Below are 113,185 nucleotides of genomic sequence, written 5' to 3'. Positions count from 1 at the left end.
AGTTTGCTGGAATATGGCTTTCTAGGGAAAGTACAATACTGTCTAGAAATTTAAGGGTTACAGATACTTGGTAACCACAGCCAAATGTGAAGTAGAATGCAGACAGGAGTATTTATGAAAGTAATATAAAAACGATCAAGCACACAAGCTTGATCCATGCAAAGATATTTTGATATTCTTCCAGACTGGAGGAAGAAAGAGACTTCAGCTGCTGGCTCAGTTACTATCCCAAAGTGGGGTTTTATTGGTTTAGACCTCAAAGGTCGAGACTTGTCTTAGAAGTCAAGCTAGATCATCATTTATGCTTACAACTGATGTTGCTGCGTACATGTGTCCAGCAGAAGTGTCTACCAGAATCTGTTGATAGGTCCTCTTCAGTCTGTATTCCTGAGGCCATATTAATCTCCTCTATCAAAAATATCACATCTGGCCTGGCATCTGTGATTAGACTACTATCAGTAGTCTACAATCATCCTACTAGATGCATTCTGCAGTTGACAGACCAGTGAATTAATGAAGATATGATAAGGACCACAATCCCTAAATCCTTTAGGTCCTAAGATGCAATATTGTTTGTTTCTTAATAAGGAGATATGGACAACATCTGCAGCCTCAGAAAGTTCAAAGAAACCTAAGGAATCAAAATCTTTGGGGGTGTTTACCCAGATGTCCCAGCCCATGTGTCAGAGTCCCTAGTTCCCCAAACAGGGCTCTGACCTTAGCATAACAGAGTTTCCTTGATTAGGCTTTTAATCATCTCTGAAGTTCAGCCATTCCATTAAGACCTAGGCTTGGACCTTGACTTTCTCTATTTTCCAGCTGCAGGAGATGAGAACTTCTCTGCAACCAAAGAGACCCTCCTCCTTTCACATCTGGCTTTCAATTCCTTGTTTCTTACCTTCAGTTATTCCTTGTCTTTCTGTAGCACAACAGTGGTCCTTAGCAATAGCTATCCAATACTGTTTTCCTTATAGCTTCTATTTCCTCCATATGTCTCAAATGCCTGATTCATCACACCTGCTAGTGCATTCCCTTTCACAGATCCACCTTCTCAATTCACCACCAGTGAAAGTTTATGACAGAGATTATCTGTGCTTCACTGATGGAGTCCTTATCTCCAGTCTGGGCAGAGTGATCTGGCTGTAAACCCCATCTTATCATCTGCTCTTTCAGACCTGTCCTGGTGCAGTCCAGGTTCTCCAGAAGCAGATGCTGAGATAGAGTTTGGGTTGCAAGATATTTGTTGGAGTCGACACTTTTGTAAGGAAGGGGAAGAGAGGGAGAAATTTATCTGTGATGTAGGCCTGACAATGTTTCCAGCAGCTCAGCTGGCAATGTTGGTGTGAATTTGCCTGTCATATTTTTCCATCAGTGGGCCAAAATGGGTAGGCCTTTATAACACTTGTCTATCAGTCACCAGATGCGAGCTGCCCCAGGAGCCCCTTGAATGAGGTGGCTCTCTGCAGCTAGGGCAGACCCTGAGGGACTGATAGTTGGACGCTGTCTGCTGATTGCAAGACTTGAAGGAGGATTTGGGCAGTGCTTGTCTGCTACACAGACTCACTTTTCTTCATGCACTGCCTCCAAACCCCTCTCTCGTCCATTCACTTCTCTTTTTTCCTCTCTTTGTCCTTACTCTGCAAAATCCTAGCCTGCCCTCCAACACCTCCTCCCCCGACCCCGTCCCCCATCTCCAAGAGTCCAAGAGAGTAGTGGGAGAACCATTTCTTTGTTTTGTCACTTCCTTCTTTTAGTGGCTGCTGGGTCTGAGCTGGGTTAAGATTGAATTGGAGGGGAGTAAGTTTTTAAAAATAATTCCTTACATTTGCATAGGATTCACAAAGCCCTTTCAAAAACATTTTTGAATTTTACTTCTCATAACCGCTCTGTGAAGAAGCTAGCATTATCCTCATCTTACAGATGAAGAATCTGAGGGCTAGAGAGGTTATGTGACTTACCCAATCTATACAGGTCCTATGGAGTGTTGGACCCAGGTCTTCTGATCCCAAGTCCAGGGCTTTGGCTGCTATGTCTTAGCTACCGTATCTACCTCCCAGTGGGAAGACTTAGGAAAAGACAAGCAATTATTTGCATAAAGAAGATAAGCGCTAATAGTATTCTGGTACCAATTCTGGAAACCAGTGTCAGGGGGTGGTTTCCCATATATCACCAAGCACTTTTCAGACGTGCTGACATGGGCGCCCTGCAATTCAACTCATGCTGACACTATCTACCTAAAGATACTGTCATAGCCCACAGGTTAAGGGCTCAGTCCTACAAGACTGCCCCCCACACCCCACTTCAGGTGCCAATGGCAACTCCAGTTTGCCACCTGGGCTTCTGACCGACCAGCTATAGAATGAAGGTTCCCACAACCCCCATCTTCGTTTGGATTAATTTGCTAGAGGGGTTCACAGAACTCAGAGAAACATTTTACTTACTAGGTTACTAGTTTATTATAAAAAAGGATATGTCAGGAACAGCCAGATGAAAGAAATGCATGGGGAAGGTGTGGGGAAAGTGTGAGGAGATTCCATGCTCTCCCCTGAGCTCACCACTCTCTCCAAATCTCCATATGTTCACCAACCTGGAAGGTCTCTGAACCCTGTCTGTTTTTATGGAGGCTTCATTACATAGACATGGTTGATTAAAGCATTGGCCATTGATGATTGATTCAAACTGCAACCCCTCTTCCCTTCCCCAAGTCAGGGAGGGTGGGATTTAAAGTTTCAATCCTCTAATCACATGGTTGGTTCTCCAGGCTAGCAGCCCCCATCCTTAGGTTTTTCGCCCCAAAGCCATTAACATAAAAAAAGGCACTCATTCTCATCACTTACGAAATTCTAAGGGTTTTAGGAATCCTATGCCAGGAACTGGACAAAGACCAAATATTTATTTCTTATCGTAAGTCACAATATCACAGCTATGTTAGGTAGGTGATTGCTGTCTCGTTTCCAGGACCCACCAACTGGATACTGGTGACATACCGGGTAGAATGAACTGGTATAAAGGGTGCAGTTTGATACTGATAATCTTTGTATCTACGTTCTCTTTCCAGGACCAACAAAAACTGCTGGGTACCATGTGGGAATGGAATGAAAGCATTCTCTTTCCTCTTCTCTGCTTTCACACTCATCCTCCTACTGTCTCTTTTCCACATAGCAGCTGGAATGACCCATCATAAACTATAAGTCAGATATGATACTGCCCTCCTGAAAACCTTCTGGTGGCTTCCCACAACTCTTAGAAGACAACTCAAAGTCCCTCCTGTGGCCTCAGACTCCAGGATGCCTCCCGAACCTCCCACCGCTCTCTCCCTTGTTCACCTCCCTCCAACTACAGTGGCCTCATAGCTGTTTCTCAAACACATGGAGCACATTCCTTCTTCAGGGCCTTTGCATTTCCTGTTCTGTTTTCCTGGAAAACTCCCCAGATGCTTGCATGGCTCACTCCTTCACTCCATTCTGGCACCTGTTCAAGTGTCTCTTTCTCAGCCTTCCCTCACTGCCCTCTGCCAAACAGCCGCCCCATTGCTTGCTTTCTTTTGCTGCATTTTTCTTTCTGGCACTTATTACAGTATGACATTATAGCATGTAATTATTTGTTTGCTTGTTTATTGTCTCCCTCCCCCACCTCAACAAGAAAGCTAGTCCACGTGGCAGGCACTTTGTCTATTTTGCTATGTCTCCAGCTCCTGGAACAAGGCCTGGCATATCGTGGGAACTCAATATAGATTTGTTGAATAAATGAATGCATCCTCAGTTTTCTTTCTTTCTTTTTCTTTGTAAGGAATCATGAACTCTTGTCCTTAATTCACCACTTGGGACTATGGTGAATTATTTATTCTGAAAGGCATTGTTTGAACTCAAAATATTAATTAGAAAAATATATAAACTTCCATTTTCTTCCTTTTTAATTTTAAGTTCCAGTTGCTTCGGCTACATTTAAAGCAGCCAAGATTCCAAATAGAAACACATGGGCTTGGCCTCCAAAGCTTTTACGATCAGTTCTGCCTGTCATTATCAGGTCTAGTCATCTCCTGCTACAACTTAGTTCAGAGGTTCTTAATATGGAGTTGCCGAACCTCAATGAAATTAATGGATGAGATTCTGGGGACTCAAGAATCTCTTGAAGTTGAGTCAGAATTGTGTGTGCATTTTTCTGGATTTTAAAGGAGACCCAACACCTCCTACAGAGGTTAAGAACTCCTCAAATCATGACAGTTATCACCATTCACTGTGTCTTCATCCATCTCTGTTGCCAGTATAGGACTATTGATTGGGCAGGGGCTTGAGGAGTAGCAGAGGCCTGAACTTCTCCCTTTTCTTCCATAAGAGAGTATAATAACACACACAAAATATAGTTACTGTAAAAGTTGGCTGTAAATACTAAAGGATGAAAGCCTAAGATCAAATCTAGCAGTCCATCTCTCCTCCCAGCCACCTCCAGTTTTTTTATGGAATGATAGGTCATGCACATTTATACATATTGAACTCCATCCAACCGTCATCCTTCCTTCCATCCATCCATCCTTCCTTCCTTCTATCCATCCCTCCAAAAAATTCCCCACAGCATGTCCTTCTCAAATGAGAGAGATACATTCTGTTTTCACTTCAGATTCTAACCCCAGTGACATAATTCCATTTTCAAATATACTGTTGGTATGGCTTTCTTCCCTGCTATCTTTACTGCAATTCTGATCTTGGACATTAAGAATAATGCCTCCAATAACAATTTCATAACATTGTTCAACACACTTTTAGGGGTGGTTAATGTTCACCAGTAAAAGTGAAAATCAAAAAAAGATACCTGCTTTTTCCTGAAATGAAAATAACTTTATTTTTCCTGTTTAGTGAAGTAATAATTGATACAAAAATTCACGCTTTACTAAGTATGAAAAAGTCAGTTGAAATCAATTCTAGTCTTGCCTAGAGGCTATTGCTATTCTGGTGTATTTATTTCCAGACTTTTTCAACTCTCAGGCACACATATACACGTTTACTTTTACAAAAATAGATTATACTACACATGTTATTTTAGAGTTTGCTTTTCCATTTCATATATGATGGCCATCTTTCATTAAATATATATTTCCATTATTATTTAATGGCTACAGAGAATCTAATGTATTGACTAAACAATTTTAAAAAACGACCTCCTATTGATGGACATTTAGATCATTTCCTTTTCCCCATTCTCCTTATTCAAAACAGTGCTGGGTGAACATCCTTGTAAAACACCCACGTGCGCTTATCTGATTATTTCTGTGGGATATAGTTTGGATTTCGGTCCCTTTTTCTGTAAAACAAGAAGTTGAATTGAAGATCTCTAAGGTTCTAAGAATTCAAATTCTGAAAGATTATCTTAAGTTATAATTTGATTTCTTGCTTTTCTATAAACATTTCTTACACATCCCAGATAAGGAAATATTTATGCTATTTTTAAAAGTAAAACAATTAAAATTAATTCAGTTAAAAGAAAAGAAACCCCTTTAGAGATCACTAGAGATTCACTTAGTAGTATGTTTTAGTGCTGAATTGTTACAGTCACCAGGTATCTTTTGGCCTAGTTTAAACCTGATATTGCCATGTAAATTTATTTAACTAATCTTATTCACCAGTGGAGTCTTCTGAACCTTCTCCTGGCGAATAATGCTCATTATATACAGTTTCAAGGTTTAACAGTTAAAACTTTCTCTTCTATAAATATAATTCTAGCTTTTCTTGGGGAAGAGAGAGGTTGAATTTATAAAATACTCATTATTATAGTTAAAGAGAGTTATTACTTTTTTTGCCTAAATAAAGGGAGATTATACAAAACAACTCACCTATACTTTTCATTGTTCACGTCCTGAAAGAGAGAAAAAGGCAAGGGACTGCTCCAGAATAGGAGAAACTAAAGAAACATGGCAAGCAAAGGCTATGGATGATCCTAGATTGGATCCTGGATTCCGATGGGGGGAAATTCTGTACGTGACATTCTATCCTGTTCACATTGATCTATATCTATATTTCTATTTTTGTGCCAGTACCATACTGTCTTGATTACTGTAGCTTTGTAGTATAGTCTGAAGTCAGGGAGCCTGATTCCTCCAGCTCTGTTTTTCTTTCTCAAGATTGCTTTGGCTATTCAGGGTCTTTTGTGTTTCCATACAAATTGTGAAATTTTTTGTTCTAGTTCTGTGAAAAATGGCATTTGTAGTTTGATAGGGATTGCATTGAATCTGTAGATTGCTTTGGGTAGTATAGTCATTTTCACAACGTTGATTCTTCCCATCCAAGAACATGGTATATCTCTTCATCTGTTTGTATCATCTTTAATTTCTTTCATTGGTGTCATAGTTTTCTGCATACAGGTCTTTTGTCTCCTTAGGTAGGTTTATTCCTAGGTATTTTATTCTTTTTGTTGCAATGGTAAATGGGAGTGTTTCCTTAATTTCTCTTTCAGATTTTTCATCAGTAGTGTATAGGAATGCAAGAGATTTCTGTGTGTTAATTTTGTGTCCTGTGACTTTACCAAATTCATTAATTAGCTCTAGTAGTTTTCTGGTAGCATCTTTAGGATTCTCTATGTATAGTATCATGTCATCTGCAAGCAGTGATAGTTTTACTTCTTCTTTTCTGATTTGGATTCCTTTTATTTCTTTTTCTTCTCTGATTGCTGAGGCTAAAACTTCCAAAACTATGTTGAATAATAGTGGTGAGAGTGGGCAACCTTGTCTTGTTCCTGATCTTAGAGGAAATGCTTTCAGTTTTTCACCATTGAGAACGATGTTGGCTGTAGGTGTGTCATATATGGCCTTTATTATGTTGAGGTAGGTTCCCTCTATGCCTACTTTCTGGAGAGTTTTTATCATAAATGGGTGTTGAATTTTGTCAAAAGCTTTTTCTGCATCTATTGAGATGATCATATGGTTTTTATCCTTCAACTTGTTAATATGGTGTATCACATTGATTGATTTGCGTATATTGAAGAATCCTTGCATTCCTGGGATAAACCCCACTTGATCATGGTGTATGATCCTTTTAATGTGTGTTGGATTCTGTTTGCTAGTATTTTGTTGAGGATTTTTGCATCTATGTTCATCAGTGATATTGGCCTGTAGTTTTCTTTCTTTGTGACATCTTTGTCTGGTTTTGGTATCAGGATGATGGTGGCCTCATAGAATGAGTTTGGGAGTGTTCCTCCCTCTGCTATATTTTGGAAGAGTTTGAGAAGGATAGGTGTTAGCTCTTCTCTAAATGTTTGATAGAATTCCCCTGTGAAGCCATCTGTTCCTGGGCTTTTGTTTGTTGGAAGATTTTTAATCACAGTTTCAATTTCATTACTTGTGATTGGTTCATATTTTCTATTTCTTCCTGGTTCAGTCTTGGAAGGTTGTGCATTTCTAAGAATTTGTCCATTTCTTCCAGGCTGTCCATTTTATTGGCATATAGTTGCTTATAGTAATCTCTCATGATCCTTTGTATTTCTGCAGTGTCCGTTGTTACTCTTCCTTTTTCATTTCTAATTCTGTTGATTTGAGTCTTCTCCCTATTTTTTTTTTTTTTTTTGATGAGTCTGGCTAATGGTTTATCCATTTTATTTATCTTCCAGAAACCAGCTTTTAGTTTTATTGATCTTTGCTATCGTTTCCTTCATTTCTTTTTCACTTATTTCTGATCTGATCTTTATGATTTCTTTCCTTCTGCTAACTTTGAGGTTTTTTGTTGTTGTTGTTCTTGTTTCTCTAATTGCTTTAGGTGTGAGGTGAGGTTGTTTATTTGAGATTTTTCTTGTTTCTTGAGGTAGGATTGTATTGCTATAAACTTCTCTCTTAGAACTGCTTTTGCTGCATCCCATAGGTTTTGGGCCATCATGTTTTCATTGTCATTTGTTTCTAGGTATTTTTTGATTTCCTCTTTGTTTCCTTCAGGGATCTCTTGGTTATTTAGTAGCGTATTGTTTAGCTTCCATGTGTTTGTATATTTTACAGCTTTTTTCCTGTAATTGATATCTAGTCTCATAGCATTGTGGTCAGAAAAGATACTTGATACGATTTCAATTTTCTTAAATTTACCAAGGCTTGATTTGTGACCCACATTATGATCTATTCTGGAGAATGTTCCATGAGCACTTGAGAAGAAAGTGTATTCTCTTGTTTTTGGATGGAATGTCCTTTAAATGTCAATTAAGTCCATCTTGTTTAATGTATCATTTAAAGCTTGTGTTTCCTTATTTATTTTCATTTTGGATGACCTGTCCATTGGTGAAAATGGGGTGTTAAAGTCCCGTACTATGATTTTGTTACCATCAGTTTCCACTTTGATGGCTGTTAGCATTTGCCTTATGTACTGAGGTGCTCCTATGTTGGGTGCATAAATATTTACAATTGTTATACCTTCTTTTTTTTTAATAATTAATTAATTAATTAATTTTTAGCTGCACTGGGTCTTCATTGCTCTGCATGGGCTTTCTCTAGTTGAGGCGAGTGGGGGCCACTCCTTATTTCAGTGCACGGGCCTCTCCATGTGGTGGCTTCTCTTGTTGCAGAGCACGGGCTCTAGGGCTCACGGGCTTCAGTAGTTGCAGTGCAAGAGCTCAGTAGTTGTGGCTCGTGGGCTCGAGAGCGCAGGCTCAGTAGTTGTGGTGCACAGGCCCAGTTGCTCCGTGGCATGTGGGATCTTCCTGGACCAGGGCTCGAACCCGTGTCCCCTGCATTGGCAGGCAGATTCTTAACCGCTGCGCCACCAGGGAAGCCCTGTTATATCTTCTTCTTGGACTGATCGCTTGATCATTATGTAGTGTCCTTCTTTGTCTCTTGTAATAGTCTTTGTTTTATAGTCTCTTTTGTCTGATATGAATATTGCTACTCCAGCTTTCTTTTGATTTCCATTTGCATGGAATATCTTTTTCCATCCCCTCACTTTCAGTCTGTATATGTCCCTAGGTCTGACGTGGGTCTCTTGTAGGCAGCATATATACAGGTCTTGTTTTTGTACCTGTTCAGCCATTCTGTGTCTTTTGGCTGGAGCATTTAATCCATTTACGTTTAAGGTAATTATCGATATGTATGTTCCTATTACCATTTTCTTAATTGTTTTGTGTTTGTTTTTGTAGATCTTTTCCTTCTCTTGTGTTTCCTGCCTAGAAAAGTTCCTTTAGCATTTGTTGTAAAGCTGGTTTCATGGTGCTGGATTCTCTTAACTTTTGCTTGTCTGTAAAGTTTTTAATTTCTTCATCGAATCTGAATGAGATCCTGGCTGTGTAGAGTAATCTTGGTTGTAGGTTTTTCCCTTTCATCACTTTAAATATGCCCTGCCACTGCCTCCTGGCCTGCAGAGTTTCTGCTGAAAGATTACCTGTTAACCTTATGGGGATTCCGGTGTGCGTTATTTGTTGCTCTTCCCTTGCTCCTTTTAATATTTTTTCTTTGTATTTAATTTTTGATGGTTTGATTAATATGTGTCTTGGCATGTTTCTCCTTGGATTTATCCTATATGGGACTCTCTGGGCTTCCTGGACTTGATTGACTATTTTCTTTTCCATGTTAGGGAAGTTTTCAACTATAATCTCTTCAAATATTTTCTCAAACCCTTTCTTTTTCTCTTCTTCTTCTGGGACCCCTATAATTTTAATGTTGGTGCATTTAGTGTTTTCCCAGAGGTCTCTGAGACTGTCCTCAATTCTTTTCATTCTTTTTTCTTTATTCTGCTCTGCCACAGTTATTTCCACTATTTTATGTTTCAGGTCACTTATCCGTTCTTCTGCCTCAGTTATTCTGCTATTGATTCCTTCTAGAGAATTTTTAATTTCATTTATTGTGTTGCTCATCATTGTTTGTTTGCTCTTCAGTTCTTCTAGGTCCTTGTTAAACATTTCTTGTATTTTCTCCATTCTATTTCCAAGATTTTGGATCATCTTTACTTTCATTACTCTGAATTCTTTTTCAGGGAGACGCCCTATTTCCTATTCATTTGTTTGGTCTGGTGAGTTTTTACCTTGGTCCTTCATCTGCTGCATATTTCTCTGTGTTCTCATTTTGTTTAATTTACTGTGTTTGGGGTCTCCTTTTCACAGGCTGCAGGTTCATAGTTCCTGTTGTTTTTGGTGTCTTCCCCCAGTAGGTGAGGTTGGTTCAGTGGCTTGTGTAGGCTTCTTTGTGGAGGGGACTGGTGCCTGTGTTCTGGTGGGTGGAGCTGGGTCTTGTCCTTCTGGTGGGCAGGGCTGCATCCGGTGGTATGTTTTGAGGTGTCTGTGAACTTAGTATGACTTTAGGCAGCCTCTCTGCTAATGGGTGGGGTTGTGTTCCTGTCTTGCTAGTTGTTTGGCATGGGGCGTCCAGCATTGGAGCTTACTGGCCGTTGGGTGGAGCTGGGTCTTAGTGTTGAGAAGCAGATCTCTGGGAGAGCTCTTGCCTATTGATATTACGTGGGGCCAGGAGTTGTCTGGTGGACCAATGTCCTGGACTTGGTTCTCCCACATAAGAGGCTCAGGCCTGACACCCGGCTGGAGCACAGAGTCCCTGCCAGCCACATGGCTTGGAAGAAAAGGAAGAAAAAAAAAAAAAAGAACGGATAGAACCCCAAACCAAATGGTAAAAGCAAAACTAAACAGACAAAGTCACACAAAGAAACATACACACACACACTCATAAAAAGAAAACAAACAAACAAAAAACCAAACAGAACCCTTGGACAAATGGTAAAAGCAAACCTAAACAGAGAAAATCACACAAAGAAAGATACACATACACACTCACAAAAAGAGAAAAAAGGAAAAAAATTTTAAATTAAAAATAAATAAATAAATAATAAAAAGGAAGAGAGCAACCAAACCAATAAACAAATCCACCAATGATAACAAGCACTAAAAACTAAACTAAGATAAACATAAAAATCAGAAACAAATCAGATGCAGAATGCAAACCCCAAGTCTACAGTTGCTCCCAAAGTCCACTGCCTCAATTTTGGGAGCATTTGTTGTCGATTCAGGTATTCCACAGATGCAGGGTACATCAAGTTGATTGTGGGGATTTAATCTGCTGCTCCTGAGGCTGCACAGAGAAATTTCCCTTTCTCTTCTTTGTTCACACAGCTCCTGGGGTTCAGCTTTGGTTTTGGCCCCGCCTCTGCGTGTAGGTCGCCCTCAGGCGTCTGTTCCCTGCCCAGACAGGAGGGGGTTAAAGCAGCGGCTGATTTGGGCTCTCTTGCTCATTCAGGCTGGGGAGAGGGAGGGGTATGGTAGTCATAATTGGAATGTGGGGTGAGCCTGCGGTGGCAGAGGCTGATGTGACATTGCAACAGCCTGAGGCACACTGTGTGTTCTTCTGGGGAAGTTGTCCCTGGATCTCCAGACCCTGGCAGTGGTAGGCTGCACAGGCTCCTGGAGGGGGTGTGTGTGTGTGTGTGTGGATAGTGACCTGTGCTTGCACACAGGATTCTTGGTGGCAGCGGCAGCAGCGTTAACGTTTCATGCCCGTCCCTGGGGTCCAAGCTGATAGGCACGGCTTGTGCCCGTCTCTGAAGCTTGCTTAGGCGATGCCCTGCCTTCTGTGGGCACATGGGGAAGGAATCCCCTCTCCTCACGCACCCCAAAACAGTGGTCTCTTGCCTCTTAGGCAGGTCCAGACTTTTTCCCTGACTCCCTACCGGCTAGCTGTGGCACACTAGCCCCCTTCAGGCTGTTTTCACACAAGTAACCCCAGTCCTCTTCCTGGGGTCTGACCTCCAAAGCCTGAGTCTCAGCTCCCAGTCCCCACCTGCCCCGGTGGGTGAGCAGACAAGCCTCTCGGGCTGGTGAGTTCTGGTCAGCACTGATCCTCTGTGCGGGAATCTCTCCGCTTTGCCCTCTGAACCCCTGTTGCTGCGCTCTCCTCCGTGGCTGTAAAGCTTCCGCCCCACCCACCCCCTGTCCCCAGCAGTGAAGGGGCTTCCTAGTGTGTGGAAACCTTTCCTCCTTCACAGCTCCCTCCCAGAGTTGCAGGTCCTATTCCTATTCTTTTGTCTCTGTTTTTTCTTTTTTCTTTTGCCCTACCCAGGTACGTGGGGATATTCTTGCCTTTTGGGAAGTCTGCGGTCTTCTGCCTACGTTCAGTAGGTGTTCTGTAAGAGTTGTTCCACATGTAGATGTATTTCTGATATATTTGTGGGGAGGAAGGTGATCTCCACGTCTTACTCCTCCTCCATCTTGAAGGTCTCCTTTATTTTCAAATGATTCAGAGAAAATACATTTAACTGTGTAGATAGAGAGATGAGCAAATATGGGAAAGTGTTAACAATTGATGAACGTAAGTGAGGAATACACAGGAGTTCCTAATATTCTTGCAACTCCTGTAAGTTTGAAATGATTTCAAAATGAAAAGCAAAAAGCAAAAACAAAAAACAAAAAACTTTAGAGCATCTTTTTTTTTTTTCTTTTCTGAGAAATCTTTTTCACAGTCTTTGTATTGGGCTCCCATTTGTAATCTGGAGTGATGCAGGGTGGAATGTGACCAAAGACAGTTATAGCTGTAAAACTGCAGTTAAATGTGAGGTCAGGCCTTTTCCTCCATTTATGTGTCAGAAAATTTTTTATACACTGAAAGGGAGCCAAGGAAAAGGTAAAAATACAAAACAATTTTTAAAAAGACAAAGATGTTTACATGTAAAAGGAAGAATGAGTCACTGTTTTCCTCAACAGTTTTTCTTTAACTTACTGTGAAAATTTAAGTCCATAGAAAAATAGAATTAGTGAAATAAACACCTATAAATCCATAACCTAGAGTGAACAACTGTCAGTATACTGTCACATATGCTTCATTATTATTTTTTGTTAACTTTTTGAAAGATGTCATGACATTTCATGCGTAATCCTTCAGTGGGAAGCTCTAAAAATAAGAAAAATGTTCTTTATAACTACACCATTAACACGCCTAAGAAAATTAGCAATAAATGTCACCTAATTTCTAGTCCATATTCAAATTTTCCCATTTACTCCCAAATGTGTCTTTCACTGATTCGTTCAAATCAGAATCCAATCAAGGACCACACATTACACTTGCTTATTGTGTATTTTAAGTCTCTTTTAATCTATAACTGTTTCCCTCCTTGCTCTGGGTTGTAACTTTTTTCCTCTTCTGTCCAGCAAATATAATCTTGGTGGGGGGGTGTTAAATAAGGAGTTTGAATAGGCTGAGTCTTTGTATACAATATGGGCTAATCATACCAAAGTATTGAATTTTTAAAAATATTTATTTATTTTATTATTTATTTAATTAATTTATTTAGGTTGCGCCGGGTCTTAGTTGCGGCATGCGGACTCTCAGTTGCAGCATGCATGCGGGATCTAGTTCCCCCACCAGGGATCAAACCCAGGCCCCCTCCACTGGGAGCGTGGAGTCTTACCCACTGGACCACCAGGGAAGTCCCCAGAAGTATTTAATTAAAAAAAAATAGGTGATGTTTTTATTTCTTAGAGACAAACTGAATACTGTTTTGAGTAGTATTTACAGGCTCCTTGAACCCCACTTTTCTCATCTATATAATGGGTATGATAATCCTTGTCATGTCTATTCCATAGGTGTGTCATGAGGATCAAACAAGACTGAGTTTGTGAAAGCATTCTTTTCACTAGCATGCACATGTAAGTCAGCATTATTATTATCATTTTCTCCAGCAGAATGGCTTTTTAACTTGAGAGTTAGCATGAGACATAAGTCTAAACGCTGCCACAGGCAGAGGGGAACAAAGGGAGAAAAGTTCTGTTATGACCAATTAATCCTCCTGTTCCCTTATCCCTTCAGAATCCAAACCCCAAACCTAAGTCCATGCAAATAACTTTTCAAACCATAGTTTCAAATATGCCCCCCTCCAAACAGCCTGAGCCTTGTATAAGCAGCCGGCAGACGAGGCCTGGGGCCGGAAGAAAGGCCCAAGGCCCGGGGCAGGCAGAGCTCCATGACCAGCTGAAACGTGTGGGCACAAACCACTTGCCCTCTCACCTTCTCACCTACTCTCTTTCCGCCCTGCGTGCGTCATTGCCCCTCAGCACAAGCCGGAACCACAGCGCTGCTGACAGTGTTATTTCCTGTGTGAATGAAAGTGCAAAAGGATGCAAGGATGACTGGTCGTCCTGTCACACGGGTAGCATCTAGGGTCTGGCTTTAGGAAACATCCTTGGTTCACTGTCCTGCCTCGTAAAGCCAAGTGTTTTTTAGGCTTGAGCCAGAGTGAGTGAAGTGCTCTTCTGAGCTTGGGAGATAGAGGCTGCCTTTGGCCGCACCACGTGTGGGCGTATACTGCTTCCCGTTTTAAATTTGTCTCTTCTGTCTATCCAGGTTGAATCCCTTTAGCTGTTCACACCGTACTAAGATTAGGAGCTCTTGGGATCTCTGTGCTGGAAGGAACGTCAAGGTCATTGATGCCAGCACCCACTCAGTTAATAGTCAAATGTCCTTCATACTCTTGCTTATGTACACTCAGTGAAGTGGTTAAGAGCAAGACTCCCTGGGTTCAAACTCCTGGCACCTACTAGTTGTATAATCTCACACAAATTACTTAGCTGCTCTGTCTTAGTTCCCTTACCTATAAAGTGTGGATAATAATAGTATTTACCCAGGGTTCTTGTATGAAGATCAGCAGAATGTATCTATATCTATATATCTCTGTCTTCGTATCTATCTATATCTATATCTATATCTATATCTATATCTATATCTATCCGTAAAACACACACAGCAGTTCCTGGCTCATAGGAAGCATTATATGTGTTGCAATTTTCATGTACCTGTCCAGCCTCTGCATAAACAGCTCCACGGATAGAGAACTCTCTAGCTCATGAAGCAAGCCATTTAATCGTTGGTCTATTCCAACTATCACGTACAAGCTCCTTATATTGTGGGAGGAGGAAGAGAAAGGGAGTGCCAAAAATATACTGGGTCCTATGGTAGATTTTTTGCATATATTGTGTTGTTACCCTGTGGAATTATTTATTCTCATTTTATTGATTAACATGTGACAAAACTGAAGCACAGAGGATTTGAGAAATTTGCCCAGAGTCAAACAATGATTAAATGATCCTGTCAGAATTTGAACTTGGGCCTCTTAGGCTCCAATATCTTTAATTATTGGAAGGTAACTGCCCTTTTCCCACTGAGACTTTGGTTTTTCACAGTGGTTGGCACATAGTAAGTTCTCAAATGATAGGGATTATTATTGTTAATTTCTATTAATGCTTTATACGTTTGAACCATTCTTTCCCTCTTTTTTTTTTTTTTTCTTTTCCTTGCTGAGGTAGGCTGCTTACAACATTCTTCTTCACTAGGTTTTACCTGTATAAAATATCAGTAGCACAGTCTTGCCCCTGGTCACCTGCGTTCACAAAGACAATGACTCACCAGGTAGAGAAATACTTGGCAAGAATCCCTTTTCAAGTTAGTTTCTCCTGTAGTACAGAAAGTTTTATGGTCAGAAGTCAGTCCCCTAGTAGTTCTGAGAAGAACTTCTCTTTCTGCATTTTCACTAGGGTCATTTTTCTTCCTGAAGACTCAGCTAGAATAATTAGGTACCAATAGGCATTTATTCTAACTCTCCATCAGCTGCTTAGCTGTAGCCTCTTCTTACACATGGCCAGGATGGAGTGTTCCTGAGGCAGCCTGTTTCATTTTGGATAACTCTTATTATTTAATTCATTTATTTATTCAACAAATATTTATTGAGAGCTGAGAGCTGTTGCCAACCACTGAGGTAGGGACTAGGGATACAATGGAAAGTAAAAACAGCAATTTCTTCATAAGACTGGACTATATTCTGCATCCCTTGACTTTCTACCTATTGATATATCACTTCTGCCCTCTGGAGTAACAGAACAAGGTTAATTTCTGGTCCTCACAATAATCCTTCACATACTTGAAGATGGTTTTCCAGTTGCCTGTGTAACTAAGATTTTTTTCTCCAAGCTTTCTTTGTAAAGATACTACTTTCTTTAATATTGGCAGATGACCTAAAGGTGATGAAAAAAGTGGGTCTTATTTACTTTCTCCTAGCCTCAGTTTCCTTATTTGTGAAATGAAGATAATATATCCACAACAGGTGACTGAAATTTTTTTTTAAGTCTTTATTTATTTATTTATTTATTTTTAACATCTTTATTGGAGTATAATTGCTTTACAATGGTGTGTTAGTTTCTGCTATATAACAAAGTGGATCAGCTATACATATATATACATCCCCATATCTCCTCCCTCTTGCGTCTCCCTCCCACCCTCCCTATCCCACCCCTCTAGGTGGTCACAAAGCACCGAGCTGATCTCCCTGTGCTATGTGGCTGCTTCCCACTAGCTATCTATTTTACATTTGGCAGTATATATATGTCCATGCCACTCTCTCACTTCATCCCAGCTTACCCTTCCCCGTCCCCATGTCCTCAAGTCCATTCTCTATGTCTGCGTCTTTATTCCTGTCTTGCCCCTAGGTTCTTCAGAACCATTTTTTTTTTTTTTAGATTCCATATATATGTGTTAACATACGGTATTTGTTTTTCTTTTTCTGACTTACTACACTCTGTATGACAGCCTCCAGGTCCATCCACCTCATTACAAATAACTCAATTTCGTTTCTTTTTATGGCTGAGTAATAATCCATTGTATATATGTGCCACATCTTCTTTATCCATTCATCTGTCGATGGACACTTAGGTTGTTCCATGTCCTGGATATTGTGAATAGAGCTGCAATGAACATTGTGGTACATGACTCTTTTTGTTTTTTTTTTTTTAAGTTTTATTTATTTATTTATTTTTGGCTGCATTGGGTCTTTGTTGCTGCACGCGGGCTTTCTCTCTAGTTGTGGCGAGCGGGGGCTCTCTTTGTTGAAGTGCATGGGCTTCTCATTGCAGTGGCTTCTCTTGTTGCGGAGCACAGGCCCTAGGTGCGCGGGCTTAAGTAGTTGTGGCACATGGGCTCAGTAGTTGTGGCTCGCGGGCTCTAGAGCGCAGGCTCAGTAGTTGTGGCGCACGGGCTTAGTTGCTCCACGGCATGTGGGATCTTCCTGGACCAGGGCTTGGATCCGTGTCTCCTGCACTGGCAGGCGGATTCTTAAGCACTGCGCCACCAGAGAAGCCCCATGACTCTTTTCGAATTATCGTTTTCTCAGGATATATGCCCAGTAGTGGGATTGCTGGATCATATGGTAGCTCTATTTTTAATTTTTTAAGGAACCTCCATACTGTTCTCCATAGTGGCTGTATCAGTTTACATTCCCACCAACAGTGCAAGAGGGTTCCCTTTTCTCCACACCCTCTTCAGCATTTATTGTTTGTAGATTTTTTGATGATGGCCATTCTGACTGGTGTGAGGTGATACCTCATTGTAGTTTTGATTTGCATTTCTCTAATGATTAGTGATGTTGAGCACCCTTTCATGTGTTTGTTGGCAATCTGTATGTCTTCTCTGGAGAAATTCAGGTGACTGAAATTTTGAGATATTGTGTTACTTATCTGAAATAGAGTAAGTATGTGTGTGTATTGGTACGTATTAATAGCATTAAATAACTTTAACTGTATGCCTGTATGTACCAGGTACTCTTCTAAATGCCTCACATTTATTATCTCATTTACTGTCATAACAGCTCTGTGGGGGGGGGGTAGGTGATTATTCCTATTTTACAGATAAGGAAACAGGCACAGAGAGCTTAAGTAACTTGTCCAAAGTCAAACAGCAAGTAAGTGATATTGCTAAGGATCTGAAACAGTGTGACTCCAGACCCTTGTTTAAGGGTCTCTGGTTGGTAGCCGTTTTTATATCAGGAGGGACTGAGAGAGGGACAGGAGTCGAATGGTCCAGAAGGTGAAGTGGAGCTGAGACTGAACTTGGAGCCTGATTTTTGACCTGTGGTATCATCTAGTATTTTAAATAATTGCCTACAGTTTGAAATTCAGTCTCTCGGGTTCACAGTCTAGCCTCAAAGGAGGCTCCCTTCTTCCCTGATTGCAGCAATCCATCCATTCAGCCCCCTTCTCACGTGTGCTGGTTCCCTCTGTACCCCATTGTGTGGTTCTTGGCAGCAAATGGTACTTTTCTTTCCTCAACACATCATTTGTTAGTTTCTTGCACTGGTTCAAATTGAAGCTTACAAACGTATTTTTTCACTTAAGTGTGTTTTTTTGGTATAGCTTGGTTTTTAGCTATTTTACCATTTCTAAATCAGTCTGCTAATCTGGGAACCCATAGTTTCAACTAAAAATCACAAACAAAAGGATAATTTCCTTAATACTTATAGAGCTTTTACAAATTAATGAGAATAAGGAAAACAGCCCAGGAGAAAAATGAGCAAAGGATATGAACAGACAAGTTGCAGAAAAGGAACTACAAATAGCTCTTGTATGTGTGTACTAATCCTTGGTTATTATTAGGTAAATATATGTTAAAGTTATGACATTTTTCCTATGGTAAAGATGGGTACATATTTCTATCTATGTCTATATTTATATCTACATATATCTGGTAATATATATTGCTGGTGAGGTAATAGGAAAATAGGTATTCTCATACATTGCTCTTGGAAAAATACATTGGCATAGCTTCTATGAAAAACTGTTTGACAATTACCTATCAAAATCATAAATGCATGTACCCTTGTTTAGGTCACAATTTCTCAACTTGGGCATTATTGACATGTTGGGCCAGATAATTCTTACTCTGTGCATTTCAGGATGTTTAGCAGCAGGCCTGGCCTCTACCCACTGGATGCCTGTAGTACCTCTCCCTCCAGTGTGGCAACCAAAATTGCTTCCAGACGTTGCCAAATATCTATGGGGGACAAAATTCCCCTTAGTCAAGAACGACTGGTTGAGGTTTTTTTTATTACTGCATAACAACAAACTTAATGGCTTAAAATAACAACTATTTGATTTGCTCATGATTCTGAAATCTGGATTGGGCTCAGCTGGGCAGTTCCTGTGCTGTTCTTGCCAGTGGTCACTCATATGGCTGCATGTATTTGGTGTGGCAGGTGGGGCTGACCTCAGCTGGGATACTGAGATGGCTGGCTCTTCTCTCTCTAAGATCATCTCTGGTCCTCTTTCCCTACACATGGTCTCTCGGTATAAAGAGAAGGTGAAGGTTCAACACTCTCTCTATGTGGTTTCTCCAGCAGGATAGACAGATTTTTACTTGGCAGCTCAGGGATACCAAGGACACAAAAGTGAAAGCTGCCAGGCCTTCTTAAAACTGTTGCTTATGTTCAGCTAAGCAGTTTTCTACATTTCTATATAAAGTGAAGAATCTGTCCAGAAAATTCTTGGACCTTAATGACTACTTTTGATTTATTTTGTATCTGGATAAGGCCAGTCCAAGGAGAAATTATGCAAAAAGTTTGCCATTGGCCTCTCCTGAGTCCATAATATTCCAAGCCTAGATTCTCTGCTCCGTAAGGCTAACCCTGTCCTGGTCCTTCCTTTTTCACCATTATAACTCATCTTCCTTCTGAAATTTCTGTTCTTAGGGTTAACATCCTGTAGATCTCAGTTTAACTATCACTTCCTGTGTTCAGTTGACCCTGAACAATTTGGAGGTTAGGGGTGCTCACCCTACATGCAGTTGAAAATTCTGGTATAACTTTGCAGTTGACCCTCAGTATGCCAAGGTTCCACATCCGTAGATTCAACCAATCTTGGATCATGTAGTACTGCAGTATGTATTTATTGAAAATAAATCCACCTATAACTGGATCCATGCAGTTTAAACCTGTGTCGTTCCAAGGTTCACTGTATTCTGTGACCATATTATCTTAAATACCTCCTCCCCTACCCGACCTCCAACAACTTGTGAAGCGCTTTTGAAGCCTCTTCTAACATCACTTTTCCATTGTTGCGTTGGCCAAAGCAAGTCACATGGCCAAGTTCAGAGTCATCATGCGAGGGGACCTCCAAGGACAAGAATACTGGGAGGTGTGGTTCATTGAGGACTTTCGATGTAACTTCTATACCACTCATTATTCATAATTTTGTTTATCTCCTTTAGAGAGTTTATCATAACCTATATTATCATTTGCTTATTGATTTACTTGTCTGTTTCCTTCTATTAGTGAGAGGAATATGTACTGAAGTGCATTGGTGTCTGATACCTTGTTCACTTCCAGAATCTGTCAGTGTTTGGCACATAGGCCAATAATAAGTATTTGTTGAATAAATAACTGAGCTCTGAGTTTTCTAAGCTATGTTCAGCTCATTTTACAAAAGACCCTGTGGTGATGTGACCAGGGAGTGGGTTGAAATTCCTTCTTCCATTTTTAAGCACCTTGTACATTTTAACAGTGGTTTTCTGAAGACAATGCCTCAGTTTAAAGGTGTGGTAAATTCTTACATCTGAATGGAACATAAAATCAGATTTTTCTACTTCTGTCATTTTTGTCATTCTTCCATTGTACTCTTAGAAACTTGGGGTATATTTGATGACTTTTGTTAGTTTATACTATTTCAAGTAATCTTTTTAAATTAATTGATTTATTTATTTTTGGCTGCATTAGGTCTTCGTTTCTGCATGCAGGCTTTTCTTTAGTTGTGTCAAGCAGGGACTACTCTTCCTTGCAGTGGCTTCTCTTGTTGTGGAGCATGGGCTCTAGGTGCGCGGGGTTCAGTAGTTGTGGCACGTGGGCTCAGTAGTTGTGGCTTGCGGGCTCTAGAGTGCAGGCTCAGTAGTTGTGGCGCACGGGCTTAGTTGCTCCTCAGCATGTGGGATCTTCCCGGACCAGGGCTCAAACCCGTGTCCCCTGCATTGGCAGGCGGATTCTTAACCACTGCGCCACCAGGGAAGCCCTCAAGTAATCTTGATTATTTCGAAATAGTCTCATTCATTTCCTTAGCAAGGAATGTAGAAATGTCACAAAAGGGATTTGTGGAATTGAGCTGGACTGATGGTAACTTCTGGCAAGTTGTTAACTGTGGATTTTCAAATCACTGGTGATTTCAAGTTTCCTGAAGAGGTCTTTTGTCCTCCAGGTGGCCCTGAGACTACAGGGATTTTTTTTTTCTTGTAGTTTACTTAGTATGTATGTATGTATGTATTTATTTATTTATTTATTTATTTATTTATGGCTGTGTTGGGTCTTCGTTTCTGTGCGAGGGCTTTCTCTAGTTGCGGCGAGCGGGGGCCACTCTTCATCGCGGCGCGCGGGCCTCTCACTATTGCGGCCTCTCTTGTTGCGGAGCACAGGCTCCAGACGCGCAGGCTCAGCAATTGTGGCTCACGGGCCCAGTTGCTCCGCGGCATGTGGGATCTTCCCAGACCAGGGCTCGAACCCGTGTCCCCTGCATTGGCAGGCAGATTCTCAACCACTGCGCCACCAGGGAAGCCCTACTTAGTCTTTAATAATAACTATGGAAAATGCAGAGAGCTTTTATGCAATATACTTTGGGGAATTTGACAGCTATAAATTTATGCAGATAAGGTGCTCCTAATCTTGCTTTTTCTTTCTAATTTTGTTCCTTTGAAGAGTTCACAGGATTCTTAATCTTTCAAAATAGAGTGGGTTTATGCTTCTTTGCTGGTTGCCTGGGAGGAAGGAACAGGAAAGAAGGGATAAAACCCAGGAGATAATGCATGATTTCAGGATACTGGCATTATTTCAAATTAAAATCTATGTACATAACCAGCTTTCTCAATTCTTATACAAATTCACTCTTTAAAATCTATCAGTACACATCTATGTGTGAATATAATTAAAAGATGCTACATTTCTCATATGTGTTTTTTCAGTTTACATATATCTTGCAATCCCCATACAGCAAACATAAGATAGTGGTGGCAATATTGTATATATCTTAGGCATCATAGAAGAAAATCTTAATCAAAACCAACAGTGTCAACTCTTGCAGTAGCAACTTCTTTCTAGCTGAGTGACCTCAGGCTGCTCATTTCTCTTCTTAGGAACATTAGGAAGTGTCCTCAATTGTGAAATAAGACGACTGGGGAAATGTCCCTTCTAGTTCTTGGGTTTGGGTGCCAGCAGCAGGCAATATCACTTATATGAAGATGCCTGTAAAGGTCCTTAAAACAGAAAAATACTAAGGGTATATAACTTAAGAGGGTTTTGTACAAAATTTGAAGGTAGAAATCAGGATGGGATATCACTTTTTTCTGAGTAAAATGTCAAGTTATTTAACAGGAAAAAGAAAAGACAGTGAATTCCTACTTAATTAACAGAATTTAGAGGCTTAAAATAAAATAAATAATTTTTTTCCTTTCTCTGAAATGACTGTGTCAGAATTTTAGCTATATCAGAATTGCTTACATCATACTTTAAAGCAAGTATCCAGAGAGTTGAACTGGAAATATGTACAGTCCTCATAACAAGCTGATGAAGTGTGAGAATGAGGTTAGCTGGATGGAAGGACACAAAGAAAGAAAAGATGGTTTTGTAGACACTCAGCTGTACCACAGCAGAGAAAGTTCACACTAACATTCTGTAATGTTATTGCACTGGGTCACTGGGGGGAAAGTTCCTCTAAGACTTTTAATTAATGTGAGGATGGCAAACAGCATATCAACACCTTCCTAGTGAAGCATTAATCACCTGGAGAATCATTTCCAGACCCTCCACCAAATGTAACCGGGAGCAAGTATGAATAGAAAAACATGATTTAAAAACGATCTGTTCAGGGCTTCCCTGGTGGCGCAGTGGTTGAGAATCTGCCTGCCAATGCAGGGGACACGGGTTCGAGCCCTGGTCTGGGAGGATCCCACATGCTGTGGAGCGACTTGGCCCGTGAGCCACAATTGCTGAGCCTGCGCGTCTGGAGCCTGTGCTCCGCAACAAGAGAGGCCGCGATAGTGAGAGGCCCGCGCACCGCGATGAAGAGTGGCCCCCACTTGCCGCAAATAGAGAAAGCCCTCGCACAGAAACGAAGACCCAACACAGCCATAAATAAATAAGTACATACATAAATAAATAAATAAAAATTAAAAAAAAAGAGCCTCCTGAATCATAAAGGAAAATTTCAGGTGAAACAAATTTAAAAAAATAAAAAATAAAAAAAAAAATAAAAACGATCTGTTCAGACCCTCATAGAATGAAACACCATAGGAATTACTTTCTACAGCCTGGGGGAAAACAGAAGGGAAAGAGTCAAGTGAGGTTCTGTCTTAAAAAGGGGAGCTGGAAAATGCAAAGCAAGCAGAGGCACTAAAATGCTGAGCACGGAGGTGCACAAACTCTTTCCAAATCATGGTATTTTGTCCTCTGCCCTCTCTCGAAGGGCTCTGTGAACTCCTTTGTCATCCAGTCAGTAAGCAGTGTCACTTGACAACAGTGCTAGGCCCTGAGGATTTAAAAATGAATGAAGTTCACTTTTAATGAATGAATCTCTGAATCTTCAGGTCCCCAATTCACCAGCTGTGAGGGAGTGGGCAGGATGGAAATAGCTGGGTGTAAGACCTGTTTAATAATCACAGTGCAGTGTGGTAATGGTTGTAGCAGATGTGTGTGCAGAGCCATTGAAGCTGAGGAGAAGCCCCAAATGGTGACCCTAGAACGTTCACAGAGAGGGTGACATTTGATACAGCTCAGGGGATGAAAAGGACAGTGGCAAGTGTGGTAAAGGGTTGGGCCAGCCAAGGTACAGAATGGGAGAACTGGCATTTCAGAGAGATGGGGAAAGGGAAGCACATACAGAGCCAGAGAGGTTTGCAAGAATAAGACATGTTTGGAGTCTGGCTGTTGTTTCTCACCATTAAAAAGAAAATTTTAGTTTCCTTTAGGTAATGCTCATTGTATGTATCTCATGGCCTTCACCTCCAGCCTGGATCCAAAGAGCATTCAGTTTCCTATCCCCAGGTTGTGAGTGTAACCTGATATATTTTCCAATTTAGCGAATTACGGAGGGCTAAAGAAGAGATGACCTGAGGCACCCATAACGCAACTTGCTGAACATTTATGAGGTGTGCAGCTAAGGCCTTTAGAGCAGCGGTCCCCAACGTTTTTGGCATCAGGGACCGGTTTCATGGAAGATGATTTTTCCAGGGGAGGGGGGTGGAGTGGAGTGGGGTGGGGGGTGGTGGTGGGGATGATTCAGGCGGTAAGGCGAGGGATCGGGAGCGATGAAGCTTCACTCGCTAGCCCGCCGCTCACCTCCTGCTATGCGGCCCGGTTCCTACCAGGCCGTGGACGTGGGGTTGGGGACCCCTACTTTACAGCATTACCGTATTTAATTCTTATAGTGACTCTGTGGGCTAAGTACTATTATTTTTCCCATTTTTAAATAAAGCAGCTGAGGCTTAGAGGCATCTTGTTCAAAGTTATATGGCAAGTGAGCTATGCACCCTGCTTCTAACCCAGGCAATCTGACCGAAGGGACTCAGGTCTTAGTCAGTGTGCTATCCTGCCTCAAAAGTGTGAACACTGCCACCACCAGGAATCAAAAAATATCCTATGAGCATCCCACCCAGCCTGGGGCTTTCCCTCCTCATATGGAAAAGACAGCACAATGGTGAGGGTGAGGGTGTCACCTACGGTGTGAGTGGGTGACATGGAGTTCGCCAGCCAGATCTGCCTTCAAGGGAGGACATGCTGCTCAGCTCTGAGTGCTGTCGACAGCTGGCCCTCTCAGGGACTGCCTCAGTTGCTGAGTCACCTTCCCAAGGTCGTACTACTTCCCAGGATGTACCACATCCAATGACTAATTCAGGAAGCGATATAAAGGTCCAGCCACGCAGGCCCAAAACTCTGATGAGTCAGGCTAGCTGCAGGGCCTCTAGGGGAGGTCTGCGGAGCCTGTTGTTGGGTTTACACTGAAGCTCCACTTCTCCTTCTGTCCCATCCTACTTCCTGTCCCTCCCTCCACAGGTGTCAACCCCATGGGCATTCCTTAATGACCATCCCACCACTCTGTCTCAGAGCCTGCTTCCCTGGGGACCCAATTGGTGACAACATCAATTCCATTCTGTGACCCAATTGGTGACAACATCAATTCCATTCTGTGACCTCTCACTTTGTCTCCTTTGTAACTTCCTTTCATGTTAGTTTCAAAACCATGCGCCTTTTTTTTTTTTTAAAGGACCTTTGATTTTCCATGTTCCAGACAAATATCTAAGAACAAAAGTTTTAAAATTCTCAAAGGTAGCTTACACAAAGATTCAGTCTCCCCCCCCCCACTTTTTTGTTGTTATTGTTGTTGTTGTTAATAGAATTTATTTAGAGCTGTATTAGGTTCACAACAAAAAGCAGAAGGTGCAGAGAGTTCCCCTATATCCCCTGCCCTTCTCCCACATGCACAGTCTCCCCTACTAGCAACATCCATTTGCTTTGGTTTTGGCAATAGATATAGGTTATGGAAGGAAGACCTCTTTCAAACCACAACTTTCATTAAAATGGTTTATGTGAACTTTTCATTGTTATTTTTGATGTTTGAGTTGTTGGCTGACTTTATTCCAATAGGCTCTTGCTGTGTGAACTTGGCAGGCTCCTTAAACTTTGAGTCCCAGTATCCTCATCTCTAAAATTGGAATAGTAATTATTGGGAGGATTAAATGAGATGTCCCAACTCTAATCAAAGTGCCTGGCACATAAAAAAGCTTCAGAAAATGGGCATTTTAACATAAAGTTGGCACTGCACAGGTCACAGGGTATATTTGTTTCCTCTGGCTGCTCTAACACATTACCACAGACTTGGTGGCTTAAGACAGGAGAAATTTATTCTCTGAGGCTCCTGGAGGCCAGAAGTCTGAAATCAAGGTGTGAGCAGGACTGCTGTCTCTCTGGAGGCTCTAGGGGAGAATCCTTTCTTGCCTCTTCCAGCTTCTGGTGGCTGCTGGCATTCCTTGACTGCATCACTCCAATCCCTGCCTTCCTGGACACATTGCCTTTTCCTCTCTGCCTTCCTTTTATAAGGGTACATGTGATTGCAGCTAGGGCCACCCTGAAAACCCAGGAAAATCTCCTCAACTCAAGATCCTTAATTTAATCTGCATAGGCCCTGTTTCTCTGTAAGGGGACATTTCCAGGTTCTAGTGATTAAGATCTGATATCTTAGGGGGACTATTTTTTAGCCTACCACACAGGGTCACACAGTTCTTGTCCTGTCCTTACAAGGCATGGTCCTGGACATCTCACCTTTAGATTACTAAAATAGTCCTTTGTTCCCCCCAGTTTGTGGTTCAAAACCATCTGCCTTATTTTAAGAACCTTTCTCTCTCTCCCAGAGGGGACAGTGGCTCCCAGAGTTGGGTGGTTTCTTTAAGGTCTCAGCACTAGACCGTGTTGCTATTTTAGAGGCATCTTTCCAAGGTTCTATTTAATTCCGGGATGTACTCTAGCACTGTTTCTCAAACTTGCATATTCCCAGCACCTCTAATTCCGTAGGTGGTGCGAGGTTTGGGAATCTAAAATTTTCAAAGTGCCCCAGAGGAATTTTATCAGCCAAGATTTAGAAACACTGACTCCAGCAAAGTCCTGAACCAAAACCCTCGAAATAGAGAATTCCCCTTCCCGCCTGCTGGGTGAGTCATGGTTACAGGACTGAGTTTTTATGAAAAGGGTGGAGAAAAAAGAAAAGAGCAACCCTGAAAACTGAACAATCTGTCTGTACAGTATTCCCTGAAAGAGCTCTCTAGCGGGAAAACTTCCAATTCCGGATTAAGTGGCGGATGGCGACAGCCTGGATTTGGCAGTCCTGCTGCTGTCACTAGCCCGGGACCTCATAGGCCTGAGTGATAAAACCCCGGCCGCGCCCTCAGCGGGAGCCAAGCTTTGCCTCGGTGAGAGCAGCTCCAGCTGTGGTGGCGGCCAGGCTATTCCAGCCCTAGTGTGGGTGTCCATGGAGAGGTACATCGGAGTTGGGGTGGGCGGGGGAGTGGCCTGCAGCGCCACTCCTGCAAGTGGCAGCCACTCCAGAGTGGCGCGGGCAGGGGGCGTGGGGAGACGTAGGTATATTTATTCTGGCTTGAGAGCAGGATGCTGGGACCGCTCTACGCTGCCGGAGGAGCTGTCCTGAGTCGAGAGCAGGCTGTTCTCCCGGAAAGGCTAAGAAACCAGCGCCGGTGATTGGCCAGGTGGGGGCAGCCGTGATGCGGTGGCCGAACGCAGAGGAAAATTTCGGGAGTTGTGGAAGTCCCTTTGGGGATGCTGGGGCACAGTTTGGCTCAGCCAGGAGCGATGAAGGGGCATGTCCAGCTCAGCCGTGAGATGTTGGGGCGCAAAGTCAGGCTCCCCCGGGAGGTGATAGGGGTATGATGTCCAGGTCAGCCTTGGAGTGATGGGGGGCGCAGTGTCAGGCTCAGCCGGGAAGTGATGAAGGTACAGAGTCAAGCTCAGCTGGGAGGTTATGGGGGCTCAGGGTTAGGCTCAACCTGGAGTTGATGGGTGCCGCAGCGTGGGGCGCTGCCTGGGGGGCCTGCTCCGGCAACCGGGCAGTCAGGTGCTGTTCCTGGGCGCCGCAGCGAGAGGCGCTGAGCGCCGGCGTTCGCAGCTCGCACTGAGCTGGGGCAGCGGGAGGAGCCCTGCGCGGTCACCGCCTCCTCCGGCCGCAGGCTCCTCCTCTCCCCCCGCCTTCTTCGTCTCGCCTGCCCGAGCGCCCAATCAGCAGCCCTCGGCCCCGCAGAGCCGGGTTGCTTGTCTGGGCGGCGGAGGCTGAGCGCGACCCAAGCGAGCTGCGGCGCCCGCCGACCAGGGACAGGCGGGACTCCCGGAACCCCGCTTTGCCCCGCGCGGCCGCCCCCTCTTCATTGTCGCGCGGACGCTTCGGCCCGAGCCGCCCGGGCCACGATTCTCCTCCTCTTCCTCTCGGAGGGGAAGGAACGGAGACGGCGGAGCAGCTGCTCCGGAGAGAGCGAGCCGAGGCCCTTGCCCCTGAGGCTCGGGACTGGAGGAGGAGGAGGCGGAGGCGGAGGGAAGTGCGCGTCATTCCCGGGAGGAGAGTTTCACCTCCAGGCAGAGGCTGCGGCTGCCAGTTGCGTAAAAGCGGCAGCGGCGGCGGGCCGGGGCTGGAGGGGCTCCCTGACCATGGAGGGACGATCCAGACCAGGGGACGCCAGGAGCTCGGCTCTGTCTCTTTGGACTGCTGTGTAGGCACCTGAATTAGCCGACGCTAAGCGGGGGAGGGGAAGGTAAGAAGCAACGGGGTCACCAGCACCCCCACCCCTCCGCCCTGCCTCCCTTGCTGCCCGCTGGGGGCCACTGCCAGGACGCGGACCATGGTCCTCCGCTTCTTCCCGGCTCCCGGCAGTCAGGCATTGGGGCATTTCTATTGAAACGGCAGAATCCTCCCGCCTCCCACAGCACCCTCCCGCCCTCCCCCCGCGCGCCGCCTTTCTCCTCTTTGGATTAGGAGTAACAAGACTCCCCCGAGGAAGTCCTGTCCATAAGAAAGGGTCTTTGGGAACCACATCTTGATTTCTTTCTCTTCCTCGCTCTTTTCATTGCTTTTACGGGGAAGCAAACAATGGACCTTTGAAAGTCGGTGTGAACAGTCTTAAACTTTCTGGAGAGGGCTGGCTTGGGGGAATAAACCCCACAGGAAGCCGACTACAGTGAAAGGTTGGTGGAATGTGCATTGCAGTTTCGGCTTCAGTGAGCGCGCGCGTACGCGTTTGGGGTGATCTTTGTCTCTTTATTACCCTGGGTTGGTGCTTCCCCCCCCCCCCCAGTCTCCCACCCCAGTTTCTTTTAGTTAAGGTAAGGCGACTCTTTAAGATCTCTTGCAGCTTTCTTTAAAGCTGGGGAAAGGCTTAGCACTGGCCCCCACTTCCAGCTTTCCTCTGCAAAGTTGGGAGGTCTTGGCAAAGCAAGGGGGTCCGGCTCTGTGAGGACCCCTAAGTGCTGCGGTTAATGCTGGTTGCTACACCCCTTGTAATAAAACCAAGGTTCTGACGTTCCTGGATGCTCTCTGCTGAGGGTTGATTTGTGTCCCCAGATTTCCCGTGGAGCGGAAGCCGCTCACTTAAATTCTCCGCATTAGGTTAGGAAAACAGACTTTGATATATGTCTCCTTTCATCAGCAGTAAGGGTTAAGGATAGAGTGCTTAATAATTTTAAGAACTTTCATTCCGCACAGGAGCCACTCACTGGCTTGTGTTCACTCCCCTTGTTTCAGTGTGACTGTGATGCGATGTTGCATAATTGCACGTGTTGAGGGTGTGCAGATACTATCTTCGTGAGCTCTTCCCAGTACAAAGTGAGAAGAATTTAGAGGAAGGGGGATGTAGGGAGGTTTCACCTGAGCTGAGTGTGAACTGAGTCCTCAAAGCAGCCAGGCTTACCTGTTGGAAATGTCTCTGTTTTAAAAACAAATACATTTAGGTTCTGATGAACCTAGGGGCAGGGCAGGAATAAAGACGCAGAGGTAGAGAATGCACTTGAGGACACCGGCAGGGGGAAGGGTAAGCTGGGACGAAGTGAGAAAGTAGAATTGACATATATACACTACCAAATGTAAAATAGATAGCTAGTGGGAAGCCGTTGCCTCGCACTGGGAGATCAGCTCCGTGCCTTGTGACCACCTAGAGGGGTGGGATAGGGAGAGAGGGAGGGAGACACAAGAGGGAGGAGATATAAGGATATATGTACATGTATAGCTGATTCACTTTGTTGTACAGCAGAAACTAACAACATTGTAAAGCAATTATACTCCAATAAAGATGTTAAAAAAATAAAATAAAAACAAATACATTTAAAATATTTAGCCTTATGGTTCTTTGGTTGTCTAGAAAAGAGCTATTAATGTTTGTTTGACCCTTGAAGGAAACTTGCTATTTTCAAAATTGGTCTGGGCATCATACTTTGGTTGTGTCTTTGATTAGCTATGCAAAGGGTTCTTTTGAGTTTGCATTTCTGGGCAAAGCAGAAGATAGTGCACTTCCTCTGCTTAGTAAACATTGGGTAGCACATTTTGGTGCTTTATCCTTTACATTAAAACCACTCCTCAATTTTCTGTGTACCTGCACTACAGGATCTGTGTGTGTGTGTGTGTGTGTGTGTGTGTGTGTGTGTAACTGGAAGTCTTGTCTTGTGGTTTTCAGTTCAGTCCACCTGATGCTGTCTTATCTGAATGTGTTTACAGGCCCAGAAAAGTAAGGTTAGAAGTGAATTCTGAGTCATCACCTGTTTCCCTTTTACAGTCTGAATGAGCAAGCAAGGTGAGGACTGGGAACTGTGTGTGTGTGTGTGGACAGGAAAATTGAATCAGTAAATTCTTACATGGTACTTGTTTAGATTTCCTTTGTCACAGCTAATTGTCTGAGTAAAAGTCTCTTTTCTTTTTTTTTTTTTAAGGATTATTGGGGGGTTTTTTGTTTGTTTATTTATTTATTAATTTTGGCTGCATTGGGTCTTGGTTGCTGCACGCGGACTTTCTCTAGTTGGGGCGAGGGGGTCTAGGCGAGTGGGGGCTATTCTTCGTTATGGTGTGCGGGCTTCTCATTGCGGTGGCTTCTCTTGCTGCGGAGCATGGGCTGTAGGTGCTCAGGCTTCAGTAGTTGTAGCACGTGGGCTCAGTAGTTGTGGCTTGTGGGCTCTAGAGCACAGGCTCAGTAGTTGTGGCGCACGGGCTTAGTTGCTCTGCGGCATGTGGGATCTTCCTGGACCAGGGCTCGAACCCGTGTCCCCTGCATTGGCAGGCAGATTCTTAACCACTACGCCACCAGGGAAGTCCCATAAAGTCTCTTTTCTTGATTTGGCCTATAACCCCTCAAATTTTCAAAAGTCAGGAAACTTTCACAACAGGAAACCAGAATGGGGCAACACCTCATTCATGTTCTAATAGACATATCAAGCCTGTTCTCAAACAGCTATCTTGGAAATGAAGAGGAAACAAAGCAGAGAGTAAGGTAGTCTTGTGGGCCGTTTCTGAATTTGAAAAGTTACTACTTACTAGCTATGTGCCTCTGGGCAAGTTTCTGAAATTGAGAATGATGAACCATATGTCAGAAAGAGAAAATTTAAATTATCATTGTCAAATTAACAGTTTTAAACTCACATGGGATGCTGTATATAAATGTGTACCTTGTAAAGTGCTGTAAAATATTTATGAGTATTGCATCATCCACCCACCCACCATCCCTTCAGCTAACAATTATCAATCACCTATTGTGTGTCAGGCTTTCTGGAAGCAATCTGCCCACTCTCTTTGTGGAGTGTTCTTTTTGGTAGGGAGAGGGAGTTGGATGAAGTGGTTGAAATTCGAGAGGTCACAAGGAGCAAAGATAGGGACTTCCCTGGGGGTCCAGTGGTTAAGACCCTTGCTGCCAATGCTGGGGGCGCGGGTTCGATCCTTGGTCAGGGAACTAAGGTCCCACATGCCTCGAGGCCAAAAAAAAGACCCCACAAAATACAAGGAGCAAAGATAACCTGGTGGCTTCCATGTATAAAGAAAGATAAAACAATCTCTGCTGTTGAAGAAATGAGTCTATTCAGGTACAAAAGGAAATGAACAATTAGAAAGCCCAGTAGGTGTTTGGAGAATTATGCATAGAATGCTTTAAGAACCCAGAGGAGGATCAGATTGGGAATGGGAGGGGGAAGCAATTTAGTGAAAAATAAAATTTACTAAATCAGACATAATAGTAGGGGCTGAAAACTGGTGTTAGAGGTACCATTTTGAAATGTAAAGATTGGAGGACTTGGGGCTTCCCTGGTGGCGCAGTGGTTGAGAGTCTGCCTGCCAATGCAGGGGACACGGGTTCGAGCCCTGGTCTGGGAGGATCCCACATGCCGCGGAGCGACTGGGCCCGTGGGCCACAGCTGCTGAGCCTGCGCGTCTGGAGCCTGTGCTCCGCAACAAGAGGGGCCACGATGGTGGGAGGCCCGCGCACCGCGATGAAGAGTGGCCCCCGCTTGCCGCAACTAGAGAAAGCCCTCGCACAGAAACGAAGACCCAACACAGCCAAAAATAAATAAATAAATAAATAAATTTAAAGATTGGAGGACTTGAAGTCAGAATTGAGTTTAAAACAGAGCTCTGACAATTGTTAACCATTTGCTTATTGGGCAGATCCCCAAATTCTTCACATATTGTTTCTTCATCTGTAAAATAACTTTATGGAATTCTTTGAGGATTAACTTTGATTTAATTTACCATTGTAATTTACCATTACAAGCTAATGCTGTTTGGTACTTTCAAAATATGTTCTTTTTAAAAGCTGTAAATAGATACAGTTTATAACTTAGTCTAATTGGTCTCAGTCACAGATTTCTATTTTATTGGCCCTTTCCTGAGTGTGCTGAATCCCATCTTGAGTGCAAGTCTTCAGCTGTTGTCATATGGTGAGTCTCACTTGTTCAGGCATCTTCATCTCAGCCATAGGAAATCTTTCCATCGCGTTTGGGTTGTGAACACTAATTAGAAGGATGGGCTGTCTAGTACAGTACATCAATTGAGAGGGGCTTGTCTGGGTCTGTACTGTAACTTCCGCACTCTCCTCCCTCCCTCCCAAGTCAGGCTAGTCCTTCTGTTTGTCTTGATCCTAACAAAATGAATATAGAAAAGGGAGAAGAAAGGACAAGAAAAACTATACATCTACATTTTTGAGACCATGAAAATCACCCTTAATAGTTTTCTCCATTTGTATAGAGGTGTAATTTTCAACTATACTATTTATATAAAGAAAGGCTGTGCTCTCAATAGCAACAGCTGCTGTCTAGGTGAAACTTGAATCTGTAAGCAGTACTTGCTTTATTTAATACACTTGCCTTAATTCTCTGCTTGAAATGGACTTAAGCTCATCTGACATTTTAATAAATTGCCTTTGATAGAAATCCATACTCAGATATTTAAAACTGCCGTGTTAAATGTGACTTTTTGGGGGAAGAGTGGTATGACTATAAATCAGTTCGCAGGACAGTTACACATGCTGAATCTTAGCATGCAGTTTGAATGGGCCTCAAAAATAATATTAAAATGAGGAAGTTGAGACCCACAGAGGCTAACTAATTAGGTAAGGTCATGTAGTAAAGTAATGGCTGAGCAGGGACAAGAACCCCTTTGTCCCTATTTCCAGCCAGCATTTTTTTTTTCTCCAGTATACTCTAATTTGTTACTCTTTGGTTTTGTTAGCCATTTAGTTATTTTAATGTTTTAATAGTGAAATAATTTGCATTCGGGCTTAGAAACCCACTGCGCCCAAGTTTAAGGCAGACACTATACCTTCTGTTTTGTTTGGGAGAATCTAGATATGATATGGTGCACAGAGTTGGGTGAAGCTACTTGTAATAAATTTATCAGATAAGGAACTAAGTGTAAAAGTAATGTTAACTTTACTTGTATTTTCTATAAATAGTCTACTAATTTAAAATATTGTCGAAGTGCACATTTTTTAAAAGAAGCAAGTTCTTCTGAGTAAGAAACATTACTCAGATTTGTGTTTTGAAACATATGATAAAAGCATATTAGAAATAGGTTTGCATGTTCTTTTGTTTTTCCTGTACTTGCTTTGGGAAGCCTTTAATGCTGGTTGTTAGAAACTATGCCCAGCAAATATTTTGTTACATTCCCAGGATGTACAAGGCACTGTGCAAGTTGCTGTGAATGATACGAAGATGTGTGAGGCATAGGGTCTTTATTAAAATGTCTCTTTACAAAAAGTGAAACAGACTCAAAGCTGTGTATGACTTAAAACTCAGAATTGCTATCTCCCAGCAAATCAGTCCTTTGATCTAGTAGGCAAATCTGCTCTGAAATTGTTATTATTAGACTTGTAACAAGATATTTATTTTCATTACATGGTGACAAGTGATAAACCTTTCACTTTATTTACTTTATCAGGGCTTCATCTTAGTTTGGACAATAAGTAAAACTTTGGCAGCGTTCGATGAGATTCTATATTATGAAAAGTTTGCCTAGGAGAGCTTGTGGCGGTCTTAGCTTTAATGTATTTTTAAAATGACTTTAACATTGCATAGAAGTGCGACTGGAACATTGTTTTTGCCTGAAAAGGTTGCAGTTTAAGACAATCCATATTGAGCAACTGAGAAAAGAATTGTCCTCATTGACTCTGAGTTTGATGTTAGTATCTTAAAACATATGCATATTCACCACAAACTAGGTGTCGTGTCTGATTACTAAGTCTCTCCGAAGAGTGAAATTATTATTGATTTGGGGGCTCTTGCCTAATTACTGGCTTGTGCTTGGAGACTACAAGCCTTCTCTTATCATAATGGTCTCTGCTAGTGGTGACTCACTTCCCTGAAGAATGAATGAGGTTTTTTGTTTGTTTGTTTTTTTGTTTTTTAACACACAATGAGGTTGGAAAATTCATTATTAACATTTAAGGAATTGGAAAGATTAAGTTTAGCACAAGGACAAATGCCTGATTCCGGTTACAGAAGAAATGAGAAAAATGAGTCATTTTTTAAAAAATTGTGGGTAAAAAAAACCCCCCACACATACCATTCTTTTTAATACCACCAGTGCCACCACTATAAAGTCAACGTTGTATGAAGATTTAAAAAATATTATACTTCATTAATGCAAAAGATATGGCTTTAATTGTTCAATAGGTGCTTGGTGATAGCCATTCCCCAACCATCCAATGCCATGTACTCAGACAGAATGAAGTGCTAGTAATGTTGAGAAGCTAGCAATTTGGTAGCAAGTGGGCTGTGTATGAAGGTATAGGTGAAAAGGCCAAATGAGAGATAAATCGTCTTATCCACATGATTAATGACATCTTTTGATGGATATTGGTTGCTGCTTGCCCAAGTGCCTGTCCTTACCATATGGCCCCCCTTCACAGTATATGGTCAGTTCATGGATAACCTTCCCCAGCTGCCTGGTTACCATGTCGTCTGAACTTGGCTTTAGCCTTAAAGCATTTCTTCTTGCTCCCTGTTTGTGCTTGTCCTCGTCACTTGAGCTCATTACTCAGCCCCTGTTTACCTGTCCTGCTCCTGCTGGCAGTATTCTATCCCTGTTCAGCCATGCAAAGTCCAGCCTCTGCTCCGGTGCTGAGTAATTGCTCGTTCACTGGGGGTCCTGCCTTTTGACTCTCTGGTACCCCTGAATTTGACAAATGTCAAGGAGACTGTGGAAGGCGTGTAATATGGTCCCTATGGTAGGCCTAGGTTTCACAAGCCCTAGGAGGACAGGGACTGTTTTTTTTTTGTATTTTGGCCAGGAACTCATCTGCAGGTGACACCTGCCAGCCAGCCTTCTGGAGCCTACGAAAGACATCATGAGTTTGTTGTTTTCTCCCTATATTGGTTATTGTTGGGCAGTGTGTTGTCATTTTAGGGGCAGAGTTCAGTGGTAGATTTTAGTTCACACATGCAAAGGAAGGTATTAGTAGTAGTCTGATGGTATACATTTGGGTAAGTAAGTTTGGGATTTAATAAAATCAGGCTATCACCCCTTTAGACACCCCAGCCCAGTGTCTTTGCCTCAACATATATTGTAATTACTTGTTTACCTGTGTTATCGTCTGACACCCCCCCCGCCCAACGCTAGGCTATGTGCTTCTTGAAGGTAGAGATCATGTATATTTTTTGCACCACTGGGTCCCAATCATCTAGCAAAATCCTTGTCTCATAAGCAATCCCCAAACCTGAATGCATTCCCTGTTTGGTAAGGCTTTTCTCTTAAATATACTGTATGAAAAATAGACTATGTGTTGTAGGTTAAAAAATATATATACATTTGGATTCTGATCCTGCCCCTGCCATTAATAGAAACTTTGCTTTGATGTTGGATTGAGTAGCCTGGATCACTTCAGTCTGGGCATCTCATTATTCATCTGGGATGTTTCTTAGTTTGAAAGGCATGTCAAAACATACTTGGTATATGTTTTCTACTGTCACTGCATTTTGATGTCTGTATATCACTGGATCATAAACTTTTGGTACACCTATACTTATTTATCAAACACATCTCTGTTGTCTTTTCTGTTTTCCCCACCTTTCAACATTCTACCAACATGACTTTCTTGAATTTTTCTTCTGGAGAAGCATCTTAAAGCTTTGTCCCTGGCACTCGGCAGAGAATGCAGCCCACAGGCAGCTCTGCCCTTTGCTATGACCTTAATTAAATCAGCCTCCCTCAGGTCAGACTTAGGCTTTGGTTCTTTCTTTCGAAGGCCAGCTGCAAGGCTGATGACATGCCTGCGTCCGCCATCGTGTGCCTCTGCACAGCCATCCGTCACTGTCAGCAGGTTGGGAGTCTCTCTGCTGTGTCCTCCCAGCCAGTGGGGAAAAAGGGCGAAGGGGGATGGTCTAAAGACCCTTGAGAGGGAGGGGAGAAAAAAGAACAGCTTTCAGTAGAAAGAATTAAGGAGAAAAAGGAATCTGAGGAATAATAGTCGGAAGAAAGGAAACAGACGTGAAGAGCAGAGAACTGGTAGGTAACATGACCCTCTCCTTCTCTCTCCAATTTTCCAAGTTGAAGAACAATCATCCTCTAGTTTTGCTTATCCTTTAGTTCTTTACTTCTACCCAGAGGCCTACGTACTTTGCTCTTTTTTAAAAATTTTGTTTTTGATTGGGCGAGGAATGTGAGATATTGTTCAGTTGTCACCCTTTCTACCCGCCTTGGTCTGTAGATCTGTATTTTTGCCCCTTTTGTTTCTCTTTTGTTTCCCGGGATAATGTTCTCCAGTCTTTTCGCGCTATCAGCCATCTTGGCTTTAGGGTCAAGCATTGCTTTTCACGGACAGGCTAACAGATATGAAAAAAGACAGGATTAATGAGTATATTTGGTGGCAGAAAAATCAGACATCTGCCTCCTATACCTTGCATAAATGAGAGGAGTAAAATAATGAATTAAACTATTTCTTAAAGGTCACTTACTTTAAAGTGCGAAAGTGTTCACTGGGTTTACTTTGGGCATTAGATATAAATAAAGACTCTGTTTTGAGGGACCATATTTTAACAGGAGATTCCAATAGAATCTGCCAAGGATATATACACTTCAGTGAAATTGTAGCTAATTTGCTAATCTGAAATCCTTAAATACAGACCCATGAGCATATATTGTTTCGTTGTTTTCCACGAAAGCAAACTCTTGGTATTTGTAGTTAATTTTTGTTTTCCAGGGATTTACTGTTTCCTGACTATAGTTTTCTAGCAAAGAGAGTATAGATTAGATGAAAAGTGAATTTCTAAGCAGGGAAAAAAATGTCTTCTAACTTTAAATAATAATTATTCCAACTCAAATGCTTAGTGGGAAAAATTTTCTTTTTAGTAAATTTAGTCTTTTTAGGACTATATGTTTGAAATATTCCTTGTGATTTCTCGGTATTGTGGTTTAACAGAGTTAGTGTGTATTGAGAGAGTTATTTCCTTTTGAGGGGGGAGATAATGTGAACAATATATGGTACCAAACTGGAAGTCAGGTGCATATTGGTGTTTATATATAATAGTAGGTTAACTTTTGAGCATATCATTCATCATATGTGTCTAAATTGACCAAGTGGAGAAAAGAAGGTAGAAGATTAGAATTAAAGTGTCTCAGTACCTTATCCTTTCACTTCATAGGGAGCTGTTTATGATTCAGGGTTGGTGCATTCCCCTTGCATTTCTGAGCATTGGCCTCGGTGTGATCAGCTTAGTAAAATGAGCAGAAATCAATGCAGGTAAACTAACTCTGCAAAGTGTCTTATTTCTTGGGAATGTGCCAGACAGTTGCAGGTGCTAGTGACTCATCCTGATTTGGAGAGTTGAAGGACAGAGACAGAAGGGCTATGACAAGTGCTGGGTAATAATGGAGAATGTGTGAATGTGACAGTGTGAAGGCACTGTCCTGTTTAGAAGTCTCAGAGTATTCATTTCTTTGGGAGTCTGGTTACACAAAACCAAGCAGATCTCTGAATGAAAGTGAACTTATTTTTTTTCCCACCATCTGTCTATTTTCTCTCAAATAGCTATAGGAATAGACCTAGCATTTATGCTGAATTCCTTTGCAGTCATTGTTGTAGAAAAATGTGTTTTATCTTGTTTGGTCTGGGAATAGAATATGTAATAAACTATATTCTGCTAAACTATGTATAAGAGAATTCCCCTTCTCCGAAACTCTCTTTGTTTTATCCTTTGCATTTGAAAATCTTTATATGAGAATATTGATCACACTTAAATATTTGACAGTTTGTGAAATTAAAGATCCTAAAAGTCAACTTTGCTAAGTTTGTTTCTTACTGAATAGTTTTGAATGATTGAGTTGTTGAGCTCATTGTTTATCAACTACAGACATAATCTGAATCTAAAACAAAACTAGATGAAACATCCTACCTCCTACTCCCCCGCCCCACACACAAAAAAAACCCAAACCTGAAAATCACCTTGATGTTATTCTCTCTTGTCCTTCTCTTAAAAATAGGAGATTGGAAGTTAGAACCGTTAATTGAAAGTTCAAGGCCATTAGGAGCTGGTTAAGAATTTTGTTAGGTCATGATTACTAGTAATTATAAACAAAATTATCATTTGTTTTCATGATAATTCACAAACACCTCTCTTTCCTGACATAATTTACCTTTATTTTTGCTGTGACTGAGCATACCAGTGTGTTACAAAGACCTACTAAGATCTTAATAAAAGGAAAAGTTTCCTTAGCCAGGTTTTGGCCAGTTGTACTGAAACTCTCAGAAAGTAGACTAATTTGTGGAACTGACCTTTAGGTTGGATACTGTTTCAAGAATTATGTCCTTCATCAAAGAAAGATAAACTTGAGGAGATCATGCCAGTTTCTTGACTGTTCCTACAAGCCTGAATTTTCCATTCAAAAATAAGTTTTTATACCAAGTGTAGGCAGGATTTAAAAGAACTTAAATGAGTCAAAAGTATTGCATTTTCATTAGGTGTTCAGTATGATGGGGCCAATATGCATGGCACAGCAGTGGGCTGTGGGACACCCCTACGTTGGGTTGGAGGGGCTGGATGATTTTGCACTATAGGGCAAGTGTCCTCAACCACTGTGTAAGTGATAAGCACTTGTGGTAGGCAATTGGCCTTCTGTATTAGTAGCTCAGCAGTAGAAAGAAAATGAAAACTCAGCCCTTTTAAAGAGTTCTTAGGAGTTTTGAATTAATTGCCGCTCTCTCTGTATTGGGAAGACTTTTCCTTTGATCATAGCATTTATTTGCTGTCAGCATAACAATATAAAGTGGAATGGAACATTTCCTTTTTCCTAAGTACCTACTGCATTTCATAATGTGTGGTTAAAACTTACAAATATTGTGAAAAGTTGAACTTGTCTAGATGGTTTGATGTTCTTTATCTTTAGAATTTCTATTTGCAGTTGTTAATAATACCCTTTTAGTCACCCACTAGATTGCATATTAGCATTTTGTAAAAATTAATGCGTTGACTTTTTTGCTTGAAGTAGTAAATGTTCTCAATTTTTCCCAAATTAGGGCAACTAATATGGAAATTAGACAAATTTCCCAGAGCCTCAAGGATGTTGAAAAAGGAGTAAATGGGAAATTCCAATCTGTGTGTGTGTGTGTGTGTGTGTGAGAGAGAGAGAGAGAGAGAGAGGAAAACAGTAAGTTCTAAGTTCAGTAAGCACTTACTGAGTTCCTACTGGGTGTAAGTTCCTGTGAGAATACCAAGAAGAGTAAGGTGTTGTCCCTGCTCTCAAGAGGCTTTTGGTCAACTGCAGGAGATGGACACGTACTTACATTAACTGAAACATAAGGCAGAAAGCAAGGTGATTCAATAAGAGTTTTAAATGGAGTACAGGGAAGAACAGGCAGGGAACTTATTGTGGCATCCTGAGAAGCCTTCATGGATGAAATAGCACAGTATTTGAAAACTTTATAGGAGACTATCTCAGTTTTCTTAAAATCATGCCCCTTTTTAATAGGTCAGAAAACCCCAACTATGATCTCCTTTAATGTTGTTGAAATTTCAAAATAAATTACTTTCTGTGATTATTGTAATTTATAATCAAATTAATTAATTGAATACTCTTACCAACTGTAAGCCCCTCCCACAGTTACTGTTTGAGTTTATACACTCTTTTTATCCAAGAGAAGAATTTTATTTAAAATAACCGCAAATTTTTAAGGTATTTTTTTTTGTGAGGGCAACTGAGAATTTGACAAAAGTACTAGGTTTTGAACGCTACCCCTTTTTTCAGCATTTGCATATCTTTAAGTTGATATGATTTTTTCGTACTTTTAGTAATTTCTTTCATTATCTACTTTAAATTTTGCCTAAATTCCTGGTGCAAATTTTTAATTGCGTGATTTTATTTTTAAATTAATTATTACCAAGGCTTTTGGGCTACTAGGTTTTTAATCATCCAGGAAATAAATACTCACAAGATAATTCTTCTAAGGAACATCTAAATACCAAAAATTATGCTCCAAAAGCTTTGTAGAGTGTATTTCCAAATTTGATATGAATGACTTGGGTTATTCCTCATTTTGGATTGTTTGTCTGTGTTTAGGGGTTTAGCACAGTCCAAAATAACTCTTAAAATATATCTTAAAATACTGGTGTGTTCCTTCTGTATACTATGTACTTTCCACTAGAAATACAGCCCTTTTAAAAATGACAGGTGATATAAACAAATTAACAGTATATTAAGTAAAAACCTCCATCTGTAGTAAAAATTTTAAAATGACACCTAATGCTAGCGTTGAATAAAGCTTGCAAGCCAGGGGAAACTCTTCATCCTCTTTCCTCTATTAGGTTTCTCCGTTGTTCTTGGGAACATAAACTAATGTTCAAACTAATGCTACCAGTAATAACAACCTTATGGACTGAGCAGCCTGGAAACCTATCACAGTATTTCATGATATTTCCTTGGTCAATTTCACTCTTCCTTCAAGCAAGTGATTTAAAATTGAATTTAGGACTCTGTGTAATATTGTTTAACTTTTTATACTATTTCATTGACACAAATACTGTTAAAATAAATACTTGGAATAATTAAAAATAAATAAATAATAAAATTGAATTTAGGAATTGCATTTCTTGGGGATGCTGTATATCTTTTATCTTTTTCCCCCATAGTCCCTACCACAATTCTCTAATGACAGTAAGAGCTCGCAATTGCTTATTGAATGAGTGAAATGACAATTTTTCCCCATGAATAATTGAAATCTAGCTAGCAATCAATATATTTTAAAGTAATTGATTTATAATACTACTAAAGCAAGCTCATAAATGTAAAGTGAAATCCTAAAGCAATGTATTTGTGTCTTACTAAAAAATTGTAATAAATTGAGAGGAAAATCTGCATATTATTATTTTCTTGTAAATTTATTCTAACATAGTTTCAATAATGTGTTACTTAGGAAAATAATGATTGTATTTGTTGCTTATGTATTTACATGTTTTTCAGTAAAATAGAGCTAATGGACTCATAATATATAGAAAAATATATATACAGTTTTGCAGAAGGGTCCTGGGGAAAACATACCATGATTATTTTTGATTTATTGATCATGTTAGTTTGTGGCAGACACCATCTGAATTTTCATGTTAGGATACCATTTTGTGAATGTGAAGAGAAATATTTTTCCCAGTGGGATGGTGACTTCATTTAGGCTCTCACTGCCTTTTTTTCTGTTGTTTTGGGTACATCTGGAGACATTATCTCCCACAAAAGGGGCCTCCAGGCTGTTAAGTAATAACAACCTTTCTCACCCTGAAACAATCAAGTATCAAGTGATTTCAGCTTCAAACAAAAGATTTCCACTCCCTTTCAGAGGAGATTATAGTCTGATTCCCCTCTCACCCTGGTGAGCCTGGCACTCAAGAGTATCTAGTTTAGTCCTTTCTTCGTTAATAGATGATCATAAAGGGGTCTTTGTCATACTCTCTCATTTGTTCCAGCAGGATGTATCTATTATTTTGGTCTGCTGCTTGACACATACAGCAGTTTCTTTAACAGCACCTTCGATCATGTTGTTCTCCCTTTGTCATAGAGCTTAAGCTTCATCTAAATAATTACTTTTGTTCAGAAATCAAACCCCACAAAGCAAGTGTTTTTGACAGACACACTCTGAGAATGTTCTTTGCCCCATGTAAAATCAGCATCAATTCCTGATTAGATTCCCTTTCTGTCCCCATTAATTTCCAGGTCGTTTGGGTCCTGGGAACACTTATTTGTGGCTTCTTTAATGGCCACATTTTGTGTTTAATGGATTTGCTGTAGTTTAGAGTAGTTTGGAAGTACCCTTTTTTGTTGTTTTGGCAGAAGGTGAGGGGGATTAACTATAAGAGTATTGAATGAAGTCAGGTGACTCTGAGATGCTGCAGTTGTTAAGGAAGGGAAGTAATGAACATCATGTTTCTTATTTATCCACAGTTGCTGAAATAAGAACATTAAATGACAGCGCTTCTTTCCCTCCCTCCCTTCCTCCCTTCCTTCCTTCCTTCCTTCTTTCCTTCCTTCCCTCCTTCCATTCTTTCTCTTTTTCTCTCTCCCTACCTCCTAGCCTCCCTCTCTTTCTTTAACTTGGCAAAGTTACAGAGTAAGGTTTCATTCAAAACTTATTCTTTTATTTGAAAACTGGTAAATGCTTACTATAAAGAATATAGAAAGTAAAAAGGACTGCCATTTTGTGTGTATGTCAGCTTCTCTTAGATAAGAAAGAATCATGTAGAGTCTGGTAAACTTCTGCATGAAGAAGTTCTGAGAATATTAAGGTGCCCTTTCAGACTCAACACAGTTCTAGTTATACCCTTGCAGAACTGATTCTTTGAAATTATTGCCTCTCAATTGTTTTGGAAGACACATGAGTGTAACTGTTAAGAGCCTGAACTCTAGATTCAGAATTCTAGGGTTCAAGTCCTGGTTCTCTGTAAACTAGTGAATCAACTTTTGTAGTCCTCAGTTTTCTCATATGTAAAGTGTCGATAACGGCACCTACTCATAGATCTGTCGTGTTAGATGAATATGACAAATTAAATGTATTAGATTAGTTAACACACGTAAGGTGTTTAGAACAGGGCCTGGCAGTAAGTGCTCTATGAATGTTAGCTATTTTTAAAAATCATCTTAACCATAATCTTTGAATGCTACTATTTTTTAAACAAAATTTGAGGATTTAAAGAAATAATATAGACTTTCTCATTAAATGAATTCACAGTCTGTTAAGTGATAACATGGTTAAAAATAGTTCAGTTGCTTTACAAGGAGATAAATTTTGGGGAAAAATTAGACACCTAAACATGCATGCTTGCCTACTGGAACTTGTTAGGGCCACCTGTGGTCCTCATATGACACGTGGACTGTAACATCAATTTGAAGAGATTTACAGTAATGATACTCAAGGTGTAACCGCCTGCTTCAGTGTCACCAAGGTACATTTTAAAAATGTGAACTCCAGGGCACTCTTTCCACCAAGTGAGCCAGAATCACTGGGGTGGAGAGCCTGGGAATCTACATTTTTAACAAGATTCCCTGGTGATTCTTATGCACAATTGAGAACAGTTGCCACAGAACAGTGGCTCTCAGCCTATATGCTCATTAGCGTCACTTGGGGAGCATTTAAAAGATACAGATGCTTGGCTCCTGACTTAATTTTGGGAGTGTGGCACTGGGCATTAATGTTAGCGGGTGATTATAATGTGCAGGGTGGAAGAGCCATGGCATTAGAAGACGATTAGTGAAGGTGATTGTTGACATAGTTTATTATACCAGGATATAAGCTGACTTGATATTTTCAAAAAGGCATTACAGTGGTTACCAGGGACTGGGGAGAAGGGGGGAATGTTATTGCTTAATGGCTATAGAGTTTCTGTTTGGGATGACGCAAATGTTGTGGAAATGGATGGTTGTAATGGTTGTACAACATTGTGAATGTGCTTAATGCCACTGATTTTACGTTTAAAAATGGTTAAAACGGTAAGCTTCATGTTATGTATATTTTACCACAATACTAAAAAAAAGCCATTACAATTCTCACATTTCTGAGCCTTAATTTTCTTTTCTTTTCACAGTGACAGTATATCATGCATGCCACTAATTCCAGGGGCCACTCCCCTGCTTTCCTGCAACCTCAGAATGGAAACAGCCATCGCTCATCTGGCTATGTTCCAGGGAAGGTTGTCCCACTGCGTCCCCCTCCTCCTCCAAAGAGCCAAGCTTCAGCCAAATTTACCTCTACCAGACCGGAAGCCCGGGCCACCTTTGCTTTCTCATCTGAGGAACAACAAGCCCAGAGAGAAAGCCGAAAGCAGAAGAAGCACAAAAATACTTTCATTTGCTTTGCTATTACTAGTTTCTCATTTTTTGTTGCACTTGCAGTCATTTTAGGAATATCCTCAAAATATGCTCCAGATGGTAAGTGCGTATGTGTGCATGTGTGCATACAGAACCCATTCTAGGAGAAGAAAGAAGGGAAGGAAATAGTAGAATAAATTCTGAAAAATCTTTTGTTATTTTAACTTGGCTCTAGCTTACTAATATATAATTAGATAATATGAGGTGTATCTTCTTATGAATGAGAGCAATTGTTAAAGGAATCCACTGGAAATGATAAAATTAAAGGATTGCTCTTCCTTTCCATTTTCCCACTTTGTCCCAGGACTCAAGACTTTCTTGGAGCATTTCTTTTCAAAATAGTAATTTTAAGAGTCTTTATTGAAATCCTGTGGTAGCACAATTTCATCTTTTGTGGTAGGTATGATTTTCAGACTGGCACAAGTTTTTAGTAATAAAAATTACTAAATGCAGTGATAAAGTATATTTAATTGAAAAAAAAGTGAAAGTGATAAGATTTGTGTTCTGCCATTTGAAACCAGTTGGGGAGACAGTTCCAAAAGAGAAGCTTCCAATATTTTTGAGGAACAAGGTATATCCTTAAAGAAAAACATCCATTAGTAGGTATAAGTTCTGATACACTTGTCTTCATAGTTAAACATCATTTAGGGAGATTTTAATTTCTTAAATGGCCTTTGCTTTTCAAGTTGGTAATATAGCAGTACTTTGAATGATTTTGAAAAGTTTATTGTCAGTCAGCCTCAATATAGTACCAATGAAGAATGGCCTCATAATATACCCTATCCGTCTCTCTGAAAATCAAAGGGCTCAGCACTGTGGAAAAAGCAGACCAGGCCACTGGATTGGCACCATACTGGTCTGCATTTTTTTTTATAGTCTGCAACAGATTTTTGTTGAATTAGTGCCTCCTTAAATGGGTATAATGTTTGAGAAGCATTTTACCAGTTATAAGACTTAGAAATATTAGTTTATTTAGTTTTCATGGGTGATTTGGGGTCTTATAGCCTTTAAGGTTTTGGGGGGGAGGTAATGTCAGTACTTCTAAGAAAATGACCTAAAGTAAGAGAGATGTTCATTCAGCATCTTTGCCGGCCAAGCCAGTAGACCACATAAAGAACTTGCAACATTGCTTTCCATTTCACATAGCATTGACTTTCTCTCCCCTTTTCTCCAGAGGAATAACCAAATTCACTGCGGTTGATTCATTCTTTCCAAGTAATCTACAGTAAAGGGATGCTAGATTATGGAAAATCAGAGCTGAAATCTGTGGCTTTAATTGATGTTTTCATATTCCAGCTAAGACATTGAATTGCTGATGTGGTTCCTTGAATCAACATCGTTTAGTTTCACATTTTGGCAGTATAAGGCCAGAATATCAGTGGAAAGATCTGGTATGCTGAAATATTTCAGGATCAGCCTCACTGTGGTTATTGCTGTTACATAACTTTGATAATGCATCCACTACTCAACAAATGGGTAGCTGAGAAGGTGGGGCTAGCTAAGCTATTTTTTTGATGCTTTCTGCAGACTATATATTTTCTCATTAAGTGTACTTTACTGGAAAAAAACAGACTGGAATTTTTGGTGATAAAAAATTTCTAATGAAGCATGCTTTCCTGGGGAATAATATAAACAATTAAGAGGAATTATATAACTATTATAGTAGGCTCTAGATCTTTTGAGACTTAGATTCCTTTGGGATTTCCTTCTGTAGCTGGGTACAGTGCTTGTTACTTGGGGCCTACATTTGCTTATGATATCATGGAGCATTCCAGCTAAATGTTTTATGGGTAGAGAGGGAGGTAGAAGAAAAGCTCAAGAAATCCTCAGTATTAAGTCAGAACGAATTCAAGATGTGTTTTGTTTCTTCGATGGGAATAAAAGTTTAAGGATTATTCTTAGTATAATAGTGATGATCATTGATTTATCAGAATTAAATATCAATGATTATGAAACTGCTAGGAGAAAAACTAATTCCATGAAATAATTGCCAAGGTCTTAACTAGTGGGACTAATTTTAACTGTAGTGGTTATTATCACCTCAGAGAAAGCATGAGCCAACATGAATGCTTAGAAATAGATGCTTGCATTAGTGGTGTGCAAGTTCAAAATCAGGAATCACAATTTTCTTCCTATAGAAAATTATATCTTTGTGATGTACCCAGTGTCTCTACTTTTTCTCATATTATCCCCCAACATATACCTTCCACCTTCATATGATTTGCAAACATATCCTGTCCATTCTTATCTTTGCTTAGTTTAAATGTAGGCTATATCTTGGTATTCTAAATGAGCAACCAAATGGACTTGGATAGTAAGGGATATTTGTATCACTGGTATTCTTATCTCCCCTTCATGCTCCTCTTATTTAAATACTGTCCACCCTTTGGGGATCTATGTCTAGTGTCATCTGCTCCATTGAAGCTGCATCAGTTACTCTAGCCCCACCCCTCCTTTCTGTGAGCTCTTTTGCATCTAAAGTAGCTACCACATTGTTCAGTATTATTTCATACATGGCGGCTTTTTCTCCCAAGCTAGGTTATATGCTCTGAGGGCTGTGAGCTTATTCTAAATTTTATAAATTATATACTTTATAAATTTTACACTATCTAGTCCAGAGTGGACAAATTGATCCTCAATAACTACCTGGTCATTAGTTGGTCAAAATTGGTGTGATTTTTTTTCCTCTCTTTTCTTCCAAATTATAGCAGAAACTAAATGTCTCATGCATTAAATAGCTGTGGCAATGCAAAATACTTCTATGTTTTCTTCATGATCTATTCAAGAGGCAAATTCTTTTTTTTTGAACACTCCATTTATTTTTTATTTTATTTTTAAAAATTAATTAATTTATTTATTTTTGGCTGCGTTGGGTCTTCGTTGCTGAGCGCGGGCTTTCTCTAGTTGTGGCGAGTGGGGGCCGCTCTTCGTTGTGGTGCGCGGGCTTCTCATTGCGGTGGCTTCTCTTGTTGTGGAGCCCGGGCTCTAGGCCCGCGGGCTCCAGTAGTTGTGGCACACGAGCTTCAGTAGTTGTGGTGCATGGGCTCAGTAGTTGTGGCTCACAGGCTCTAGAGCGCAGGCTCAGTAGTTGTGGCGCACGGGCTTAGTTGCTCCGCGGCACGTGGGATCTTCCCGGACCAGGGCTCGAACCCATGTCCCCTACATTGGCAGGTGGATTCTTAACCACTGCGCCACCAGGGAAGTCAATTTCTTTTTTTTTAACATATCTTACACGTTACTAACATACTATGTACACTATACACATCTATTTTTTTCCAAGAAATATTTATTTATTTATTTATTTATTTCAGCTGCACCAGGTCTTAGTTGTGTGCGGACTTCTTAGTTGCGGCATTGTGGCCTCTGGACTCTTAGTTGCGGCATGCATGTGAGATCTAGTTCCCCTACCAGGGATCGAACCCGGTCCCCCTGCATTGGGAGCACGAAGTGTTACCCACTATACCACCAGGGAAGTCCCTCAAGAGGAAAATTCTAATTCTAGTAAAGAAATGCTACAAGGAAAGTAAACCTCATTTCTTAAAGGGGAACTTCCATATCACTCAACTTGCTGAGTAATCTAGGGTTTGGCTTCTCTAATCTGCCGTTTCCTCATCTCTGAAAATGAGAAGTCATTCTTTGGCCATTTGACTCTTGCAGCTTTGCTGGGAAAATATACATGTCTGAAGATGGTGATGTTTATCAGCAGCTGCCTTTGGAATGAAAGAAGTGCTATTATCACCTACTTTATGATTCACTGTGCATAGGAAGGAACCTGGGAAGACCTAATATACATATTGCTTAGCAATTTCCATTTTTTATTTACCAGTGTGTTGTGAACATATTTTCTTTTCTTTTTTTTTTTTTTTTTTTCCGTTACCAGAAACCTGTACTTGTCAGAGTCTTTTCCATGTATTTCTTGAAGATGAAACCCTTTTATAGGAACATATTTGCAAAATCATCAGAGTACACCCAGAACTGTCTGTAAATGACAAAAGACTTAACAATGACCACGGTTAAAGATTTGATGACAGTTCATAATAATGCAGTTGACAAGAAAATTAGTTATTTCTGAGATATACATTTTAAAGTAATAACTAGGATTATTACTTATAACATTATACCAGAACATATAAGATTTTTAGAAATTTCATGTAATGTCTGAAACATTTATATTAACATATTTCCATACATATTTCCATACAAGTACAAATATAAGATTTTTAGTAATTTCATGTAATGTCTGAAACATTTATATTAACATATTCCCATACATATTTCCATACAAATACAAATATGATTTTTAGAAATTTCATGTAATGTCTGAAACATTTATATTAACATATTTCCATACATATTTCCATACAAATACAAATATAAGATTTTTAGAAATTTCATGTAATGTCTGAAACATTTATATTAACATATTTCCATACAAATAACCCAATGAAAGTTTAGTATTAGTTGTTTTGTTTGTTTTTTTATACTGCAGGTTCTTATTAGGCATCAGTTTTATACACATCAGTGTATACATGTCAATCCCAATCGCCCAATTCAGCACACCACCATCCCCACCCCACCGCAGTTTTCCCCCCTTGGTGTCCATATGTCCATTCTCTACATCTGTGTCTCAACTTCTGCCCTGCAAACTGGCTCATCTGTACCATTTTTCTAGGTTCCGCATACATGCATTAATATACGATATTTGTTTTTCTCTTTCTGACTTACTTCACTCTGTATGACAGTCTCTAGATCCATCCACGTCTCAACAAATGACTCAATTTCGTTCCTTTTTATGGCTGAGTAATATTCCATTGTATATATGTACCACATCTTCTTTATCCATTCGTCTGTTGATGGGCATTTAGGTTGCTTCCATGACCTGGCTATTGTAAATAGTGCTGCAATGAACATTCGGGTGCATGTGTCTTTTTGAATTACGGTTTTCCCTGGGTATATGCCCAGTAGTGGGATTGCTGGGTCATATGGTAATTCTATTTTTAGTTTTTTAAGGAACCTCCATATTGTTCTCCATAGTGGCTGTATCAATTTACATTCCCACCAACAGTGCAAGAGGGTTCCCTTTTCACCACACCCTCTCCAGCATTTGTTGTTTGTAGATTTTCTGATGATGCCCATTCTAACAGGAGTGAGGTGATACCTCATTGTAGTTTTGATTTGCATTTCTCTAATAATTAGTGATGTTGAGCATCTTTTCATGTGCTTCGTGGCCATCTGTATGTCTTCTTTGGAGAAATGTCTATTTAGGTCTTCTGCCCATTTTTGGATTGGGGTGTTTGTTTCTTTGATATTGAGCTGAATGAGCTGTTTATATATTTTGGAGATTAATCCTTTGTCCGTTGATTCATTTGCAAATATTTTCTCCCATTCTGAGGGTTGTCTTTTCGTCTTGTTTATGGTTTCCTTTGCTGTGCAAAAGCTTTGAAGTTTCATTAGGTCCCACTTGTTTATTTTTGTTTTTATTTCCATTACTCTAGGAGGTGGATCAAAAAAGATCTTGCTGTGATTTATGTCAAAGAGTGTTCTTCCTATGTTTTCCTCTAAGAGTTTTATAGTGTCCAGTCTTATATTTAGGTCTCTAATCCATTTTGAGTTTATTTTTGTGTATGGTGTTAGGGAGTATTCTAATTTCATTCTTTTACATGTAGCTGTCCAGTTTTCCCAGCACCACTTATTGAAGAGACTGTCTTTTCTCCATTGTATATCTTTGCCTCCTTTGTCATAGATTAGTTGACCATAGGTGCGTGGGTTAATGTCTGGGCTTTCTATCTTGTTCCATTGATCTATGTTTCTGTTTTTGTGCCAGTACCATATTGTCTTGATTACTGTAGCTTTGTAGTATAGTCTGAAGTCAGGGAGTCTGATTCCTCCAGCTCCATTTTTTTGCCTCAAGACTGCTTTGCCTATTCGGGGTCTTTTGTGTCTCCATACAAATTTTAAGATGATTTGTTCTAGCTCAGTAAAAAATGCCATTGGTAATTTGATAGGGATTGCATTGAATCTGTAGATTGCTTTGGGTAGTATACTCATTTTCACAATGTTGATTCTTCCAATCCAAGAACATGGTATATCTCTCCATCTGTTGGTATCATCTTTAATTTCTTTCATCAGTGTCTTATAGTTTTCTGCATACAGGTCTTTTGTCTCCCTAGGTAGGTTTATTCCTAGGTATTTTATTCTTTTTGTTGCAATGGTAAATGGGAGTGTTTCCATAATTTCTCTTTCAGATTTTTCATCATTAGTGTATAGGAATGCAAGAGATTTCTGTGCATTAATTTTGTATCCTGCAACTTTACCATATTCATTAATTAGCTCTAGCAGTTTTCTGGTGGCAGTTTTAGGATTCTCTATGTATAGTATCATGTCATCCGCAAACAGTGACAGTTTTACTTCTTCTTTTCCAATTTGTATTCCTTTTATTTCTTTTTCTTCTCTGATTGCCGTGGCTAGGACTTCCAAAACTATGTTGAATAATAGTGGTGAGAGTGGACATCCTTGTCTCGTTCCTGATCTTAGAGGAAATGCTTTCAGTTTTTCACCATTGAGAATGATGTTTGCTGTGGGTTTGTCATATATGGCCTTTATTATGTTGAGGTAGCTTCCCTCTATGCCCACTTTCTGGAGAGTTTTTATCAGAAATGGGTGTTGAATTTTGTCAAAAGCTTTTTCTGCATCTATTGAGATGATCATATGGTTTTTATTCTTCAATTTGTTAATATGGTGTATCACATTGATTGATTTGCGTATATTGAAGAATCCTTGCATCCCTGGGATAAATCCCACTTGATCGTGGTGTATGATCCTTTTAATGTGTTGCTGGATTCTGTTTGCTAGTATTTTGTTGAGGATTTTTGCATCTATATTCATCAGTGATATTGGTCTGTAATTTTCTTTTTTTGTAGTGTCTTTGTCTGGTTTTGGTATCAGGGTGATGGTGGCCTCATAGAATGAGTTTGGGAGTGTTCCTTCCTCTGCAATTTTTTGGAAGAGTTTGAGAAGGATGGGTGTTAGCTCTTCTCTAAATGTTTGATAGAATTCACCTGTGAAGCCGTCTGGTCCTGGACTTTTGTTTGTTGGAAGATTTTTAATCACAGTTTCAATTTCATTACTTGTGATTGGTCTGTTCATATTTTCTATTTCTTCCTGGTTCAGTCTTGGAAGGTTATACCTTTCTAAGAATTTGTCCATTTCTTCCAGGTTGTCCATTTTATTGGCATAAAGTTGCTTGTAGTAGTCTCTTAGGATGCTTTGTATTTCTGCAGTGTCTGTTGTAACTTCTCCTTTTTCATTTCTGATTTTATTGATTTGAGTCCTCTCCCTCTTTTTCTTGATGAGCCTGGCTAATGGCTTATCAATTTTGTTTATCTTCTCAAAGAACCAACTTTTAGTTTTATTTATCTTTGCTATTGTTTTCTTTGTTTCTATTTCATTTATTTCTGCTCTGATCTTTATGATTTCTTTCCTTCTGCTAACTTTGGGTTTTGTTTGTTCTTCTTTCTCTAGTTTCTTTAAGTGTAAGGTTAGATTGTTTACTTGAGCTTTTTCTTGTTTCTTTAGGTAGGCTTGTATAGCTATAAACTTCCCTCTTAGAACTGCTTTTGCTGCATCCCATAGGTTTTGGGTCGTCGTGTTTTCATTGTCATTTGTCTCTAGGTATTTTTTGATTTCCTCTTTGATTTCTTCAGTGATCTCTTGGTTATTTAGTAACGTATTGTTTAGCCTCCATGTGTTTGTCCTTTTTACGTTTTTTTCCCTGTAATTCATTTCTAATCTCATAGCGTTGTGGTCAGAAAAGATGCTTGATATGATTTCAATTTTCTTAAATTTACTGAGGCTTGATTTGTGACCCAAGATGTGATCTATCTTGGAGAATGTTCCGTGCGCACTTGAGAAGAACGTGTAATCTGCTGTTTTTGGATGGAATGTCCGATATATATCAATTAAATCTATCTGGTCTATTGTGTCATTTAAAGCTTCTGTTTCCTTATTTATTTTCATTTTGGATGATCTGTCCATTGGTGTAAGTGAGGTGTTAAAGTCCCCCACTATTATTGTGTTACTGTCGATTTCCTCTTTTATAGCTGTTAGCAGTTGCCTTATGTATTGAGGTGCTCCTATGTTGGGTGCATATATATTTATAATTGTTATATCTTCTTCTTGGATTGATCCCTGGATCATTATGTAGTGTCCTTCCTTGTCTCTTGTAACATTCTTTATTTTAAAGTCTATTTTATCTGATATGAGTATAGCTACTCCAGCTTTCTTTTGATTTCCATTTGCATGGAATATCTTTTTCCATCCCCTCACTTTCAGTCTGTATGTGTCCCTAGGTCTAAAGTGGGTCTCTTGTAGACAGCATATATATGGGTCTTGTTTTTGTATCCATTCAGCCAGTCTATGTCTTTTGGTTGGGGCATTTAATCCATTCACGTTTAAGGTAATAATCGATATGTATGTTCCTATGACCATTTTCTTAATTGTTTTGGGTTTGTTTTTGTAGGTCCTTTTCTTCTCTTGTGTTTCCCACTTAGAGAAGTTCCTTTAGCATTTGTTGTAGAGCTGGTTTGGTGGTGCTGAATTCTCTTAGCTTTTGCTTGTCTGTAAAGCTTTTGATTTCTCCATCAAATCTAAATGAGATCCTTGCTGGGTAGAGTAATCTTGGTTGTAGGTTCTTCCCTTTCATCACTTTAAGTATATCATGCCACTCCCTTCTGGCTTGCAGAGTTTCTGCTGAGAAATCAGCTGTTAACCTTATGGGAGTTCCCTTGTATGTTATTTGTCGTTTTTCCCTTACTGCTTTCAATAATTTTTCTTTGTCTTTAATTTTTGCCACTTTGATTACTATGTGTCTCGGCGTGTTTCTCCTTGGGTTTATCCTGTATGGGACTCTCTGCGCTTCCTGGACTTGGGTGGCTATTTCCTTTCCCATGTTAGGGAAGTTTTCGACTATAATCTCTTCAAATATTTTCTCTGGTCCTTTCTCTCTCTCTTCTCCTTCTGGGACCCCTATAATGCGAATGTTGTTGCGTTTAATGTTGTCCCAGAGGTCTCTTAGGCTGTCTTCATTTCTTTTCATTCTTTTTTCTTTAGTCTGTTCCGCGGCAGTGAATTCCATCATTCTGTCTTCCAGGTCACTTATCCGTTCTTCTGCCTCAGTTATTCTGCTATTGATTCCTTCTAGTGTAGTTTTCATTTCAGTTATTGTATTGGTCATCTCTGTTTGTTTGTTCTTTAATTCTTCTAGGTCTTTGTTAATCATTTCTTGCATCTTCTCAATCTTTGTCTCCATTCTTATTCCAAGGTCCTGGATCATCTTCACTATCATTATTCTGAATTCTTTTTCTGGAAGGTTGCCTATCTCCACTTCATTTAGTTGTTTTTCTGGGGTTTTATCTTGTTCCTTCATCTGCGACATAGCCCTCTGCCTTTTCATCTTCTCTATCTTTCTGTAACTCCATATTTTCTTTTCTAAAACGGCTTTCTAGAGTGGGTCCAAGAACAATTCAGAGTTTTGCCTCTTACTGTTGATTTATTTCCAGAGTAGATAGTTCAGGCGAACTCTGTTTTCACCTTGTGGACTCTGACCCAAACTAGAGGATGGCAACTTGGTTTTGTGGTGAAACCTTTTTTATATGTTGAGGAAGTAAAGGATTTGACACATCTCTGCTTGGTGGGATGGCTGGGACTTCCATCCTTATGGAAGGAAATTAAAATATGTCAGCCCATTACTTGCAGGTTGCAATAAATGATGGTAGTACTCGGATTTGGCTAAAGGTATTTTTGCATATTGTTGGTTAATGGGATATCGATGTTGCATTGTTTTATAGAGAATTGCCCAGATCAAAACCCCCGTCTCAGGAACTGGGATCCAGGACAAGATTCTGCAAAACAAGTTGTTATCAAGGAGGGAGACATGTTCCGCCTGACCTCAGATGCCACAGTGAATTCTATAGTCATTAAGGATGGAGGTAAGTAGTGGTCCCTGTCTATGGGAACAGCAAGGTTGCTCTTTACTACAGGGCAACGTTTGATGTTCTGTATGTAGAAAACTATTCTTAGCTTTTAGGATGTGGTGTCACTCTAACCATGGAGACAGGAAAAGTTCCTAAGGTAGAACAGTAGAATTCAAGAGCTGGAAGGGCCTTAGAAATCACTCAAGTCAAGACCCTTGATTTATAGAAAAGGGAATAGTTCCAGAAGGTCATCTCTCATAGCTAAATCTTTGTTACAACTATGGACAGTGATGAGAGAGTTAATATACGTGAAAGTGAGATTCAGATTGGTAGAGTCTTAGATATTTTTCTAGAAATGGTTTACTTTTAAAGTGAATGGATTGAAATTCATACACATGGGCATTTTTAGGGTGTTGAGATATGAACTCTCCATTTCTTTGTTTAATATGTTTTGAAAACAGGTTCAATTTTCTAAGCAGACTTCTAGTAAATTCTTTTTCCCAACTTAGCTGCGGAAGTGCTTTTTTCCCCTCTTAAGATGAAATTTATTTCTCTGTACCTCAGAAAGATGTTTCAGAAGTTGGCTTACTTAGTGTTATTCCCTGCAGGACTGCTTGTATTTGGGGACGATAAAGATGGATCCAGAAATATTACTTTGAGGACTCGTTACATCCTGATCAAGGATGGTGGGGCGCTTCATATTGGAGCAGAAAATTGCCGCTATAAATCCAAAGCGACAATTGCCTTGTATGGCAAGTCAGATGAAGGTGAAAGTATGCCAACATTTGGCAAAAAATTTATTGGTGTGGAAGCCGGCGGGACACTGGAATTACATGGGGCACAGAAGGCATCGTGGACACTGTTGGTGAGAACTCTGAATTCCTCAGGCTTGACCTTTGGCTCCCATGCCTTTGAAAAGGACTTTTCCAGGGGCCTCAATGTGAGGGTCATTGACCAAGACACAGCCAAAATTTTGGAAATTGAGAGGTTTGATACCCATGAATACCACAATGAAAGTAGGCGACTTCAGAAATTCCTGAGAGACCAGGATCCAGGACGGATTGTTGCCATAGCTGTTGGAGATTCAGCAGTCAAAAGCCTCTTACAAGGAACCATACAAATGATCCAGGACCGGCTGGGAAGTAAGCTGATCCAAGGACTGGGCTACAGGTGGGCATACATATCTCTTTACCTTCCTTCCTGCTATGTATTAGCATCTGTGTCTGTGTGAGAGGAGAGCGGGATGGAGAAAGAAACAAAACACTTCACAGTCTGACTTCAGGGGCCAGAATGGCCACTACCATTTGGAAGTCTGGTTGCCTCTTGCTTTGAACTGGAGGACAGAAGACTGTTTACAAAGTTCTTTTCTTGGCTTTGGTTTATGAAGCACTTTGTGAACCTTAGCATTGGGCTTGTGAAAAATTAAGAACAGAAATGTACTGAAAAGCAATCAGGCAGTTTAAGGAGATTGACTTCCTTCTTTTATTATCTTCTGAAGATCATATGAAACTCAAGCTAATTGAGGCACCTTATGAGTTGAAAGGTTAGGGCCCAATTCCGTGCTAAGGTGTAAAAGTTGTCTGAAAAGATTGAGGAGGGGTGGAACATGCACAGTTTTCTTTTTCTTTTTCTTTCTTTCTTTTTTTTTTTTTTTGAATCCTTTAATTTGAATCTGCTTGTTTGATTGGCACAGGCCTCTGGGGCCCTGGCACATGTGGGGAAGCACAAGTTGGAGGGCTACGAGGTTCATCCAGATAGTAGGATTCATTCCTACAATTTATTCTTGTGTTCTTATGCCATAGTCTAGTTAATCATGATTTCCTAATGCAGTTCTGGGTTCTGGGGAAGCAGCTGGCTCAACAATTAATTCAAAAAAACAGAAGTTTTAATTCTGCTTACTGTTCACAATAAAGTCAGGGAATATCTGCAGTGAGAAGCAAGAGGACTTCAAAACTCCCATGTTGAAATGATCTAGTTATTATTTTTTTCCTTTGATGGTTGGTTGATCTAGTTATTATTTTTTCTTTGGTCAGTGTTGGAATGGAATATTATCTATAGATATTGTAGAGAAAGTTAAGAAGGCAAAAATTAGTGAAGAAAAAGCATCTGTAATGTTCTTAAAATGCTTTTTACTCACCCAGGGAATATTTAGGGGATTCTAAGCGCCGGGTACCCATAGATACTTAGATGAAAGGACACTGTCTCAGAGTCCTCTTTTAATCTGGTGGATAAACAGAGACCTAAGTAGAAGGGGATCGTACAATGAGACACTTAGTGCAGCTACAGGGTATGATGCGAGTGCAAATAGAAGGAGCCTTGGGGAATCAGTAGAGGCTTCCCAAAGGTGAGAAGCCCGAGGGAAGTTTAGGAGTATACTGTGTAGGCTGTAGAGAAGGAGGGCTTAGAGGTGGTTTTTTTGGGGGGGTGGTGGTGGTGATTTAATTAAATATTATATATATATACAGAAAAGTGCTAAAAACAAGAATGTAGAGTTTAATGACTTATCACCATGTGATATCAGGGTAGCTACCACCCAGATCAAGAAAGAGAACGTTGCCAGTGTCCTGGAAGCCCCCATCCTATCCCATCCTGTTCACTGACCACTCCCTCTGTTCACCAAAGGTAAACCACTCCCCTGAATTTGTGGAGAACACTCAAGTTCAGGTTTGCCTGTCTTTGAACTTCATATAAATGGAAGCAGACAATATGTTATATTTTGTGTCTGGCTTATTTGCTCAGCCTCGTTATTGAGTGTCGTTTATGTTGGTGCATGCAGGGTGGCTTATTTTCATTGCTGTTTATTTTCTGTTGTATGACTATAGCACAGTGTATTTACTGCTGGACATCTGGGTGGTTGTCCAGTTCAGACCTCTCTTATAAAATGTGCTTCTCTGAGTGTTCTTTTATCCATCTCTTCATGCTTATGTACACATATTTCTATAATTTATAGACCTATGAATGGAAGTGTGGTCTGTTCAAAGTCAGACACCTACTTTGTTTCACTATCCAGTAATACCGGAGATTACAACTTTTGTTTCTTTATGTCATTATTGTTCTAGGTTTGTGTGTTCATTAGCTATGAATATTTTGTTTGACTTTTTTTGGGTTCCTCTCCCTACTGTTTCTAAATTCCCTTTAGAATTTAGAAATATTGCTGCTGATTTGATGGAGGAATTAGAGTTGTGATCCTTTGCCAACATTCCATTGCACTGACATTATCTCCAGGGTACATAAACATGCCCCTTTGAAGATAATGTTCTGGCATGCTGAAATTTTCCTCAAGTGGAGGAGGGAAGTAGGAGTGTTTTGGAGATAATATCAATAGAATAGAACATTGTTTTATAGTTGCTGAGGCAGTTCTGGTAAATAAAGGAAGCCTCTGATATTCTTCCTCTTCCCTCTCACACAGGAGATAATAAATTGAGACATTCTTCGTTTGATTCTTTCTGCTGTATCAAGGAATATAAATAGAGGTATAAAGCACAGTCGGCCAAAGAGTAGCTAATCCACGCAGGGGTGGGTGTAGAATCTGTAAGGTTGTAGGCATGCTTTGGTTAACTTTCATCCGTGAATATCCAGCCATCTGTCTAGCATAGATTACATTTGGCATTTTTTTTTTCTACAGTAGGAAGTTGACATTTTTCTTCTCATGTTTTAAACCAGGAGTCTTAAGGCAAATTTTCTGACTTTTTATCTTTGTTCTTTCTTTTTTTTTTGATTGATTTTGCCACAAGCTTGAGCAAAGTCCCTGGGATGTTTATCACAGTATCACAGAAATAAAATGGTGTTTTTCAAACATACTGCTTTCAACAAATAGATATAAAGCATGTAAAATTTTAAATCTATTGGATAGTGATTCTACAGTTTTAATTTAAGAATATTAAGAAACCAATAATCGAGTGGTGCTCAGCCTTGTTTGCATACATGAGATCTTAAAAAAAAATCCCACGCCCAGGGCCCACCCTACATCATTTACCTCAGGATCTCTGAAGGCTAGGACACACCACCCTGCAATTTGTGCAGTTAAGGTTGATACCTAAGGCTCTAACCTCTGACCTGTGACTCAGAGGTTCTCAGTGTGGTTCCCAGACCAGCAGCATCAGCATCACTTGGGAACTTGTCATAAATGCAAATTCTATGGCCCCGCCTCAAACAATCAGAAGGTGGGGCCCAGCAATCTGATTTAACAAGCCCTCCAGGTGATCCTGATGCCTACAGAGTTTGAGAACCACTGCTCTAACTTGGTGGTTCTCCAGTGTGGCTGCACAATCGTGGCATCTGGGGAACTTTAAAAACAGACTAATGCCAGGCCCCACCTGTAGAGATGTTGTTTGCATCAGCGTGGGCTGGGTCTAAGCATGGATATATTCCTAAAGCTCCGTGTGATTCTATTATGCAGCTAGATTTGAGAACATAGCAGAGAGGAGAGTGGAAAAGAGAGCAGGTAATAATCATTTAAAAAGAAATGGGTTTGTGCCCAGAATGATATAGGAATGAAATGGGTATGCATTGAGGAAGGAAGTCAATGATTAATTGAAGTCATAGTCATCAGTGTGTCACCTGTTACAGAGCTGGACAAACAAGGATTTAAAATTCAGGTGCATTTTCTTCTGTGATGTCAGTTATTTCAGTCAAGTTTGGACTTGCAACCACACATGGAAAAAGAGGTGGAGGGGTTGACAAAAATGAAATAGAATTAACAGCACCTGTCATAACATCTGTGTTGGGGATTTGGGTCAGTACCATGACAAATAATCAAATGCACCTGCTTATTTTCCTTCTAGGCAAGCTTGGGCTTTGGTTGGTGTTATTGATGGTGGAAGTACTTCTTGCAATGAATCTGTGAGAAACTATGAGAATCATAGTAGTGGAGGAAAGGCTCTTGCCCAAAGAGAATTTTATACTGTGGATGGTCAGAAGTTCTCTGTGACAGCTTATAGTGAATGGATTGAAGGTAGGCGAGTACAGTTTATACTCTTGTAAGACATTGGTAAGTATTGTGACAGATTTTTTTTTTAAAGTGGTATTGTATTCAAATGACAGTCTGTTTAGATTTCTCAACTGGTTAAAGATGAAACCTATAGTTTCCCTACTGTACATAATCTTTTAGACTCAAGAGTTTTTTCTGGACTAGAAAATGATCTAGTTTAGGCACCCCCCAGTTGGACTTTTGTTCTTCATTCTTGAGTCATATGGTGTAGTTAATGGATTTGCTTCCTGGATTTGGTACCAGTTGAACCAATCTGGATGTGATCGGGTGAGCTGTCTTTGGTTGTGTTCTGTGACAGTGAAATGATCTTGTACCTTAGATTTTCTCGTTATATAGGCGTGTCGGCAAATATTACCTTTGAACACATGCTGTATAAACAAATTACTCATTTTCTTAGCAATTTTTCCTTGATAATCCAGCTACTACATTTATCTGATGGACAAATTGGAAAACACAGAAAAGTACAAAGCTAAAATTAATGTTTAACCCTATCATTCATAGTTAATTAGCACTCTTCAATTTATGTTGCCTCCCCTAGTGTTCATTTTGTTTTAACCTGCTTTCCTCTCCTTAAATAATGTATTGTAAAGTTACCTTAGGTCTTTACTTTTTCTTCAGCATATTTTAAAAATAATAATCCACCTTTTAGAAGCACTATCATGTCTAGCACTGATGCTCTGATTTTTTCTCTTAAGGATGTTCACTGCAGAATTTCTGTACTTACCGACTTTGCTGCTAGATTTTTTTGGCTCCAGGTAGATAGGCAGCCTTCTGTCTGTGCTTGCCCACCAGCTTTTTTTTCCAACCAAAATTAATGTGAAATGAGTCATTAAAAAGTGCTTTATTACATTTGTAATTAGCCAGAAAGGTTTATTTTAGACTGAGCTTATAACTCTGTTTTGAGCAGCACTGTAGCAAAGTATTCACTGAAATGGATTTCTGGAGACAGAATGCCTGGGTTCATATCCCAGCTCTTTTACTTACTATATGATGATGGGCATGTGACTTTAACTTCCTAACCCTCAGTTTCCTCATCTGAAAAATGGGGATAATTATGGAAACTACCACATAGAGCTGCTGTGAGTATCAAATGCGAAGAATATGAAGTTTTTTAGCACAGTGTATATAGTAAGCACTAAATAAAGGTTAGCTATTTTAACAATAATGCAAACATGACCTGGGTGTATTTTGTGTCCTTGTAATTAAAGAGAGAAAGTCTTTTGCTTTAAAACAGAGTTCCTGGTATGTAACAGGGACTTTTCACATGTTCCATCTAAGCAGCCTTCTGAGTCTGAGGTGAGGAGATGGTTTCTATTATGGATAAGGAACCTGGAATCAAGCCTTAGCTTTCTGCCTCCAAGACTACTGCTCTTTTGACCACGTCATGGTTGCCTCTGGCAAAAAGCATAGGTAGATGAGAAGTATTTCTAAGCAGGAATTTGGACCTGCATGAAGAGTTTAGTGGAACTGCTTCCAGGGAGACTCCAGGCAGAGGATAACACTGACAAACCTTGAGTCAACATTTCCTTTGTGGGAAATTTTGCTTTCATTTCCACATTACCCATGACTCCTCTCTTCTGGAAGAGGATACATTCTAGCTATCTACTGTAGGATATTGTTTGTATTCTATGTTCTCAGTGGCTCCTATTTTCTGGATGAGGTAGAAATTCTCTCCAGGAAGCAAGGAGGATAAAATTTATGTCCTTTCATACTTCCAATTCAGTAGTGCTAATAGGAGATATCTCAGGTAGGATTTTCTTCTACAGCCAGAAAAAAATGAGGAATAATCGAACAATACAGATTTTTTCCATGTAACATAGCTTTTTTTTTTCTTTAAACAGAAACAAATTCTGATGGTCTTTTAAGCCAAAACTTATTCATCTAGAAATCTTTTTTTAAAGCATTATTGAAATTTTATATGAAAAAATTAATGTTTCTTAGTTCTTTTTTTAGATAATTCTTTTTGGTAGAATCTGAAATTTGGGGTAGTGATTGTCATTGCTACCATGAGGTTTTTGTTTACCTTTGCTTTTAACCTGCCTGTTTTGATTCTTGGGAAGGCAGAATGATATAGAGTTTAGGAAATTGGACTCTGGAATTAAATTAGCATTCATTTGCGGGCTCTATCATTTTTCAGCTGTCAGTCAGACTCCTTGGCCTTTGCTTTCTTTATCTTTAATGCATATAATAGTTCCTATATCTCAAAGTTGTTTTGATGAAAAGTTATTATGTATGTGAAATCCCACAACTGTTAGCTATCGTTATTGTTTGAGTTATTATTATTATTTAGACAGAATTCCATTATAGGCTTTAGTATTTATATGCAAGAAACATATAAAAAAAGAAAACACTTTACATTTATTAGGTTCTTTTTTTTTTCTTGTTTTTTTTTTTGGTGCTTTGTAGAAACAGGAAAACATGGTGGATCAGAGTCTAAAGGAGCAGAATTCAAGACTTGCTCAGGTTAGGTTTTATCAGGATGTCCTCAAGACTGTAAGGATATTTGTGTTACTCTTTGTGCCTTGCCTAAATTTCCCTCTTTTTTATTCCCCTAACTTGAGTAAATGAGTTGTTTTTACTCCTATCATCGACTTTTAGAGTCAGTATCTTAAAGTAGCCCCAGAGTAGTTTGCCAGTTAATTAGAAGGATGATAGTGAAGTACAGTTAGTAAACAGATATCTTTGAAATGTGGTGTTTTCCCACATTTCCATATTTTCCATAGCTTCCATCTATTCCATATTCATTTGCATTAAATCACTTTTTGAACCATGACAGATTATATCATGGACAGTTTAGAAGCAGGAAACACTTCTACACTTGGTTGCATGTTAAAGAGTATAAGTTATGGAGATGCTGGATCAACTTTTCAGTTTTCATCTGCCTAGTTGGGAACCAACTCTGAATTTCAAAAGGAGGTATTAGGAGAGATCAATAATTAGTAGTCCCTGGATTGCAAGCCTGACGTTATCCCAGGAAAGGAGCTGAGTTGGACTGGGGCACTATCATGTGGCCTTTAGGTCACATTGCAGATAATAGTGGGAATACTCATCCCTTCAGTAGACATTTATGAGTCTGCACTATGAGACAGAGCAGTGAATACACAGATGCATGTACTTTGCTGCCTTTACTGATGTAGCTTCCAGGGAGGTGAGCTGTCTTCCCATTGGAATGATACGAATCATACCAAAGAGAATATCAGAATGAGAATACCGGAGATAAAGGTTACTTCCAGCAAGGATGTTTGGGAAGTACTTAAAGGTTCGCCTGAATTTTATCAGATGAATAGTATCTTGGTTGAGGAATTAAGAGTGGAAGGACACTGTAGATAAAGACTAAAGGATGAAAAAAGGCACAGAAATGAGAGATTGCCTAAGGCAAGCTGTTATTCTTAATATTAAGATTATGTGTGTGCTAATGTCCTGTCTCATCGGGTGCATGGATCAAATTGAAGCATTGCTGACTTGTGTTTATTTTAACTTTTGATTTGTGAGTCAGTGAGGGGGTTGATTTTACAAAAAAAAAATCACTTTCTTTCTTGCTTTTTGGTTTAGGTGTTTCTCTTTCAGGTTTCCGGGTAGAGGTCGTGGATGGAGTGAAACTTCATCTGCTGGATGACGTTAGTAGCTGGAAACCCGGAGATCAGATTGTGGTCGCAAGCACGGACTATTCCATGTACCAAGCAGAGGAGTTCACCCTTCTCCCCTGTCCCAAGTGCAACCGCTTCCAGGTCAAAGTCAAAGGTATCAGACTGCTCAGAAGGCTCTTGGGAAACACTCTTTTTGAGATATGACTCCTGGAATTCTTTGTTTTTCCTTCAGTCGTCATCATCATCATCATCTTCATCTTCATCAATATTGAAGTTCTTAGCAGTGGGGTGCTTTGAACACCAGAGTCCCAGAGGATGTTAGATAAAAGTAGTCATTGAGCAATAATGTTGCTGTTAATGATGTGTTATAGGCAAATCAGTGTTTTTGTGCCAGTTTCTATGTTAAAAAAAAAAAAGATGCAGACTAGATGGATTGATTTTTTCAAGATCCTTTCCAACTACTTTCTTATTAATTTTCCACTATTAAATAATAGTAAACCAGATTCATTTTTTAATAGAAGTCTTTCTTTTTTTAATTAAAAAAAATGAAACTCATGGTTTTTGAGTGTCTACTTTCTTGGCAAAAAGTAGATCTCACTAATATATTTAAAATGAAACCAAAAAGGTATTTTCATAAAACTACATTTCCTATCATAATCTTGAATAATATATTTTTTGAGAGAGAGCAATGTACAATAAGATTCTTACTGTAAGCTGTGTTTTTAAAGGATGACTGACATTTACCAGATACTTATTTTGAGCCTGGTAATAGGCAAAGCTTCTTACTTCATTGCCTCAATTATGGGATTCATTGTGCATTTCACTCATTATAGTTCCTTGCTTCTGTAATAAAAATATACATTTTTGATACAAAACAAAATAAAAACAAAACAAAATAATTTATAGTAACTATTTAATAAGTACTCAATGGGTAATTTAGAGCTTTGAAGGTTAAAGGAAAATTTTTTGCTTTAGAAAAAAATGGGATTGGCCCACTTAGCAGTTTTTTCTTGTTTCATTCAGTTTTGTACTTTTCTTTCTTGACAATACAGGGTATAAGCAGAAAACAAAAAGCTAAAAAACCTTGATACGATCTGGCATTAATTTCAGTTGGAAATTCCCACTCTTGTTAACAAGTCTACATGATAATGAGTCTCCATAATCTCAACTCCTTGATTTATTTGTATTTTTCCTTCCTGAGTTTATATAGTAAAGATCAGATAAAAGCTCATTCTTAAAGTGTTTCTAAGCTTCCAATAAAGGTGGGAATTTAAAAGTGCATAATAATATTACAATAAGAAGTGGGAAAGGAAAGATGGTTATTTCTGTACTGTTAATGTCCAAATGCAGATTACTTTAGCTTTGAAGTAGAAGCAAAAACAACTTGACATTCTGTTATCAACATGTACAAAACCATTCGTTTTCCTAGATCCAACATGCATCTGGGTCTTCATCTGTCCTCAAGGGAGTAGAACAAGAGCACACGGACAGGAAGCAGAGAGAGAGAGAGAGAGACAGCATGGATTCTTAGTTAGATTCCGGATTATTGGTGCTGTTCAAGAGAGGACTGAACTACTTCAGGGAGGAGTAAGCTCTCTGTGTGTGGGTTTGATAGTTGGTAGTGAGGGTTAAGGCATTGAGTAGGGAATTAGACTAGATAATCCTTAAAATCTTTACTTCCTGGGATTCTGTGGTTCTGAGGTATTGAAGAATGGAAGAAAACAATACATTTCAATAATGTCTTGGAGTTACAGAATAAAGAGGGCTATCTTTTTGACATAAGTTTTATGTTTTCATTGTTCTAATGTTATTTTTGCTTTGCTCTCATCAACCAGAAACGCCTCAGTTCCTGCACATGGGTGAGATTATAGATGGTGTAGACATGAGAGCTGAGGTTGGAATTCTTACCCAGAATATTGTAATCCGAGGAGAAATGGAAGACTCATGCTACGCTGAAAACCAGTGTCAATTCTTTGATTATGATACCTTTGGGGGACATGTCATGGTAGGCAAAAGGATTTAATGAACTCTTTGAAACCCTGGCTGCTAAGTGCATGTGGAAAAAACTTTCAAGTTTTGGAATGAGATCTGTATGGCTATTGAAATCATATTTTATTTCTTTATCCAATAACAATGAGATTTTAGATGATTAAAAGATAAGGTTATATCTTTATTTAGTTGATCTGGACCTATAGTTAAACCATTTAAGAATTGTCCCATGAAGGATTAAATCAATTTACATTGGGAAGAACCAATTATACAGACAAAAAAACAAATAATCTCAGTATCATGCATGCAATCTCTGAAAGAATCAGTTTTTTTTTGGTTTTTTTAAAATTTTTTATTTATTTATTTATGGCTGTGTTGGGTCATTTTTTTTTTTTTTTAAGGTTTTAGTTTTTTGGTTTTTTTTTTTAAGGAATTCCTTTATTTTTATTATTTTTATTATTTATTTATTTTTAGCTACGTTGGGTCTTCGTTTCTGCCCAAGGGCTTTCTCTAGTTGCGGCAAGCGGGGGTGCCTCTTCATCGCGGTGCGCGGGCCTCTCACTATCGCGGCCTCTCTTGTTGCGGAGCACAGGCTCCAGATGCGCAGGCTCAGTAGTTGTGGCTCACGGGCCCAGTTGCTCCACGGCATGTGGGATCTTCCCAGACCAGGGCTCGATCCCGTGTCCCCTGCATTGGCAGGCAGACTCTCAACCACTGCGCCACCAGGGAAGCCCGGGTCTTCGTTTTTGTGCGAGGGCTTTCTCTAGTTGCGGCAAGTGGGGGCCACTCTTCATCGCAGTGCGCGGGCCTCTCACTCTCGTGGCCTCTCTTGTTGCGGAGCACAGGCTCAGCAATTGTGGCTCACGGGCCTAGTTGCTCCACGGCATGTGGGATCTTCCCAGACCAGGGCTCGAACCCGTGTCCCCTGCATTGGCAGGCAGATTCCCAACCACTGCGCCACCAGGGAAGCCCCGAATCAGTTTTTTTAAAAAAAAACATATTATGAAACGGTAAGCAGTACACATTCAAAATATGTTTCTGTAAAGATATTTTTTGTATGCAGATTTTTATTCTGTAAAAGTACTGAACACTTACTGTGTGCTAAGCATTGCTCTATGTACTAATGTATTGGACTCCTGGGCTGCATTTTGGCTACATGTGTCTTAAAATCAGTTTTTGTGCATTGAGTAGGCTATTATTGTTGGCTACGTTTCTGTTGCACTGATTTCTAAAATGTTGGTCAGTGTCATTTCTTTGTTTTTAGTAGTGTGATAAAAAAATCCAGTGTTTGTAAATATTGAGATCGCTCAAGTGGTGGATCAACAGTGGCGTTTTTAAAAAGGACTCAAGTAAACAACAGTGTGTGCTAATTAAACATTGAGGGAGGATTTAGAAATAATTATTTATCAAACTCTGGTGGAGATTATAGAAATGAAAGAATAAGACAAGACTGGAAATGGCCAAAATATTTGAACAAACCCGAACATATATACAGAAACCATTTCTGTAGTTTTCCTTGTTACATTTCCTTTATTCCTAATGAGAGGCTATTTTTATTGCTCTTCAAAGCATTCACTTATGTAAGGAAGCATTTGCTAAATTACGATCCAGGAAAACAGTCTAGTCTAGTCTCCTTCAGATATTTTCTTTTAAAACAATATTTTTTGCTACTTTGCTATTCTGAGCTACTTTGCTGAAGCTACTTTGCTTATGTACTAGTTTGATTTTGGTTGTCTTTGTCTTACAGATAAAGAAAAATTTTACTTCAGTCCATCTTTCTCATGTGGAATTGAAACACATGGGTCAGCAGCACCTGGGGCGGTATCCTGTTCATTTTCACCTGTGTGGAGACGTGGATTATAAAGGAGGGTACAGACATGCAACATTTGTGGACGGCCTGTCTATTCATCACAGCTTCTCAAGGTGTATCACTGTGCATGGGACAAATGGCTTGCTGGTAAGTAGCCTCACATTATGTTGATGCATATTATGGAAACAGTTAACTCTCCTTCATTCTCATGACTTCTCACTTTTATGTAAGTAAGCTGTTATACGACATGTCTTACTCTATCCTGCTTTACTGAGAGTTCTGCTGTTTTTCTCTGTTCTTTTAAGAGATCAATGAACCCTGACATTTGACTTTGCCCCATCAGCTAAGATGAAAACTTCTTTTTGCTTTTGTACTGAGCATGCCTCATGAATAGCACTTGTCGCTTAAACTGCAGTCAATCTTGTTACCAATGACATCATACACTTCTATTTCTGCAGATAAAAGACACCATCGGATTTGACACACTAGGTCATTGTTTCTTTTTGGAAGATGGTATTGAACAGAGAAACACTTTGTTCCACAATCTGGGACTCCTCACCAAACCAGGCACCCTACTTCCCACTGATAGGAATAACTCCATGTGTACCACCATGCGGGAAAAAGTGTTTGGAAATTACATCCCTGTGCCTGCCACTGACTGTATGTGAGTAATTGGCGGAGTGAAAAACTCACTTGTGATGGTCAAGGGCTGTTGGCTTTTGGGGAAGATGTTTTGGGGGAGGTTTTTAATAGGTGGGATTTTTCCTGATGAATGTTTAAATCACCTTAATAAATGCCTTTCAGGGCTGTTTCAACTTTCTGGATTGCTCATCCCAACAATAATCTGATTAATAATGCAGCTGCAGGCTCACAGGTAAATAATATTAAAGTGCTTCAGTTTTTTTGTATTCAAGTTTGTAAGTATTCTGGTTTATATATATGCAGTGTAGTTTGTGGTAATCTAACTCAAGCACCTTGCTTTCTGGTGCAGCTTATTTCATTGAGAGCAGGCTATGGTTGAGATGGTTCTTCTATTTCTTCTAAATCATTTGTGCCAGTTAGTATTTATGAGTGTAGTAAGACAGGTGCGAAATGCCAGAAAAGAGGTGGGCTCATATCTAGGGTTATCATGTCATCTCCAGAGTGTATTTTTAGTGTATAATGTACGATCTTTCTGGCTTCCCTATTTCGGTCATATATTAATGAGCAAAGAAAGCCTTGTGAGAGTGGATTATTCTGTAGAATATTATGACAATGGTCATTCTGGTCAAAGGGGCACATCCTTTTGTTAAATACAGGGATTGTATACACTTAGGAATTTCATCTCCTTGGTAAAGCAAGGACTCAATTGTGTGCCTTAAATTAACTATGTGCCTTAAATTGTTTCACATACACATACACAGGGATAACTTAAGAGTATAAATGAACTGTTTTTGGATGACAGAAATGTCTCCAGGATAAGCTTGGGGAAATTTACATTTGTAAGTGTGTTTTTAGAGCTGCTAATTTATAACATAAAAATGAATCTTTAAGACATGATACTATTATGAGTATATCTGTGCTGAAAACTATAGCACAGAAATATGAGCTTTGCAGCAAAACCTGAATATTCATATATATACATCATGGCTATTAACATTTTAAAAAGGAAAGAAATACCTAGCATTGTTTTCCAGGATGAAATAAAAAATTAGTTGAAGGGAGTATTTCTTCAAGATAACCAGAAAACAGGTATCACTGGGTGATGGTGGAATTCACATCTGTGATTTTTCTTAAAAACATAAAACATAAAACAAAATTCTCATTTGACAGAGCAGAGACCTGGACATTCAATCATTTCAGGCTTCTATTCATTCATTTTTCATAAAATATTTGTTGAGCCCATATAGGATTTGTGTTGAGAGTTTCTGATTGGAAGATGAGATTTTGGGTAAAGGTGACCAAGGGTTTGATGTGCAGTCTTACCCCAGGATCATCTTCTGACCTGTTACATTACAAATGAACAGTCAGAGCAGAGATTCCTTTCAGCTGTTTTCAGAAGTCATGGGTTGAAGATCAAAGCAAATTGCAAATAGTCCATGAAAAATGTAAGGTGAGGTTGCCAGACATCCTTACTAGGCCTCATGTGAGAAAAGAAGAAAGCAGGTCTCTATCTTTTCCATCTCCTGTACGTTCTTCTTCCTATTCATTCTGTGAGTTCTTTTTTTCTCTCCAGAAAAATTGTTCCGGTAAAGCTCATGTTTTGGCAAGGGTTTTCCTCCCAAAGTAAATCAAACCCTTTCTTCTTGGTACCTTTCCACTGCCTTTTACAAAGCTCCCTTTACCTGTTTTGACACCACAGAGTTTTAACAGGAAACAGCTGCTACCGCCTTATCCCCCTTTTTCTATCCCCCAACCTGAAACTCCATTGCATCTTGGTAGGGTTTACTCTGCCCTCAGTTTATAATCGGGCTATGGTATGGAGCCTTCCTCACAGCCCTCCAAGTCTGTTTTGTGCCCAAAAGAATAGAGGTGGCAAACACATTTTTCAGAGTAGTTTGTTTTACTAAGACCCATCTGTAAAGTTGTATCATGGAAAAATGCCACATACTGCATTCGTTTTGGTGATATGTTTTCCACAATTCATCTCTCTATGCTCCTAAAGGACTTCGTTACAACTAATACAGTACTTATTACGTATATTATATTTTAGTTCTCTCTGTATTTCCCATTAGAGTATGAATTCTTTGACACCTGGCACTAAATAAATGTTTGCTAAATTTGAATTGATACCATACTTTTGGACTATATATTTGAGTTTTAACAATCTGTTTAATCAAAGTTCCTTAATGTGAAGTTGTCCTTCACATTGGGCTGATTTGTAATTAAATCGTAAAATAAAAAATTGTCACAGAGATTAAGAACATTTCATTTCGATTTTTATATCTTATTTTGAGTGTCAGAAATTTTCAAACTGTTCTGCTGCTTTCGTTAAGGTAAGTAACACTGAAGTTGAACAGACAGGACCCAGCCTGAGACAGCATCCTGATTCATGCATGTGGTGGTTTTTTCTGTTTGGCAAAAATTGCCTCAGGACAGGAAGGGCACTGGAGTTGTTTGAAAGAAGTCAGTGATCTCTGCATGTTGGTGGATAGTTGTTTAATAGGTATGACTCATGTATTGATCAGGTTTGGAGGTAAACGGAAAAAAACCCATATTGCTAAAAGGCTATGCTGTCTTGGTCACATGGAAGGGAAGGGGAGAATTGTTTGGTTCTAGTTCTGTATGACTTTTTTTTTCTTTCCCCCCAGCTGTTATTTAATACCTTGATTTAAAAAAATTTTTTATTGGAGTATAGTTGATTTATAGTGTTGTGTTAATTTCAGGTGAATCAGTTATACATGTACATATAACCACTCTTTTTATTTTAGATTCTTTTCCCATATAGGCCATTACAGAGAACTGAGTACAGTTCCCTGTGCTATACAGCAGGTTCTTATTAGTTATCTATTTTATATATAGTCGTGTGTATATATCAGTCCCAATCTCCCAGTTTATCCCTCCTTCCCCCCCACCCCCCTTTATCCCCTGGTAACCAAAAGTTTCTTTTCTATTGGATTGGCCAAATGAACTTTTTGGCCAACCAAATACATCTGTGATTCTACTTCAGTTTTGTAAATAAGTTCATTTGTACCCTTTTTTTTAGGTTCCACATATAAGTGATATCATATGCTATTTGTCTGTCTGTGTCTGACTTACATCACTTAGTATAACAATCTCTAGGTCCATCCATGTTGCTACAAATGGCATTATTTTGTTCTTTTTCATTGCGAGTAATATTCCATTGTGTGTGTGTATGTATGTATGTGTATATATATATATACCACATCTTCTTTATCCATTCCTCTGTTGATGGACATTTAGGTTACTTCCATGTCCTGGCTGCATGAGTTTTTAAAGTAGATAATGATGGGAAAGTTACTTCGAAAATAAATTTTGGTATCAGCTAATTCTATCTTTCGTACCATCATTTTTTTTTTTAATTAATTAATTTATTTAATTTTGGCTGCATTGGGCCTTCGTTGCTGTGCATGGGCCTTCTCTAGTTGCAGCAAGCGGGGGCCACTCTTCATTGCGGTGCGCGGGCCTCTCATTGTGGTGGCCTCTCCTGCTGCAGAGCACAGGCTCTAGGCGCGCGGGCCTCAGCAGTTGTGGCGCATGGGCCCAGCTGCTCCGCGGCATGTGGGATCCTCCTGGACCAAGGCTTGAACCTGTGTCCCCTGCACTGGCAGGCAGACTCCCAACCACTGCCCCACCAGGGAAGCCCTTTCGTCTCATCTTACAAGCAAAATTAAATTTGCTTTTTTTTTTTAAAGCCTGATATACTACTTTGAGGGTGGTAGATGAGTGCACAACTCTTTAGAGTCAATTTTGAACCTGAACCAATGAATAATTAGTGTTAAAAAGATGAAACTTGTTTGTGAAATGCTTAGGTTATGTGAGAGTGTTTCATAGAGTGGCTTTATAAAAGGAGGCTTTTTAATAATCTTGCCCTTTTAATTATAGGATGCTGGAATATGGTATTTATTCCACAAGGAACCTACAGGGGAATCCAGTGGATTGCAGCTCTTAGCGAAACCAGAACTCACTCCATTGGGAATATTTTATAACAACAGGGTCCATTCAAGTTTTAAGGTAGGTTCCTAAATTTTAACAATCAGTACATACGATTTGCAGGGTAAAGGATGGACTACTGTGATTACAACCGAGAAATGTTAATATTAGGTAGAACTTGTCATCAGAGAAAGTGATTTGTGATTAAATAAGCAGACTCCTAACCTTGCCACATTCAGGATGTATAGACAGCTTTCTGTTTATACACACATAGGAATATATGCTACGGCACACATGTACATGCAATCTGAATAATTATAATAATGGACTTGACCTATGAATCCTCATCCTTTTCCTTCCCTCCCCTTGCCTACTTTTCAATCTTTAATATCATTACATGTTTCTAAGGCTGTACACATTAGTGTATTATATGCTTCTGGAGCTTAAAAAGCATATTTTCTCTCTTCTCTCAGTGCTAATGGGGTGTCCTATTGGACATTTAATACTAGTTATGTAAATAGTGAAATATTGTTTAAGAATATTTGACCTAATTTAAAATGATATATAGGTCAAGGAGACAAAAGGCCATTTAAGAACTCTAACTTTCATGATATTTGGCACTTGTCCCCACCTCCCTGGTGATAAATGCATCTGGTTCATTTTATGCTCACAAGGCATCTTGATATTTTCATCATGTGGTACAATGCCCAGATTCTTTACTCTGATGTGCCCATCAAAGTTGAATTAATACTTTCCATTTATGATACTCAGAGGATCCTTTAAAAACCTAAGTGTGATATAATTTGAAGAGCTTAGAATCACTTGATGAAGACTTGAGAGAGGAAAAAACTTAGAAAGAATTGTGGTTTTTATGAACTGAATAGTTGATTAAGGCTAGTAATTGTTGAAAGCAGCACTTCAAAGCAGAAATCCTCAAAATTTTCTTATTATAAGTGGTATTACAAAAAACACCTTATTCTAATTAATTTTTTTAATGTCATATACCATGAGGACATGTAGTAATCTACTGTATCAATTTAAAATAAAAGATACTAGATCTAAATAATGAGTGGATTATTAGGTTTTAACTTGTTAAATTTGGGAATGACTATCCAGAGCGATATCAGACATCCAGCCTACTAGATGTCTCAGGGACACATAAATAAAATGTGTTCAACACGAAAATCCTTATTTTTGTCCCCAGACCCATTTCTGTATCTCCGTTTCAGTGAATGAAACCATTAGCCACTTAATTGCCCAGATTAGAAATATATGAACCTTTATTGTTTGTTTCCTTTCCCTTATCCTTAGACATTTTATTAATTACTAAATGGTATCAATTCTACCTAGTAAAGAATTCTCACTCTATTTTACCTGTTACTACTGTCACAAGTCTAGATCACCTTTATTTCTCTTCTGGATTACTGTAGTCAGCTCCTATTTTTTCTCTTATCTCTCTTTTTGCCCCTTTCTAATTCATTATCCATCTTGTAGCTACAATATTCTTTCTTAAAATGCACTTGATTACATTGCCTTTATTAAAAGTCCCATTGTCTTGATTCTTTAGTGTATCAACTCTGCACCATCTGGCATTTGCTTCTCTTTAGTCTTCTTCCTTACCTTTCCTCCCTCCATACATTTCCTGTTAGTCCAGCTAAGATTTTTTTCCCTCAGATGTGCCATGCTTTCTCTCATCCCCAGATGTTTTGTACAAATGATTCCCTTGAGTACTTTCCCCTGGGTTCTTCAACTGTTTCCCACCCACTCCTTGCCCTTCATCCCTGACCTGTTCTGTGTGGTTAGTTCCTTCAAGTTTCAGCTTTAGGATGTCACTTCTTTTTGGAGACATTCCCTGAATTCTCTCTCTCTTACCTTCACAAAAGGTCTTATCTTGGTGCTTTTCTTATGTGCTGCCAAAGCATCATCTACTTCCTTTGTTATATGCTTATCATATTGGATGGTAATTGTTTATTTAATTGCATGTCTTCCTGCTAGTTTATGTGTCAGTAACAGCAAAGACCATAGTTTTCTGGTTGACGTATAATGCTTGGTGCCTACCCTAAGGTGGGCACTAAATAAATGTTTGCTGAATGACCAAATGAGTAAAAGTATTAAAAAAATACAGTAAAGTAGCTCTTTTCGTAATACCTTTGCTTTGCTGTTTATTCCCTTCTCCCTCCTTTTTTGGTAGATGCGATAAGCTAAAACTTATTTCATGAATCATTATATATATAGTTATAACTTGGGATTCATATTCATTTCAGTCCATTATTATATTTTCCAGGCTGGCTTATTTATTGACAAAGGTGTCAAAACAACCAATGCTAGTGCTGCTGACCCAAGGGAGTACCTCTGTTTGGATAACAGTGCAAGGTAGAACTGGTCCTTTTAAATCACACTCAAGCCATATCTTGCCAAAGTAAAACTTTCTGAGTTAAGCTGTTGTGCTCTTTCTCCAGTAACATATTTAAACTGAAGTTTTCAGGGTTTGTAGGAGGGTCTTGGAAAAACATTTATTTTGCTGTTCTAGGTCCTGTGGCTGGGCTTTTCATCTTATTGAGATGCCAAAGAAATTGATGCTTTTTCTCTTTTTGACAGTTGTAAATTGATGTTAGAGAGAGTTGTAGAAAGAGAGAAAAAGAAGAGAGATATGTTGAAAAAGGGTTCAAAATTTTGCCAAAAGTAGAATATGATTCATTGAAAAACAGGTTAAGCTAAGATGTTTTAATATAATCCCTGAAAACCAAGGCATATATAATTTATTGTTAGTGGTCAAAATGGAATATTGCGTTGAATCCATTTCAAAGGGAAAAGTCTCAAACTTGATGATTAAGCTAGTTCTGGTTCAGTTGTTCGTAGTCTCAGATTCATATCATAGCTGGGCTATGTGTTACTCTCCTTTATAACCACAAAATGTGGTTGGGCTATGGATCAGGATTTCAACAAAGTTTTTTTTTTACATGCTGTATATGAGCCAAAATAAATAAAATGTCTCCAATGGAAACAAAATTTTCTGGAAAAGATGGCAACTTAAGGTCATATTCAGTAGAAGCTGTGTACATGTTATTTTTCTATACTTCAAGTTGATTGACCAACTAAAGGATCTGAAAGGGTGCTAGGTACTAGGCTCTGTTGACAGTTATTTAAGAAAAGGATGACAGGCACTATTGTTCACAAGGGAATAAAGTAGGAGTCACACTGGAGGTCGGTAAAGCAGAATCCTTGTGACACAGTAATAAAGGTCGGGAGAAAACTGGGCAAATAAGTTAGTAAAATTAATCATTGTTAAAGGTCAAGTTGAGCCTGAAATATATTAAAACAGTGATCAGAAAACATTTGAGAAGTGGAGAAATTGTGGGCATTGTTTAAATAAAACACAAGGAAGGTACTGGACACCTAATAGCTGAGCAAGATATGACATGGAAAAAGGAGATAAACTTGAGATGAAAAAGGAGCATACAGATGACAACAAATTATGAACCAAAAAGAGAATATTAACTGACAAAACAAAGAAATCTTTGCTAGAAGATTGCTGCTGCTTTTTAAAAGAGTTTGTTACAACTGGTAGAACTAATAATGTGTACTTTGCTAAGTTAGTATTAACAGAAAAATCTTTATACACAGCACAACTGACTCTCTTATCTGCCTTAAAAAATTACATGTGTGTGTATAAATGGATGGATGAGAAAATATATTTCAGAATCTATTGATATTTTCATTATACTTGACAATAAAACAACTTGTTCATAGTGGCCTAAGAAGTTCTTTACCGTGTGTGAGTGTATGATATTATGATAATGGTATTCTTTCCTCTGCTCTCTATTACTTTTATTACTAGTTTATAAATACGTACATATTGGTAAGGAATTAGACTCCATTTGGAAGTTGTTATTGAAAAGAACTGATTATAGGAGAGGAGAAACAAGACATTTGGCAGCTAGTATATACATTTAATTTTGTATAAACTAATGTATAAGATATGCCCTCATGCATTCATGCAGTTCAGACGTGAGTAAAAATGATAAAACTCAAACACAAATGAGTAATAAGCCAGCCCATGAATTAAACATCAGGCTCATGGGATCCAGAAGATATTTAGTCTGTTCATCAAAGGGGAAGTTGACCTAATAGTTAATCAGATGAGCCTTTCCTTGTGTCTTCAAGATATGAAATTACAGGAATGCAAAGATGGGATATTTTAAATCCAGAAAGCTCCCAGTTTAAGGTTGGGAAATTTCATCTAAAAGGGTAAAAGAGCATGAGAACCAACTAGTGCATTTAAAGCAGAGGACAGTTAAGGGAGAGTTGGGAAGTGGGCTGAAGGCTTATACATGAAGGTGATAGAAAATTAACTGCATTTTCTACATACCAAATGGGAAAGAGGTTGAAAAATAAAGGTTATCCGAGCAAGTGGTCAGTGATTTATATGGATAGAAATTTCAGAAAAAATGAGATGACTACAGCAGAAAATCAGATGTTGCTTTACTGTACTTTTTTTTTTTTTCTTTTTGGCTTTCTTTTAGAACATTGTGTAGTTTCCTTACCAGAACTCTTCCATCTGCTTGATATTATGTGATGACTGCAAAGCTGTTTGGCAGCAACTACAATGCCAGAAGAGTGGGTGATGGCTCAGAGTCAGACTTTTTACCCCTTAGGTCAGAGCCATTTAGTGTAAGGGGTTATGTTCACAATCTAAGGGTGGATGTAGTGCTTTCTAGATTGGTCTTACCATCCGTTCTCCATTATCCTTTCACCAAGTAGCAGCTAATGACCAGTTAAAAAGTGAAATCCGGTTATATCACTGCCCTGACTCCATGTTTCTGATGACTTTCCATCACACTTATTTATTTATCCACCTGCTTTATTGAGATATGATTGACATTTAAAAAGCTGTGCATATATAATGTATAGAACTTGGTAAGTTTGGAGATAAGTACACACCCATGAACTGTCAAGGGCAAACACTTATCCATCACCTGCCAAAGTTTCCTTCTACCTCCTTTATGGTCGTTATTTTCTTTATTAAAAAAAATTCAATTTTTTGAGGAAAGATCACTTACCTGAAGATCTACTCTCTTAGCAAATTTTAAGTATGCAATGCAGTATTTTTAGCTATAGGCACTGTGCTGTAGAGTAGATCTCTAGAATTTATTTATCTTACATAACTAGAGCTTTTGTGCCCTTTGACTATCACTTCCCCATTTCCTCCTCCCTCCAGCCCCTGGCAACCACCATTCTACTTTTACCTTTGCATTTAGAATAAAGAACCACACCCTTGCCTGGCACATGCCTTCCTGTCTATCCTCTCCCTCTTGGTTCTTACTTACCAGCCAATCTGCTTATTGTTCCTTGAATATGCCAAGCTCACTCATGCCTAAGGACCTTTGCACTTGCTGTTTTCTGGGCATAGCTGCTTCTCAAATCATACATATTTGATGAGCACCTACCATGTGCTAGCAACTTTCATAGTGACATTTGTGCAAATGATGTTTCTTTAACGTGTGATTGAAAATCTCAACCTGCTGAATTGGTTTTTGTAAAGCTGTGTAGTTTTTCTCTCCCCACCTGCCCAGCTTTGTAAGATTATGATGGAAATGATCTTTTTTAAAATTAGGTGGCCTTATGGAATTATTTGAGTTGTTACAGTTGACAGGGGTTTTTTTTGTTTTTTTTTGGGGGGGTGCCATGCTGCATGGCATGTGGGATCTTACTTCCCGGACCAGGGATCAAACCCATGCCCCTTGCCGTGGAAGTGCGGAGTGCTAACCACTGAACTGCCAGGGAATTCCCAGTAAACAGGTTTTGTTTTGTTTTTTTTTAAGAAAAAAATTTATTTTGAATTTTTGAATTTTATTTTATTTATTTTTTTAGACAGCAGGTTCTTATTAGTTATCCATTTTATACACATCAGTGTATATATGTCAATCCCAATCTCCCAATTCATCACACCACCACCACCCCCCACCCCTGCTTTCCCCCCTTGGTGTCGATACGTTTATTCTCTACATCTGTGTCTCTATTTCTGCCCTGCAAACTGGTTCATCTGTACCATTTTTCTAGGTTCCACATGTATGCGTTAATATACGATACTTGTATTTCTCTTTCTGACTTCACTCTGTATGACAGTCTCTATATGCATCCACCTCTCTAAAAATGATCCAATTTCGTTCATTTTTATGGCTGAGTAATATTCCATTGTATATGTGTACGACATCTTCTTTATCCATTCGTCTGTCGATGGGCCTTCAGGTTGCTTCCACGTCCTGGCTATTGTAAATAGTGCTGTGATGAACATTGTGGTGCATGTGTCTTTTTGAATTATGGTTTTCTCTGGGTATATGTCCAGTAGCGGGATTGCTGGGTCATATGGTAACTCTATTTTTAGTTTTTTCAGGAACCTCCATACTGTTCTCCATAGTGGCAGTATCAATTTACATTCCCACCAACAGTGCAAGAGGGTTCCCTTTTCTCCACACCCTCTCCAGCATTTGTTGTTTGTAGATTTTCTGATGATGCCCATTCTAACTGGTGTGAGGTGATACCGCATTGTAGTTTTGATTTGCATTTCTCTAATAGTGATGTTGAGCAGTTTTTCATGTGCTTCTTGGCCATCTGTGTGTCTTTGGAGAAATGTCTATTTACGTCTTCTGCCCATTTCTTGCTTGGGTTGTTTGTTTTTTTAATATTGAGCTGTATGAGCTGTTTATATATTTTGGAGATTAATCCTTTGGAGATTCGTTTGCAAATATTTTCTCCCATTCTGAGGGTTGTCTTTTCGTCTTGTTTGTAGTTTCCTTTGCTTTGCAAAAGCTTTTAAGTTTCATTAGGTCCCATTTGTTTATTTTTGTTTTTATTTCCATTACTCTAGGAGGTGGATCAAAAAAGATATTGCTGTGATTTACGTCAAAGAGTGTTCTTCCTATGTTTTCCTCTAAGAGTTTTATACTATCCAGTCGTACATTTAGGTCTCTAATCCATTTTGAGTTTATTTTTGTGTATGGTGTTAGGGAGTATTCTAATTTCATTCTTTTACTTGTAGCTGTCCAATTTTCCCAGCACCACTTATTGAAGACACTGTCTTTTCTCCATTTTATATCCTTGCCTCCTTTGTCATAGATTAGTTGACCATAGGTGCATGGGTTTATCTCTGGGCTTTCTGTCCTGTTGCATTGATCTATGTTTCTGTTTTTGTGCCAGTACCATATTGTCTTGATTACTGTAGCTTTGTAGTATAGTCTGAAATCAGGGAGTCTGATTCTTCCAGCTCCGTTTTTTTCCCTCAAGACTGCTTTGGCTATTCAGGGTCTTTTGTGTCTCCATACAAATTTTAAGATTTTTTGTTCTAGTTCTGTAAAAAATGCCATTGGTAATTTGATAGGGATTACGTTGAATCTGTAGATTACTTTGGGTAGTATAGTCATTTTCACAACGTTGATTCTTCCAATTCAAGAACATGGTATATCTCTTCATCTGTTTGTATCGTCTTTAATTTTTTTCATCAGTGTCTTATAGTTTTCTGCATACGGGTCTTTTGTCTCCCTAGGTAGGTTTATTCCTAGGTATTTTATTCTTTTTGTTGCATTGGTAAATGGGAGTGTTTGCTTAATTTCTCTTTCAGATTTTTCTTCATTAGTGTATAGGAATGCAAGAGATTTCTGCATTAATTTTGTATCCTGCTACTTTACCAAATTCATTGATTAGCTCTAGTAGTTTTCTGGTAGCATCTTTAGGATTCTCTATGTATAGTATCATGTAATCTGCAAACAGTGACAGTTTTACTTCTTCTTTTCCAATTTGTATTCCTTTTATTTCTTTTTCTTCTCTGATACCTTGCTGTGTTGAATAATAGTGGTGAGAGTGGACATTCTTGTCTTGTTCCTGATCTTAGAGGAGATGCTTTCAGTTTTTCACCATTGAGAATGATGTTTGCTGTGGGTTTGTCGTATTTGGCCTTTATTATGTTGAGGTAGGTTCCCTCTATGCCCACTTTCTGGAGAGTTTTTATCATAAATGGGTGTTGAATTTTGTCAAAAGCTTTTTCTGTATCTATTGAGATGATCATATGGTTTTTCTTCTTCAATTTGTTAATACGGTGTATCACATTGATTGACTTGCGTATATTGAAGAATTGTTGCATCCCTGGGATAAATCCCAGTTGATCATGGTGCATGATCCTTTTAATGTGTTATTGGATTCTGTTTGCTAGTATTTTGTTGAGGATTTTTGCATCTATATTCATCAGTGGTATTGGTCTGTCATTTTCTTTTGTTGTAGTATCTTTGTCTGGTTTTGGTATCACGGTGATGGTGGCCTCATAGAATGAGTTTGGGAGTGCTCCTTCCTCTGCAGTTTTTTGGAAGAGTTTGAGAAGAATGGGTGTTATCTCTTCTCTAAATGTTTGATAGAATTCACCTGTGAAGCCATCTGGTCCTGGACTATTGTTGGAAGATTTTGTTGTTGTTGTTGTTGGCAGTTTTTTAATCACAGTTTCAATTTCATTACTTGTGATTGGTCTGTTCATATTTTCTATTTCTTCCTGGTTCAGTCTTGGAAGGTTATACTTTTCTAAGAATTTGTCCATTTCTTCCAGGTTGTCCATTTTATTGGCATAGAGTTGCTTGTAGTAGTCTCTTAGGATGCTTTGTATTTCTGTGATGTCTGTTGTAACTTCTCCTTTTTCATTTCTAATTTTATTGACTTGAGCCCTCTCCCTCTTTTTCTTGATGAGTCTGGCTAATGGTTTATCAATTTTGTTTATCTTCTCAAAGAACCAGCTTTTAGTTTTATTGATCCTTGCTATTGTTTTCTTTTTTTCTACTTCATTTATTTCTGCTCTGATCTTTATGATTTCTTTCCTTCTACAAACTTTGGGTTTTGTTTGTTCTTCTCTCTCTAGTTCCTTTAGGTGTAAGGTTAGATGTTTATTTGACATTTTTCTTGTTTCTTGAGGTAGGCTTGTATTGCTATAAACTTCCCTCTTAGAACTGCTTTTGCTGCATCCCATAAGTTTTGGATCGTCGTGTTTTCATTGTAGTTTGTCTCTAGGTATTTTTTGATTTCCTCTTTGATTTCTTCCGTGATCTCTTGGTTATTTAGTAACATATTGTTTAGCCTCCATGTGTTTGTGTTTTGTACATTTTTTTCCCTGTAATTGATTTCTAATCTCATAGCATTGTGGTCAGAAAAGGTGCTTGATATGATTTCAGTTTTCTTAAATTTACTGAGGCTTGATTTGTGACCCAAGGTGTGATCTATCCTGGAGAATGTTCCATGCGCACTTGAAAAGAAAGTGTAATCTGCTGTTTTTGGATGGAATGTCCTATAAATATCAATTAAATCTATCTGGTCTATTGTGTCATTTAAAGCTTGTGTCTCCTTATTAATTTTCTGTTTGGATGATCTGTCCATTGGTGTAAGTGAGGTGTTAATGTCCCCCACTATTGCTGTGTTACTGTTGATTTCCTCTTTTATAGCTGTTAGCAGTTGCCTTATGTATTGGGGTGCTCCTATGTTGGGTGCATATATATTTATAATTGTTATATCTTCTTGGATTGATCCCTTGATCATTATGTAGTGACCTTCCTTGTCTCTTGTAACATTCTTTATTTTAAAGTCTATTTTATCTGATATGAGTATTGCTACTCCAGGTTTCTTTTGATTTCCATTTGCATGGAATATCTTTTTCCATCCCCTGACTTTCAGTCTGTATGTGTCCCTAGGTCTGAAGTGAGTCTCTTGTAGACAGCCTATATACGGGTCTTGTTTTTGTATCCATTCAGCGAGCCTGTGTCTTTTGGTTGGAGCATTTAATCCATTCACGTTTAAGGTAATTATCGATATGTGTGTGTTCCTATTAGCATTTTCTTAATTGTTTTGGGTTTGTTTTTGTAAGTCCTTTTCTTCTTTTGTGTTTCCCACTTAGAGAAGTTTCTTTAACATTTGTTGTAGAGCTGGTTTGGTGTTGCTGAATTCTCTTAGCTTTTGCTTTTCTGTAAAGCTTTTGATTTCTCCGTCAAATCTGAATGAGATCCTTGCCGGGTAGAGTAATCTGGGTTGTAGTTTCTTCCCTTTTATCACTTTAAATATATCATGCCACTCCCTTCTGGCTTGTTGAGTGTCTGCTGTGAAATCAGCTGTTAACCTTATGGGAGTTCTCTTGTATGTTATTTGTTGTTTTTCCCTTGTTGCTTTCAGTAATTTTTCTTTGTCTTTAATTTTTGTGAATTTGATTACTATGTGTCTCAGTGTGTTTCTCCTTGGGTTTATCCTGCCTGGGGTTCTCTGCGCTTCCTGGACTTGGGTGGCTATTTCCTTTCCCATGTTAGGGAAGTTTTCGACTATAATCTCTTCAAATATTTTCTTGCGTCCTTTCTCTCTGTCTTCTCCTTTTGGGACCCGTATTATGTGAATGTTGTTGTGTTTAATGTTTTCCCAGAGGTCTCTTAGACTGTCTTCATTTCTTTTCATTCTTTTTTCTTTATTCTGTTCTGTGGCAGTGAATTCCACCTTTCTGTCTTCCGGGTCACTTATGCGTTCTTCTGCCTCAGTTATTCTGCTATTGATTCCTTCTATTTGTATTTTTCATTTCAGTTATTGTATTGTTCATCTCTGTTTGTTTGTTCTTTAATTCTTCTAGGTGTTTGTTCTTTAATTCTTCTAGGTCTTTGTTAAACATTTCTTGCATCTTCTCGATCTTTGCCTCCATTCTTTTTCCAAGGTCCTGGATCATCTTCACTATCATTATTCTGAATTCTTTTTCTGGAAGGTTGCCTATCTCCACTTCATTTAGTTGTTTTCTGGGGTTTTATCTTGTTCCTTCATCTGGTACACAGTCCTCTGCCTTTTCATTTTGTCTGTGTTTCTGTGAATGTGGTTTTCCTTCCACAGGCTGCAGAATTGTAGTTCTTGTTGCTTCTGCTGTCTGCCCTCTGGTGGATGAGGCTATCTAAGAGGCTTGTGCAAGTTTCCTGATGCTAGGGACTGGTGGTAGGTAGAGCTGGGTATTGCTTTGGTGGGCAGAGCTCAGTAAAACTTTAATCTGCTTGTCTGCTGATGGGTGGAGCTGGGTTCCCTCCCTGTTCGTTGTTTGGCCTGAGGCGACCCAACACTGAAGCCTACCTGGCCTTTGGTGGGGCTAATGGCAGACTGTGGGAGGGCTTACGCTAAGGAGTACTTCCCAGAACTTTTGCTGCCAGTGTCCTTGTCCTCATGGTGAGACAGAGCCACCTCCCGCCTCTGCAGGTGACCCTCCAGTCCTAGCAGGTAGGTCTGGTTCAGTCTCCTATGGGGTCACTGCTCCTTCCCCTGGGTCCTGATGCGCACACTACTTTGTGTGTGCCCGCCAAGAGTGCAGTTTCTGTTTCCCCCAGTCCTGTCGAAGTCCTGCAGTTAAATCCCGCTAGCCTTCAGAGTCTGATTCTCTAGGAATTCCTCCTCCCGTTGCCAGCCCGCCAGATTGGGAAGCATGACATGGGGCTCAGAACCTTCACTCCAGTGGGTGATCTTCTGTGGTATAAGTGTACTCCAGTTTTTGAGTCACCCACCCAGCAGTTATAGAATTTGATTTTTTTGTGATTGAGCCCCTCCTACCGTCTCATTGTGGCGTCTCGTTTGTCTTTGGATGTGGGGTATCTTTTTTGGTGAGTTCCATTGTCTTCCTGTCATTCATTGTTCAGCAGTTAGTTGTGATTCCGTTGCTCTCGCAGGAGGGAGTGAGCGCACGTCCTTCTACTCCGCCATCTTGAACCAATCTCCCTGGTTAACAGTTTTTGATACTAATTTTTTTTGACGTTTTCATTAAGGTCCTTGTAAATGTTTTACAAGGACGAGAAAGAAAAAGTAACATTCAGTCTTTATAATTAATAAGTCAATGAAATACAATCTTTTTTTAAGTGCTGATACTTTTTTTCTTTATATTTTTTATTATAGTAGATTTACAATATTAGTTTCAGGTATACAACATAGTGATTCAATATTTTAATAGGTTATACTCCGTTTAAAGTTATTATAAAAGAATGGCTAGATTTCCCTGTGCTGTACAATATATCCTTGTTGCTTATTTATTTCATACATAGTAGTTTGTATGTCTTAATCCCATACCCTTATGTTGCCCCCCCATCTACTCTCTCCTCACTGGTAACTACTAGTTTGTTCTCTGTGTCTGTGAGTCTGTTTCTGTTTTGTTATATTCATTTGTTTGTTTTATTTTTTAGGTTACACTTATAAGTGGTAATATAGAGTATTTATCTTTCTCTGTCTGACTTATTTCACTAAGTAGAATACCCTTTAGGTCCATCCACGTTGCAAATGGCAGAATTTCATTCTTTTTATGGCTGAGTAATATTCCATAAATATAATCTATTTTAAATTTAGGCTTTTTAAAGATATTGAATCCAATTTTCTCTCTACCTAAAACATTTCACCAGCACACAACTCAAATAATGCTCTGGTTCACGTATATGTATGTTGAAATATATGATTAATTTACTCAGTAAGTTTATATTAATATCATGTAGCTTGAGAATTTGTGAAAACATACTGTATTTCCTGGTCTGAGGTTTTTTTGTTTATCTTTGAAATGGTTTCAGTGCTTAGAGTGTTCTGTAATGTCCCTTTTATAATATAAATTGATTAAAAATAAACTATGAAATATGAAAGCAGTTCTCTGCAAATTTGTATTTTTTTTCAATATTTGAAATGCAAATAATTAAGTTGTGTCTTAAGCAGTTTTTTTTTAGATTTGTTTTGTTCAAAGTTAAATTCTGCTTTTTGACACTTAAGCTTATAATCGTAAATAGCTTATTTACATTGCCTTTTCATTACTCTTTTTAAAAGTCCTTTTTTTTTTTTTTTTTCCTCCTAACCCCAAGGTTTCGGCCTCATCAGGATGCAGACCCTGAAAAGCCACGTGTTGCTGCTTTAATTGACAGGCTCATTGCTTTTAAAAATAATGATAACGGAGCTTGGGTCAGAGGGGGAGACATTGTCGTTCAGAATTCAGCGTGGGTATTCTCTATGAAATTATTATCTGATGACACTGATGTATTTATTTTTTAAGGCTATTTTTAAAAACCCAGTAGACTGAAAGTACAGTGGTGGTTTCTGGAATCATAGTATCATTACTAATAGAACAAGCTCTGAGGAAATATGCTAGCATTAACTGACTGCAAATGTTTGGAATCGTCTCATTCTGCTGCTTTTATTGGAACTGAACTTGTCTGGTGACATGAGAGCTTTTTGATGAGATTGAACAGAAACTGGGACTTTTAACTTTATGTAACAAACATGGTCTATGTCAGAGAGCTAAATAAAGATTTTGAAACTACCTGCATTTTTTTCCTTCCTTTGGAAACTCAGTTTCCTGATGTTCTTCCACTGCCATTCAAAACAAAAGTTTTGAATTTTCCCTTAATAAGTCTGTTGACTTATGTCTTAACATGACTTGAGGCAGTAAGCATCTTACTTTTCCATTTGTATAATTTTAGGAGAAGTCTGATGTATGTTGAGGTAAGATTTGGTGTTCAGGAGTCTAGAAAAATGTTTTTTTCTGACTGGTACTGACATTAGCTGCTTGGCATTTTACCATCATCTCTGACTTTTATCATGCAAAAAAAAATGGATATTGTATAAAATCTGTAGAAATAGCTTGGGTATTAATGTTGAAAAGTTTTGAAGAGAATACCATGATCTAATTGTTAAAAATTAGTCGTTCCTTGATATCCGTGGGGGATTGGTTCCAGGACTCCCCATGGGTACCAAAATCCTGATGCTCAAGTTCCTTATGTAAAATGGCATAGTATTTGCACATAACCTACACACATCCTCCTGTATACTTTAAATCATCTCTATAACTTATTATATCCAAGACAATGTAAATGCTATCTAAATAGTTGTAAATGCAACGTAAACGCTATGTAAAGAGTTGTCAGCACTGGACAAATTTAAGTTTTGCTTTTTGGAATTTTCCAGAATTTTTTTTTTAATATTTCTGATCCACAGTTGGTTTAATCTGTGGGTGCAGAACCCACAGATATGGGGGCCAAGTATGATAAAAATTATAATTATAGCTAACACTTACTTACCTGCTGCTTACTCTGTGCCAGACACTGTTCTAAATAGTTGACACTAATTAGCATTTGAATGTTTTCAAGTATCCTGTGAGGAAGCTTATATTATTATTTCAACCTTTAGGTGAGAAAACTGAGGGACAAACAGGTTGAATAACTTGCCACACAGCTAGTAATTGGCAAAGCTGAGATTGGAACCAGGTGCCTTCACTGTGGAGCCTATGCTTTTCATTATTGGAAAGTGAAATTTTTATGTGGTCTTGGACAGTAAACATTACTGGAACTTCCTGGATTTTATGACAATTAAATATTTTGAGAGAATTACCTCTTCTTATATGATGTGATAAATTAAAATGTTCCCTCATTCTCTTTTTTCTTATAGATTTGCAGATAATGGAATAGGACTGACCTTTGCCAGGTTTGTAATTACTTTTAAAAATAGTTATCTGATTATTTTAAAGCTGTAAGGTAAAATAACCTTGATATATACTTTTTGATAACACAGGAATGTTATATAATTTATTAACATTAAAAAAATTAGCACTCACTTCCTGATGCCACTTGAGGGCCAAAAATACACTTTTATTGATTAATTGAATTTATACCAAAGTAGGAGATGAATCTAGCTGGAATTACACAGAAGAGTAGGCCCACCATATTTTTTGCTTAAAAGAAAACACTTGAGCTTTAGATTCAAGATCTTAAAAAGTAGGGGAATAAAGAGGAAGGGATTAAAAGTTGGGAGCAGATTAAATATTTTCTTTCTTAGGAGTTGGTCTAATTTCACAGTGGTCTTTAAGAACTAAACTTTTTATGTTATGTATTTTTCTCCAGATAGCAGTTATTCTCATTGCCGTCTTAAACATGCTTGTCCACTAATTATTGTCCAGGGCAAGTTTATTTTCCTCATTTGCAGTATTGTTGCTTGGGACTGAAATAATTAGTTATTGCTGCTAAATTAAATCTCGTTTGTTTAAATCTAATTTGCCAAGCACATATTAATTTATAAGAGGTATGTTCAATTTTGAGGCACCTTTTGATGACTCACTAATATGTATCAGAAAAAGCTACTGGCTACTTTGAAATTTTTTAGGTTTTTAAAGTTATAGCTTGCCTTCATTTGAGGGTCAGTTTAAATTTCCTAGAGATGTGTGGTTAATGATTATTCTCATTTTAACAGTGACGGAAGCTTCCCAAGTGATGAAGGTTCCAGCCAAGAGGTATCTGAATCTCTCTTTGTTGGGGAGAGCAGGAATTACGGATTTCAGGGTGGTCAGAACAAGTATGTAGGCACTGGAGGAATAGACCAGAAGCCTCGGACGTTACCCAGGAACAGGTAAGCATTGCTTTATCAGAGGAGTGTTAAATTTAAACAATAAATGAAAACCTAACCCTTACAAAAGTTTATGTAATAATTCTGTATCGATTGGTTCTCACTGTGACACTTTTCCCACCTTATCTTATTATTATTAAAACTATTATTCTTGTTGTTATTATTGCTATTACTATTGTGTGTATTATCCTCTGGAATTCTGGAGCATTAACTATTAAACACTTTATAGATTTCATTATCAGTTTTATGATGAAGGAACCTATCTTGTTTATCCTTCCTGTATAAGGCCTTATATAAGCTGGTAATCGTTTTTTTTTTTTTCCTTCTTCAGAAAATTGCCAAACCATAAACTATGGACATTGAGTCAGTTTTCCCTCAATATGTGATGTTAGTTTTCAGAAATAGCCACTGGAAAAAGGAAATTACCTATTGAAAAGAGTCCTAGAAAATGAGGTGATAGATGCCAAAGCTGACTCAAAACCTAACCACAGCTGTATAATTAACAATGTTTCAGATGTTGAAAGGGTATGGGGGTAGACTTTGGGCATGTTTTATGCCAAAATAATCATAGTCATTAAAATAGTACTTAGTACTAGAAAGATTCTTCAGAACTTTTAGGGAACTATTACGTAATTAATCTGTACCTCAGTTTTTTGTTTATTTTATTTTTTATTTTATTTTATTTTATTTTTTTAAACATCTTTATTGAAGTATAATTGCCTTACAATGGTGTGTTAGCTTCTGCTTTATAACAAAGTGAATCAGTTATACATATACAATATGTTCCCATTTCTCTTCCCTCTTGCATCTCCCTCCCTCCCACCCTCCCCATCCCACCCCTCTAGGTGGTCACAAAGCACCGAGCTGATCTCCCTGTGCTATGCGGCTGCTTCCCACTAGCTATCTATTTTACATTTGGTAGTGTATATATGTCCATGACACTCTCTTACCCTGTCACATCTCACCCCACCCCCTCCCCATATCCTCAAGTCCATTCTCTAGTAGGTCTGTGTCTTTATTCCCGTCTTGCCACTAGGTTCTTCATGGCCTTTTTTTTTTTTTTTCCTTAGATTCCGTATATATGTGTTAGCATACTGTATTTGTTTTTCTCTTTCTGACTTACTTCACTCTGTATGACAGACTCTAACTCCATCCACCTCATTACAAATACCTCCATTTCATTTCTTTTTATGGCTGAGTAATATTCCATTGTATATGTGTGCCACATCTTCTTTATCCATTCATCTGTCGATGGACATTTAGGTTGCTTCCATGTCCTGGCTATTGTAAATAGAGCTGCAGTGAACATTGTGGTACATGACACTTTTTGACCTATGGTTTTCTCAGGGTATATGCCCAGTAGTGGGATTGCTGGGTCGTATGGTAGTTCTATTTGTCGTTTTTTAAGGAACCTCCATACTGTTCTCCATAGAGGCTGTATCAATTTACATTCCCACCAACAGTGCAAGAGTGTTCCCTTTCCTCCACACCCTCTCCAGCATTTATTGTTTCTAGATTTTTTGATGATGGCCATTCTGACCGGTGTGAGATGATATCTCATTGTAGTTTTGATTTGCATTTCTCTAATGATTAATGATGTTGAGCATTCTTTCATGTGTCTGTAGGCCATCTGTATATCTTCTTTGGAGAAATGTCTGTTTAGGTCTTCTGCCCATTTTTGGATTGGGTTGTTCGTTTTTTTGTTATTGAGCTGCATGAGCTGCTTGTAAATCTTGGAGATTAATCCTTTGTCAGTTGCTTCATTTGCAAATATTTTCTCCCATTCTGATGGTTGTCTTTTGGTCTTGTTTATGGTTTCCTTTGCTGTGCAAAAGCTTTTAAGTTTCATTAGGTCCCATTTGTTTATTTGTGTTCTTATTTCCATTTCTCTGGGAGCTGGGTCAAAAAGAATCTTGCTGTGATGTATGTCATAGAGTGTTCTGCCTATGTTTTCCTCTAAGAGTTTGATAGTGTCTGCCCTTACACTTAGGTCTGTACCTCAGTTCTGAGACACAGTTTGGAGTTGTCATTTTACTCGTAAGAAAACCAGGTAGAGAAATACTAGTGTTCTAAAGACCTTACATTGGAGCTAATGTCAGAATTCATCAAACATCAATTCCCTTAAAGCTATACACTGTGTCTGGATATTGGGCTAGGACAGGTCAGGGGGATGGGGCAAACAGATAGTTGGCTTTGGGGGACAGGTAATGAGTGTTGGCCGAAGGGCTTAACTAGCTTCTGGCAAAGGGCAGCCTATGCTTGGCTCCTCTCGCCTGTGTTTGTTGTTGGGAAATATTGAACGTCTTCACTATATGCTACGCTATGTGTAGAACTCCTGTTAGACCGTGGAAGCCACTAGGAAAGGAACTTCATGGATTTTTTTTTTTTAATATTTTTATTTTATTTGTTTATTTATTTGTTTATTTTTGGCTGTGTTGGGTCTTCGTTTCTGTGCGAGGGCTTTCTCTAGCCGTGGCAAGCGGGGGCCACTCTTCATTGCGGTGCGCGGGCCTCTCACTATTGCGGCCTTGCTTGTTGCGGAGCACAGGCTCCAGACGCGCAGGCTCAGTAATTGTGGCTCACGGGCCCAGTTGCTCCGCGGCATATGGAATCCTCCCAGACCAGGGCTCGAACCCGTGTCTCCTGCATTGGCAGGCAGATTCTCAACCACTGCGCCACCAGGGAAGCCCTCATGGATTTTTAATGGCTAACATTTATTAAATGCTTATGATGTATCAGTCCCTGTTCTAAAATACTTTATTATTCAGTTAATCCTTGCAGAGCTCAGTGAGGTAGGTGCTGTCATTATCCTGCTTTATAAGTGAGTAACTTACTAAAAATAGCTAAGGTGGGACTCGAACACTGTTAGTTTGGCTTCAGTGCTCTGCTCTTTACAATTAGGCTAAAGCTGCCTCTTCTAATATGTAAATTAAAGAAAAAAAGCTGTATTAGTTGGGTATGGGCTGCAGTAAAAATGGTGGCCAATTCAATTCCATTATTTTTATTTTACACTGGCCTTTAGTTTTATTTCGAAATGCTATTGCTTCTTTGCTAAGGAGGAATTTTCGAAATGAAGATTCCTAGTTGGTCAATGGATCCAGTTTTTATTTTACTGTATCTTTACAACCTTTTCTATGGCAGATGACCGTTTTGTAATGTATCCTTGGAAACACATCAAGAGGCATAGATTTTTAACTAGGCTATTTGATTTGCTTGCTAGCATCTATGTTTTTATTGTAAAACACCACCAAGTTGTAAACTAATTAGTTGCTATAGAGGTCCTCTGCAATGCCATTAAGAACGTGATAGGGGAAAAACCTAAGGGATCCAGAATATTATGGGTTTTGTACATTAATTATGGTTAATAATATATGATTAGTAGGTTAAGGAGTTTGTGTTGGAACAGAAAGGAGTAAAATGAATAAAACAAATTTCTCAATCTAGCCATCCCCTTTGACATAGTAAGCCTTGCAGACTTACAGTTTTGTACTTTTAGGCATATCATTTCTCCTTATTACTATCATTTAGTGGCTTGAAAGGAGGTTCTCTCTGTTTAAGCACAGATTTGTCTTTTGTTCTCATGCTAGAGATTTTGGAACTAAAGCTAAAGTATATGAGTTATCAAAGAAAAGATCTTAACTGAGTTGATTCAAGGAAGCCAAGTCACCTTTTCAGACAAGCCTCCATTCTATCCAAAATAGCATCTCTCTTCTACCCAGTCTATTGTATTACTATGTCTTTACTTTCTTTAAGCACTTATTATCTGAAATTGTCCATTGTTTTTCTGTTTGCCTTTCTCACTGCAGTGTAGGTTTCATTTGATTGGAGATCTTGCTTGGTTACCACTGTATCCTAGAATTGTGCTTAGTGTATATGGGATATTCAACAGTATTTATAAAACAAGTACACAAGTGAAGTGCTGTTAAAGGGACGGGCCCATATGCATTAAACAGAATCTTGTATTTCAACAGGACATTTCCAATTAGAGGCTTTCAGATCTATGATGGGCCCATTCATGTCACCAGGTGCACTTTCAAACAATATGTGCCAACTCCAGATAGGCATACCAGTGCTATTGGCTTCCTCATGAAGAATTCTTGGCAGATAACCCCCAGGAATAACATCTCCCTTGTGAAGTTTGGTCCACATGTAAGTATGTTCTTATGGTTCCTACACAGTGAGTATGGTGGGAAGAGGAGGGATGGCACATTTCCAAAGACGAAAACACAAACGAAGGGTTCGTACTGAGTTTTTACGATTGGGAGGAGAAATCTATGCAAGAGCAACTCCTAATTCTATGTACTCTGTCCTGCTGAGTTCAAGGTGAGAACAGAAGTGCCATGTGACCTAGGGTATTTCTGATATTCTGGTGATATCTTCAAAGGGAAAATGACTTAAAGTGATGACATGGGGATGGGAATTGTAGAATTTCATAGGAACAAGAGGACATATAATTTGGTGAAATATAGTATAATCATGAAGAGATTTGGGTTTTACCTGGTATTTTACTTTTCTGGGGTCTATTCTTCTGGGGAACTAGAGGATAAAAGATTGGGAAAGAAGAGGAATAGTGGGGTGATATGAAACAAATTAGGTTATTTCTTATGTGAACTATTGGAAGGTTTTTATAAAGATTGCAAAGAAGACTTAGAAATAATTGTTTACAATGCCGCAGGCCACAGAAATAGTTTTCTTAGTAGTTTCGTCAGTACCCTCTTAACCATTAATACACAGGACAGTCTGATTATATACTCCCGGCCTCTCCCCATCTTTCCACTTCTAAGATGACAGTGGTGTAGAGATTGAGTCTCAGACCGTATTGCTTTCTGCTCCCACAGGCAGCCACAATTGGAAAGTGGCTCATAGTTCTCTCATTCACGTCCACAGGCAAACTCTGTGGTTGCCCAGTTTAAAGAGAACTTAAGATAGTTTACCAAAGTCTATATCTGGTTTTCGTGAATAGCTGAGGCATGGAACAGAGGCACACGTGCAAACTGGGCTGTCAGCTTGGTTGACTGGTTCTCTTCTAGGCCACACAACTCCAGGGGAAGAGGAAGAGCTACACTGTGGATAGGGTCCCATGTAAATAAATAGGGTGGGTCTTGGATTACCTCTCCAGTGTAGAGGTTAGATGTTTGCTTAGTGCCCACATGGCTCTCCCCATGCACAGAGTTTGGTGATCACTGACATGCTCATACTGAAAAAACAGTTTTTAGATGTTTCGTTTGTTGCAGAGTTCTAGAGTTCTGACAGCCTAAGAGAATCCATGCTGTTTAAGTTTGGTGTTTCATCAGCCTGGAATTCTCTAAGGTGGCAATGCTCTGAAACCATTCATAAAGGGAATGGTCTGTCATATTTGTTATTCCTAAAAAGGTGGACAATATGCCCTAGACTTCTTTTAGATTAACCATAGGAGGTATAAGGAAAAAGAGAAAAGAGCCTAGAACTAAGAATTTAGAGCCACTTGTCCCACACATCACTGATTTTCCATTGAGCCGCTTATCATTTAGATGTTCAGCTGATTTTAAAACTTCCCGATAAAAGCATTGTAGAGGTGTATCTGTATGGCTTGAATAACATTAGTAACTTACCACTAATAAGAAGCAGCTAAAGATTATAAAGCATGTAACCTGCAGCCTGCTTTGCAGCTGTGTACTATGTGTTCGATAAGGGCATTGAATTAACATTACCCGACATGAAAATTACTGAGCTGGACTTGGTCTATGTCGAGGAGAGAGAAGATAACACACACTTTTCAACAAGTTGTAGTGAGTCCAGTGGTCATGCAACCATACCAAGGCAACACTTAGATCGTGTTTTAGTTTGGAACTGTACTTATTTTTTGGTGGGAGGGGTCATTAACAAGCTAACTAAAGCATTTGGAGTGAAATAAAATGATTAGCTCAGGAGATAGAACTTATAATAGATTTTTTTTTTTTTTTAAAGACTTTATTTTATTTTTTTTATTAACCCATTAACTTTTAATTAATTAATTTATTTATTTATTTTATTTTTGGCTGTGTTGGGTCTTCGTTTTTTCTGTGCGAGGGCTTTCTCCAGTTGTGGCAGGCGGGGGCCACTCTTCATCGCGGTGCGCGGGCCTCTCACTGTCGCGGCCTCTCTTGTTGCGGAGCACAGGCTCCAGACGCGCAGGCTCAGTAATTGTGGCTCACGGGCCCAGCTGCTCCGCGGCATGTGGGATCTTCCCAGACCAGGGCTCGAACCCGTGTCCCCTGCATTAGCAGGCAGATTCTCAACCACTGCGCCACCAGGGAAGCCCTATAATAGATTTTTATTTAATTGAGGTATGGTTTGCTTACAGGGAAACGCAGAGATCTTAAGTATAAAGTTCATAAGTTTTAACAAATACATATGACTGCATAGTTCCCCTTCCCACAACTATTCTAGTTTCTCTTACCATGGATTAGTTTTATCTGGGGAACAGGTAATAGTTTTTAAGTTGAAATGAGGGAAAATACCAAAGATGAAGTTGAACGCTTGCTGCTTGAACTCTACAAGGCTTTGGGAAATTTTTTTCCCCGTGCATGTCATAATTAATCAAAAATGTTGGTTGACAACTATTCTGTGACTCAGAACTGCTTTAACCTTAAAGTAATTGTAATGGATATGAAGTTGGGTCCTTGCAGGGAATGCTGGCTAACAGGGCGGGAGCCCTCATTTTATGATGTCCTTGTTTTTCATTGCTTTCAGGTGTCTCTCAATGTCTTCTTTGGAAAGCCTGGTCCCTGGTTTGAAGACTGTGAGCTAGATGGTGATAAGAACTCCATATTCCATGACATTGATGGCTCTGTGACAGGATACAAGGATGCTTACGTGGGAAGAATTGACAACTACCTGATCCGCCATCCAAGCTGTGTAAATGTTACCAAATGGAATGCAGTGGTATGCAGTGGGAACTATGCCCAGGTAGGCCAGAACGCATTGTGATGCCTGATTCCTTACCAGCTCCTGACAACACTGCTTCTGTGAGGAGTACTCTTCAGCTCTTTGGGATGATTGATACTTTCCAAAGCATGGGTGTTTTTTTTTTTTTTTTTAGGGAAAAAAAAAGAAAAAAATTCATTAGGAATCATAGACTCACAGAATTTTATTTAAAGTTCCCCCACTCCAAACCAATTTAAAAGTGAAAAAGTGAGCCCAAGAGAAGTAAGATAACTTGCCCTTGGTTAAATATGGTTGGGATGTAGTTGGGGTGAGAACCCATATTTCCTGAGTTCCTAGGCCAGGTTTTTTTGCTGTGCTACAGCTGTGTCCCCTGAGAGGGCGTTTCACTCTTCACTTTCAGGGTTATTATCTCTATTTTTATCTCTAAATTAGGGACTCTGACTTGTGAGGCAGAATATCAGTAGGTCACACGGAAAGTGAGATGTTCTCAGAAACAGAGCTAGGAATTGGAATGAGTGGACAAGGAAGGAATCCAAGGAAATTCTGCAAATTACATTATGATATAATGTCTATGAAAATATGAAGGGGATGATATAGATTGGGAAACACTTCTTTGAAAACATTAAGCTAGTGTGCATTTATTAACTGGATGCCCAGTATAAGAGGATGGAATAATTAAGGAGGTAGTATGTTAAGAGCACAGATGCCGGAACCAGGTTGCATGGGTTTGAATTCTGGCTTTGTTATTTCCTTAAATATGAGATGGGTAAGTTAATTAACTGCTCTGTGCCTCTGCTCAGTGAGGATAATATTAGATCCTCTCGTATATGGCTGTTGTGAGGATAGAATGCGCGAGTATTGGTAAAGCATTTCACCCGTGGCCTAGCACATAGTGAAGTGCTTGCTGCAATTAGTATTATTTGAAGAGCAGGGCTCTAAGTTGCAAAGATGATTTTAATAGTGGTATTTGATGGATGAAAGATTGCAGAATGGAGGTATCAGTTGCCCAGAATTTTGAAGAGAGCAGAATTTTATTTCCATATTTTAGACAATTACATGGTCATATTTAATAATAGATGTTAAGAGAAATAATAGAGGAAAACGATAATGGGAGCATGGAGAGGAGAATTAGAGGAAGAGCAAAGTATCTTCCAAGGCAGACTGGGCTCTGATAGCCTGAAAGGCAGGAAAGAAGCCTCCCTTGTTAATGTGCTGCTGAGTGCTCTTATTTGCAGGGTAGGTTCTTCCTGGGGAAGGACCAGTTCTGTGACGGAGCCCCTCCACTGAGCTCTGGCTACTTTGCCTATCAAGGGTGTGTTTGTGGCTCCTGCTTTTCAACTTCTTGAGCCCCCTGAGTTGTATGTGGTTTCTACCATCTAAGCTTTCTATAGTGGGAGCTTCTTGGAGCAGAATTCTTTATTACTCTTCAGACTTTGAATCATGATGGTTAAAGAATGCTATGATTCTTAAATTAAAAAAAAAAAACTTTAAAAAGATTCTCATTTATAGACAAGACAAAGGGCTTAAGAGGGGTAAAGATTAGAGAGCTTTTTCTGGTTTATTTTAATGGAGTATTAGCTTCTTTGTTGTGGGATTTCTCATCCCCATGGGAGCAAGAAGAGTCATACTTGCCTAAGTTCTGGGAAGGACAAGGAAAGGATGGAGAAATAATTATAGTAAAATAAAGAAGAAAAGAATGTGGTTGAAAATGTGATTTCTTCTTCCATTCGTTTTATTGTTAACCAGAATTGCCCTCTAAAATTAAGTTGACTCATTAATGCCTAAGAAGATATAGAAATTCTAGAATTAAAATAAAACAAAGATAAAAAGCTTTTAATTCTTTAGTAGCTACAGTTTTAGTTAAATTGGTAGCCATGTATATTCCAAGGTACATGTATTTGTCTGTCTTAAAGTGGTATGTGCTCACTCATGAAAACTTTATATTTCATTATAAATGTCTCTATATAGTCTTTGGATTTTCTAAGGTATTTGAGAATGTGAACCTGATAACTTCTATCTTAAAAAGCAAAGTAGTAATTCTATTTATATTTGAAGATGAAGAAAGAAAAAAGTGTCTAATACTGCCCAGGGGGCTCTGGGAATGGTAGGACAGAAATTTTCTCCTGAGAATTTGGAATTTGGGCTGGGAGCCCAGATATGTAGCCATTTGTTTTCTTGGATGATGTATAATACTGTATTTTTTTTAGCAAAAGATAGAAGCAACTGGATCTCAAGATAGAATAATCATTCTTTAGCTATTTGTAAATATATTTTAATGGGATGTCTGCTCTTTGCTGACCCAAGGGTAAAGGTGCTCGGGAAGAAAGGTGGTAACATAAGGAGAATGTGCCACCTCAAATCCTTCTTGGATTTGGAAGAAGGCAGGATATATATATGTGTGTGTTTGGCGGGGGTGTATTCTATTATATTTTAACCTATTATATAATGAAATATAGATCAAATATAAACATTTAAATACAGAATAAATAAATATAATATATTAAACATATATATTTAAATGTAGTCTCAAAATATATATTTCCTATCTCTATTTTAATCTTTAAGTGGTGTCAGTAGAGAAGAGTACTATAGTCAAACATGAATGAGAGTTAAGAATCCTTTCTGGCTCAAAGAATTTATAATTGAGGAATCAATATGGATAAAACTGCAGAAATCAGAGAAAGAGAAAACATAGAGAAGTAGCGTGGATTAAATGCAACATTCTGCAAATGTTTTAATACTTCTGGGGAATTCTGTTACAGGATACTGATTTGTTTTAGGAAATTGTTCTGAGGTTTGTTCTTTGGAGGATACATTTGGGGAAGATTTTGTTTTGGCACAGTTTGGGGCTCAAATGCCACTGGAATAAATTCAAGGCTTTCAAGTTTGCCTCAGTTTAATATGTTTTTCCAGTTTTTGCAGAACTCTTTATAACTTTTTTTTTTAATGGGTGGAAAATGACTTCTTGGGCTGATGTAGGTCATGGAAAATAGAAAGCCAAAGCTCTGAGATATTTTAAATTTCCATCTCTTATTTCAGAGGAAAGTCTTTCAGATTTGACTAGAGGGTATCAGTTTTCACATTAATTTACTAATTTTTTGTATGTGTGTACTTCAGATTGAGGGATTCCTTTGACAAGCTATGTAAACCACAAAGGTTTTATATTCTAACAAATAAGCTGGCCTGTTGTGGAAGAGATGATGAAGATCTTGGCTAGCAGAACACATGGTCTGTTTTTACTATTTCAGTTTAAGCATGCTTCATTGTAAGTGGAGCTTAGGATGAAGTTGGCTACTACTCAGTCTGGCACGGATCATAGAATCTCTCTTTTGAAAGTAGAGACATTTGACTTTGTGCTAGATATGTTTTCTTTAGCTACTTAAATTTTCATTATTTATTTATTAATAATGATCCTTAATTATTTTTTGAAGGTCTATGTGCAGACATGGAGCACTCAGAATCTGACTATGACCATCACACGAGATGAGTATCCAGCCTACCCTATGGTGCTCCGGGGAATTAACCAGAAGGCAACCTTTCCGCAGTACCAGCCTGTGATCATGCTGGAGAAGGGCTACACCATCCATTGGAATGGGCCGGCACCGAAGACTGCTTTTCTATACCTCATAAACTTCAACAAGTATGCTTCTATTACTGTTATTTCAAATACTTGGGCAAGTAGTAATTTAGCGGAGAAAAACAATAACCTATCTCCTTTGTAGCAAGTAAAGAACTCCAACTTTATGTACTTTGTTCCTCCTGTGGGGAGGCTATATATGTTATATTGATGGAATTAAGAGATTGTATAAATTGAATTCTGTCCTATTAAAAGCATGTCTTTTTCTCTATGGTCAAGGAATTGTGGGCAGAAAGCCATTTATCGGTAGGTTTTAATACCGCCTGCTGAATACTTTAATTCTCCGTAGCTGGGATGGGAATAAATTTTATCTGGTGTTCCAGCTGAGCACTTGGTTACCTAGAAAGTAAAAAGATTTTTGAGGCCAAGTTTAGATTTTACAGAAGAGAGTAGTATGACTGATTAGTCATGTCAGCAATGGGCAAGAAGTGGAAGAACTGTGGCATGGATAATGCCAGGTATTTGCCATCCCTGCCAGAATGTGAAAGCATCTTTCTATCCCTTCTTGATTTCTCAGTTGTCTGCTCTAATAATATTACTTTCAATCAAGGGCTCTATTTTTACATTAATTTATTTAAGCGTTTACTGTGTGCCAGTTGATATAAAGATGACTGAGAGAAGTACTTGCCCTTCAGGAGCTCACAGTATACAGGTGGAACAAAATTTAAGTAAATAAACCAGTACTGTTTTTTAAAGGACAAAATATAAGAGCAGTTATTCTGCCTAAGGGAGTTGGGCCAGGCTGCACTGAGAAGTGATAGCAAGTGATCAGTTTTGTTACAAAAGCAGCAGAGTTGGGAAAGGGCTAGTTCTGCTCAGGGACTGATGGATTGAGTGTGATGGGAGCGTAGGTCGGGGAAGTGACAGAAGATGAGACTAGAAACAAGAGCTGGGACTATCTAGATGTGTGATGGTTAACCCATGGGACTCCATGAAACTGCTCAGATATCTACCTGAAAAATTGGTTTGTTCACGTGACTGGTCATAAAGGTTGACTCGTCAGAACTCTCTTAAAATACCCAATTGGAATGAACAGAGATAGACATAGAACATGTAGGAATTCCCCTCTAAGGATGGCTGAACATCATGGTAGATGCTCTTATTCTGAGATGATAGGCCTCTGGCACATGCTCTAAACTGAACCATTACTATTTTCCTGTAACACTGGCTGCTGCTTCTCTATGCCCTTGCTGGACAATTGCACCTTCACTTACTGAGTCAACCAAGCCAAAAAAATCTCAGGACTCATCCTTGCCTCTTTCTTTTCTCTCATTTCTCCATCCTATCAGTGGGGAAGCCCTGTTGATCCTGTCTGCTTAATTAATGTTTTCAAATCTCTCCACTTCTTTCCACCGTCACTGCTTGTGACTGAGTTTAGGTCATTATCCTCTCTTGCCTGGATCCCTGCAGCAGCCTCCTACTTGGTCTCCCCACCTCCCTCCACCTTCAATCCTTGGTCCACATTGTGTCCAGGGTGCGGGTTCTAAAAGCCAATCTGATATTGTCACCCCCATCAGTGAGCTGCCTAGAAGTCAATGAAGGAACAAATGATTGTCAGAGAGGGTGGAGGAGATATGTGGAAGAGTGATCCGCAATCCAAAAAGTTGTATCTGGCAGGTTGTGAATCTGAGGTGAGGTATTATAATCAAATGGTATGCAGGGTTCTGCACATACAAGGCATAACTTTTGAATAAATACTAAGAAAGTAAAAAGATTTTAAGGTGAAAAAAAGGATGAGCCCAGAAGTTTCAAAACTCCATATGGGCTTGAAATTCAGTCCAACTTTCCTTGTTTAATTATCTAAAAGTTTGTAAAAGTTACATCATGGGCAGAGGCAAGAGGAGGAGATGGATAATTTTTTTTCCAAATTTAATATAATTATAGAGAGGTCATGGATTTTGTCATAGTGGCACTTTTGAAAATAACAGTTTAAAAGTTATAAAAGCTGTACTTATTCATTAAACAAAATAAGGAAATACAGAAAAACATTAAAAAATTGCAATAACCTATAATTCTTCTAATCAAATTGAGGCATTATAAACATTTATAGGGTTCTCGTGTCTCTCCACCCTCAAGTGTTCTCTGAGCATATAAATACGCCAAAATTTATTTAACTACTCCATTCCCCTATGAACATTTAGATTGTTTTTCTCCTGCCCCTCTCCCCCTTTTGGTATTACAAATGATACTGGATAGAACATCTTTTCTTATACATTTTTGGTCTGTATTTCTAATTTCTTAGTGGGATTACTGGATGAAATCTGTGTGAACAATTTTAAGGCATTGTTACATATTGTTTTAAAATTGTTTTGGATGATTAAAAAGTTCTGGAAATGGATAGTGGTGATGGTTGTACAACCTTGTGAATGTACTTAATGTCACTAAACCGTAAAGTGAAAAAAGGTCTAAAATGGTAAATTTTATATGTTACTACATGTATATTTTGCCACAACTTAAAGAATGCCAAAAAAAGAAATGATAAAAAAGGGGAAAATATTCTTAATGGTTTTCAAAAAGTATTAATTTTATATCTTAGGACATTAGGTAAGAAAAAACACTATGGCAATTTGGTAATATTCATCAAAGACTTTAAAAATGCATATACGTTTATCTCTAACAAATTTACCACTAAGAATTTATCCTAACGTAATTATAAAAGATAAAAATATATTTATGAATAAAAAAATTCTTTGGAAAGACTTTACCGGTGTACACTTCCACTATCAAGCTATTAGTGTTTCTTCCATTTTAGTATACCCATACCCAACTGTCTCAATTTTATTATCTGCTTGCAGTATCTAAGTACATTTTATCCAGCTTCTATTCACATTCCCTGAAGTCCTGTTGAAACCAAGAATTTTTTATAAGCCATATCATTATTGTACGTATATTGAGGAGAGAAATTTGGGTAACATGTAAAAGTCGATGATTCATTAGTGTGTTAGGATTCAGGACTTTCATTGTTAGTGGCTCCATACACAGCAGAAATTTAAGGAGGAGAAGACCATGGCTAAAATTTATATATACTGTAATACTCGAAATGTACTGGCTCAAATGTGAATTCATGTTTTTATTGTCTCTCCTTTATAGGAATGACTGGATTCGAGTTGGGCTCTGCTATCCGTCAAACACAAGTTTTCAGGTTACCTTTGGCTTTCTACAGCGGCATAATGGCTCATTATCCAAAATGGAAGAGTATGAGCCCTTGCATTCGCTGGAGGAATTGCAGAGGAAACAGTCTGAGAGGAAATTCTATTTTGACTCCAGCACAGGGTAATTCGGGGCAACCAGTGAATGAGAATTATTGCTGTTTTTCTTTAGTGGTGAAATTACTAGTTCTTCAGTGTAACTAAGAATAGATTGTGATGTGACGGCTGCTTAGAAAAGCGGCTGATGTGGGTAATTCTCTGCTCATCACCATTAGAGGTTTAGAAGAGAACTAGAATGACTCGTAATTACAGTTGGCAGTAGGAATCGAGTGAGATGTTTGCTGTTTACCTATTAAGGCGATTTAGAAAGAGAAATTATCCTTGTCAATAAAGAACCAGTAGGCCCAATTGAAAATTAAAATAATGTTTTCCATAACGACTCTAAAGATGATTATTTCCATATGATATAGTTCATATTTTAGTGAAAGCTCATTTTTCTCTTCCTTTAAGACTATCTCTCAAGTTGACCTTGGGTTTTAAAAAAATCACTGTGTAACCATGGCATATTTGCTTTCAACTTTCTCTAGGCTGCATCTTTACACTTTTTAGTTCTAATCCTGTTCAGCTGGGGTCCTGTTGGCTTTGTCTGCTTTTATCCAGTTACAGTCTCTCAGCCTTTGGGTTATGGTAGGCTCTCTCTCCTGTACTCTTCCAGAAAGTAGCATGCTCCTTCAATATCCATCCCTTAAGCTGGCATTTCTACTCTATGCCATTGTCTAGGTACTATAAAGATACTAATGTAAATAAGGCACATTTCTTCTGCAAATTCACTGTCCATTGAAGGATGTGGGCATGTAAAGCAAGTAATCAGAGGGCGAAAGGTTTAAATGCTGCAAGTCCTATAGTGTGCCTTTTGAGATAACCCAGAGCTTCAGCCTTGGGTGGCCAGTGACAACCCAAGAAGATAACACTGGGGCTGACTCTTGAGGAGTGACTAGGAGGAGACGAGGAAGGTGTTCCAAGGACAGTGTGGATAAATGCATGGAGGCATGAAGAACATGGCATGGCACGTTTGGGGAAAGACAAAATTTCCTACTGGAGAGAAGGGTGGCAAGACTGACTGTGGGGGAATGAGGTTAGGGTTCAGTCAAGTGTCTTGTTAGCCTTTGAATAAGATGCAACTCATTTGCCCTTCAGGGCTGGTGCAGCAGCCAGTGTTATCAGCTTAAATCTTTTTTTTATCATCATTATCTCTGATTTCAACTTCACCAACCTAGTTGGGCTTTTATTCTATAGATGATAGAACTGCCACATTCTCAGTTGATTTTCCACAAAAATAAATGGAACGCTCAAATTTGTAAGGACAGTCTGGTGATCACGAATTAATGATTGATATGTAAAAAGATGGGAAGTATTTCTTCATCTGGATATTTCTGGAGTCCTTCAGCTTTTGAGGTTCAAATTCTTTTTTAATTCTATTCATTTTGATGATTTAAATTATATATCAAAAGTCCCATGCCTAATCAAGTCCCTGTCATTCCTCATATATATGTTAAAATTACTGGATTTTGGAACAGTGGCTGATTTTCACCTCATCACAGCTTTGTGTTGTTCAATGACCTCATGTTAAAATGTGAACTCTTGAACTCCAGTAATCAATCGCATTTGATCAAGTCCTTTTTAGAATCTTGACTTCCTTTGGTTTAGAAGGCCTAGGTTTGCTGACAGACATTGGACTACTGCCTGGAAGTTGCTTTTCCATTCATCTTGGCAGTAGGAGGAGAATTCAGAATGGGTAGGACTGTTCATTTCACTTGATTTTGGCCAAAGTACAGACAGAAGGACCCCAGGCCCATCTGCTGTTAGTAAACATCACAGGAATTGATTTGAGACCATATCTTGGCCTTAACCAAACAAGTCTCACAGTTGCTGTTTTAATTATTCTAGTTTTGTGCCTTAAACCAAAACAATTTGTAAACCAAAAGAAAAAAAAAGAATAAACCACACTAATTTACCAAATCCTAAACTCAACACAAGTGTAAAGTTTTCCAAGGAATTTTTGAGCCAAGCCAAATTCCATCCTCCTAAATTACCTATTGAACTAATTCAAACCAGAAATCGACTTTGATACTGCCCATAACTACTGAATCAGGTTATCAAAATATTTTCTAAAGTGGTATTGCATTTGAGTTAGAACCCTAGGAGGGTAGAAAGGAAAGGGAAACAACTTTATTGGTTTTGTAGTTTATTTTTCTTTAAAAAAAATTAATTTATTGGAGGAATATCCCTTCTGGCCATGAGTTTATTTGAGGAATTTTTGTAAGTTTTTGAAAGTTAATCTAACACCCGTTGGACTGGTTTCTGTCTTGTGCAGGTTGCTGTTTTTGTATCTAAAAGCCAAAAGCCACAGGGATGGTCACAGTTACTGTTCATCTCAGGGATGCGAAAGAGTCAAGATCCAGGCAGCAACAGACTCAAAAGACATCAGTAACTGCATGGCCAAAGCGTATCCCCAGTATTACAGAAAGCCATCAGCACTCAAGCCGATGCCATCCGTGCTCAAGGGACTCTGTCAAGGCTGCGGAACCCGTCAGGTAAACAGGGAATAAAAGTGGTCTGTGGTCCAGGAGAAAAAGTCAAAAGGTTCTGTGCAATCAGCACATTTTTTTTTTGAAACATCTGTGCTGCCAATTTATAAATATTGCATGGTTTCTCCTGAATTTTGGCCCATTCTAGAATGTGATGCTCATGAGAAGCAAACCAGTCCAAATTTATAATAAAACTACCTTCCCCCTGTGATATATCAGTTTGCCCTGGATGATTGTGGATTTATTGATTGTCATCTTTTCTTTCTCAGATGTGATTCCATTACAGTATCGCTATTACGTTTGCATGTCAGTGTTATCAAAAAATAATTTGTTTTCTTGGAAGTGTGAAATTTATCTTCAGAAAAGGCACTCGTATGAAAATTGTTTCCTTCAAGATGAAAAGCCATTAATTTGAAGCATGTGCTATTATGTTTACCTGTAATTAAAAGTACAAGCTGACTTTGGCTAGAAGTGAAATGCTTCTTGTGACATATTCTTAATGAGATGGTCTCCTTCTAGATCTTGAGAAAACATGGCAATGAAAGTAAATCCAAAGTATGAGCTAAAATCAGGCATGGGGTTTCCGAAGGAAGTTAGACTAATTCCAGGTGAAAAAGAAATACAGAATTAATATTGCCCTAATTGATCTTTAACCTTTATATAAACAAACATGGGTCAAGAAGACTGGTTCTCAACTTGGTGGTCCCCAGGCCAGCAGCATCAGCATCACCTGGGAACTTGTGAAAAATTCTAAATCTTGGGTCCCACCCAGTTCTACTGTATCAGAAACTTCAGGGGTGGGGCTTAGCAGCCTGTGCTTTAACAAGCCCTGGAGGTGATTCTGATACATGTTCACATTTTAGTTTCACTGGCCTAGAGGAGTTTTTAGAAAGTCCTTATTGCCACAGAAATGCTTACTATTAATATGGAGAAAACCTCTAAATCTTTATTTTTATTTCTTATCATTATAAGTGATTTGAGAAAACAAAAATTCTTCCATTGCACAGGTTCTTTATTTCTAATTTTTCTTGTTTCTGTCCATTGGAAGCAGTAAGAACAGGGAAAGGAAGGGGGATTTATGCTTCCTATCGTGATATATGATAAGTATTTTTCTGATGACAACTCACTGTCATAGTCTTGTTGCTCATACCCTTGAGCCACCTCTATTCTCCAATTCAGCTAAACCAACCAACCAACGAACAGACAAAAAAATAAACCAGGTACATGAAGAAGTTTATATGAATCCTTGCCTGTCCTATGTAATGTTTTGACCGTTAAAGTGAAATTTTCAGATAGTCTTTGTGGGGAAGTAAATTTTCCAGCCTAATTCTTAAGTTGAATTTGTTAAGAAAGTCCTTCATTACTGAAAATACTTCAAATAATTTATAATTATTATAAGAAATACTACAATTTATAAAATAATTTAATCATCTTCAGAACTATTCTGGGCCTATCTTGTTAAATGGTTCCATGCATTGACGTTTAGCATTCTTTATTCTTTGGGCTTAAAACATTGATCAGAATTCATTTCTTAAAACTGTATTGACTAGTGACCTGGCAGTTGAGAATTATTTGATGCATCTGGGGACATCACTTTTACTTGGAAATTTGGGGGGAATTTTTGTTTTGAATGTCAAAAACACGTGTATTAGGAATAAGTAGGAAAATTCACATGAATTTTTTGACTTCAGACCTGAGACTTCAAAGCAATGTCCAGCTTCTGGATGCTTAATATCATGATTATCTGCTCTTGCCATGATTATTTGCTCTTGTTGGCATTGATTTATAAGGACATACACTTTTTTTTTTGTTTTTTTTTGTTTGGCCACGCTGCGTGACCTGCGGGATCTTAGTTCCCTGACCAGGGATTGAACCTGGGCCATGGTAATGAAAACGCTGGACCTAACCACTGGACCACCAGGGAATTCCCCAGGACATATACTTTTAAGTGCTAAATTGTGTGAAGAGTTTAGAGCGCTTTTGAATGAAAAGACAGCCTTTAGGGAGGAGGTGGGTGGTGGGACTTGGAGACTGGAAGTGATTTGGAGTAGAAGGAAAAAGGGAAGGGCGTTCTTGGGAGGGGAACAACATCTGAAAAGGCAGGGTAGCAGAAGAGGAGGTAAAGCGCTTGTGGGAAAGTGAGGGAACTGCCCTGCATGTTGAATGTGATAGAATAGTGGGAAATAGGGTCATGGCTCTGTTTGTGGAACGTTTTGCAGGTCTGGTGGAGGAATTTAGACCTGGTGATGTACAGTCCCCTGAAAGTTTTTAAACAGGGTAGTCCTTGTCATCTACACTTCTTTCCTCAGTCCTGGAGTGACTGAGTCCCAATTCAGGATAACTGGTCTGAAAAGGACCTTTGAAAAGATTTGTGACTGTTTTTGCATGAAATGTTTACAAAGATTTAGATATAAAGCATATTTATGTAGTCATTTGTAGAATTGATTTTATTAACGAGATTACAATGATTTGAAACTGGGATTGCTCCGGAAAGTTAGGAACATACACTTCTCGTATAAAGCCTGTATCAAAAGACAGAATTCCAGGTCATGAAATATGTACAGAAAGTTCAGAGAAAACAAAAATAAAAACAAAAACCCACTCACTGGCTTTGGTATAGTTGAGTTTATTTTGAAGGATCTTTTTGGAGGAAGATGCAGTTGACATAGATATGGAACTTCTTCCCTGTCTAGGTGGTGTTTACAAGTGATCCTCATAAAAGCTACCTCCCTGTGCAATTCCAGTCACCCAGTCAAGCAGAGACTCAGCGTGGAGACCTGTCTGTTATTTCTGTGAGTACCATCTGGTGTGTACATTGCCTCAGCTTCTCGGTTTTACATTTTATCCTGGTAACATGAATTATCTCTGGCAACATTCACTTGTTTATAATCACATTTTGATTATTAGTGGAGAGCAATACAGTAGAGGTGTAAATACCTCCTAAACATTTGCATTTTAAATAAATAAAATAAATTTGTTAAAATTTTTTTCTCAGTCAATTATGTTTATTGATTACTTTTAGGTGAATGTTAAAATTATTCAGGTAATTATTCAGATTTCTTTTCTGTTGGAGACAAGGCGTTTTTGGTTTAAAAAAATTGTCATAGATAATCAATATGCAGAAATTTTAACCTTGGATTTTGAAACTTAAAAGAAGCTCCCCAGTTATTTGTTTAAAATATGGGAAGTGAAGGTTTTAAAATTTCCTCGGCATTTTATTTTGAAGTTGCCTGGTTCCCATTTTTTTCAGATGAAGAAAGTGAAGATGCAAAGTGTTAGTTGTCTTTTTTAAGTAGGTTAATGGGAGTTAAAAGCCTTAGCCTCATATCAATACTGGAATTTGGGCTAAGAGCCAAGCTAGCCCGCAAGGTAACCAGCTCTAGGCATGTGGCCTGTCCAAAATCGAGTTGACCTGAGTGCATCTATATAAACAGCTCTTTGGGTAGGAGGTATCTAGCCATCCAGCTAATACCCAGCTAGGGTCTGGGCTCAGTCTCATGTGGTCTCCTTAGGAGCTCGGTTTTTTTTTAAGTGGTGGACAACACATTCACAAATCCACATATATGTGAGCAAAATTAAATCTTACTCTTTTTTCTCTTTCCCAGTCTCTTGTATTGTGTTAAAATACACATAACATAAAATTCACCATCCTAACCATTTTTAAGTATATAGTTCAGTGGTATGAAATACATTCATGTTGTTGTGCAACCATCATCATTATCCATCCATCTCTAGAACTTAACTCTGAATTAAGAACTTTTTAACAACCCTGAATTAAAAATACTGCTACTTAAGGGGGGGGAGGGTGAAATGGGGAGTTATTAATCAACAGGCATAAAGTTTCAGTTGAGTAAAATGCATAAACTCTGAAAATCTGCTGTACAACATTGTCCCTGTAGTCAGTAATAATATATTGTTCACTTAAAATGTTTGACGATGGATCTCATGTTAGTGTTCTTACCACAATTAGAAAGAAAGAGAGAAAGAGTGAAAGATCCCTGTGTAACTCAAAGATTTCTCAAGTATATATACCTATTGCCCTACATTAGCATTTCTTCATTTTGTAGTATGTTCATGATGTAATTTTATTGGTATGAAGTTTGTTAGCTCAACATCTCAATGCAGTCAGCTGCATGAAGAACCCATCCCAGCCTACTTGTGTGGAATCTGGTGGGTGTCAGTTGCAAAGGGAAGCAAGTTGGTGCTGAGTCTCTCTGCTCTACTAGCTCACTAGATAATTAAGGAAGATATTGTTTTGCCCAGACAATCTCAGGTAGGGTATTCCTCTGGGTCTGTAGACATTGTTTGACTCCATTGCTGCACACTGGGTGCCTGGGACCCTAAAAGAGATCACAGAGGACTGTGTTTTGTCACATTTACCTCCAGTACTTTTCACATGCATTACCTGAAGAGTCTTTGCTGGACATGGCCTTGCTTTAGTTTTTACGGAAAATTTTGTGTTTCCTTTAAGTAACAGGTTTTTGGGGGGTACTTTTCAAGGGGACAGTTTGGGTGTGTTAAGGATCATTATGTATATTTTTTATAAAATGTGTCTCAGTTCTAAGTATTCCGATTTTTAAAAATAACTGAGTCACTTTCAGTCTTTCTAAATATAAAATGGCACTTTATGTCAAGCACTTGTAGAATTATTCTCTAGACTAGGGCTATTTAAATACAGGCAAAAAGCCATTTTGGATTCCTATGAGATCATTAGTGATTAGAAATAAAATTTAAGTATCACTTCTCCAAGCAAGGACAGGTGTAGTGAAGAGAGCATCTCTCCTTTGTTAGCTTTTAACATAGTTTATAATTTCACACATTTTAAAGAGAAACAGTGCCTATGACTTAAATTAGTGTTAAATCATTTTTCAGTCTAGTAAGTTTTTTTCCCTTCCTTTTTGGTTGAGGAATTAATGAAATTTGGATGTATCTGGAATTCCTTTTTCTTGAAAAGGTCTCCAACCATTAATTTAAAGAGGACAACTGGAAATTTCAGTTCATAGTAATGGTGAACAAGATATAGCAATACCCTGTGGCTTAAATCCTGGTAAAATTACCATTTTTCCATTTTGATTTTAAAGGAGAGCTATATATGGAACAAAGGAGATGAAGCAATCTGGCTTCTCTGATGTTCTAAATCTAAACTATAATGGGGGCGGTTTATGCGGGTTAAAGCATGCTATCTATTTATCTATCTATCTGACTAGATATCTATTTCATATAGATACATGTATTTTTCCCGAACCAATGCAGTATAGAGGCTGCCACCTGATCACTGAGTTGGAAAGCTCTGACCCCAGTGAGAGAGTACGTGTGTAAGAATGAAGGCCCTGAGCCTGCAGAGAGTCACCCTGCTCAGCTGAGTGTGGGCTGCCATGCTTTGCTTGTAGCAACTTAGCCAGTCAGAAAAGACCGGTCAAGGCAAAAGTCCATGAGAACACAGGCTCAATTTCAAATGTTGGCAGAGGAAGAGTAGTGGAATATGCAGTTTGAGTTTGGGAATTATTATTTGATTCATGGGTTTAGAAGACAGACGGAAAGGGGCTGGAAAGACAAGTCATCCTGGAAATGCCAAAATGGTGATGACCGCAGATGTTTTTGTATTCTCAGATCAACGGCACTGACTTTACCTTCCGAAGTGAGGGCGTCCTCCTCCTGATTGTGGATGCCTGCAGTGTTCCCTTCCGGTTGACGGAAAAAAAGGTTTTCTCTTTTGCTGATGTCAGTCTCATGGAAGAGTATTTAAAAACAAGCATCCCTCCAAGGTAGGTGAAGCTTGCTCTGTGTGAGGGATAAGGTACCTTAAAGATGACATCCGGTTAACTCTGAGCTTTGGTTTGTCTACCTGCCCTTTTACCCATTTAGGGTATTTAGGATTCTTGAAAGATAGTGATTCCTTCCTAGTCTCAGGTTGATGCCTGTGTGATCCAAGTTGCTTGTCATTGATAAGTGAGGACTTGGATGTTAGAAGAGTTTGCAAATGATGGGAAGGCTCTTGGAAGGAGAAAGGCTCAACATTTTGGATCATTCCTATCCCACTTTTTAGTATTAAGTTCGTCTACCTGGTACCCAATGCACTCAGAAGGCTCATTATCATTTTAAAGCAATTTTATAGATAATTTTATAGACAATTTTACCTTTGCAGCCATCTGTCCCACTGATGAACCCTCGGACAGCATTGTGCTATGGCTGTGGTATAGGAAGTTGTCACCTGGGTCACTTGGAAGTGACTGGAAAGGAGTAAATTGATTTTTTTTTTTTTTTTTAATTTGGCTGCACCACGTGGCTTGCGGGATCTTATTTCCCTGACCAGGGATCGAACCCTCGCCTTCAGCAGTGAAAGCGTGGAGTCCTAACCACTGGACCGCCAGGGAATTCCCCAGGAGTAAATTGAGTTTTAAGTGAATGAGTGTGTAGTCTCTCTTTTAAGAGCCCTAGTCTGATTCATTTTTCTTTGTTAGTCTCTGAACAAAGGTACACAGGAGAAAAATCTTTCTTTTTTTGTGTTGGGCAGACACAAAAGGTATTAAAATAAGCCGTAAAGTCATAGTAATTAAGCCGGTATAGTAGTGGCAGAGGATAGAGAGATCAGAAGAGAGAATCCACAAAAAGATCTGAATGTGTGTGTTGATATACTCACAATAAAAATAGCAATTTAAACCAAACCATGGAGAACAGATTTTATTTCATTTTTTTTTAGAATTGGCATTTATCCATTTACTTAGTAAATAGATAACAGAACGTAAGTAGGTACAGAGAGCATCTGAAACTAACAAAACTAACCTCCTCTGTTAAAATAGTTTGTTCCATGACGGAGCTGTGTCCCAAGCCATCCACTAGGTCAACTGACCTAAATGACTTTTGCTTTCCCTACATTTACAGACCCCTTGTAATAGCAACATAAGTTCTAGGTGGGGCATTGAAGGGGACACTTGTAATAGCAAGGATGAAAAGGCATGTGGGGTGTTTTTGTGTTTGTTTTTTGAGTTCTGCTTTTATCTAGTATTTCTATACTGTATTTAGTTCAGAACAGTACTCAATAAATACATGCTGAATTACTGAAATTTGCTCTGATTTTCTAACTTTTACAGGTCAATTGTCCTGTTGAGCACAAGAGGAGAGATAAAGCGGTTGAATATTTCAGATTCGTTAGTATCTCTGGGATTAGCCAAACCAGCCAATCTTTATAACAAAGGTTTGTATTTGTATTCTTCTGTGAAGTTCTTAGGAGGCCAGCAACATATGCATTTTTATGGTGGAGTATAGCTACCAGACTGTTTTCATGAGCTTGTTTGGCTGGGGTGGGTATCATGAAGATAATTTCTAAATCAGGAGACAGTGTTAGAGGAAGTGTGTTGGGATGTGGCTTGTTATTTGGGGCAAGAGGTGGGTGGTAAGAGTTCATTCTCTGACGTAAGGAAGTACAGTTCTTTTTGTTTTTGTTTCACAGCCATCTTTGTTTTGCTCACCTCCGCTTCACCTCCCACATTATCTTGCATGGAACTAGTAGAGGTACAAATTGAACTTTTTCCTTTTCTTTTTTTTAAGGGAGTACCATATTTTTGGGATTCAGTGGAAACTTTAAACCATCATGGACTAAGCTGTTTACTAGTCCTGCTACAGAGGGCCTTGGGCTGCTTGAACAATTCGTACCTTTGCAGCTGGATGGATATGGTTGTCCCAGAGCTGGCACGGTCCGCCGAAGAGACTTGGAGCTGTTGAAGCAAACTTCAAAAGCACATTAGAGACTAACTGTAACTTAGCTGGGGGAAAAAATGTGAACTAACTTATTTAATTTATGGCATTTTAAAATGACACTGTTAACCCAACGGAACTATTTTCCTGTTTGATACAGAAAGGGGAGAAAAGAAAGAATTTAAAGTGATTGCTTGAATACGGGCTCACGCACCTTCTAGTTGTACAAAATGTTAAAGAATTTATTTGTATTTGTTAGGCTGGTATATTTCAGAGATCAGTTCTCTTATTCCTCACCTCCCACTCCTGTGTTTTGTAGTGACCATAAGCAGTGCTTCACCTTTTGTACAATGGGACATCTTGGGGGAGGGAGGGGGCTTCTGAGAGTCAGCCTGAGTCCTTGAGAGGACCAGCTCTTGTAGCACCTTGGATACTTGAAGTCTAATGCTCAGTTGTGTTGTTGACTTTGGATCAGCAGTTGACCTGCGTGGCTGGCATGTTCAGGAATGCCTTGGGCCCTGGTTCCAGGCAGCCTTTGAGGATTTGGTATGATACCGAATGGTAGAGTTTTAAGTGGCAACTCAGGCCCAGCTCATGCCCTTTTTTGCCTGGACGTGTGCTATTTTTATTCATTTGTATATTGATTCCTTCTAAGGGTTCAACTTTCAAACAAGAAGTATGGAATATATTGGGACAAAGGGCTTTTAGGGGTTAGACATCCCTTTAATCTGTGACCGTTGGGCAAAAATTTGACCTGCACCATTGTCTGATGTTGGTGGGACCATTTTTGCAGCTTTAATCCTTAGCCTGTTTTGACTGTATACTTGTATTTAAAATGCAGAGCTGAGCTAAATATTTACATTTTTTTAAAAAAGAAGCAGGCCATTTTCCTGAACTATAAACTTGGGTTGTTTCAACTTGCACAAAGGAAGTCTGTTCTTGGAGTTTCTCCTGCACCCAGTTTTTTGTTGTTTTTGTGTGTGGATTTTTTTTTAAGCTTTACTGCCCACCAACCTGGCAGGACAATTGCAGAAAGCTTAATGATACCCCCAAAATATTGTACTCAGGGGGAGAAAAAAGGGAGAACCTTTTAAGGGCCAGAATAATGGAGGGAATATTCAGAAACCTCTTTTTAGCCTTAGAGGAATCCGTTACTCTTAATTAAATTGTTAGAGCCAATTTTAAAAAAGGCACTGTGATGCCATATTTTTCTTCCCCCTAGGTGCATGCATCTCCTGCCAGTGAGCACTGCATGTAGCAAAAGATTGGTGCCACAGCCTGGGATGTCACCACACCAAGAGGAAAGAAGCATTGTAATGCGTTTACCTTTTCCTAAACCCACAATGCATGAAGTGTAGTGGAGGGATGGCCATGGCAAGACGCGAGGGAATATGTTCAGGTTGACTTTGGCAGTGAGTACAGACAAATTCACTTTTCCCTACCAAGAGCAACGGCTGATGGCCTGTCCTTTTATGTCCAAGAGAAACTGCAGAGCAGCTCTGTGACTTCTATTACTTTATAAAATATGCTACCTCAAAGTGCTACCGATAAACCTTTCTAACTGTAAGTGCTCTTGCTAAGGGCACATGTCTTAATCAAAGTTTAGGTTTTGGGGTTTTTTTTTTTTTTTGTATATCAATGAATGAAATCTTACCTATTAAATATATTATTGGATCATCGTTCCTCAAGGTGATTAAAGTTTGTTTGTGTGTGTGTGCGTGTGTGTGTTTTATGACCAATATCTTTTACGTGTGATTTTTAGAGTTTGGCTCTTTAAAGATTTGGAGAGGATATGTACGTTCTAAGGCACTCAGTTTTTCTGATTTATATGCTAATGATCAGGGCCTAAGTTAAATAAATAAAAATATGTGTGCATGTATATTTTTTTATATGTGTGTGTGACTCTATTTATCTAGCAAGCAGTCAATCAGTCCATCTGTCATTTTTTATTCCCTATCCCAGCTGTAAAGAACCTATGGGCAGACATAAGGAAGGGAAATTGTCCTCCACTAAGTAGATTTTGTAAAACTAAGTAATCTTCATAAGGCCAATGCAGAGGTTCTCAATGTTGGCTGCACATTGGAGTCACCTGGGGAGCTTTAAAAACTGTGAAGTCCTGGGCCCCACCCCCCAGCTCCTACATTCAGATTTAATTGGTGTGGGGTGCAGCCTGGGCATTGGAATTTTCTTTAAAGCTCTCTGGGTGATGCTAATAACATGTAGCCAGGTTTAAGAACCACTGCACTAATATAATAGGCCCACTGTTTAACTTCAGTCTATAATTTTTTTGTGAGGAAAACAAAATTAAGATTATCTGTTATTTTTATTTGCAGTTCCTATACTACTTACAGAATTCCCAGCCCTAAACAAAGCATTTCGCTATGGTCTCCTTTCAATCGAACTTTCAAATAGAGTTTTTAGTTCTTAATTGTCTCAAATTGTTAAATTGGTTATCGAAGCTGATATACACATTTCAGCAGTTGGGAGCTAGCAATCTGTTTTATTTCTACTGAGAAAATGTGTTCAAAGATGATTTATAAGTTCGTAAGCATTTTCCATCAGGGGAGGCAATTGGTTGAGCTCCAGAAATGTGGCCGTGCACAAATCAGCCAGCTGATGAGAAACGCAGGGCCTTCTCATGTCGACAGACCTGGGTTTTAAGTCTTTCCTGTGAGATTTCTGCCTCTCCACCTGAATCAGTGTGCTGTATATTATCTTCAGAGGCTGGAAGAGAGTGCTTGTGAGAAGATGAAAGGCAGGCTCAT

The 113,185-nt window shown here is 39.0% G+C and overlaps 1 protein-coding gene across 2 annotated transcripts; it reads left to right on the top strand.

The window, feature by feature from the left end:
- Nucleotides 1–27,574: 27,574 nt before the first annotated feature.
- CEMIP2 (cell migration inducing hyaluronidase 2) lies at nt 27,575–112,299 on the top strand. 2 transcript variants are annotated; one of them, XM_059924898.1, is made up of 24 exons: nt 27,575–28,054; nt 43,824–44,166; nt 53,952–54,092; nt 54,686–55,247; nt 58,862–59,031; nt 62,620–62,808; nt 64,490–64,659; nt 66,391–66,600; nt 66,912–67,117; nt 67,258–67,327; nt 70,999–71,127; nt 73,331–73,419; nt 83,916–84,047; nt 85,495–85,530; nt 86,293–86,448; nt 90,417–90,594; nt 93,157–93,372; nt 96,783–96,991; nt 100,079–100,261; nt 102,512–102,731; nt 105,419–105,517; nt 108,336–108,490; nt 109,817–109,920; nt 110,274–112,299. In XM_059924898.1, exons 2-24 carry the CDS (start codon nt 43,836–43,838, stop codon nt 110,468–110,470), a joined length of 4,152 nt encoding a protein of 1,383 aa, XP_059780881.1. In that variant the 5' UTR covers nt 27,575–28,054; nt 43,824–43,835; the 3' UTR covers nt 110,471–112,299. The 2 variants fall into 2 exon arrangements, with proteins under 2 accessions (XP_059780881.1, XP_059780882.1); XM_059924899.1 differs by lacking the exon at nt 27,575–28,054 and adding an exon at nt 36,204–36,270.
- Nucleotides 112,300–113,185: the final 886 nt, after the last annotated feature.

The sequence above is a fragment of the Balaenoptera ricei genome, chromosome 6, assembly GCF_028023285.1.
Source record: "Balaenoptera ricei isolate mBalRic1 chromosome 6, mBalRic1.hap2, whole genome shotgun sequence".
In the NCBI taxonomy this organism is placed as follows: domain Eukaryota; kingdom Metazoa; phylum Chordata; class Mammalia; order Artiodactyla; family Balaenopteridae; genus Balaenoptera; species Balaenoptera ricei.
This window is presented reverse-complemented; position numbering and strand designations above follow the sequence as displayed.

Excerpts from the sequence above, each read along its gene's own strand:
- CEMIP2 (XM_059924898.1), top strand. The coding sequence starts at position 43,836 with ATGCATGCCACTAATTCCAGGGGCCACTCCCCTGCTTTCCTGCAACCT. Across the intron at positions 59,032-62,619 it reads TTATAGTGAATGGATTGAAG|GTGTTTCTCTTTCAGGTTTC; the intron begins GTAGGCGAGTAC and ends TTTTTGGTTTAG. Across the intron at positions 67,328-70,998 it reads ATGCAGCTGCAGGCTCACAG|GATGCTGGAATATGGTATTT; the intron begins GTAAATAATATT and ends TTTTAATTATAG.